The sequence below is a fragment of the Leiobunum rupestre genome, chromosome 2 (assembly GCF_980474605.1).
Source record: "Leiobunum rupestre chromosome 2, qqLeiRupe1.1.hap1, whole genome shotgun sequence".
NCBI lineage: Eukaryota > Metazoa > Arthropoda > Arachnida > Opiliones > Sclerosomatidae > Leiobunum > Leiobunum rupestre.
The window spans coordinates 69,366,492-69,510,670 of record NC_143385.1 but is presented as its reverse complement, the minus strand read 5'-3'; the positions used below and the strand labels follow the sequence as shown (position 1 = coordinate 69,510,670).

The 144,179-nt window shown below is 34.7% G+C and overlaps 4 protein-coding genes across 4 annotated transcripts; 1 reads left to right on the top strand and 3 right to left on the bottom strand.

Moving 5' to 3' along the window:
- Positions 1 to 52,800: 52,800 nt before the first annotated feature.
- On the bottom strand, positions 52,801 to 75,016 carry LOC149958889 (uncharacterized). The gene is made up of 15 exons (XM_090165080.1): positions 74,905 to 75,016; positions 69,384 to 69,468; positions 69,018 to 69,106; positions 68,877 to 68,939; positions 66,657 to 66,749; positions 66,526 to 66,585; positions 66,364 to 66,467; positions 60,775 to 60,838; positions 60,392 to 60,555; positions 57,204 to 57,282; positions 57,013 to 57,061; positions 56,217 to 56,293; positions 55,975 to 56,077; positions 55,620 to 55,694; positions 52,801 to 52,886 (listed from the first exon to the last, which is right to left on the bottom strand). The coding sequence occupies exons 2-15, from the start codon at positions 69,427 to 69,429 to the stop codon at positions 52,831 to 52,833; spliced, it is 1,122 nt and encodes a 373-aa protein (XP_090021206.1). The 5' UTR covers positions 69,430 to 69,468; positions 74,905 to 75,016; the 3' UTR covers positions 52,801 to 52,830.
- On the bottom strand, positions 74,065 to 105,567 carry LOC149958888 (uncharacterized). Its single transcript, XM_090167271.1, has 19 exons — positions 105,514 to 105,567; positions 104,153 to 104,208; positions 103,452 to 103,558; positions 93,861 to 94,014; positions 93,216 to 93,265; positions 90,212 to 90,345; positions 89,998 to 90,101; positions 89,632 to 89,667; positions 87,419 to 87,546; positions 86,284 to 86,354; positions 86,128 to 86,192; positions 85,111 to 85,258; positions 84,893 to 85,010; positions 84,689 to 84,789; positions 83,938 to 84,009; positions 83,248 to 83,349; positions 76,393 to 76,560; positions 74,905 to 75,039; positions 74,065 to 74,262 (listed from the first exon to the last, which is right to left on the bottom strand). Exons 1-19 carry the CDS (start codon positions 105,565 to 105,567, stop codon positions 74,065 to 74,067), a joined length of 2,001 nt encoding a protein of 666 aa, XP_090023397.1.
- Positions 105,568 to 108,467: 2,900 nt separating this feature from the next.
- Positions 108,468 to 111,362, bottom strand: LOC149958887 (uncharacterized). The gene is made up of 3 exons (XM_090167269.1): positions 111,350 to 111,362; positions 109,513 to 109,703; positions 108,468 to 108,755 (listed from the first exon to the last, which is right to left on the bottom strand). Exons 1-3 carry the CDS (start codon positions 111,360 to 111,362, stop codon positions 108,468 to 108,470), a joined length of 492 nt encoding a protein of 163 aa, XP_090023395.1.
- Positions 111,363 to 115,433: 4,071 nt separating this feature from the next.
- LOC149958886 (uncharacterized) lies at positions 115,434 to 120,643 on the top strand. The gene is made up of 9 exons (XM_090167268.1): positions 115,434 to 115,452; positions 115,955 to 116,310; positions 117,343 to 117,484; positions 117,544 to 117,859; positions 117,920 to 118,329; positions 118,975 to 119,487; positions 119,546 to 119,827; positions 119,888 to 120,103; positions 120,585 to 120,643. Exons 1-9 carry the CDS (start codon positions 115,434 to 115,436, stop codon positions 120,641 to 120,643), a joined length of 2,313 nt encoding a protein of 770 aa, XP_090023394.1.
- The last annotated feature ends 23,536 nt before the right edge of the window (positions 120,644 to 144,179 follow it).

Here is a 144,179-nt window from a genome sequence, read left to right as displayed (position 1 = left end):
CAAATGGTTATACAATATTCAACACCACGTTAATTACTTTGGGTCATTAATATTTAAAATTATTAATATGTATACCGCATAAATCTTACGTCGACTCTCCTATGAAGATTTCTACCAAAACCTACTGCTGGCCCGACATGGAACTATAACATACAAGTTAGCGCCTATTTTAATGAATGTTTCGCTTCAGCCAGACGAAAGAGAGGTAAGCCGGCACAAATCATAGGGACCCGTGCCTTTAACCAACTTTTACCGTGGAAATCAATAACTAATTTCAGTATATAAGGGCATTAAATAATTGTTCGGGATATTCCTTTCTATCGATCAAGTTTTAGTTCTGTGACAAAATAAAATATCAAAATCTTTACGAGTACCTCTTTATTCTCTTAAAGTTGGCCAAGTTAACTATAAATCACTTTCCAGCAGAATGAATAAATACTAGAACTGATCGTATGTGAGCTATTATACTTCAATGATTCCTTTAAATGTCGCCCTTTAGTTCGAAGCGGATATAACCAAATAATTTTTATTAAATGAGAAAACGTATTACTACAACAAATATCATAAATTGTAATTAATATACGGTGGGGCACTTATAAATAATTAAGCGTGTGCGCTGTTTGTGGAAATTTTTTCTCTCGTAATAAAGCTATACATGCCCAGTAAACATGGGAAAAATCTATAAAATAAAACTCTAAGCTTGTTACCTTTACTCAGTTTTCGTACAATTTAGCGGTGTTTAATCTTATTTTCCATTCGTCGGTGTTTTAGCGTCTAACGGCGCTTCATGCCGTCCACGTCAATTCCCAGGAAATGTTGTCGCTACGCGCCAAAACCGTTACCCTCGTCTTCGCAAAGCCTCCGTGACGTACGCTTTTTTGGTTTCATTCGCCAAAGTAAAGGCCGTTGCCGCCGGGAGTAGTGGCTCACTCCTGTAATCACAGGCGTCCGGGAGCCAGAGTTTATGGATAGCCGTTTGAGGACGACCACCGATCCCCCAACGGGTGGTCGGAATACTTCCGCCACGGGTGACCCCACCCCTGTCCCCAAGTATCCCCCCGTCGGCGTGGCCTTTACACATGTCTCAACAAAAGTCTTCGACAAAGGGAGTTTTTGCATTTTTCTTAAATTTTGTCGAAACGTGTAAACGATAGAAAAATGAAAGCATAAGCAATTTTTAATATTTTTCCTTTCACGTGGAGTTGTCGGTTTTTTCAAAGCGACCACAGTTTCGGCTTGGATTTATACATTTTCCTGGAAAGCATACAGGGTTGCACATATGTGAAGTTTTCCTGGATCAAAGCTATGGAATACAGGCGTGCTATATTCCTCCAACAATATCGGCGAACGGCCAATTGAGCGTTCGCGCTGGTTTGCCGCCAATTGATTTGCTTCGATTTTAGTGGGTATTCTGAAATCTAGATGATTAAAATACTGTTCCTGGCGGCATTTTCAGATAAGAGCAGCCTTTCTCCAAATACGCCTATCCCTTTTCAAGGAGGAGAAACTCCAACAGCTTAACAATTCCTTGGTAATTGAAGACCTGGAACTTGTATAAGACGTGCAGCATCGCTGGAATTCCACCCTCGAAATGCTTAAAAGAAGCCTGGTTTTGAAATCGGTCATTTTAAGTTACCGCAGTGTGTTGCCTACCAAGTATATTTATCACGTCTCATTTCCAAAATAAAGTAAATTCAATCGCTCATGAGAAGTGACAAGGATTTACACAAATATAATTTGACTGATTTCGAGTGGGATCTAATTGAAGAATTAGTAAGCGTATTGAAGGCAAGTTAAAGAACTTCGTATTTTATATTAATTTGGGTGTAGACTATTATATTCTTTGACTATTAAAGGATTTCGAATTTGCGAAACGACGTTAAGCCCGTATATCATTGGCTACACGGCAGATTAAAGACTACCATAACAAAACAGAAGGTCCTCTCAAAGAATCTTGTTGTCTTGCAAAAAATAAATTGGAGGAATACGCGGAAGAATCTAACGTTGAAGCTCCGTGGATCGCGATTGGTAATGTTTCACGTAATTTGATTAGACGTCAATTGTAGCAGTGATAGTGTTTATTTTGGTACTTTTACTACTTTGAATATTAAGGTTTTCTGGAATTTCAGTTGTGGATCCTACTCTCAAAATGTAGTTTTTCAAGGATAATGATGATAAAGTTACAGTGAAAAACATCAAATCCACAGTTTTAGACGTTTACAACAAATACTAAGAATCCCAGGACAATAAATCGGAATATCCACTGTATTCTTCTGCTAGTTGCAGTAGTGAACTGACAAATGAGATGTTGGCTGTATACCCTGAGCGAGCTAGGAAGTGTGCAAAGGGTTCAGAGCTCCTATTATATTTAAACGATGAGCTAGCGATACCGAATACGGATGTTCTTCAATAGTGAAGGGTAATTTATGCCCTAGAATTGTTGGTGAGATCACCTCAGTGTTGTTGTGCACTTAATTGGTAGTACTAGAAGTTTCTAAAGGTGCAAATCTAGTATCACCGAAGCGTGGTTCCATGAAACCTGAAACAATTACAGCGGTGATGAGCTTGAAATCGTGGTGGGCTTCAGGACAATTTTTGTGACGGTAAAATAATGATTATATCAATTTGTGAAAATTAATGTGTTAAATGAATAAATTACTGATTTTCTATAGCGAAATTCCTCACCAAACGCAAATTGCAGATGTGTATGGCGCCTAATCAAAAAGTGAAATTGTTTTGTTAGGTTTTCTATTACCGTATTGGATCAGTACACTATCACCATTGATTGTCTGGCGTGTTTAGCATACTTTCCAGGTTTTCGTTTCGGAAGGGGGCGTAAAGTCCGGTGATCATTCGTTTATGTTTGGGATTTCATTTAATCGTAATTGACTTTCCAGAAAGCCTGTAAAGCGTATTAAAGTTCCAGATACATAATACAACCCCCTTTATCTTTCTTTAAACACCCGTATAACTTACTACAGAATACTTATAAACACCACTTTCACCATGTTTTCCCTGAAAGTTGTAGACAAACGTCAAATATACAAGGTTGTTTCGTACCTCCATAAAAAAGGACCCCGCACATTTAACATGGAGAAGTGCTTTCGGCTAATTTTAATGAAAATTGGGATTTAGGTAGATCTCGTTATGCTGATCAAGGTTTTGATGGGACAAAATATCCTAAAATGTATGGTTCGACCTGTAGAGGGCCTGAAAGTTTTGATTTTTCACCTACTGGCCCCTGTAAAAGTGTTCTAATAGCAGTGCACCGGTGTTTAGGGAGAGGTCCACATTTGCTCTCAGGCTCAACCGTTAGTTCGTTCGCTTAGCTGGTAGTTGTAAGGGCGTTCGTTTGTTCGTTCGACAGACAGGATTGTTGAAAGTAGAGAAATCAGCTTCTAATTTATGGTTCTACAGTTTTCGTTGGTGGTGGATAAAATGTTGACTTTTATGCCGGACTCTCACGGAAGTCGGATTACTGTTCAATGGCGCGTCGTATTATTGTCATTAATTTGTTGTTGGTTAGTTATTTTTGTCTACTAACTTAGCACACCAATGTCGTGTCGCTGGTGAAAGGGGGACGTTGGGAGCCCCTAATGAGAAAGAAATACGATAGGAGAATGAGGCGACTTTAAAATCTGTGCAACTTATTTTAAGATTTTTCAGTGTGAGGTTTTTCCCCGACTGGTACGAGCTCGTCTGGTACACGGATTTATTTTTAGTTTTGCAATATTTAATAGATTAATTCAGTATTAATGTTGTGTGAGCGCGACAAACGACTGCATGTTGACAACCAATATTTATATAACGAAATATTTTATAAAAATATTACAAAAAACATTTGGTTTGAACAAAAATACCTCTGGAGAATGTCGATGTCCAGACGTTTTTTACTGTTTCTCTCAATCCACCTGTGGGTCACCCCGTTACGCTCATGCGCTTAAAATCAATCAAATCGTCTCGGTATTTCATTGCCTCCTTAAAAAGCTCACCCTACGCGATGGAATCAAAGGCCTGGGACGTTTTGCATGTCGTCCAGCATCAGACATTAAAGGATTTGAACCCCTCCTCCTTTCTCAAACGGGCTTGGGACCGGCTATGGCGGAGTTATTTTTGGATGCTTTATTAGAGCGGATTCCCTCGCCTCTCGCTTTTTGTGCTATTTAAATCAACGGTATTAAATAAAAAGCTCCATTTCATCATTTAGGCCTTTAAATATGAATAAAATAATAAATAATATATTTTTCCTGTATTGAGTAAAAGTAAATGGTTTTTTTTACAAAATGAAAGGGGTATAAATCGAATTATAAGGTAAAAGAAAGACAATAATTGAAAGTTTGATTTTCAAATAACACTTTTAAAATATCCTCGAATTTGTTTTTACGGGTCCATTACAACAACGTCTGCGTTGGGATTGACTGGCGCTGTGCGATTACCAGCATCGAGAACTTGCTCCAGTAAAGTTATCCAGGGATATTTTTGGTCTGGTTCGTGACGAGCAAAACCTAAATACAAGAGTGTGCTTGCGATATGTGCACAAGTGCCCAACGTTCTAGCCCCTGATTTGCATGTACAATAGTAACCTAAAATTGGATTGTTTTCTTTAATTTCATTCAGACCGTGAACGCTGTATGCTATATACAGCACATACCTACGACGAGAAAAGATTCTTAATCTAAGAAAACCAGGCTCATCAACAAGCTCGTCTATTTCTATGATTTCATTGTTTTCTCTTTGGAGTTTGTCCTGAATGTACGATGGAGCTAAATTGACTTGATATACACCTACAGTTAGCTCTCGCAAATAATCCAAAGTTAAATGGGGAAATGATCTACTCTCAAATGTGCCCATCTACCAATTCGTACATTTAAATTGAGAGCATCTAAGCGGGCTTGCACCACGTTCGCATCTTGTGCTTTTTCCAGCATTGATCGCGCTAATTCTGCATTCGCTCCCTCCATGTGTATTGTGACGTGATATCGATTGATAATTGCGCCTGCTATGCGACAAAAATCTCCAAAGTGAACGGCGTGAGTAAGTTGAATTGTTCCATCAAAGAACTTAAACTTCGATTTAAAATGACCATTTCTAGACTCGACGACCCAACGGCATTTAGATACTTATCTTGATGCATTAGCCTCTTCGGTAGATAGCTGTCGTTCGTTTCGTCCTAAGAGAGACGGCATTTTGTAAGTGATGCCCAACTGTTGAAGTAAAGGTATTGCATCTCTATATCCTTTGTCAACAATAAATGTCCCCATCCTGAAACCAGTTTCTTATTTCTGCAGCATCTTGGTTAAATTCGTTTCGTAGAATGTTGGCATTGTTGTTTCGGGAATCTGAGAAATACGGACCTTGTACGTCTAAAATATAACCATCCGTTCCAACAATTAAGACCGGTTTTAATAAGTGACGACCTTTATGAACGGAAAACGATTGTCTTAAAACTCCGAAGTTACTGCTTTTGGGTATATATGTATACGTGCCATCAACACAAACAATTGCTTTTGGTATTTCCGGTTGATTGTTATATAATTCATTAACAAATTCAGTTACATGATTTTGAATGAACTCTTCCCTTGTTAACGCTTGAAAACCGATGTTTTAAGTTACAAATCTTAAAAGTAGTGACCTTCGAACCTTAGCGATTGCACAACTTGTGTTAAAAAGTACCGTTAAAAATTCGTCTGATAAACCTTGTCGTATTTTGCAAAGAAAGTTTAGAAGATCTTTCTTACTGACGTGCCTTTGAGAAGCTCCCTCCATTATTGTTCCTTATTTATTGGAGAAATGGATTTAAATTCTTCGTCAGAAAAGCTATTTACATCGCGAAACCTCCAATCAGCGCTTCTGTTAGCAGTGCTACGTAAATTATTAAGAAATAATAATAATTCACGCCCCTTAAAAATATACGGTCTGTTAATAAACGTTACTACAAGTTTGAGTTAAAACATTTAGTCTAAGGCATGAAGGATCATTCTCTATAGCCTGTATCTCATTGATAATCGACCTTAGACAGGTAACACATAGTCTTGAAGCATCATCAACTTCAATGGCTGGTCGACCTGCAGCTTCACGTCGACTAATCGCTATCTCACGCCTAACAACATGCTCTGCGGCGTCAAATCGAGACATTACTCGAACGTTACAGAGGGCGTCACATACGTAACAGTGGAGACGATTTCAATTCGCCATCGTCACAAAGTAACCCTACTTGGCTCTAAGCAAAATGATTCGAGTAGAATACAAAAACAAATAAGTGGTTAAAGAAAGGATAATATTTATATATTAGTTGCTTAGAATAAGAGGAGAGTAATAATAATTAAGGATTCTTCTAAGAAGGGATATCTTCTTCAGCCCAAAGCTTCTTTTCAAGAAGGTCCCTTTAAATTGCGTGGGAAGGTGCCACTGCTAACCACTAGAAGTATACTAGTACTATAGATATTTTTTACCTATTAAATATCTTGAATTTCGAGGAATCAATAAACAATCTTATGGTAATAATCAGCTAGGCTAATACCCAAGGCACCACCTTAGGCCTAAATCATCAAGCGACTTTTGAAGCCCTAAATTCAGGTGGCCGGGTTACAATGCTTAGGAGGGTGGTGGCAAGCCCTGCATGCCACGAGATCGAGTCAACAGCTCCCTACAATAACTATTACCTAACTATAAAGTCTAAGTACCCAAAAATAACTCCGCCATAGCCGGTCCCAATCCCGTTTGAGAAAGGAGGAGGGATTCAAATCCTTTAATGTCTGATGCTGGACGACATGCAAAACGTCCCCGGCCTTTGATTCCATCGCGTAGGGTGACCTTTTAAAGGAGTCAATGAAATACCGAGACGATTTGATTGATTTTAAGCGCATGAGCGTAACGGGGTGACCCACAGGTGGATTGAGAGAAACAGTAAAAAACGTCTGGACATCGACATTCTCCATAGGTATTTTTGTTCAAACAAAATGTTTTTTTTTAATATTTTAATAAAATATTTCGTTATATAAATATTGGTTGTCAACATGCAGTCGTTTGTCGCGCTCACACAACATTAATACCGAATTTATCTATTAAATATTACAAAACTAAAAATAAATCCGTGTAACAGACGAGCTCGTACCAGTCGGGGAAAAACCTCACACTGAAAAATCTTAAAATAAGATGGCACAGATTTTAATAGTAGACTCATTCTCCTATCGTATTTCTTGCTCATTAGGGGCTCCCAAGGTCCCCCTTTCACCATTGGCGGCTGAACGGAACTGGTTTCGATAGGTATATGAAAACAATTGTCAAACGACACATCAATGGCAATTCGAGGAACGTTGGAAAAGAAATTACACGTACGCGGGAGGCTACACGTCTCTTTCATTTGGGGACCGAAATATATCCCTTTCCACTATCGCCAGCGGCACGACGTTGGTGTGCTAAGTTGGTAGACAAAAATAACTAACCAACTACATATTAATGATAATAATACGACGCGCCATTGAACAGTAATCCGACTTCCGCGAGAGTCCGGCATAAAAGTCAACATTTTATCCACCACCAACGAAAACTGTAGGACCATAAATAAGAAGCTCATTTCTCTACTTTCAACAATCCTGTCTGTCGAACGAACAAACGAACGCCCTTACAACTATCAGCTAAGCGAACGAACTAACAGTTGAGCCTGAGAGCAAATGTGGACCTCTCCCTAAACACCGGTGCACTGCTATTAGAACACTTTTACAGGGGCCAGTACGTGAAAAATCAAAACTTTAAGGCCCTCTACAGGTCGAACCATATATTTTAGGAGATTTTGTCCCATTGAAACCTTGTTCAGCACAACGAGATCTACCTAAATCCCATTTTCATCAAAATTAGCCGAAAGCCCTTCTCCTTGTTAAATGTGCGGGGTCCTTTGAAGTAAGAAAGCTTGACAAAATGTTTTATGGATTAAAAGGCTTTGTTTATTCATATTATACTATTATAAACATCTGATATGCGTATGGTTCAAATTGTATAAAAACAATCGTTATCAGAAATACCCCAACATCATTCTTATCAGTTTATTTCTTCTTATCAAGGAAATTTCAGTATCTATATTATTTAAAAGTTTTTTTTTAATAATTTGTAGAAATTAACATGTATAGTTTTAGTTAATCTATAACAGAGTACGAGCCCTATGCTCACATGTTTCCATAATGCATAAAATAACACGTTGTTAAAAGTTGAAATATTTATGATTTTTATATATTATATAATATAATTTAAACGTTCTATAATAAGGCATTTAACACAAATTCTACGTTACTTATAATTTGCCTGTATGGTATCAGAAATTTTGATTTCAGTTTCTTGCGTTTTAAAATTGTAAATAGCGACAAACAGATATCAGGATTTTAAGTTCTTTGCCTTGAATTTAGATGGCACTGGGGGTTTTAGTCGTTTACCTAAGAGTACAGTCTATGTAGCGATCGCGTATATGGTATTTAGGTTTACCTTATTTTTGAGTAGCTTATAGATTCCTATCAGACATTGTCTAAAATCAAGCCTAGGAACGATAAAGTACTCTAATCCAAAGGTATATGTTAGGTTCGGTTTGATTAATATCGGGTTGGACAAATACTAGGTGCGTTAGGCAAGGTACTGCCCCCTAGGTTGCGTTGTAGACGGCCCACTTTGTTATTATTAGGACCAGGGTTGGGGGTGCCGGTCCGGGCCCCTAGCGCTCGAGCGGCAATACATTGCATGTTCTATAAGTCAACCATAAAGACATAGTATAGGTTATAAATTAAAAAAAAAATGTTATAATATAGATCCACAATATAATAGGAATAAGATATGTTTACATAAGTATAGTCTACACACGTATTTCTGCGTCATGTACGCTACTACAACAAATTTTGTTTAGTATTACTCCTTGGTACACACCAAAAATAAAATTTTATTTCATGTGTCCTGCTTTAGCTTGGAGGCAGAAGTATAGAACTTTATAGATTGGGTTACGTCAAATGGGACTGAAGTGTAATTTGGCTTATTCATATTTATTAGCTAGTCCTTTATTTTTAAACAAGCTGGGAAGCCTGGTCGTAGGCTCTGCTTCCCATCTAGTTGTAGTTATAATTAGTGTATACGAATTTTTCATAAAGAAATGAGTTTTTCTTGTAATATGTTACTGAAAATGAAATGATTAGAACGATTTAATAACTTCCAAAGTCAAAACGATAGGATAATTGATCCCACAGATTCGAGAAAAGTAACTTTTATTCTGGTATGCAACGTCCCTCTCGAAAATGCTACGTAAAGCTGACCATAATAAAAAATAAATAAAATACCCAGGAGCTATAGTGACCTCTGCACTGTCATTGAATATAGTTGTAACTTTAGGCCTAGTTGACACAAAGTAGCATATCTTTGAATTTTGGAGTGAAACCCCCCCACCGAAATTTAAACTTTTCCATTGCCTGCACACAAAAAAAACATTACTCACTCATTGGCACCCCCGAAGTTTTAAATAGTTGCCAAATTTATGTCTTGTTGGCAAAATCAAGTGTACCTAACCTTTGAGTTGTTTAGTTGAAAAGCACACCCACACGACTGTAACCCCATCCCCTTGAAGTTGCTTACACTTGGGAAATTCAGGTCTTGATGGCAAGTTGAAGTGTATCTTCCTTTTAAATTTGAAAGTTAATAAGCAACCCCCACCTAACATCCCCTCGAAGAAAGACCCGGAGGGACATACCAACCCCCCCCCCCCAACCCCCAAAGAAGCATACGTCACGTAGGCTTTGCGAAGGAGAGGGTAACGATTTTGGCGCCTAGCGACAACATATCCTGGGAATTGAGGCTAGGCGCTACGACGGGGACGGGATGAAGCGCCGCTAAACGCGGAAACACCGAAGAACGCAATATAAGGTTAGAGCGCCGCTAAATTGTACGAACAACTAAGTAAAGGTAACAAGATAAGATATTTATTCTATAGATTTTCCATTTGTTTACTGGACGTGTATCGCTTCATTAAGAGTGAAAGTTTTTTCACAAACTGCGCAGACTATTTATAAGTGCCTCACCGCATTTTAATTAAAGTTTTTGATGTTTGGTATTGCAATACGGTTTCTCATTAAATAAAAATGGTTTGTTTATAGACGCTTCGAGCCACAAGGCGACATTTACAGAAAATATGGAAATATAATAATAATATTTTAATTCTGCTGAAAACTGGTTGGTTTATAGTTAACTTGGCCAACGTTAAGAGAAATAACAGGTACTCGTTATGATATTTATATTTCATTTGGTTTATTTACTAAAACTTGAACTAGTATATCATGATCGATAGAAAGTAATATCCCGTACAATTATTTAATGCCCCTTTATACTGAAATTATTTATTGATTTCCACGGAAAACGTTGGTTATGGGCCAAACCTGAGCCTCCAGGCTGAACAGCTCCCTATGATTTGTGCCGGCTTACCTCTCTTTCGTCTGGCTGAAGTGAAACATTTATTAAAATAGGCGCTAATTTGTCTCTTATAGTTCCATGTCGTGCCAGCAGTAGGTTTTGGTAGACATCTTCATAGGAGAGTTGACGTGAGATTTATGCGGTATACATATTAATGACCTACAGTAATTATCTTGGTGTTGAATATTATATCACCATTTCTGGTGGAAATTTATTGGACACCTTCTATCTACTAATCTTCACCTTTGGCCAAAACTTTTCATTAATCTACGTTTTTACGTTTCTGGAGGAGTGCATCGGTGTATGGTATCCAACGAAGAGATAAGTACTTTCGACTAATATATGGCTTGGCTTTAGGTAAAACAAAAGGGCAAAACGCTGGCAGTGACAAACAATCCCTATTAGAGACAAGTTTTTGGTTTTAATTGCATGTATTTAGTGTCGGGGAAAAATGAGTATTTAGTGGGAGGGTAGCTTGAAGATATTTGGGGCGGGAATTTATTGGGGATTCAAAGTGTACGGTTTTGATAAAGGAAGCAAGAATTCCTAATGTATATTTGCTGTATTGTATTAGTGTATTAATTTAACAATTGGCACGATAATTACTACGAATAAATTTTAAACGTTAACCTTGATCCAGTACAATTACTTTCACCCACAAGAGCTCTCCCTCTTCCTATTTAATGTTACGGCTGTCAAGAGAACCCCTAGGAAGAATTTAAAATTACGATAAAAATAGCGTAACAATGATCAATATGATCTCGGATTTCCTTAACGATATTCAGAACAAAAATCATTTCGAATATTGACGAATTGCCACTAAAGTTGGCCTTACATAACTGCAAAACACTTAATAAGTAGTAATAGAAAAAACCAAAGTTAACTGTCCGGCTAACCCTCAAAACCAAAATAAAACATTTATGAAATGTGATATGAAGATTACTTAAAATCATTCTTAACATCCAACTCTAACCGAAATAATAAAAAATAGGCTCTTTTAACAATGCTCGTGTACTAGTGGTACTGGAAAACCAACCATTTGGTTAATGGATTTTACTTAAGTAATTGGTTTGAAGGCACCAACCACAGCCTTTCGGCTACCACAATTAGTTGTCGAGAAAATCGCTTCTACGGCAACACCATCCACTGAAGCAATTAGTTCTTCTGTAACTCAACCGGCAGAAAATTAGGGGATTCATGTTTGACAAGAAGCGTATCTAACGAAAATGGTTTATCAAACTTTGATCAAATGGTTTTATCAAAAATTGGACCGATCAAATGCTGATAAAAATTTTATCAATTAAGGATCAAAGTTATATCAAAATATTTCATTAATTTATATTTACATCAAATAACACAAAATATCAGATTACGCATACAATTTTGTAAAATGAAAATTGTAAAATAAAGCCTAACAGAAAGACCGGCTTTCGAAATTAAAATCTAAATGGCAGTAGAATTAAAGACCGTGGCACCCATATTGGATTAAGTAACAAAAATTCGGAAGTAATATCATTTGATTCATTGACTTAAACTTTCGGGTATTTCAAACGTTCATCGTTTAATAATAAAACTAAAGCAATATTAAATAATTTTCATCTCTTTCATTAATACAACCGAAACGCTAAATGTGTTTTATTGAAGAAGTGACAACTGACGTGTTCTCCTCTTGAAAAATATTATTTGACCTTAATAACAAAGCCATCCTTATATCACAGCTCAAAATATTTTAAAATTTAACAACCATTTTAGTACAATCAAAAATCGGATATTTTCTATTGAGGATACTATTTTGGTGCGTTTTAAGCTCTGTGGGTATGTCCGGTTAATAAGGTGAAAAATGATTTCAATCAACTAATGTCAACGCCTTCAAATCAAAATTAAAAGTATTACAAAATGATGATTTCTTATTGAACTAACGTTGGGTTTGTAACAAATACCAATTGTCTAGATTCCTCAGTTTAAAAGCAGATAAAATAAATTTAAATTGATATTTATTTCATATTTTAAGATTTCACCACTTCTGCGGATGTCTCAATTGTTGTTATGAACTGTTAGAAAATGTAAAAAAGCCTACTCTCAAAGTGCCCAGATGAAAAAATAAGCGTTGAGCCATGTAATTGAAAAGCAATGAACCAATTGTTTGAATTAAAGTACGGATATTAAGATCTGGCCGAAAACCTTTAGCTTAAAATTCGTAAGGTCCTCGGCCCACACAACGTCCTAATGTCTCAGCCCATGAACCTAGTGAAATCAAACCATGGGCCAGGCCCGGACTGACCCGAGCGGCTAACCGGCGATCGCCGGTCAGATCGGTGCCAACTAAAATTTGGGCCAAAGTTTTCCGAGCCAATCTAATCCAAACCTAACGATGAAATAAAAAGCAGATGAGTTAACCATTTTGAAAATATGTAAACTATTTTATATTTTTAACAAAACACGCGTCATTGAAGATCGCAATCAGTCCAACTACACCGAAACAAAATAAGTGGCAGGTCAAAGCAGCCGCGAGATTTTTTCCAACATCTGTGACTGTCAATTAATCGGCACCAGCGGTTTCAACTTTAGCCTGTCTATTTTAAGAAATAGGGAATCGTTTGGAAACTTCAATTTTCAATTCGTTTTTGTGTTGGTTTTGCAGTTAAACATTCGGTCATTTTGAAACCGATAAGCGCTTGTTAATACACGGCCAACTTTGATCACGCGCTGTTCGCGCTACAGTGCCCAACCCATTCGTTGAGGTTTCTATGTTAACATATGAGCAAGAGATACGTGTATGGTTTGAGCGCCCCTAGCGGAATATTATTTTTCGAATAGTTTTTGCATTGAAGCAAATATAAAAACGAGCGTGGCGCTGAACTACAGGTTATAATACAGTTTATAGGGGGAAAATCCTTGCTCACGGAATTTCGACGAATGGGTTGGCCGCTATAGCGCGAGAGATTTAAGTTCGCCTTAGTTAATATGAGTGAGGCGTAATCGGCTAGAGCTGCGCCGGGCTTCACGGCCGATTGAGATAGTGAAGTTTATAGTGGCTGAAAATAATCTGGCAACACTAAATGCCCACAACAAACATAGCCGCCTCCTATTTTCTAATTTCAAGACCCTACTCTAAACTAAGGTTACTATAATTTTGTATTAATATTTCCTACTCAACTATAACTTAATTTTTAAGCTTTAATCTTAGCATACCCGTGCTTTTCCTTAAAATAAATACAGAATTTATTTTTAGAAAAAACTTTAAATATACTGAATCCGAATTTCAGTAAGTTTTTCATTTGGAATACTTTCGCAAGAATTTCATTTTATTTTGACATTTTGTGACTTGAAAGAAGTTAATTGAAAATGAATAAACCTATTACAAGGTTGAGTTGACAAATCGGGAACTGAAAAACGTGATGAAAGAAAGAAGCTTGATTTCGAGCGAATAGGAACCGATCCAAAACGAAGAAAGCTATTTGACTTTGGGCCTGTTCCTCAACCATCAACAAGTTCATGCACAAAACAAACAAAAGACATCTGCTTTAATATAACGTATGATCCTGCTGATTGTGAAGGTGATATTACTGATTATGAAGCAGATAAAATTGCTTATTTTGAAGCAGGTGAAAGTGAGGTTTGTGAAGCATGTGAACTTGATGTTTGTGAAGCAGGTGAAATTTATTGTACCTGGTTTATATGCATCAGTTACGGAGAAAATGGCATTTATGTGGCACCATCTAGTTCAACCAAGTGATGTCGAATCACCTCTTTCATTTAAGTCAAGCAAAACGTATAACCGCACTCTACCCGATGGCTCCACAGTTCCTCGTGGTTGTCGTACTTCCTTGAAAAAAACAAAACTATTCTGCATTGTGTGCATGGCATATTCATCGGATAAAGAAAGCCTATTCATCCACGGTGTTAAAGTTGAGATTGAACATATCTATCAGCAGATTGAAACTCATGAACGTTCTATCGCCCATGACACTGCTGTGAAAGCCTTTCTTCAAATCTGCAAGAACTAGGATATTGAAACTCTAGTTGGCAAAGACTTAGTAACAAAGAGACGAAGTGACATTGAAATCAGAAGGGTTAATTGACATAATCTTGTTCATAGGAAGACAAGGATTAGCTTTTAGGGGAACCATTGAAGTTGCTGCTGATCTGAACAACCGAAACGTTAATCACGGTAACTTCTTAGAACTAGTATTGCTGGTCTCTAAATATGACCAAATCTTGAAGACACATATAGATATGGCAATTCAGAAAAGCAAAGTGCGTAAGGACAGAAATCCTACATCGCAAGGCAGAGGGAAATTCCTTACATTTCTTTCAAAGTCGTTCATCAATAAAATAGTTAAATATTTAGCACTTCAAATTCAATATTATATTGCTGATGAAATTCGCCAAGCAGGCTACTTCAGCATAGAAGTGGATTCCACACGATGTTTCCGATCTAGATCAGTAAGCGATTTGTGTTCGATATGTGCTAAATAGTAGAGTCTGTGTTAGATTATGGAAGTTGGTTGTTGCACAGAAAACCACAAGATAGGCACTCTACCGTCAGATCAAGGTAGAACTTCAAAAGTTTCACATCAACACGAAGCAAATCATTAGTTGTTCATTTGATGGCGCCGCAAATATGAGTGGGCAATACAACGGGCTTCAAGCTCACCTTAAATAGGATAATGAATCCTTGCTTTTTGTTCATTGTTGCGCTCATGTGCTGAGCTTGGTTATGACCAATTGGACCATAAGTTGCAAACGAGCCAAGGATTTCCTTGGTCTCTTGCAAAGTACAACAGTTTTCATCTCGAGAGTCGCACAAGCGTATGCTTGTATGGATCAATGTTACTAAGGAGTCCAATGACGGTCATGAACTTTTGCGACGGCTTCAGAAAGTAAATTCTACACGTTGGTGGAGCAAGGACAATGCATTGAAAAGTGTCTTTGACGACTTGAATGTTTCATCCAGCCTCCTTGTTTCTCCAAACCAGTGGTCTCAGTTACCTAGCAGCAAGCCAAATGATAAATACCTTGTATGAGCAAATCTGTGCTGATAGGGAGAACTTTGAAGTATTGTACAACTTCGCCACTAAATTCGTGGCACATTTGAATATACGTTTCGCTGCCAAAGAAGTTCATATTAAAATTGAACCAACTTTTCTATCCAAGCGAATTCTGATTGCTGAGCGAAAATCAGGAGAATTACCTTCGGATGAGGTGAGACAAATTGTTGTTAAAATGAAACGAAACTGATCAACTTTATTGTAATGTTTTATAAATAAAAAGCGAACTTTTTTAACTCTGTCTAAATTATAATTAATTTCAAGCATATTGAAAAGGGGCATTATATAAGAAAAATCTACCCCAAATTTCATTGGATTGCCGACTGATATCCATAAGTTGGCCATCTGTTTTACGTACAATTATAGAAACCTCCAAAACGCATGCCCAACTCTTTGCCGACTGAAATCAATGTTGGTTTTGGAGTAGGCCAACAGTAGGCCATAAACATTTACCGACGCCTTTACCTGCATTTGGCCAGGTCGGACATTTTGACGCGAAAAACACTGGTTTGCCAATTGTAAGGGTCAACTCTTCACCAAAACGGTTGGACCAGTGATTTTGTGCTGCTAGGGTTAAGTGCGGCGAAAAAGGTAAGTGCAGAAAATGCCTAGTTTTTGCTTTACAATTATTGCACGAGTTGAATGTTCACGGATCATTTAATACATCCCTGTATTTAGCTAACGTTATCGTGAACGCAAGTTTCCTGTGAAAGAGTCTTTTCGGTTGTGAAAATTATTAGAAATCGATTGCTTTCTTCTTTGGGTCAAGAACTATTAGAGGATTTCGTCTTATTCTATGCTGAGAAAGACTTCAACTTCGATTGCAATAAAGTTGTTGACGACATTTCCGCCAGCTCACGCGAATTGTCTAAAATGCTTAAGCTGTAATATACGAGCGTATCTCATGTAATATATGGTTTTCTTTTCGTCCAAAAATAAAGAGAAGTAATAAATTTGTCCTCAATTTTATATTCATAATGATTTAGTTAAAAATTTTCCCACAACAATGCGACACTGAAATATAATGAAGTTAGGGCAGAGGAAAAATTTGGCATTATCGAAATGGGGCCAACACGATTTCATAGCCGGTGGGGCTAACTACTAGCCAGTCCGGCCTGCCATGGGCAAGGTCTTAAATAAGAAATATGAACTAGTTCTATATGGGCCTGTTCATAACTCTTGGTAAAGAAAAGCCCGTAACTACTAAAATTAGATATTTACCAAAAATTAGATATTTACCCAAAATGAGATATTTACCCATAATGCGATATTTACCCAAAATTGGATATTTACCCAAAAATTAGATATTTAGCCAAAATAAGATATTTACCCAAAATAAGATATTTACCCAAAATAAGATATTTACCCAAAATAAGATATTTACGCAAAATAAGATATTTACCCATAATTATATATTAACCCATAATTATATATTAACCCATAATTATATATTAACCACCTTTGTTTACATTTTTTTTGAATAATTTACATCCATGTTAATTTACATAGAGAAATATAATATTTTAGTGGTCAAAAACGTTTTGGGTTGGCATGGTAAAACTAAAGCCCATCGCATTTTTTCCCTTTGGGGTTTTTTAAGTTACATAAAGGTCTACTTAATCCCTGAATTTAAACTAAATCGATGAGTTACACCTCGGGTAGTCGCCTTGTTAGTGCAGGGGAGATAAGAAACAAATGATTAGTGCACTCGAAGAAATTGCAAGAACGTTTTTTATACTACATAAAAACATGAAGGTTTTTTTTATTAAAAATTAGTTTACTGATATACCCCACTACTTTTCACCTTTTTTGCCCCAACGTTTCATATGAAATTCATTTAAACCTTAATATCTTTCCTCCTGTGTTACCCATGTGCAATATCAATACATTATGGAAAGGCCTATGATGTATTCTATAATCACCGTCCGATGGAAATTTACTATACGAATTGCCATTAAAATGTTCCTTAATCCCAAAGTATACCCCGCGCTCAAGATATTGCGACGACTGGTTTTGAGTTGATAAGTAAAATGACCTTTATTGCGGTAACTGTTTAACAAAGGTAGTTTGGTTTACTAGAGCGTGGACAAAGGTGATATCGCGGAACTGGAATTATTGGACGTGGACTTGATGCGGTGGTGCTTGGCTGCGCTGGTTCTGGAACTGGTGGTGGGAGCGAGTCAGGAACGGTCGGCGTCAAATGTTTGGGAACGATCAGCGGTAGGATTTGGTTGTGGTTAGAGAGACCTTGTAGAATTCTTGGAGGTATGTGAGCTCGTCTGGGACTACCACGGGTCTGCTCTTCGTCGGCTGGCATCTCTGTATTTATAGGTGGAGTTAGGCTCTCGGAAAAGCGGTTATTCCACAATCCGACTGTGGGACGTGGGGGAAAAGCGTTGTCTGAAGACCCGCCTCGGGTCTGGCTGCTTCGTGGTTGGGGTTGTAGTCGTTGTGGTGGGATGTGTCATGGTCTCGTAGATAGGCGATCTAAATCCGAGTAACTTGAATGACCATGGTGTGGTGGAGGCCGATTGGGTTAGTTTTGACTGCAAAGTTGACGGGATTGGTGCGTCGGATGATTTGGAATGTCTGGTGGAATTGATGGAGAAGTTTCTCCGCTCGTCTTCGTCTTCTCACCGGTAGGGATTGCAATTGCTGGATCCCTAATCCAGCAATCCAGCTGGATCAAAGGCATTTTTCGGTCTGCTGGATTTAGCACCACGTGCTGGATACAGCGATGCGGATTCGCAAGTTATAAACTGATAAATAATGGGCACGTGAATCGCGAGTCGCGCGACGCGACGCGACGCGAATGGCACAAAAGTTACCGTTGCCGCTTTGTAAGTGCGCTACGGCCCAGCGTGAGGCCAGACCATCAATACAATTTGTTTCGGGAGATTGTACTTCCAGAAAAGTAAAAAAAGTCCTCTTGTATTAATATATGTATTTTGATATTTAATAAAATGTAGCCAGTTGCTAGTATTTGCAATACACTCTGTTTGATTTGTCATTGTCTGCATTATTCTTCCAAGATGTCAACAAGAATCTCTTTAACTAGTTTTTGTAGATAGATACAACCAACCCACGTGCGTTACAAATTATACCAACGTGATTTATTTAAAACTTTAAAATACTTCAAGACTAATATTTTATATTTCCTACTTCTAATAAGACTTTACCATAACAGAGTTCCCAAAGAGGGGTTTTGCAATGGTTTGGTGTAACGGCTTAACTCCTCGTTACATCTGATATATTTTGTAACGTTAACGCCCACCGTAACGACGGTTTTGACTTACTTGTTAGTGTAAACCAGCTTTTGAACGTTTGTATTCGAATTCGTGTTTTTGTAATGTTTTGTGTACTGTGTGTTTTTTAGTTCAAACGTGCCTGGGTGTTCAGACATGGGTGAATGTTGTGTGTGTTCTGTAAGTATGGGACTTCTTCTCCCCAACTGCTTATTTTTTTTTTACTTGTAAGTATGGTACTTATGCCTATGTAAAATTTCCCAAATGCGAGTTTTACTGCAAGCCAAATCCAAACTCGCCGCAGCACAACTACTACGTGGGTATGCGGCAAAATAAGCTGAAACAGTATTTTCAAAGTCCAAATCCCGCTGACCAGGCCCACGAAATCGAGGTTGTACATTACCATACTGGTGAAAGTCATTTACAGCTCGCTTTACAGTAGTTATGGATGGTCTTCTATCTGGATGTCGTTGCTCAAAGATCTCATTTCATTCGTCGTAGATTTCTTCCACCTTCCGCGTAGTAAATGGGCACTAGTTCCGTATACGATCAGCTCTGGAATATTGAGGCTTGATTGTTAAGATTGATAACGACAATGATGTTACACAGTTTGTATTACAGTTATTAAAATACTAAATAAATTTAAGGTTTTTACTGACCTTTAAACCTGTGGTCTATTTATCTTCTCGCCTATCAGGGTTAAAATAGGTTTCAAATACGACTAGATGCAAACACAGGCCTATTAGATTAAAAAACTAATAGGAAAAGTCAATAGCTAAATGAACCAGATTGTGGTTTCAAAAAGAGTGCCACGCCCCATGACCCCCGGAATGTGAAACACTATCCCTTACCAAAAGATTCCATTACATTCGGAATAGTTTATATAATTTCTATAGAAATTTGGGTCATTTTTCTATAGAGCTAGAATTTTTAATATACTGAAAAACGCGGAGATTTTTATTGAAAGTGAGCGGAAACACGAGTTTTTTTACAGAAAGTACAGGGATGGTTTTATAGAAAACCTAGGATATTTTAAAGAAAACCTGGAATTTTTTTATAGAAAACCTAGGATATTTTTTATAGAAAAACTAGAATATTTTTATAGAAACCTAGGATATTTTTAAAGAAAACCTGGATTTTTTTTATAGAAAACCTTAGATATTATTATAGAAAACCGAGAATAATTTATAGAAAACCTAGGATATTTTTATAGAATACCTAGGATATTTTTATAGAAAACCTAGAATAGTTTATAGAAAACCTAGGTTATTTTTATAGAAAACCTAGGATATTTTTATAGAAAACCTAGGATATTTTTCAAATTTAAATATCTGTAGTACATCAAAGCTAGTCACTTAAATTAACCATAAAAATTTTGAGAGTTTTCACTCCCTGGTGCCAATGTATACTTCTATTTGGCAAATCTTAGCCCTTCGGGTGAATTCAAACCCATATTGGGGTGTTTTTCACACTGGAATAACTATAGTACACCAAAGTGAACCACTTTTATCATTCCCCATTTAGAGTTTCCACTAACTCGTTGAAAGGACATCGCACTTCTTCTATGGGATTTGTCTTTCGACAGATTTTTTTCAAAATGAAATATGTTGCTAAGCTTGATAAAAGGAGCAAAATTGTCTCGTGCCATTTTTCCCTAGCTCTTACAGTTTGTCCAGTATCAGCGGTCAAAAGTGGACAAAACTTAGTATAGTCTATTTGTTAAAAGGAGTCACGGCCCATCGGTTAGCGCTCTACCACGGCCAACTTTGATTTCGCGCTGCCGCGCTATAGCGGCCATAACAAAATTTTCAAATCCCATGTAAATAAGCGAAAGAAAATTGTCCCGCTAGGGCGCTACGTCTCCTCACAAAATATGTAAATTTTATTACAGGCAAAGGCGGGGGACTCGAATTAAATCCGGAAAAAACGTTTTCTCTCGTAATAACATAATTTTTTCGGAAAAAAACACGTTGGCATAAATGAAATGAAAATAACATGTTTTAGAATTATGTTCGGGTAAAATTGCCAGATAAACTAAACTAATTAAAGGAAATGTGTTTTTTAGTCAAAGAGGGGAGAATTTCATATAAAGAGACGCGTAATTGATACAAGGCGCCATTTTTGAAAATCGGGCTTAGAAACGTCTCGGTAATTTTTGATTTATTGTTATTAATAATAAAACGTATATAAATATGAAACCATACCATCTTGTACCTCAAATACAAAAAATATGACAGATTTGTATTTTCACGAGTTCCCAAGCAATGAAAATCTTCGGTTATTATGGTTAAAAATCATTAAATGAAAAGATTTTCAAATGAGTGAAAATGGTAAAGATGTAGTCTACATTTCAAGGACGACGATTATATTTCAGGTTTGTATCTTTATTTAAAAAAATATTTATCAGTCATGTTGAAAGTGCTAGTGCAAGTTCTTCAGGAAAAAATATTTCTGAGGTGGCTGAAGATGAAATCGAAAAAGAAATTGTAGAACTATAAAAACTCAATAAAAGTCACCATAAATAACTGGCAATCAAAAATTTGGCGTCAAAACCTAAAATTACAGGTTAATTAAAGGTTACCAATTTTCAATTAAAAATGGTTTCCTAAAGCTCCCATCAAAGATGACACTGAAGAGATACGTTGGAAAAATTAATGGTGAAACGGGAGTTACAAAAGCCATCTCCTTGGTGTGGTACAAGACCTTCTAAATTGTCCGACAATCAAATTCCTGAAGACTATAAAAATATTTTAGATGCCCTTTTGATCACTCCTGAAACTCAATGTTCTACCTTAAAATTAGCCTGTGAAGCATACTTAGCTGGGTATGTTTTGAGGGAATTACAAAAGAAGGAATTTTGTGGCTGCTGCGTTGTAAACATTTCCCATCCATGTCACAGCTGTCCACTATTGGATTTGATTAAAAACCAAGATAGAGGAAATCTTAAATATCCAAGTCGTCCATTCATATTAATTGTATCAAGAATAGTCACCTTTGTGCAACATTTGCGGGTCTCAAGGTGTTTACGATGAACTTGAGAAATGCATTTTGCCAAAGCACGAACTCCGTCCACTATTTTATAGTTGTGATCCAGAACCTGCCAAATTAATTGCAGGAAAATAGTCCCTCCGGTTATGGATAACATAACGCGCACAATTTCTGCTAAGCATGAAAAAGTAAAAGAACTTGTATATAAGCCAATATCTAGAAAATAATACAAACTTCAGTAACATTTACTTTGTTATTCAAAGATTCACTTTACAAGTATACTAAAAATATATCTATTTAATATCAAGAATAATTATCAACAACATTATTTTAAAGATGTAGGTAAATAATTACTTAATTTAAAATATTTGAATTATTGGTTTTATAAAAAATACTATTCATAATTACGCATTACCGTGATAAGGTGTTGACCACATCTGCCGGAGCAGAGCCGGAGATACACATTTTTTATTTTTATTGTCGTAGAATATAAATAGAGTATTAAAAATATTTCAAAGCTAAATTATAATTTAAATATAACTAAAATATTAATTTACTCTTTCGTTAATATAAAATATAAAACCTGGGAAAAAACGACTTTTTCTTTGAAGAATAACAGCTGATTGCACTGGAAGGCGGCAATAAAAAGATAAATTATGTGAGCAGTTCTAGCGCTACTTCTCCCTGGCGGGAAAAATCTTATTTTGCAAAAACACGGCGATTGTTATGGCCGCTATAGCGCGGCAGCGCGAAATCAAAGTTGGCCGTGGCTCTACGCTCGCGCGTCGCTAGTCCGGGCTCACTATCAATAGAGTTTTCTTGCCAAGATTTTTACATTTCTACTTCATTATTTCTTTTCTCACAACTTATTATTCGATGAATTATTTATTAAACAATATTTTATGAGCAATAATTAAATAAAATAAATAGTAAATAAATCAGAATATATATGATTAACCGTTTCGTTGAATCCCACATTCAACACTCGCTCATAGATAAGAAACAGTTACTCAACAACAGATCAAACACCTATTTATCGATACAGCACATACTCGGTTAAAGTCACGGTCACACGACAGTTAAGTCTCAATACTTAACTATTTATCTACTGAGTTCGTTCATCGTGCGATCAGAACGTCGTACAAACAGAACAAAACCAAGTACGACGCTCGGTTTGGGGAAGCACCCGGAATTTCGGCCAGAAACCTCTATTGATAGTGAGCCCGGACTAGCGACGCGCAAACATAGAGCGCTAAGCCATGGCCAACTTCGCGCGCTCACTACGCAGCACGCGAAGTTGGCCATGGCTAAGCGATGGGCCAAGACTTCTTTTAACAAATAGACTATACTAAGTTTCGTCCACTTTTGACCGCTGCTACTGGCCAAACTATAGGAGCTAGGAAAAAATGGTAATGGGCAATTTTGCTCCTTTGATCAAGCCCAACAATATGTTTCAATTTGAAAAAAATCGGTTGAAAGCCAAATCAAATAGAAGAAAAGTGCGATGTCCTTTATAAATCGATTTTGCAAATATTATCCCTTTGGTTGAACTCAAACAACATATTTGGGGTGTTTTTCAAATTAACCATAATAATTTTGAGCTTTCACTTTGGTGCCAATTGATACTTCCATTAGGCAAATTAATCTGGAGAATTCAAATAACCAACAATTTCTATAGAAATAACTGGTATATTTTGATATAACTATTGTAGAAAACACCATAGAAATCAATCCATTTAATTTCTATAGAAATAACTGGTATAATTTGATATAATAAATGTAGAAAACACCATAGAAATCAATCCATATTGTTTCTATAGAAATAACTGGTATATTTTGATATAATTATTGTAGAAAACACCATAGAAATCAATCCATATAATGTCTATAGAAAAAATTAGTGTATTTTCTATAGTAATATTTATAGAGCACTCTATAGGACATAGAAATCTATAGGCCCTCTATACGTTTCTATAAGATTTCATAGAAAACCTATAGAAATATTTTGTAAGGGATATTTCAAAACGATGAATAGGGTGAAACGGTTCGGCACATCAAAAACAGTTTTTTTTAGCTTGCCCAGCTTGTCACTTTATCAAGTCATTTTTTGTCAGTGAAAAAGACGTCTATATTTACGCGACAATGCTATTTGTACGTTTTTGGTGACGCTCTACAATTTTCTCATTATAGCACCTAGCGGTTAAAATTTAAATTTTCAATAAGCGTTAAAATATTTTTCGGTTTAGATGCAATTTTGGTATAAAGTGTCCCCCGGCACGTATAATGTACATTACAAATTTCAACTTTCTAGAAAACCTAGTTTTTGAGAAAAAAAACTTTTTAGAGATAAAAAAAACACCCTGTATAAACATATATATTTGTATCATCGGTTTTCATTTTCCAGATTTTAAAAGCTAACAATCTAACCCCAACGCGATAAAAATGCTATCAACAAGGTAAGTATTTACCAGACGCCCATTTTACAAGATGGCGGACGAAGTAACCGTCAGATCCCTTTAAGATTTTGCAATAGAGTTCTCAGCGTCATAATAAAAAATATACAAAATTTGAAAACAATCGGACTATATCATTCAATTTTGAATGCAAAATTCGGCACTGCAGTCTGCCATTTTCTAAGATGGCGGATGAAATAATGGTCGCAGATCCACAAGAGTTTGTTACTATGTTCAAAAGGCCACAATAAAACAATATACCAATTTTCAATCATATTGAAACAAATGGTGGAAAGTTACGTGGAAAACCTTTTTGGCTGCCATAATAACGGTTGTACACCAAAACCAAATCAAAATACTATTCAGAAAGCCTTAAATGTATAATGTACCAATATTTAACATTTTTGGACACTTCCATTTAATTTATGACGTCAGGCGTGCTTGGCGGCCATTTTTCAAGATGACAAGGATAACAAAAATTTTGCCTAAACGCAAAAACCAACGTGTTTTAATGATGGGAACCTCTTATAAACAAATTCGTAACGTTCTTGTTATTTGATATTTCACAAAATAAATCATCAAGAATAACAAAATTCTTTACATTTGGGTAAAATTTTTCACATCTAATAATCCTTCGGGAATTTCAACTGTGGTTGTATCATCGAATACCAATTTAACAGTTTTGGTTGATATTCTGTTAAACACCATATAATTATCTCTGGTGGTTATGAAATACACGTATCTTAATATTTGATAAGACTAGCCACAAAAAAAGTTTTCCCAGAATGAGTTGTTTCTGCGATCAAAATGTTAAAAGGATTTTGCAACCTGAAATCCATTTTAAAAATGACACATTTTCCCAAAATCAACTAGTTTTTATTTACAAAAGTTGTTTTGAGTTACAGACTATTCTGGCGACCATGCATTTACAAAATTTATCATTTAAAAAAGTTAATAAAGTAAAATATTTAATAATCTAAATGAAGTCGAGATTTTTATCATAACAACATGTCTTTCAGAGTCATCTAAACGGTTGTCACAATACGTTTATTACTGACAATCCTTTTTATGTCCGCGACCGTTAATCTACCGGAGACAGTCGCAGTACTCCGCGTGCTGGACCCGCTTCCACATCAAGCGCTTGCACGACTTTCTCTCGCCTTTGAATGAAAAAAAATTACTATTCTAAACATTGCTTTTTATTCATACTCAAATTGTGCATTTACAAGATTTTACTTAATTAAATAGTTCGTATTTTGCGGGATAAGACACGAGGTGGGTGGTATGAGGTAAGGTGGGTGGTATGAGGTGGGGAGGCGGAGTGGTTAGCACTTTCGCCTCGCAGCAAGAGGAGCTGGGTTCGATCCCAGCTTGTTCGTAATTTACACGGTCTTCGTGCGGTATAAAGTGTACAATAGTATCGGAGAAACGTACGCGCTTCATACAGGTGGTGGAAAAGCAGGGACTGCCAAACTTTATTATAACTCTTCATTTCTGCAGGTGGGGATAAAAGCTCACGTGTTACGTATATTTAGTAGAACGTTTACTTTAAATTTGGTTTTCGTTTTCAATTTCTTAAAGTCTATAATTCATAATGGCGTATTACTAAATTCGAATTTCACCTCTTAAAAGTTTGTTTACATTTTTAACTATTTAAAATATACATTTGGGACAACAAATTTAAACCCCCCTCCTGCGCATCGTAACCCGGCCACCAGAATTAATGGCTTGAAAAGTCGCTTGATGACTTAGGCCTAAGATGGTGCCTAGCTGATTATTGTTATTATTATTAAATTATACCAAATGAAAAATTAAGCCTTGGTAGTAAATTCAATAGGAATTCAATCTCGATGCAATGGGCTCTAGCTATAAGTACTGATTATGATATTTTAACATTACGGGAATAGGGAGCTGAGCGAAGTGCTTTTACTCGCTCTGGTAACATAAAGCAGTTGAATTGGCAACCGAAAACTACAGCTACACCTTTATAAAATAACAACTATATTAAATAAAAAAACAAGAACTCTTTCAAGCTATAAACGATTTAGTTGAAAAAAAATAATAAAAACATAGTTAACATTTTTCTGTAGTGACAACCCACCAGTAAGTAAATAGGTTGTTTTATGAAAGCACTGTTTCCAGTTCAAACCTCTCCACAAAACACTGTCCACTACCTCACTTAGACTGGAAACACTGCCCCTATCCCCTCCCATCTTGTTTTAGACGGGCACATTAGAGAACCGACTGTCTTTATGTATAAGATAAGATATTAACTTTATGATAAGGTTTTGTGTGCACGAATACCATGGCATATTGTTTTATTCGACTAGGAACTGACTGGCACAGTAGCTTAACGACAGGCGCAGGCGCTTTATATATAAGATAAAATATTTACATTATGGGAAGATTTTGGTTTAATTCATTTTTCTGATCACACGAATGAATAGTGTCGCTCAAGCGCCCACTTAAAATATGGGTCGCATTATCACCCTCGAATTCCGCAATTTATATTACCCCCTTATGTCAGATCTTCAATAACTTCGGTTAATTAGCTTTAGATCACCTGAATGTCGAATGAAAAGAGGGTCTTCGTTCAGATTTCCGTCACATCTGTTTATTTACTTCTGATTACCCCTACATTGAGCAGCCTGACGACTATTAGGACATATTAACGGAAGTTCCATTCATTAATTTTTGTCAACAACTACGTAAAGCGATTGAATTTTAATTTGGGTAAAAGGTTTGTTATTAACTCCTGATCACACGTTATAATAGTATCGCCAAAGCACCCACTTTTAATAGAAACGCACAGACATCCCTTAAAAAGTATAGCCCAAACACCCGCTCAAACACTGAAAATACGTATAGTAACATAGACAAACCATAATTGTATGTCTAGAAATTGTTTACAACAGGCAGAGAAACAATGAATAATCTGGGAAGTTGAGATTACTTCTATTTAGCGTAATAATAAACAAGTTCGCTAAGGTGATATAATTTCGTTTACCTCTTGGTCTACGTTTAATAATTGGCAGCATAAATCCCTTGCTTAAACTAAATTTGGGATCACAATATGAAACATTTCCTTTACAAACTTTGCTGTTATGGGAAATATCAATAACCAGCTAGGCTAACACCCGAGCCCCAAGGCAGCTAGCGACTTTTTATCACTTTAGGCAGCAAAACAATTGCCGCTTCTTGGCATTGTCAGCTAAATAGGAGCCAGCCAAGTACTTCGACCGTGGGGGTTTATCAGAGACTCAGAATTTTGACTCCCCTAAAAAAATGTCGCCCTAGGCACTTGCCTACTATGCCTAATGGTTAATAATCCCCCTGCGTAAGAATCGTAAGTTGAATAATTAATAGATGGTTTAGTACGCTAAGCCAACCGTTGCCTAAGGTTTTCACGTTCACGGAATGCGGGATCTCGTATTTTGGCGGCATACCTTTCCCCAGCTAAAGGCCTATTATTTCTTCTGCTTGTCCCCCTTGAAATTTTTTTACCGTCGATGTTTCGCCTTGCATTTACGCTTCCCGCAAAACAGGTTTTTGGAGAAGGTTGAAGGTTTTGTCTGCTTTGCGAACAATACACTTTCTGCCTGTCCGTGGACACCCCTCTGCTTTTCGACGAGCTCTGCTCCCTCGCCTTTTCTTTAGTCCTTTCCCTCTTCGCTGAACTTCCAGGTGTTAATGACTAACAATAGGTAATACTTTTACCAACTCGCCTCACTAGTCATAGCGGAAAAATCGTTCTTTACCTTCGCCTACACTACGAGGTAACACTCTTCAGTGTCAATACAAATAGTTCGATCACAGGGCATACGGGAAACGTTCAGTTGTCCACAAGACGACCAAAAATATTGTAAAATATTCGGGATATAAACCGAGGAGTGATTCAATAGTTTTGAGATTTTAGAATACGATGTTCATTTTAATTTCGTGTTTTACATTATTGATTACCGCTACAATTCCGGGATATTACTTGATTCTAATTTCCACGATTTTCTTCTACCTGTCAACCAGAAAAAAATTCCCTTGGTTCTTTCCGGGCATTTTTTTGGAGAAGGTCGAACGGCCTGCCTGCTCCGCCATCGGCTCAGTTTCTGCCTCCGTCACCGTGTTGGTACCCCGCTGTTTTTCTACGGCGGATGCTCCCTCGCCTATTATTTCGACCAGTCACTCGTCGCCGGACAATTGACCATTTTAATACGACCGCCTTAGCGTTAGAGTCAGGGTTGGCAAAAAACCGGATTTTTTAAAAATTTAAAAAACTGGTATAGATAAAACCGGATGTAACCGGGGGATTAAACCGGTTGAACTTATTAATAAAAAATGCTCAAATTGCTCATATCTAGACCTCATTACTTCGAAAATGCTCAAACTGCCTGATTTAAAAATTACGTTTTTGAGCGTGACAGTACCTTAACATTGTGAGGTATAGCAGACTTATTTACCCACTTTTATCCCCTAACATGGCGGCGTTTTTTTCACGCGAAAAATGAATTTGAAGATCCCCTAATTGCTTATATCTAGCTCTCATTACTTGCGACAAAAAGTGAAGGTTAAGTTTTAATTTTTTCAATTTTTCTAATTATTTTCTCATTTTTTTTAATAATAAAAAGTGGTTTTAACCATGGATTGTATTCGGTGGATAAATCCGGCTTAACCAGGGTGGTTTTCACCAGTCTGGCTGGCTCTTGCCAACCCTGGTTAGAGTCATGTCAAAATAACTACAGTATAGATATTACATTTACTAACTGGTGTCACCTTTCCTTCCTTCGCTTTCGCTACGAGGTTAGTGGTTACAATAGTCAATATTTTTCCAACCTATAACATTTATTTTACAGAAAACATTTCTATATTTCCGGCACAAGTACTGCCTTGGGTATTAGCCTAGCTGATAATTATTATTATTATTATATTATTGAGCAGATAGAGCAAATAAATCCGATTTTTTCGTAATGTTTGATTTTAAATCGGACTTTACCATTCGCAATAGGGAATAATTTTAAATTTTTAACCTCTCCGAGGGGACAAAGTCCCCTAGGAGAGGTTATACAATCATCGTGTCTGTCTGTGTGTCTGTGTGTCTGTGTGTCTGTCTGTCCTGCGAACGCGTTCGCATTTTCCGTGCAAAGGTTAATAATTGCGTACGCAGTTTCTAGGACTGTCGAAGGGTTGGCAAAACCACCGTGCGACGGTGACCGTTAACGGATTAATTTGCGGTTGGGGTGGGTTTGGATGGTGTTTTTTTTTCGTTAACCCTCATCATCGTGACAGTTTTAATTCAGTTTGATTGGATATTTCGTTATTGTAATGTTTATGTGTAGGGTGTGAATGTTGTGTTTGTGTTATGACGGTTGTGGGTGTTGAGTCTGTTGTGTTTGTGTTATGACGGTTATGGGTGTTGAGTCTGTTGTGTTTGTGTGGGCGTTTCCTCTTCAACTTTTTCTTAATGACTTTAGGGACGGACCGAGTGTTGAGTGTTATGCAACCTCTCAACGTGCAATGGCAGGGTCAGTGGCGTAAATAGCGCCCCCACAGACCCCGCGGCGCGGGGGGGATCCCGAGAACTAAGGGGCCCCCAAAAGTTTATGATTAAAATCGGTGCTATTTAAAAGGGTCCCGAGTCGTTTTTCGCGGGGGGGGGGGGAGTTCCTAGTTACGCCACTGGGCAGGGTTTCCACCAATTGTTCACGGTATTCGTCTCAGTATTAATTTGCGATTTATTGGCGCCGGCCGGGAATCAAACCCGGGTTTGCTGCGTGCCAGAGAATTACTCTAACCACTAAGCCACTGACGCTTGTTAAGATACGGTGTTTTTCGAAAACCGCTTTGACGAATGTCCTTTACGAAGTTATAACTAGAGGTGTCAACGAACCGAGCCAGTTCATGAGGGCTCACAACTCCGCCCGGCTCAATGTGAATCGAAGCGAGTCGAGCTAGCAGTAAACAAGTCGAGTGTCGAATCGAGCTAACAATTATCGAACCGAGTTTTAGAGCTCGCTCGTTAACCAGCGGAAAACGAGCCGAGTCGTGAGCTAAGCCAAAGTCATATCGAGCGAGCAACGAGTCGATCTAGTTTCTTGACGAGCAAATCGAACCACAAGCTAAGAAATTGAGAGCTAAAACGAGCCGAGTCTGCTCGCTTGAAAATTGTTATGAGTCGAGTTTTTTCGTGACTGGTTCATGAGTTAGCTCGCTATTTAATAGCTCCAAATTTTTGTAAGGTTAAAGGAACGTATATTGGAACAATTTTATAAAAATGGAACTTAGGTTGATATCATTTGGTATTATATCTTCGGAATTAGGAGCGTTGTTTTGGGGATGTACCAAAGGGCTGCTCAGCGATAATCATGAATGGTGATGAATGTGTGACACATTTTTACAGCTAGCCTTAATTTTGAACCCAAGACAATAAACAGTTTTAAAAAATGTGGCTTCCTGGAGGACTAAATTAAATTTATACATTTCATTAGTTTAGCTAAGGCTGGACTGGTTACGTAAAGGTGCGGTGTAAAGTTGCCTTAGTCGGACGTAGGGTTCCTAGTTATGAACTAGGTCGAAAAAACTGTTTCTTGAGAAAAGGCGCGAGGAGCCATCGCCCTCTTGCCCTAAACGTCAGTCTGGTCCTGAGTTAAGCGGCCTAATTTGCCGAATCTGAAGAGAATAAAGATCTCCAACCACCGTTTATCCTAAATCGATTTATATAGCAATTCTTGGTTGCCTGAAGCTTGTTAAAATATTTTAAAATATTATTAAAATGTTCTTATTGAAATAGTTTCGATTTTGAACCAAAAAAAACACCAGTTCATTGTAAAAATTAATTTTTATTCATCGACAATTCTTCCTGATTTTACTTTAAAATGGCAACTTAATGTCTAACTTCTTTCTATTTTTAATTTTCGGTGGATTTTTACCTTGCCTTATTTCATTTAACTGTCCTTTTACTCGGACTGCATTTGCACTGATTTGAGGTTCAAAATACTAGTACTTTATTTGTAAGTAACTACATGCTGAAATAGCGTAAGCGCTTTAATCAGGGCCATCACCATTCTGAAACATTCGGTTGGCTCTGATAAACAGCGCGAACAAGAAAAACCACGCAATAAACGAAGAAACAACTACGTTAGGTAATAATACGCGGTGTACCGGTCGATTGGACTTCAAGGTCACGAGATTGCCGATACATATATACCGCGTATTATTCCATAATAAAACTTTTAGTTTTCCCCCAGTTAGTGACTCTCATTTTTACTTATTCGCGTTTTTATAAACGAAGAGCCAGTAACGTCTGACTATTCTGTACTCAGTTTTATTTTAAAGTAGTTTTGAATTCGGCTGACAATAATTAGCAGTATAATAATTAGTTTACCTTACATTTAGGTGTTTAAGAGTTTATTTATTTTCACGAACTCGCTCGGTTCAATGAGCGATGCCCGAATCGAACCGAGCAATTTAACTCTGAAACCGTTTCGAGCGAGCCTTAGACGAGACGAGTCTTAAACGAATCAAGCTATACATGAGTCGAGCGCAACTCAAATAAGGCTCGGCGAGCTAAAACGTCACCCGAGCCGAACTCAGTTTTAATCGAGCCTATGTCAAAGCGAGCCATAAATGAGCTGAGCGCGTATCGAGTCGGGACATAACCGAGCTGAGTCATTTTCGAGCCAAGCTAGAAAACTCGACTCAGCTCGCTCATTGACACCTCTAGTTATAACGTTAGGTACTATAATTTAATCTACATCATTTTAAATATTTATAAATTATATTAATCTTATATTTAATTAGATATTTATAAATTATATTAATCTTATATTTAATTAGATATTTATAAATTATATTAATCTTATATTTAATTAGATATTTATAAATTATATTAATCTTATATTTAATTAGATATTTATAAATTATATTAATATTATATTTAATTAAATATTTATAAATTATATTATTCTTATATTTAATTAAATATTTATAAAATATATCAATCTTATATTTAATTAAATATTTATAAATTATAATATTCTTATATTTAATTAAATATTTATTATTTTATTAATCTTATATTTAATTAAATATTTATTATTATATTAATCTTATATTTAATTAAATATTTATAAATTATATTATTCTTATATTTAATTAAATATTTATTATTTTATTAATCTTATATTTAATTAAATATTTATTATTATATTAATCTTATATTTAATTAAATATTTTTAAATTATATCAATCTTATATTTAATTAAATATTTATAAATTATATTAGTCTTATATTTAATTAAATATTTATAAATTATATTATTCTTATATTTAATTAAATATTTATAAATTATTTTAGTCTTATATTTAATTAAATATTTATAAATTATATTATTCTTATATTTAATTAAATATTTATAAATTATATTAGTCTTATATTTAATTCAATATTTATAAATTATATTATCCTTATATTTAATTAAATATTTATAAATTATATTAAACTTATATTTATTTAAATATTTTATTATTTTAATGTAAAATTTGAACGTGATCAGTATTTGAACTCTGGTCGCATTGTTACAATGCGCATAATACACCACTGAGCCATTGACTTCCTTAAGGAAAATATGAAAGTAAAGGAACCATTTTGATAAGGCGGGTTTTTTTACTTAACGGATGAATACAATATATCTATATATTATTATTTATTGAACTTTGTTTTTTATTTTTTGTGAACTTGTTAAAGTCTAAATATTTTACGTATGAAAATTTAAAGGTCAAATCTTGTTTTAGCGCAGTCAGCAGATAAGATAGTTAAAGCGTAGAACCCGTTGGTTTTTTTAATCTATTTCGTTTTTTCAGTCGTATATTTTTATCGAGTTGTATACATCGTGCGCTTACACTTATGCTGGTCTGGTTTTTAACTGGGTCGTCATTACTTCGTAATTTATTTTAAACGTTTGCTCAACTGATTAATATGTTTAATGCAGTTCATCAATTGGGTTCGTTTGTTTTTATTTATAAAGAGCCATAACTATTCCCTCTACGGTCATTTATTGATTTACGAGCTGTCGTTTAGTCAAGTGGCTTTCTGTGCTTTGTGATGGTAAGTTTTCCGCTTCTTGTTAATAATTCTTTTAATGGTGTGGATATTTGGACATCTACGATTCCTAATGCAGCCATTGATTTCGTGAGTGTGCGAGTCATTATATGATATTGGAAATTGGACGGCATTGGTCATTTTCATGCGGTAAGTATCACAAGGTCAACTGGAAGTCTACGAGTCGTCCACTACCAGATGTCGAATATAGTTATTCTACGGTATCTTTATCAAGGGCGAGTGTTGAAATAAAATGAGCGCTAAAGATCTGGCAACTATTTCGTAAGCGAGAAAAATACAAATACCCTCTGTAGATATTTTTTTCATTAAAATTTGCTTCGTATTATATTCAACTGATAAACTTGTACTGTAAAAAGGGTTAAACTCAATTGTGCATTGTTTTAGTACGTCTAACGCACTTTTGTAACTACTTAATTTATAATATTCTGAATAAATTATTATCGGTTGTTTCGTTTAAATTATTTTAATTATAATTAAAACTTTATACCGGGTGGGATAGAACCGGGATTACGGTTTTAGTAAATAACTCTGAATTGCGGAGATCTATCTTTAAGAGTTATCTCGAGAAATTAATACCATTAGGGACAATTCTTCCGACGAGAGTCTTATTTTGGCTTTCCAACTTGTTTACATTTACTTTTATCCCCATATTGAAGAAATACAACTTGTCAATAAATATAGAGTACCAGTTACAAATAATTTCTCATCAAGAACTGATTTGCAAATGTTTTACGGAGAAAATCAAAAGGGTTCTCCTTTTATTCACTGTAACAGCTGTGGCCGGATTGGCTCTAGTTGTACACAACATTTTTATCCATCTAAGAACGCTCGAGAGCCCATCGAATACCCCGAACTTAGTGACCCCCCATGGATACCGCCTTACCTCTTTCCCTCAAATATTTAAAAATGGCCAGATAACTTAGACAAGCCCGGGTTGATTCTAATTATATAATGCCGCCGCCCTCGCCATCTGGTGGTGCAAGTTCTAACTTAAAGTTTATGAACGGTTAAATATGTTTTAAAAATAATTACAAATTCCTTTGAGTTATCCGTTTAGTTAGCTGTTATTTTGAAAGACTACTCTAACTATTGAGGAAACCATTGAAATTGTAACAAATGACAATTGTTCTTACAAACCAAAAACCAAAGAAATAGAATCTCTGAAGTTTACCTGCAATTCAGAAGTACAAGTGGAAATAGTTGGAAATATTCTAGAAACGCAAATGATAAACCTCAGAACAGATCAAGGAGTACAGACAGAAAACCTAGACTCTATTAAAGAAATACCAATGGAGACATTTGGAATCTGTCAAGAAATACAAACGGAGAGACTTGGAATTGAACGAGAAATACAAACTGAGAAGATGGGAATTCATCGAGAAATACAAACTAAGAAGATGGGAATTGATCGAGAAATACAAACTGAGAAGATGGTAATTGATCAAGAAATACAAACTGAGAAGATGGTAATTGATCAAGAAATACAAACTAACAATATTGGAATTAATGAAGAAACACAGACTATCATAATGGAAACACGCAGTATAGAAACCCAAAGTATGTTCCGTGTCTCTTTTAAGTTTGAACTGGAAGCAGCAGAGTTAGAAATTCAAGAACTCAAAACTAAGTTGAACCAATTAAGTTGAAACATTGAACTAGCAATTAAAGAAGGAGAGTCACTGAATAATGATCTCCAGACAAAAAAAATGAGATAGTTGAATTAGAGAAACATCTTAATAAGAAATTATATTTAGAAGAATCATTTCAAGGCGATGATAATCGTGTAAAGTTTTTCAGTGGAATTGAAAGTTTCAGTTACCTAGTGGCAATATTTGAAGAAGTTAAGCCTTATTATATATTTTATCATTAATGAAACTTAGACTAGCTCTAACAAACAGACATTTATCCTATCTTTTTGATGTTTCCAACAATACCGTTGGTAGATTATTTTATAACTGTCTAAATGCCTTGTATCAACGTCTTTAACCATGCATACATTGGCCAGAAAGGGATAATTTACAAGCTACAATACTTCGCTGTTTTAGGGAACATTTTGGAACTAAGGTCGCTGTAATAATTGATTGCTTTGAAGTATTCACTGAGAAACCATCAAGTGTAATAAGTCGAGCAGAAACTTGGTCCAATTACAAGCATAATAATTCAGTGAAATTTCTAATTGGGATAACACCACAAGGGACTATTAATTTTATCTCAAAAGGATGGGGGAGACGTGTGAGCGATCAAATATTAACTATAAATTCAGGGATACTTAAAAAGCTTGTACCCGGGGATGTAATTTTAGCTGAAAGAGATTTTGATATAGCGGAAGAAGTTGGATTTTATGGCGCGTCAATTCAAATTCCAGCTTTCACTAAGAAAGTAGCTCAGCTAGATCCATTTGATGTTGAAGCAACTAGAAAATTGGCCAATGTAAGGATCCATGTTGAACGAGTGAAAGGTTGTTTGAGGCAGAAGTATGCTATTTTACACTCAAAAATACCAATAGAGTTACTTGACAGTGTTCCAGTCGAAGACGTTTCAACAATAGATAAAATAGCCATAGTAGCATGTGCACTAACCAATCTCTGTTCATCTGTAGTTTCAATGGATTCAATTTAACAAGGGTTAAAAGGAAACTTATTTTATTGTTTTGACCAGTAATAAATTCAATTTTTTTAACTAAATTGAAAGCCCATGTTTTATTTTTTTTAATTTATTGGCAAGCATTAAGTTCTCTTTCTGTTTGCTCGTTTCATTGCCCTGTCTATTTTGTTCTGTTTCGCACAGTCGGGGCAAAACCATTTTCCACTTTTTATAATATCAATTTTTAAACAGTCTGCATGAAACCATTGAATATTGCAGTCATCGCGGTCGCATCCTATCATAAGGCAATCACCCTCTTCCTTTTTACAGAAACACCATACTTTTGGTTCACTTTTAATTTTCTTGTTAGGTGACAAGAATGCTAGAGGTGTGCCTTTATTTGAGTTATCCAACGTTTTCATCTGTAATATTCCCGTTGAAGTTGGAGGTAATAGTGTTACCCTATCTGAAAGCGATGGCTCCTTTACTTTTGTAGTTTTTCTGGAAGTTTTCAATGACTGTGAACTCTTCAAAGGAGTAGTTGTGACTAACTGTGGTGACTTTGCAGAAATAGTGACTAGTTGTGGTGTCTTCGCAGAAGTAGTAAAGAGCTGGGGTATTTTTGTAGAAGTATTTGTGACTAGCTGGGGTATTTTTGTAGAGGTATTTGTGACTAGCTGGGGTATATTTATCAGAGTTGATAGTGGTTGGAGTCCCTTTGTAGGTGGTAATCCTGAAGGTGATAGAGTTGCACACAGGGGTTTTGTTATGGGACTTGTGGTTGGCTGGAGGTTTTTGGTATGACTTGTGGCTGGAAGAGGTTCCTTTGAAGGTGACGTTGGTAAATGCTGATCCTTCAATTGAAATGTTGGTGGTCTTTTTGAATTGTCTTGTGGTAATTTCTTCAAAGGCGATGTTGGCGGTCTTTTTGAAGTTGATCGACTGTTAGGACTCTCACTTGATGTAGTAGTAAAATACTTCCCATATAGAGCTCTGGCAGAATTGCTAATTTAAAACACTTTTCAGCCTTTACACATGCGTGACCCCAGAAACTTGGGTCAGGATATATATTCCAAATACAAAAGTCGCAATACTGCCGCTCTGTCAAAAAAAATTTGCGCTGGGATTTGATAAAAATATGGGTGGTCTCTTTTTAGTCGTAATCCATCTAAAGGGTTTTCTAGACAAGAGTTATCATTTAATGTTGTAGATTGTTTGTTTTTTAATGTATAGGGACATTTTATTTCTAGTACCCCTTTCCCACAGCAGTCACACTCTATAAGTCCATCTGGTGATGCTCCAAGATAAGAAAATGATGGATTTAAAAACAACCCAGCTCTTTCATACTTAAGATGTTTATGTTTTTTAAAAGCATCATTACAATATATTTTGGTCATTGTAATTTCATTATGGATTCCCCATTTTGTGGCCTGGGTCTGAAATACATGGCTGGCCGGATAACAAATTTGCGATATTAATGACCGATATGGTTGAACTGGGTTTGAGTGACAAGCTCTGCGCAAATTTGAAGCGGTAATTCGACCAGCCCTGTATTTTTTGCCATATTTTACTTTGTGACTGGGTCTTTGTGTCTAATTCTAATTTTCTACTTTCTACAATGGAAAATGGCACTTTTATTTTGTCACAGTAGTCTACAAGTTCAATGAATGTTAAGTTTTGGGTTTTATAAAGTTCAGTCAATACAGGAGGGTATTTAATTTCTTTGGTTTTGAACTGGTTTTGAAAATTTGGCAAAACCTTGAAAAGGCCAGCGTTGGGGCTCAAATCAAAGAGTTTATTTGCGAAACTTAACCACTCTCCAACCGTTGGCTTTGGAACTTCGTTCTGTTTCTTTACATTTGTTTGAGGTGGAGGTTGCGATTCCCCAGTCTCGAGAAGAGAATCAAACTCAGCTTTTCTGAGCTTAGCCGATTTCAGATTAAGTTGGTATACTGGATCATAGGTCACTTTTTTGGTGACTGGGATCGCCCAATAAGCCTTCACACCAATAACAGTCACACTTCCACGATATCGAACACCGCATTCAATATAAAAGAGCAAAGCTCCAATATGGGTACAGCATTCGTCCAAACCAGCCATGCAATCGCAATGGCCTGAATACACAGTGCCCTTCTGCGATACAACAACCCAGGTATGGAGTGGCTTCTCATTCATACGTTGCGAGTGCATTCCTGTTTAAAAATGGAATACCATTAGACTAAAGTAAATAGATTGACCTTTTCGAAATCAACTTACCAGGCATTTGATTATGACGTTAGAAGATTTATCCAATTTCATCACTTTCACCTCTCTCACAAAGCCGCAGATGAATTGGTCATACGACTCTAAACTTTTGTAGTTCTTAAGTTCCTCATTCGTGTAATCGGAATTTTTACAAATTAGGTACATGTAAAGGTCGGGAAATAATAATGGTGGCACCATTTCCACACCCACTCCAATGTCTTGTTTATCATCATTATACACTATTAAATACTCTTTTCTGGTATTTGGTAAGGGTCCCGATTGCCGCAAAAAAATTTATCTTGTCTAAATATCGTTTTTTAACTTGAAGGTTTAAATTTTCGAAATATTCTGCCCCCGACCAAACCTTTCTAGTGTTTTTTACAGTTTGCCTTTGGGAACCGCATTGTGGATCCATTTTAAGCTGGTACCTAAGATGGCGCGGAGATTTGTTTGTTTTTTAAATAATAGCTAGAGCGAGATGGCGCTGTGAACGGTGCCAACGTTTATAAAAAAAAGTGTGACGTCACATAAATTCAAAAAATAACTTGGTGACAAAGCTGTATAGGGTCGGAATTTGACTTAGGTTTTCTAACGACGTCGTAAAGTTAATCGATTACGTTTGACCCAGATACGACTCGTCCTTCAAATGCATTTTCACCAAGTTCGTTCCACGAAAAAAACGTTATGTCAACGATATCGCGTCAGTAAGCATACTTGACAGAATAGACGTCGCAATTTCTTCGTAACACGTTTGGTTTTTAAAAATCTATTGTTTGGGAACGGGTTCAAAGTTTGATCATAATTATGTTTTATTAATTTTTCGGATTCGGTCATATTGGGATCGTCGGTGATCCTTTCCATTTCTTTATCCAAAGATAGTATTTCACTGGGAGCATCTTCGGGAGAAGCATTTTACATTTGACGTAAAGCGTCTTTTTTCGGGCCATTTATTTATGAATAGCGCGACTTATCGCGGCACCAGCGTTGGAGTTAAAGATTAAAAGAAGTGGTAAAGAGACGAGTCGGGCCCACTTTTTTCCGCCCCGGCCGGACTCGACCCGAAAAACGTAAAATTAAATTTTGCCCGATCCGACCCGACCCGAAATAATTAAAATAAAATTTTGGCCGACCCAACCCGACCCGACCCGTAATTTTTAAAATTAAGTTTTGCCCGACCCGACCCCACCCGTAAAAAATGAAAATCATTTTTGCCCGACCCGACCCGATAAATTAAAAAATTGATTTTGCCCGGCCCGGAAACCCGACAAGACCCGAAAACCAGGTAATTGCCGATAAGACCAGTAGAACCGCCGCAACCCATAGCATGAAGCTGTTTTTCGTTTTATTATATAGTGTAGATGTAGATATTCAATACAAAATATAACAAGAGGCATTTATTTAAAAATTTTTGTGAAGAACAGTTAGTTGCGAAAGAGTTGAACCTTTTAAATTAGTTCTTCGAGGACCAAGTGTCAGTCCCGTGCTGGAAAATACACGTTCGTCACTCGTTTGTGACGCGGGAATATCTAGAATTCATTAGCTATATTGTTCCAAAGTACGCCGAGACACGCGACTTGCAAATAGGTCTCTCTATAAAATAACATTGGCCTTCTTGTTTAGATGTATCGGGTGCGTCACTCGTGACGTGGAAGAGACGTTAAACTATCATAGCCAATTGACGCTAGCATAAACTCTATTTATGTCTTATAATACTTGTTAAAAACTTCCACGCGTGTCTTGATATTTTAGCGTAAACGGGCTCGCGCGCTTCCTAATATTTCGGTGTAGAGGGTCTCGTGCGTTTTCGCTCTCCCTCAACAAAAACCAAAATATGCGCGCACTCTCTAAATTTAACTGCACGATGAATCTAACGTAATCACGTGACCTCTCGTATTTTATATGAAGAGCTATTGAAATTCGACGAGTCGCCCTTTTTATAAATATCAAGCTTTCAAAACTGAACTGAACTCCTACGTATCTCGTGACGAAACGATACATTAAAACAAGTTCGTCTTTATAGAAAGGCTTATCCCGAGGCTTATCCGAAATTTAACGCCGTGAAATCAAAAGTAAAACCAAAACGAAACGTAAGAGACGTTTAGGCGAATCGGACGACTGAGACGACCTTGAAATGCTAGTCAATAGACGCTAGTCGCGCTGCTGGCAGAACTCATTACGTCTATCTCTCTCCCACCCCCTCTCTCTTCCTCTCTCTCTCTTCGTACAACACCCGAAGGGCCGAAACATTTCACACGACCTACGCAGTACGCAGTCGCGGGTAAGGGTCAGGTCAGGCCGGGCCTTTTTTAAAAGCCTGGCCCTTTTGAAAATTGGCCTGACCCAACCTGGTCCATTAAATTTTAAAATAAAAAAACCCGGCCTGACCCGGCCCAACCCGAAATTTTCAAAAAATAAATTTGCCCGACCCGACCCGACCCGACCCGTAAATATTAAAATTTCTTTCTGCCCGACCCGGCCCGAAGCGAAAATGCTCACTTAAAACTTGTCAAGTTTTAAAATGATTTCGAGATAACTAATTTAAACTATCGCGTCAATCAAATGTATATCTAAAAGGAAGTTTCAATCACTTATCAGAAAATCGTGCGGGTTTTGTGAGGGATGATCAATTTTGAAACATTGAAATTGCTTATTCACGTAGTCTGTAATCGCAGTCAGTACGGCTCCTTTAATATCATGAAGACGCCTTTTACTTCGTTGTGATACGTCATTACTTTGTCGGATTATTCATCATCGTCTTCCAGGGGTATTGAGTGACAGTTAAGCCATGTTTGTTTCAGATGCGCTTTCCGTAGCTGGTCCCAGAATGATAGAATCATCCTCCAAGAACGCAGTTATTTGATCGCTTGCCTTCTGTAGTTGCTTGAACTGGGTTTCCGTCAACGCATTCCAACACTACCATCCGACGTAAATATTACAGTCTGGGGTTACCGATACCCCCTTCGTAGTAGAAATAGATTAAACCTTACTGGCGTTTCTAAAAGGGGTATCGAAATCGTTAGAAATCACATAAAGTCATTAAATGCGCAAGTTTATACTTACATCTTTTTAGGATTTGAATTCCGATGTGTAAGAGAGTCCGGGATGTACAACACGAATGCTATTTTGGAGGAACAACAGACCTTTATATGGTAAATTTTATTGTACTTTGTACCACGCCATTAACAATTAGGATTATGCCACAACGTACAAAACAGTAGGTTAAGCAGGTTTTGAAATTTAAGGGTTTATCAGCGCAATACGCGTTTAAACAGTTTTCTGTCGATATTTGAATCACCGTCTCCATGCATTTACTATGAGATACGGTGCTCACAGCTCTCGGTCATGGTGCCCGGTGCCCGACAAAGCGTTCTCTCATTTATAAACAACTTACAACAAATTGCTTAATATGGCCATAATCTAAGGATCATAACAAAATGCATTATCCTTATAAATATTGTCATAAGTGGTATTACTCTAAGTACCCAACTTCGAACCACGCTTTAGTGCTTGGTTACTTGAAAACCGATGGGGAAGAAACAAGTTGCCGAAAGGCAAAATACAAGTCCAGCGCTAGTTATTTGTGGAATGTCAGTGCAATTTGTAGGCGGGAAAATGTTTGATGCAGTGTTGCCAATGTGCTGGAAATTTTCCTTTTTGCGGGAATTTTCGTCAGTAGAAGGAAAGTGAGGGTCTGACGCCGATCCCGGGGTCGGGGTCGGGTTCGGGATCGGGGTCCGGGATTTAAGGGGTGAAATGGGGGTAAAATCATCGAAAAGTCAATATATTTAGGGTATTTCTCGCGACGATTTGTTTTCTCATATATCAACATATTATGTCCAGGAATAAGTTGAAATGATGTAAAAATTGATAACCTAGACGGCGCGCGCGGATTACCCGGGGGACGCGGTTAATTTGAATTTAAGTGTTTTGACGTCATGGAATATTCGTTGTTAAAGTAGAATGGAAATATTTTTTAAACTTCATTTTAATATCATTGTAGTACGCTTGGCACTTGAACCTATCTCACGAGTATTTCACTGGGTGAGAGATAACGTGCGCGTGCGTGGATAACCCGGGGCGTGGTTTTCGCGGCGCGGTTAATTTAAATGAAAACACGGATTTGAGTGTTTTGACGTCATGGAATATTCGTTGTTAAAATGACGTAGAATGAAAATATTTTTAAACTTCATTTTAATATTATTGGCACGTAAGTTTTAAATTTGATTATCATATTTTTATTTCTATATTTACATATTGAAATTGTTACGCATACATGGTTCCCATTTAATATTGGGATATTTATAGTAATAAATACATAGAAAAATACTATAAAAGTTCAAAACGTATAAAGAGTCCTTCAAAGTACTTTAAAAGTGTTTTATTTAGGAACTAAATCCATATTTTTTTTTTAACTTAGAAGTTAGTTTGTATGAAATACTTACTAATACCTGAAAAATGGACTTTAGAGTGGATAATTAAGTATTTTTTCAATCCTTATACCTATATTTACATATTGGAATTGTTACAAAAGGTTCTTTTAAACGTAACTTAGTACATTAATTTATTTTGGAAGTTCAAAACGTATTAAGAGCCCTTCAGATTACTATAAACGATTTCATTTACAAACGAAATTAATATTTTCTTCAAACTTTCAATTCGTTATAATTTGAATTTAAATGAAAACATCATGGATTATAGGTGCGTAATCTACTATTAGACCGAACGGATTAAAAATACTTAAAGTAATTGGTTTTACTGATAAACTCTAATGGAATTTAGGAATTTTCTAGAATAGCAAAGTAAAACTAAAACGTAAACCAAGTTTAAAACGAAACTAATAACTGGGAGAAAGGTTGAAGTAAGTAATTTTTTTGATTTTTCGTTTTTTTAATTTTTGAGTTCCCTATATTATTATAAACTAAATTAAATATAATTTTTGAAAATTTGTGATAAAAGATCTGCTCCTTCGTGTTTTACATATATTTAAAAACTCGAGATTTTAATGAATGGTTTTCAAAGCATGAAAAATATAGCAGATCCTTTGATTTTAATTTTAGTTAGTAGTTACTTAAAAAAAAGTCGCTAGCTGACTTGGAGCTGGTGTAGTTAAATTTTAAAAATGTGTATTTTAAATTTTGTTTGTAAAAGTTTTTTTGAAAAAGTTTAGTATTATAGTTTAAATTTATTAAATAAAATAAAATATAAATTATACATTTGGTTTAGTATTTTACTATTGCAAGTAAAATTAACAGTAATTTCAATTACTTTTTTAGTTTTTTTTTTAGAAATATGCAAACTTACCGCGATTCCACCATTTGACGAAGACATTGGAGCTATTTAAAAAAATTAATATTCTTTAAAAAGAAATCCACTTAAGCCATGATTTCACCATTTGGTGATAAATTAATTAATTTAATATGAAAGTTTTCAAGGGAACGATTGTCCTTTCAAGTGATTTAGGTTTTTAGTATAAAAAGCCGCGAATCCTCATTAAATGTATTCATTCTTTCCCTTCTATCGAGTGAAAGTAACAGTAGCAGCAGCATCATGGGAGAAGCAACACCAGTATAGACATGAACGTGACGAAGCAGGTGCTTAGATTTTCGGTACTTAAGGAAACAGTTGAGGGGAAACCAGATTTCCGTAAGCCGAACGCGATGGGTAAACGCCAGACGTCTCCGCATACAGGCTCTTTAAAAAATTAAATTTTAGTGAAAGATTTAGACAAAAATGTGAAACTCTTCATGGGAAAACCGGAGATTAAGTGTGATTCGCTCAGCACTAAGTCATGTTATTTTGATCCACCGTGCCGCAATCACTATTTTAATGATATCTGTGGACGGTACCCGTTTAGGGTTAAATGCTGGATATGTTAGAAAATATACCTAACCACGAGAGGACTTAAAGTTCATCTACTAAGTCATTTATCTTGTAATAAAATAAATGAATCATCGGGTGGTGAAGTGTGCGATTGTTCGGCAAGTGAACATTTGCATTATATAGCTGAAGATGAAGCTATAGATGATCAAATTATTGATTATCTTAACGAGTTTATTGTCAGATGTTAAAAGCCGTCCAAACGTGATAAAATTAAAAATATGGAAACAGCGTCCGAGCTAACAGCGGTCAAAAAACTCTTGATTCTCTAATGACATCTAACGTTGTTTTTCCACCCGATTTAAAAATGCCGTATGATGAACAGCTGGAAGCTCTGGTATATTATCAAGAATATTGGGAGAATAATCAAATCATTCAAAATAACGGTATGGAAACTCCCGCCGAAGATTCAGAAAATTTAGAAAATCTTGTTAATAGCTTGAAAATATGTGAATAAATTTTATTTTACCTATAAAATCCATTGTTATTGTTTTAAACATACAGTAAGAGTGACTTCAGATATTTGTATTAATAAATAAATAAATGATTGTGTTTTATGGTGGTATATTTGTATATAGAAAATAAAAATAAGGTTTTGTATGGTTATAGCCACGTCTTATTGTACTTTTCCACTATTTCACTCGCTTCTTCAAATGTATTGAAATGCATACGGTTATAAGTAACAAAACATAAATAAAAAGTTCAGAAATGCTAATATTTAAGTCGTCCGAAGACTTTTCTCTCTTATTATGGTTGCTTTTTCAGTAAAAACGACACTATGACGTGTAAACGTTCAGTTTCTACGTTTATATGGTTTATAGTAAAATGACGGTTCAATTGTGATTTAAACAATGGACACGATTAAAGTTTACATTTATAGATTTTTGAAAATAGAATTTTCTTATCAGGGAGATAAACACATTGACATAACCAAAGATAATAAAAACTTTCAGGGGAGCCCACCGCGCTCCGCTCAGACCCACCCGCGGTAACTTTTATCTCCGCGCCGCACCCTGGGGTTTACAATTTATAGCATTAGCAGTTTTTATATACATAAATACAAGCATTCATTATCATTTTTCAATATCTTTATGACCGTGCGCTAAGGTACGAACCCCGCAGGGTAGAATATATCTCTTATCATCATTTGGTGATAAACAAAGTTTTCTAGTATTTAAAGTAAATAGCTCATACTTGAAACTAGCTATACGCATCATCTCAGCTGACATGGTTTCATAATTAAAAAGACAACGTTCATAGTCTTCGTGGCGGATGACGTTTCTAATCACGTTCATGGCAACGCCCTTACAAACCTTTTTATGGTTTAAAATTGACTCTAAAGATTTCCCCAATCGCAACTCCTTTTCTATCTCTTCAGCGGTCTTAGACTCCCCGTACAATTTAATAGAATAAAGCTTTGGACGAAGTCCTACAAAGCTTTGAATTAACTGTGAATTTGTCTCGTCTTTAAAACAGCCGAGAGCTTTTTTATTCTGGTTAGAATGAAGGAAATGCGAAGGTGGATAATCAGAGAAGTCAAGGGTTTTTATGAACTTCAAAGTCTTTATAAACATCATCCGTCTTAATGTTGACATAAAGATAAGCAGAGATAATAATTATTAATTTAATTAAACTCATTTATAAATTTGGGTCTGATAAGAAAATTCTACTTTCAAAAATCTATAAATGTAAACTTTAATCGTGTCCATTGTTTAAATCACAATTGAACCGTCATTTTACTATAAACCATATAAACGTAGAAACTGAACGTTTACACGTCATAGTGTCGTTTTTACTGAAAAAGCAACCATAATAAGAGAGAAAAGTCTTCGGACGACTTAAATATTAGCATTTCTGAACTTTTTATTTATGTTTTGTTACTTATAACCGTATGCATTTCAATACATTTGAAGAAGCGAGTGAAATAGTGGAAAAGTACAATGAGACGTGGCTATAACCATACAAAACCTTATTTTTATTTTCTATATACAAATATACCACCATAAAACACAATCATTTATTTATTTATTAATACAAATATCTGAAGTCACTCTTACTGTATGTTTAAAACAATAACAATGGATTTTATAGGTAAAATAAAATTTATTCACATATTTTCAAGCAATTAACAAGATTTTCTAAATTTTCTGAATCTTCGGCGGGAGTTTCCATACCGTTATTTTGAATGATTTGATTATTCTCCCAATATTCTTGATAATATACCAGAGCTTCCAGCTGTTCATCATACGGCATTTTTAAATCGGGTGGAAAAACAACGTTAGATGTCATTAGAGAATCAAGAGTTTTTTGACCGCTGTTAGCTCGGACGCTGTTTCCATATTTTTAATTTTATCACGTTTGGACGGCTTTTAACATCTGACAATAAACTCGTTAAGATAATCAATAATTTGATCATCTATAGCTTCATCTTCAGCTATATAATGCAAATGTTCACTTGCCGAACAATCGCACACTTCATCACCCGATGATTCATTTATTTTATTACAAGATAAATGACTTAGTAGATGAACTTTAAGTCCTCTCGTGGTTAGGTATATTTTCTAACATATCCAGCATTTAACCCTAAACGGGTACCGTCCACAGATATCATTAAAATAGTGATTGCGGCACGGTGGATCAAAATAACATGACTTAGTGCTGAGCGAATCACACTTAATCTCCGGTTTTCCCATGAAGAGTTTCACATTTTTGTCTAAATCTTTCACAAAAATTTTATTTTTTAAAGAGCCTGTATGCGGAGACGTCTGACGTTTACCCATCGCGTTCGGCTTACGGAAATCTGGTTTCTCCTCAACTGTTTCCTTAAGTACCGAAAATCTAAGCACCTGCTTCGTCACGTTCATGTCTATACTTCTCCCATGATGCTGCTGCTACTGTTACTTTCACTCGATAGAAGGGAAAGAATGAATACATTTAATGAGGATTCGCGGCTTTTTATACTAAAGACCTAAATCACTTGAGAGGACAATCGTTCCCTTGAAAACTTTTATATTAAATTAATTAATTTATCACCAAATGGTGAAATCATGGCTTAAGTGGATTTCTTTTTAAAGAATATTAAGTATTTTAAATAACTTCAATGTCTTCGTCAAATGGTGGAATCGCGGTAAGTTTGCATATTTCTAAAAAAAAAACTAAAAAAGTAATTGAAATTACTGTTAATTTTACTTGCAATAGTAAAATACTAAACCAAATGTATAATTTATATTTTATTTTATTTAATAAATTTAAACTATAATAATAAACTTTTTCAAAAAAACGTTTACAAACAAAATTTAAAATACACTTTTTTAAAATTTAACTACACCAGCTCCAAGTCAGCTAGCGACTTTTTTTAAGTAACTACTAACTAAAATTAAAATCAAAGGATCTGCTATATTTTTCATGCTTTGAAAACCATTAATTAAAATCTCGAGTTTTTAAATATATGTAAAACACGAAGGAGCAGATCTTTTATCACAAATTTTCAAAAATTATATTTAATTTAGTTTATAATAATATAGGGAACTCAAAAATTAAAAAACGAAAAATCAAAAAAATTACTTACTTCAACCTTTCTCCCAGTTATTAGTTTCGTTTTAAACTTGGTTTACGTTTTAGTTTTACTTTGCTATTCTAGAAAATTCCTAAATTCCATTAGAGTTTATCAGTAAAACCACTTACTTGAAGTATTTTTAATCCGATCGGTCTAATAGTAGATTACGCACCTATAATCCATGATGTTTTCATTTAAATTTAAATTATAACGAATTGAAAGTTTGAAGAAAATATTAATTTAGTTTGTAAATGAAATCCTTTTATAGTACTCTGAAGGGGCTCTTAATACGTTTTGAACTTCCAAAATAAATTAATGTACTAAATTACGTTTAAAAGAACCTTTTGTAACAATTCCAATATATATATATATATATTTATCACGGTTTTATATATATATATAAAACCGTGATAAATAGTAAAACCCACTTATTTTTCAATAAATACATTTCAGATACACAAATTAAATAAATAAAAGTATTTAAATAAGAATTGCTTCACTAAATTATGCATTTGTACTTTAAATAATACCTGAATTTGTAATTATATTAGAATAATTATATTGTTTAACGTCTTTCATTTTTAAAAATGTAGTAGAAAATGAAAGATATTTTAATTAAAACACTTCTTAATTTCTTTATTACCAAAAAATGGTTTACGTTTTAGTTTTACTTTGCTATTCTAGAAAATTCTAAAATTACTTTAGAGTTTATCAGTAAAACCACTTACTTTAAGTATTTTTTAATCCGTTCGGTCTAATAGTAGATTACGCACCTATAATCCATGATGTTTTCATTTAAATTCAAATTATAACGAATTGAAAGTTTGAAGAAAATATTAATTTCGTTTGTAAATGAAATCGTTTATAGTAATCTGAAGGGCTCTTAATACGTTTTGAACTTCCAAAATAAATTAATGTACTAAGTTACGTTTAAAAGAACCTTTTGTAACAATTCCAATATGTAAATATAGGTATAAGGATTGAAAAAATACTTAATTATCCACTCTAAAGTCCATTTTTCAGGTATTAGTAAGTATTTCATACAAACTAACTTCTAAGTTTGGAAAAAAAAAATATGGATTTAGTTCCTAAATAAAATCCTTTTAAAGTACTTTGAAGGACTCTTTATACGTTTTGAACTTTTATAGTATTTTTCTATGTATTTATTATTATAAATATCCCAATATTAAATGGGAACCATGTATGCGTAACAATTTCAATATGTAAATATAGGTATAAAAATATGATAATCAAATTTAAAACTTACGTGCTAATAATATTAAAATGAAGTTTAAAAATATTTCCATTCTACGTCATTTTAACAACGAATATTCCATGACGTCAAAACACTTAAATCCGTGTTTTCATTTAAATTAACCGCGCCGCGAAAACCACGCCCCGGGTTATCCACGCACGCGCACGTTATCTCTCACCCAGTGAAATACTCGTGAGATAGGTTCAAGTGCCAAGCGTACTACAATGATATTAAAATGAAGTTTAAAAAATATTTCCATTCTACTTTAACAACGAATATTCCATTACGTCAAAACACTTAAATTCAAATTAACCGCGTCCCCCGGGTAATCCGCGCGCGCCGTCTAGGTTATCAAATTTTACATCATTTCAACTTATTCCGTACGATAAAACGTGATAAGATATACGTTCAAGTGTCTTTCGAGATAAGCGTAGATAAATAAACAAGTTGGCCTGGACATAATATGTTGATATATGAGAAAACAAATCGTCGCGAGAAATATCATAAATACATTGACTTTTCGATGATTTTACCCCCATTTCACCCCTTAAATCCCGGACCCCGATCCCAAACCCGACCCCGACCCCGCGATCGGCGTCAGACCCTTACTTTCCTTCTACTTTCGTCGTTAAATTATCGGGGAGGGGAAAAGGGAATTTCTCTCTAAATACTCATATTTTGCGGGAATTTTGAGGGGAATAGAGACGAGATAGAAAACGTGAAGGCACCATGCGATAGTCTCGTCATGCGCAGTAGATTCCGGTTTTTGTACCCCCTCAAGGTCAAATCTGAAGGTCCCTGCTCCGGCATTGCGGCTCTCAAAGCACAATTATACAGCTTAAGCCTCCTTTTTATCGTCTTTTATTTAATAAGTTTAGTCACATATATGTAATTTTTTTAAATATTTTTATAATTTCATTAAAAAAGTTAAATATTTGGTCGCTCCCGAAATATTGTGCCTGTTTTCCGTGGAGTTTTCACGAATGTAAGGGGGTTGTGGTTGTTGAGGGAATTTTTGACCCAAAAAGGGAAATTTTTGCGTTCTGAGAGGTAAATCTTACTTTCAAAACTTGGCAACACTGGACTAATCTAGGTTGAGGGATGAAAAAATTCTGATTTTCACTACCAAATAGCTACCTTTCATTTCTAGTATCAGAATTATACAATATATCCTTTACGAGAGAAGTATTCATCTCTTTAAACTGCTAATGGTATTTACTCGAGTGAAACACGTACCCGAGCAGGCTCACGCGTCGATTTTTCAAAAGAATTTTCGAATGAAAAATTAGTGGGCGGCAAAATACACTATAACTATTACATCGATAAAATATGATTTATAAATTACGTAAATATTGCTACGCAATGTTATGATTTATATTGCCTTGGGCAAACAGACTATCATTAATAAAATTATAATTTGTAGAATAGTGTCATACCTATGTTTATTATGTTACTTATGATGATTCAACAATTATCAAACCCTACTCTTAAATGAAATCATGAACTCATAAGAATAGTTTTGATAGTATTCATAACATAAATTTCATATTTTAAACCTGAAAAACATTTTGCATATCACCTAGATTTCCATGTTAAATATACAACCTTAGATAGATGTAGATGTACATAAATAAAACATTAAATAACATTTCTGTAAAATACACATGCTGTATAATGCATTATATTTACACGGTTATACAATGTAAAATGTACAAATACATATATGGCTGTTCAATGAGTAGGTACACTGCTGCCAAATGTTACGGCTGCAAATGTTATTGCTGCAAAATATGTTACATATACTGCTGCAAAATATGTTACGTAAACTGCTACAAAATATGTTACGTATGCTGAAAAACAATTTTAGTTACATACGTATGCTGTTGTATAATGTATCTCAATTTACTAAAATTCAGATTTCCATTAGATACCGTACATACGTACGCTGTTGTAGAATGTATCTCAATACTAAATTTCAGATTTCCATTATGTACACTAAAAATGTACAGTTACATTTTACAACAGAATACGTATGTATCTCAAAACTAAATTTTAGATTTCCATTAGATACTGTACAAACTTAGTTACATACGTACGCTATTGTACCATGTATCTTAATACAAAATTTCAGATTCCCATTTGATACGTGTACAAACGTACAGTTACATTTTACAACAGAATACGTATGTATCTCAAAACTAAATTTTAGATTTCCATTAGATACTGTACAAACTTAGTTGCATACGTACGCTATTGTACCATGTATCTTAATACAAAATTTCAGATTCCCATTTGATACGTGTACAAACGTACAGTTACATACATATGCTGTTGTACAATGTACAACAATACTATATTTTAGATTTAGATTAGATGCATTTCATATACATACCTGGTAGGTCGAAACGGTCCAGTTCATTTAATACAAACTCATTAAGCACCACCATAAGCCTATGATTAGATAGGCTTATGGCACCTTGGACAAATTAGTCATTCTAATTTATATCAGATATTCTAATATTTACCAAATTAGTTGAGGTTTGCAGATCTAATATACCTGTAAAAAGAATTATTAATTATAATTATTTATTATAAATATTATTGAAATTAACGTACCACAGAACAAGGACAGAACTCGAATGTAGTTTTCGAGACGAAAGGAATGTGCTTACTTCTTTCATAACCTCGTAGACATTCTCATATAGCTAACGGCCGCGTTGTACCTCTGACAATGGTTTCAGGTAATCTAATTTTCACCCCAAGCCGAATGGAATGTACCGGCTTCTCTTAATAACTTGGGAGAGATTCAAGGCTAGCTAGAGCCACTTTGTAGCTTTGACAATGGTTTCAGGTAATACGTTTTTTCTCCGTTTTTACTATCAAAGCATAAGTCCGTCACCGCCAATAGATGGCGCGCGCCGGACTAAAAACGAATGTCTCTCGAGTTTCCCCTCGATTCCCGAGGCTCGGCTCGATTCGCGGAGAGGGGTTTGATTTGAATATTCTTTCCCCCAAAACCTCCTATACAAGAGAAACGGCCTAACCCTCCGCCCCGTTAATTCCCGTTTGGCACACTAGTGGACGCCACTAGCAGAAATAGAATTCAAATATTTCTTTCTTCGATTCTCTCGAGGATTTTTCGCGCTCGCAACGGCCTCCTGAACCACCTCACGTGCTGACGTCACGAAAAGGAGGAGAACACGTCCCAGAGAACAGCGCGTCTTGGGTATTTAGAGTAATACCACTTATGATAATGTCTATGGTTCGGTCGAAAAAACAGCTAATTTTCCAGAGCGGTGATTTGGCCCTTTAAAAAACAGCCCTTACTGAATTGATTGTGTAGAAGTGTAGTTACTTAAATAACTAAGGTTAAATCATGTTTCCTCTTAAATTACGAATATGAAAAAAACAATATAAATCGATTGATGTCAAACAGAGAAATCAGATAATTAATGTAAATTCGTTGGACGTAAACTGTTTTTTAGCATATGTACCGCAAAATCACGATTTCCATTGAAAAGATCGAATTCTTATACATAGAGTGCCGTTTCAAAATTTGATTAAGCGGACACCAATCTAATATCAATTAAAGGATGCGCCTTCTAACTAACTATTATCTCGTGCCATAGTATGGGGCCTCCAGCAATTAAGATATTAAATATGGGCGGTCAATACCACGATAACCAAATAGCCTGATACACAATCAAATTCCTCGCATCGTGAGAAACCTTCAAAAGAAAGACTTGAGAAGCGGTTAAGATATTTTCATTTCCATTGAGGCTTTTTCAATTCTGACCTTTAAAATGGTTAGATTTCCTTGTAAATACAAGTGCGCCTAATTGTAATAAGATCCACCAACCCATGGCGGCATGACTTGATAAATACAAATGCAATGACCCAGTTCGGTTTTACTCTTAAAAGTAAAAAGCTAAATTTCGAAAGTTAAAGTTACGAAAATAACGGAAATTTATTAAAATAAATCGAATTTTAATATACGTTTTAACATTTTTTGTACAACAGTTGTTGAAAATATCAATGATTTATTCTTTCCAATGTGCCCTTGTTTCCATTTAAAAGGACGCGGTCACCTGCAAAACAATAAATATTAAAAAAAACGTTAAAATTACGAAAAGAAAAATTGTTTTCAGATTGCAAATGTTATAAACATCTCCCTCTGCGTTAAGTTTGCAAGTTTTGTCTCCCACTTGTTTAAAGGGTTTGGCCCCGAGTTCGTCGGTTTCCCCTCCCATAAAAACTTGTGGAGATTAACGGTAATAGTTAGTGAAGGGAGCTGTTGGGTCCCGTTGCGTGAAGGACTTTTCACCAACCTCCTACGCATTGTAACCCGGCCACCTGAATTAATGGCTATAAAAGTCGCTTTATGACTTACAAGGAGACATCCCGAAGTGTAACCCACCGATTTTGTTCAAACTCGGGGGATTGGTAGACCTTCGTGTATCATGAAAAATCCTAAAGGGAATTTATTCAATTGGCAACCGTTTTGCCATGGCAACGAAAAATGTTTTTGACAACGCAAAATATTAAATTTTCCCATTGAAAATAACATGGGATTTTGACCACAAATTTATCAAATGTGGATCAATTTTGATGTTTTTTTTTGTCCATTTTTAGCTTTTTTTCTATTTTTGGCATTTTCGAAATTTTGAAGTTAGTTCAAATTTTTCACAGGGGGGGGGGGGGATTCCTAGGAATCGGTCAGAATCCCATGTTATTTTCAATGGGAAAATTTCCATTTGTTGTTGTCAAAAACATTTTTCGTTGCCATGGCAAAACGGTTGCCCATTGAATAAATTCCCTTAAGGATTTTTCAAGTTTCATAAAGGTCTACCAACCCCCCGAGTTTAAACAGAATAGGTGGGTTACACTACGGTATGTCTCCTTGTTAGGCCAAAGGTGGTGCCTTGGGTTTTTCCCTAGCTGATTATTATTATTATTATTATTATTATAATTATTATTATAATTATTATTATTATTATTATTAATCATCATCTAGGCGAATTCCTAAACCACCATCTTATAATAGGCCGGTGTCAGTTAGCGTCTTTGAATGCCTTGAAAAAAGGTGTTTGGGTCGCAGTTTCACCTCACAGCAAGAGGAGGCGGTTCGATCCCTGCTTGTGGCAATGGCTGAAATCTGAGATTAACTTATCCTACGTAGAGTTTTCTCTTCACTGGTTTTCCCCAACTGCATCCGTTTCCCCATTCCATAAAAACTTGTAGAGGTAAACGGTTATAGTAAGTATAGGTAGCTGTTTTTTCGCGTTCCACGAAGGACTTGCTAACAACCTCCTACGCAATTTACCCGGCCACCCGAATTAAAGAGATAGTTGCAAGTTATTCGTTGCAACCTTAATTTTAGTAAAAAAACATCGCAGAAACGTTTCAAATACCCGAATTTCATTTTTCATTGATTTTAGTATCGTGGTTAATTTGGAATAATTATAATAAATAAATTTTGGGTTTGACTTTTGGTGACTTTGATGACGTCAGAAAACCTGTACTACAGAGAGCTTTAGGTTACAACAAAACTTTAGATGCTTCCGAGGCGGACATGTGGGAAGACCAATGGTTAGAAAAATGACTTAAAGTGAAGATGACATATTTTATAAGGATTTATCTGGAGATGAATCGGATGGTTCAGATGTTAAAGACGAAGATTAAAAAAGCGATTCAGAAGTAGACGAAGACGACCTTGGTAATGAAAATGAACTTAGTGTGTTACTATATCAATTTTAAGCTGTGGCGCCAGTGGGAGATGTTGATATGCCGAATGAAGCCGCAGCTGACGATTGACAAGGCCACGCTGACTGGTGAGTATAGCAATTTTATAACACGGAACGACATTTAAAACCCAAATAAAAGATAGTTTTATGGAATTTTTCGCCCAATGATAACACGTGACGAAAGTCAGTGTTGTAGGGAAATACCATCCATGAAGGCACAAATTGTTTCGTGGGAGCTGTATAACCTAGCATCAAGCATTTCACAATATTTGTATTGATCTCTTTATGTTATCGAGTCATTTAGCTCTAGTTTCTAAGTTCTTACATGTAGGTAAGGTGTTGAAATTGCCGTGATCAAGAAGATAAATTATAAGAAGTCGATAAATTTCATAACAACCAACAGTATTTCGCAATTGTAGAAAGAACACGTTTTGTGAAGAAACAAATATCAATTTCCTTCGATTTAGTAATAGCGGTAGGATAGGGGCTACCAAATACTCTAGAAAAGTCAACAAAATACTGAGTCTATCAACAGGGTGCGGTTAACAATAACGCGCGAGACAAAACCTGTTTCAAATAACAGCCCCTGCGGGGCGCTGGGCGTAAATTTAAATTTGATTGAAAATTTACTTAACGATTATATTCCGTTAAATGAGTTACATTTTCAGAAAGCCCGTCGTTCAATTAACTAGAAAAATATCAAGTACCTTAGTGTCTAATCAATCAAGTCAACTTGCCACTATATCTTTAAACTAATTGCAATAAAAGTCGCTAGAGGACTTGGGCCTAGGGTGGTACCTTGAGCATTCACTTTAAAAAATGTTACAAGGGGGTGGCCAGCTTTATTATTTCGAATCAAAAATCAAAATCAAGAATCGTAAGTGTTATAAATCAGATATTTAAATCCTGGTTTTATTGATCATTAAATGTTCTTTGCTTATTATATACATACTCAGTTGTGTATTACTTTACTCACCCGGGTTAAAAAGTGGATTATCGACTTGGGCCGTTACGCTATTTTTGTACAATCTGATGTGGATATGAATAAATAAATTATTATTAATAATATTATTATACCTGTTTTGAATTGAATTGTCACTCCGTGTACTCCGACAACACACGGTAGACCATACTCCCTGGCGACTACGGCTCCTAAATGAAAGGTTTTGCTTTGAAATGCACATGTAATTACTTCTCTTTTGAAATATCCTTTATCAAAATGATTGATAACATTTTCATTTAAAATTTTACCAATCGAGCTATACCCTTAATACGATCACATTGTAATTCAGATTATTAATATTACTTTATCAAATAAATTTTTTTCAAAATTGATCCCTTAATATTTGGCATACAAACAATCACCAATTTTGTAGTGGATCACAATAGAAGAAATTAGTGAATTAGGATTCGTATATTGGGTCAGTCTTACCATGGGACACTAATCCTCCCAACTCCGTGGCCACGCCACCAAGCATTGGAAAGAAAGGACTCCATCCTATATCAGTGCTGTGCGCAATCAGAATCTCGCCACTCTGAAATGTTAGGAAAATGATTAATCTTAATTGAAAAGGAAGGGATGGGTGCCTTATGGGTTTTTTTAATTTTATTATTTGATCATCTTCAAAAGAATAAATAAAACGTTAATATTGCATGAGTAATATTGAATAGAACCTCTAAATGCGAAGCTTCTTCAACTGATGTGGCGACTCTCGCAAATCCTTCCGCTATTCCGGTACTGACTGGGGTTCCTGTAAAACCAAAATCATTTTACATTTTCATTTAGATTGAAGAATGCATCTGTTATTTATGCAGCAGTTTCGCACGAGAAATTCTATTGTAAGTTCGGTGAGAACTCCTTGATACGGCTGAATTAGTGTTTGGTTTGTTTGGTTTGATAAACACACCAGCCCCAGTAGATTATCAACTAAAACATTTAAAACAATATCCTTTTAATAAAATAACATTATTTTCCTGTTAACTCGATTTCGGGCTGAGAAAGGAAACCATTGTAATAAAGAAATCACTACAGTTTTCTTTATTTTCCAGAATTGAGGTAACACGAGTGGCTGCACTAATAAACAGTATCTTGCACTAAATAAAATTGAAAATCAGTAAATTAATTTTTATATACCCAAATTCAATTCTTCCCTTTAAGGATCAACTGATTATATCGATTTTAATGGATCAGTTTCAGATAGCGCTCACTATGGTTAAACACGCAAATATTGAAATATAAGTATTATATTTTATAAAAGTACTGTAACCGACTTAAAAATTTTCACAATTAAAACCCCAAAGAAAATGTTGAGTCTTTTCTTATAGAATTTTAACTTCCGGTGTTATACATTATATGTTGGTCTTAGTTAAAGAATTTTGAACATTTGTTAAATTCGTTTTTACCCCCCGCGTAACAGTCTTTCGAGATTATCTGAAACATTGGACAAAACGAAAAATGAACTTTCTTTACCTCTCATAATTAATGATCCTACAGAGGAGACTCTCTTTGCGTAATTAATCTAAATATTTATAATTGAAAAATCAAAGAATAATTATATTTTGCAGATTAAATCGTTACAAATTAATCTATCGGAATTTTTTAATTCTGTTAATTCTAACCCTTAAATTAAAAATGACAAATAAAATTAAAATAGTTCTTACGGGGACTGGATAACCTCGGCTAATTTCTGGAAATTTAATTGCATCCATTGTCGGAAACAACGCCTTTCTTCTAAACGCCCTAAAAATTAATAAAAATATGAAATTAAAATCAACAAGTTGGCCAGCCAAAATATACCTCTCCTCAGAAGAATTGTCCCTAGTGGTATTAATTTCTCGAGATAACCCTTAAAGATATATCTCCGCAATTTAGAGTTATTTGTTATAAATGTTATCCCAGTTCTATCCCGCCCGGTATAAAATTTTAATTATAATTAAAATAATTGAGACGAAACGACCAATTTTAATTTATTCAGAATATCATAAGTTAAAAGTTACAACAGTGAGTTAGACGTACTATAACAATGATCAATTAAATTAAACCCTTTTTACAGTACAAGTTTATCAGTTGAATATAATACGAAGCAAATTTTAATGAAATAAATATCTACAGAGGGTATTATAACGACCGTTCGCTTTTTGTTTTATAATTTAAACGGAATCGGGCCGATTTTAATTAAACGATAGTTATCGAAATTTTGTTAAAAGAATTTTCCCTAAGGCCGCGCGATAAATTTACAAGAATAATTTCCCGTCGCCGTTATATCGAAAATTTAATTGTTTCGGGATTGCCAGAACTGTAATGTTGTGGGCGAGTGATTAGAAAATAAAATGGCAACCAGAATTATGCAAAATTATAAATGTTTATTTTTATTCAGAACAGTCTATGGAACGTTCTAGATTTAACTTTCATCAATAACCCAACAATATATATCCCTTCTATGTTATTGCATAGAACTGGTACTCAAGTGTCTAAGACTAGATTTGTCTTAGTTCATCGTGATTGAAAAATAAACTAAACACACTTACACTTAAGTAAATATCATAAATTATACTGCGTAATTTTAACTTAATTCAAACTACCTAACTATAAACTCTGTCTTAATTAACAGCTGAGAGCTGTTCGCTACTAATTACTTCCAATCTACCTAATAAGCCTCACAGGTTGAGTTGACAATTTCAATAGTATAATTAGGTTATTCCAATTCAAAAAATAATAATAATCAATTTTATCTTACAGCTGCCTTGAGTTCACAATTACTTTGACACTTTCAGTCTTAAACACGCACTGTTCATACACTTAAGTCCATTCACTCACGTTCCAAACGCGAAACACAATTTCTTGACCGAAGACCGAACATACTAATTAAAACCGGAAAGTTACCTCATAACTTTTGACCGACACCAGGACCCCGTCCTGTAGTAGTTCGTCTGACAGCCAAGAACTTAGAAAGACTAAATCTTCTATGTTGACGGCAACGGCCTTATATACGTTTATTTTGTGTTTTTTTTGACCCGTCGAAATTTGACTATTTAAAGTTCGAAAAATTGAAGAGATTATATTTTTTATCCGGTTTGATTGATAGTTCTCCACACGGTGGCGCTATATTATTACTTTGATATAGTTTCCGCGGGAGTTTTGAATAATTATCCTTTTTCTAAGCGTTATTAAAAGGTAACAATGAACTAATTTTTGTGTTTTAACGAAATTTTGTTAATAATTTAACAAAAATTTAAAACAAAACCAAAAACCGTACCAAAGAATAAACAAACAAAGTTCAATAAACAATATATACAGATATTGTATTAATCCGTTTAGTAAAAAAACCCGCCTTATCATAATTGTTCCTTTACTTTAATATTTTCCCTAAGGAAGTCAATGGCTCGGCGGTGAACTATCCGCATTGTTACAATGCGTCCCGAGTTCAATTCCTGATCACGATCAAATTTTACATTAAAAAACTAAGATATTTAATTAAATATAAGATTAATATAATCTATAAATATTTAATTAAATATAAGATTAATATAATCTATAAATATTTAATTAAATATAAGATTAATATAATCTATAAATATTTAATTAAATATAAGATTAATATAATCTATAAATATTTAATTAAATATAAGATTAATATAATCTATAAATATTTAATTAAATATAAGATTAATATAATCTATAAATATTTAATTAAATATAAGATTAATATAATCTATAAATATTTAATTAAATATAAGATTAATATAATTTATAAATATTTAATTAAATATAAGATTAATATAATTTATAAATATTTAATGAAATATAAGATTAATATAATTTATAAATATTTAATTAAATATAAGATTAATTTAATTTATAAATATTTAATATGATGTAGAATAAATTATAGTACCAAACGTTATAACTTTGTAAAGGACATTCGCCAAAGCTGTTTTTTCGAAAAACACCGTTAATTAACAAGCGTTGGTGGCTGAGTGGTTAGAGTACATCTCTTGCAAGAGGCAGACCTGGGTTCGATTCCCGGCCGGCGACCAAAAATCGCAAGTTGTTACTAAGACGAATACCGTGTACAATTGGTGGAAACCCTGCCATTGGACTTTGAGAGGTTGCATAACACTCAGCACTCGGTCCGTCCCCAAGTCATTCAGAAGAAGTTGGAGAGAAAACGCCCATAGAAACACAACAGACTCAACATCTAAAATCATCATAACACAGATACAACAAACTCAACACCCACAACCGTCATAACACGAACTCAACATTCACAACCTGCACATAAACATTACAATAACGAAATATCCAATTAAAAGTGTCGCGACGGTGAGCGTTGACGAAAAAAGACCAAAGAAACCAAACCCAACCACAAATCAATCCGTCAACGCTGACCGTCACACAGTGGTTTTGCCAACCCTTCGAGAAACTGCGTACGCAGTGATTACCCTTTGCCCCGAAAATGCGAACGCGTTCGCAGGCCTGACAGACAGACCCACAGACACGGTGATTGTATAACAAAACTTCTCCTAGGGGACTTTGTCCCCTCGGAGAGGTAAAAATGTTTACACACAAGGGGTAGAGCACATGAAAGACCAGCTTTGGTTTGTACGCGGACAGATAAAGTTTTATTGACCAATGAACTCTCTATAAGCGGACTAAAAACATTTTATAAGTAACGCGTGAAAGAATAAAATTTTTCAAGGCGATAGCAGCATCATTTCCCGTCACTCCCGCAAATAGATAGTAGGCCCTTCAATAAAATCCCCTTGATAGTCATTGCAGCCTTGCCGGATATGATTTCTAATAACCATCCATTTTAATGAACAATTTGTTGATAAAAACTGAAGCTTACTTTTGTATTAAAGCTGGAGATCTGGTCTTAAGTAGCTCGTCCAGTTCATCGACGGTGAAAAAGAAGATGAGCTCACGGTCTGGCAGTCTCCCTTCGTTGACCATCAGGTCACCCATTTGGCAGTAAGCCATCCTCAGTTTATTCATAATTTTTATCGTCAAAGACTAAAAATTAATATTATATTTTCTAGATAAACAGTTTTTTTAAATTAACGTTAAATATTGATCAAGGTCGGAGCTACATGTTTACTACCCGGTTAGATTTCAGATTGATAGTTGCACACTGTTCGTTAATTACTTAACGTATATACGACAATAACGGTAGTGATTCAGTGTAGACCTATATTGGATTTGTTTAAAAAGGGACCGATCAAACGAAAGTACCTTCGATTGTTCTCGGAGTCCGACAGCTCTCCGGCATAAAGGAATCGCAATGAAAGCGAACAATCTGAAAATATAAAGAAAAGGGAATTAACACTTGTCACTCCTGATCTGATCAGACGCTTGTTTCAAAACATGCTTCATCGTGCCCAAACCTAACTTGTAAAATTCTTATGTTTATTCAAATAAAATGTTCAATTAAATCTTTCAGATATTTCTTTCATAACTTCTTGGAAAAGTTTTCTTTTAATTTAACCAATTTAATGAAAATTTTCGCAGCACTCTAAAACTTTCTCATTGAAACCATTTTTTTTGCAGCTACCGGTGAAAAAATAATTTTTACAAAAACGCGAAATTACTTCTGAAATTTAGTATTTAGTTACTGAAAAAAATGCCCAGTTAGAGCAATTAAAAACGCGCTGTTTATGTCCGCTATAAAAATAAACGGTTTTCAACATAGGTCGACCACATTTGGTATATTATCTCATGGTACCCTGACTGTGGTTTTCGACGGTTACACTCGGCAAAACAAATTTATTTAATTAAATTAATTTAGTAATTAGATATATCCGCTATAAACGCTAGCTATATATGTCTCATTCAACTTGTTAAAAAGTTGATATTTTAGCGTAAATGGGCTCGAGCGATTTTGTGGGTGCTCCCCGAAGTAAAAAAAATGCGGGAGCCTTTTACGCTAAAATATTAAAGAACGCGTGGAACATTTTAACAAGTAGAACAAGACATGAATTAAAGTTCGACGAGTCGCCTTTATATAAAGATCTAACATTAAAAACTGAACTGAACTCCTACGTATCTCGTAACGATACGGTATAACAAGTTCAGCGAGCGAAATGACTTTATAGAAAGGTTTATGTTTTCTAATATTTAAAGATGAGTGTTTGTATCAATGTTTGTGCGCTCTAGGAATATACAGGTTTCAACTTAGGTTGATCACACATTTGGAAATACCGGTAATCCAGCTATAGGCATATTGTCCCGCGAAATACCGGGCAATCTAGCTATAGATATTTTTCCACGGGAAATACCAGAAATCCAAGCTAAAGACATATTTCCCCGGAAAATACTAGAAACCCCAGCTATAGGTATACTTCCGAGGAAAATACCGGTCACGCTAACTATATATATAGACATTTTTTTCTCGGGAAATACTGGTCACTCCAACTAAAGACGTATTTCCCCGGGAAATACCCTAAATACCAGCTACACTTTCTAAAAATGGTTGGGTAAAATATTTTTTGATCAATTTTGAGTCACTTGTGACCCAATTCGGGTTATTACAACTTTTTTGGGTAGCTGGGTTTCACCAAGGCTTTTGGGTTATTTATGGATTATAGCGCCAGCCCAACTTGTGTTATTTCCTGCCGACAATGTAGTAAAATAAATTTGTTCGTCTTTTTTACTTTCTGTTAAAAAAAAGTTATTTCCCACTTTTTCGAATATTCGTTTCCCACCTCACAAACTAGCGACAAACGTTGGAAAGAATTTGGTTAAAGGTAAATTAATTTATCATACTTAAGATTGCGTTTAGAATTATATCAGACTTATAAATTGTTTATTTTTATATTTAATTTGCCTAAATCTAGGCTGTTGACAAGTTTCCACCTCTTCACCAGCAGCTTTCCAGACTGTTTTAATAAGCCATAGCTCTTAAAAAGCCTAAGATTTGGGTCTTTTAACTGGTTGCTTTGTTAAAGCAAGAAGTACTATTAATCTTCTTTAATAGTAGTTCCGTTAATTATTAATCAAAGCCAATATTTAAAGTGTCCTACTTAAAATTGACGTAACGTTGACTTTTATAATTGGTAGTATAAAACACGTTTGTTAAGTTCGCATGGTACATCAGAGGCGAGCAAAAGTTGACAATGCTTGCTTTTTTGAAAATCTCCCAAGATTAGCGCACGTGTTTCACTAACAATTGTCAGTGAGGAAGCCCCACTGAGCAATTCCTACGTGAACGCTGAAACATTCACTAGCCCATGAAGGTTCATGGCGGGGTGAGCGAGATCGTTAGAGCGTCAATGAGCGGAATACCATATTTGGTATTTTTTTGAAGGTATGGTTGGTAACAAAAGTTAAAATTTCAGACAGTGACTCAAACCAGATCGGTCTCACCCATTGGGGCTAATCAGCACTCGTGTAGGAATTCCGTCTTTACGAGGATGAAGCTGCCAATATCAGTAAACTAATATAAATCCAAGGTGCCCCATATGTGAGCAGTCCATTGCAATTTATAGTGAGGTTATTCACCTATTATTGCATGGCCGTCGCTATACAGCAGACAACAATTATGCTAGGGCTTCCGTTTGAAAATCCAACGTTAAAAATTATATCCCATGTCAAAATTTATTTCAGAGAAAAGGGCGAACGGGTCTACTTTTGGAATCTCTGGCTGAAATTTTGACTTTTAATATAGGCCCAGTTAGATTTTCAAACGGAAACCCGAGCATAAGAGTTGTCTGTTGTATAGCGACAGCCATGCAATAATAGGTGAACAACTTCACTATAAATTGCAATGGATTGCTCACATTTATGAGGCCCTGGCTGTATATTAGTTTAATGGTATCGGCTGCTTCTTCCGAGTAAAGACGGAGTTCCTACACAGTGCTGATAGCCTCGAATTGAGAAACGGTCTGCGGTTTGAATCTCTGACTGAAATTTGGATATATATTTCGTAACGTTGGAGTTTCAAAAAGAAGCTCGAGCCTAAAAGCTGTCTGCTGTATAGCGAACGTCATGCAATACAAGGTGAATAACTTCGCTGTAAAATTAAATGCAATGCTCACATATAGGGCACCCTGGATGTATAATGGTTAGCAATAGTGGGAATGGTAGAATAAGTACCTTCACGAGTGAATATATATCAAATTTCTGATGAAGTAATTCAGTTCTTTGGGTCAAATATATATTTGGCTCTCTTAATAGGGCGACATTTTCAATCAACCCTTATAATAGTTCTTTTTATAAACTAACGTGGCATTCTGGTTTAAAAGTTGCTCTTACGTCACAGTCTCTTACTTTCACAAGCCTACTAGCGCGCGCTACAGTCGTGAGGAATATTGTTTTTTTTAGCGCGCGTGCAAAATATCCCAAAAAAGCTGTGTCTTCTGACGTAAGAGCAACATTTTAACAAGCTGGGCAAGACCACTTTTTATTTTATAAAATCAACTATTGGGAATTTTAAACTACCAAGATATTCGGGTTGAATTAAAAATTAAACCTTAAAATTGGATCTATTTTGAATAGAACCCATGTTTTGGGGTTAATATTATATTACCCAAACATTTGGCGTAATTTTAGATTGACCCACATTTGGGTAATATTTTTGCCCAATTTGGGCAAAATTTTACCCATTTTGTGAACCATTTGACCCAACCTTTTTAAGAAAGTAGGCATATTTACCCGGGAAACTTCGGGCACCCCAAATATAGTCATACTTCCCCCGGAAATACCGGGCACTCCAGCTATAGGTATATTTCCCCGAGAAATACCAGAAACCTCAGCTTTAGGCATATTTCCCCGTATCTATATATATCTATATGTATACAAATATATCTATATATCTATCTATCTATACTTATAAATATATATCTATATATCTATCTATCTATACTTATAAATATATATCTATATATCTATCTATCTATACTTATAAATATATATCTATATATCTATCTATACTATATATATATATATATATATATATTTATATATATATATCTTTCTATATATATATATATATATATACAGGGTGTTTTTTCCTCGAAAAAGTGATTGTTTTTAAACACTTGTATTTTCTAGAAAATTGAAATTTTAACTGTACATTATACGTGCCGGGAGACACTTTCTCTCAAAATTGCATCTAAATCTAAAAATATTTTAACGTTTTTTGAAAATTTAAATTTTAACCTCTAGGAGCTATAAGAAAATTGTCAATGAGAAAATTGTAGAGCGTCACCGAAAACGTACAAATAGCGTTGGCGCGAAAAAAATAGACGTCTTTTTCACTGAAAAAATACGACTTGAAAAAGTGACAGGTTGGACAAGCTAAAATAACTTTTTCTGAATTCCATTGGGAGAGTAGTGTAACTTTATGAAAGTCAGAAATTTGTTAATCTGGTGTTTAATGCAATAAACACCGCTGAAAAATCGAGGAGCCAATGGCGAAGAAGGTATTACACGATTTAATTTCGTAGGATGAAAATTCCGAATTTTTTTAAAAACAAAGAGACATTTTATTTATCTACCTACAAACAAAATGTATAAGTACGTTTCGAAAATACCACCTTCGGCTGTGATGAAGGCTTGGGCGCGAACAATCATAATGTCGAAGGCGGCTTGAATCCTTTCCGGGGTTACTTCCCGGCAAGCGCTTACAATTCGTTGACGCAGCTCTTCAAGGGTCTCAACCGGAGTGGCGTACACCTTGTCCTCGACGAAGCCCCAAAGAAATAAATCCAACGGAGTCAGATAGGGTGACCTTGCTGGGCAGTGTACGGGACCGTTTCTCCCATTCCATCGTTGTAAAAATTCGTTGTTTGGGTAATCTCTCGCGTCTCTGTGGTAATGAGGCGGGGCACCGTCTTGCTGAAATCACAGTCTTGCTCGTTGCGCCAACGACAGTTCGTCAAGTTGTTGTTCTAGCTCATTTCTCAAGAAATCTAAATAACTCTGGCCAATTAGATTTTGCGGTAAGAATACTGGACCAATTAACCGGTTTCCAACACGACCAATCCAAACATTCAAGCGCCCATATTGAAATTGGTGACGGTGTTCATATCCCCAGTGTGGATTTGTGTCTTCTGAAATATGATTATTTTGGTGATTGTAAGGGCCATCTCTTGCAAACGAGGATTCATCCGAGAATAGCATGTTGCGGAGAAATTGTGGGTAGTCGTGCACAGAATTTAGCAGCCAGTTGCAAAAATTCAGCCGTAGTTGAGGGTATCCATCTCGTACTTATGCCTATGTAAAATTTCCCAAATTCGAGTTTAGCTGCAAGCCAAATTGCATTAAAATTGCCCAACTTGTCACTTTTAGAGTCGTATTTTGTCAGCGAAAAAGACGTCTATTTTTTCGCGCCAACGCTAATTGTACGTTTTCGGTGACGCTCTACAATTTGCCCCATGTCAATTTTCTTATAGCACCTAGCGGTTAAAATTTAAATTTTCAAAACACGTGAAAATATTTTTCGATTTAGATGCAATTTTATTAGAAAGTGTCCCCCGGCACGTATAATTTACAGTGCAAATTTCAACACAAGAAAACAAAATCACTTTTTCGAGCAAAAAAAAACCACCCTGTATTTATATATAACAGTACTGTCTCTCTATCTCTATCTATATCTATCTATATATATCTTTCTTTAAATAATAAATATCTACCTCTCTATATAAAATGTAAATATAGAGATATATATATACACCATTTCAGAGTACGTTTAAAGAAGAAGTTTTTGTTTAAATTTATTTCACAGGTTGAATTCCAGTGTTCATATTGTTAAATATAGCTCTCGACCTATAATTAAGGCATAGGCCTAAATTAAAAAAATTGGCGTTGAAATAAACGGAATACTTCTTTTTCCAATCTAAAGGAATGGCGAGGTTTCGAATAGTTTCTCTCAGTGATAGAACCTCTTTCTTAGACTCCTTTTTGCCACCTTCACATTTCGACATAGCCTAATAAAATATCCATCAGTTTTCTCAAATACTCTAAACAATCACAGATTTATTATACCTGAAGATTTTTAACCAAAGGTAGAGGATCAGCACCCCAAGTCTTCGAATAAATATCAAACTGTAAATAAAATTGACGCCATTCGTAATGAAACTAGGTTCAAAAAGCGGATTTTGATTTAATTGGTATACCTCTTTGTAACATCTGTGTCCGTGTAATTGAAGAAATTTCTTAAAGGCCACACCAGCTTCACTTCCTGTCGTATTTAACCAATTCAAAGCATCCTAAATAAATTTTTTTAAATGATTAATAGGAATTGGCTGTTGCTATAATGATAGCAAAATGTGTTGACTCAATATTTCAGTTTCAATTTCTATAATCCGTGTTTTGACTTGAAGCTGAATTTGATGGAAGTTAAAAGTTATATCTCAAGTGTTTTCCCTAACTTGTAGGATTTTAGCGTGGAATGCTGGCTAAAGGTATAGTATAATCTTGCATTTCCATTGTGTAAAACGTTATGCTATTACTTTTTTGTCAGTATAGGTGTAGATCGAATAAATGAACTCTTTAATTAGAAAAAGTCATATTTTTCTCTAAACTTTTTCAAAAACAATCTATTCAGCAGATTAACCATATGAGCCCGTATAAAATAGAATACAAATATAAACTTAAGTCTTAACTAGGCAGGATAATGTAATTCTTAGATTTAAAGCACGAGTTGCTTTCGGTTAATATGTATTTGAGTGGGCTGGGCTTTGGTAATTACATGACCGGAAATCAGTAAGCCTAAAATTAGCACATAATATTAATCTGCCAATTTTCTGTTCATCGTTTTAATTTCCTTAACTTTCCAATTAACATTGAAAAATATGGTTAAAAACCTTTTAATTATCACATCTCATATCACACGAATTAACCAAGAACCGATGTAATGCCAAATATTAAGTTTTGGAATATATTGCTCTTTCGTTAAGTTTTCTCAGTAACAATTATCCCTCTTTCGCTTCTCCCCCCTTAAGTTTCGTTAAAAATATCTTTCCTGAGTTTGAATGCTGGCCGTTCGCTTTGACAATTGTTTATTCTCAGTTGGAGTTCTGCGATGGTGCCCCCAGGCGCTGTAGCAGAGTCGTCCCTAAATTGGTTTAGAAGACTAGTGCGCATAGTCTCTATTCCCCGACCCCGTCTTTGTCCTTGGTCCGATAGTCCTTCCCCTGTTATTTTCTTTTGAGGCATTGTCATAAGCCGCCCGTTGCCAAATGTTAGTCCCATAAAGTTCCTTAGTTTCATTATTCATTTCGAACTCTTATTCCAAGAATTGAGAGTTGCCATAAAACCAGTAATGTGTGCATCGGTATCGATGATTAGATTTCATGTTAAAGTATTTTTTTGTTATATTACTTTTAAAAATTGAATGTGTAAAAATTAAAGTGGTTATTTATTTTTATTTATGGTCTTTGACCTTGGATCATGCTCGAGGTGTGCGGGCCTTACCGACTTCCAGCGAAAGTGTTCCGACCTCTGACCCTGGGGGTAATCAAGACTAAGTGCCGCTTGGTAATTAGACTTGGCACATCAAACCTTGGCCTATTGGGCAATTCAAATATGGATGCCGAGAGATTATTGGGTCCAAGTGACACTATATCAAACCCGGATGAAATAGGTCACTGCCCCCTTTTGATTAGAATCAGAAATCAGTGATTTAGAGAAACAGAACGAAAACTAGAAATGTTCACCGGTGCTTCTTGGGAGCGGTTCCTCCACGCCAACTCTAACTATGCGCGGTCCGCGATAACCGGAGCCAGCGATCCTCCATCTCTACGGGCTACCTCGTTGGACGCTGCCTTAATTTCCCTAGAGTATAATTTTAACTCATAATGGCGATTCGTCGCTACTTCCGCGTTAGCCACAAACTATGGTTAGCGGTGTGCAATCGGGTTATAAGCCGATAATACGGCTCCCAAAAACTTTGATGGCCTTCGGGCGTAGAACATTGTAAGTGTTGTTTTAATAATTATTCTATTTTAGTATTTTGGTAAAGTTACCATTTTTATATGCCTCTGGCATTAACCCTACGGGTTAATTTGTTATGTATTTGAGTGTATAACATTTTCAAGGCCTTCGCGCCATTTATTGTTTTGTTTAATGACATACATTTCTGGAGTCATCTATTAAATTTTACCTATGGCAATTCTCAATGAATGGTTTTATTTCCTTAGTAGCTAAGCCGAAACACATCCCTAAGATTTTTGAGCCAAGTAAAAGTTACTATCTCGCTTACCCCAATAGTGTCAGTTATGCGAGTACCCGGAGCAACAATAAATTGTTAATGGGATAAATATTCTGTTACACCAATTCATTTAACAGATAATGTAGAAGATTAAATGTAGAAATAAAAAGCATTTAAGTCTTACATCGGTTTTCATTTCGTTAAAAGACGTTGCACTCGTGCATTTTGAGATGGTTTCAGACAATTTCTAGAAAACGAAATATTAATTGTATTACAAACTCATAAAAAGATCACATTCTTATATGGACGGTAATGCGAAACATACTTCTAATAAATTGGGAACATCGGCACTTTCAACTTCGTAGCAGGATGACAAAACATAGGCGAAATCTCTGAAAACATTCGGACCCCATGCTGTAATTAAAATAAAAAAATAATAAATTTTAGTCAACCATCAAATGGTAGGAGACTCTTTACGGGATTCGCGTCTCCTAACACAAAGAAATCCTAAATAAAAAGAAAATTTCTAGAAGTTAAAGGTTGTTCAGGCTTAGAACAGTTAGAATTATTACTGGAGTTACAAATTGGTCTTTTAATTAATTTTTAATATGCTTTACACTACAAAAATGTTTTGAAGTCGCAACATATTTTCTCGTGCCTTGATCAAATTAGAAAAAATACCGGTACCAACCTTTATTTGCTGACTTCAGAATTGACAAAAGAAATATGTTGCACATTGAAGAAGAAAGGGAACAATTCAGATGAATACCACAACACTATTTCATTAAAAATAATTATAACTATGTGCTGAATATTATAAAACAGCCAAAGCAAAAACACGAGAACCACCAATGGTCTAGAGAGTGAGGAGTAAAAACGCGAACAAGAGACCAAGAAGTGGGGGAAAATATGCGGAACTTCCGCCGATAGGCCTTCAAGGCGAAATACTTAATTAAGACTAACCCACAATTTGAAATGTTTTCAAAATATTAAAGACGCGAGGCGCTAGACGTTAACACGCGACAACAAAAGGAGAAAACAAACACGCGACAAAAGGGGGTGGACTACAAAAGCTAAAAAGGACTGTCATAAAAGGGGGCGCACTGGGAGATGTTAGCTCCGTCCAAAGGGTCCTATCTCCTACCTCCGACTTCGGTCAGGTGTGGGCTGGATACTGGGCTTCGGCCCAGGCTAATGGAGAGGGGCCGGGCAAACCGGCCGCCTCGGCGGATTGGGTTGCTTGCTGTGGGGCTGCGGGCCTCCGTATGAGGGCGCGGCGGACCCATCTCCCGGCCTTTTGGATCACACCGGGATCTCCGGTGCCAGCTGTGCCGGGTTATGCGGGCTGCAGTGTGCCTGCCGTTCCCCTTTAGGCGCTCTCTCCAAAGGGCTTGGCTCCCTGCCTCTGTAGGTGGGGTGTCGGCCGGAGTTGCTAGAGCATCTGTTCTCTATCCCACTGCTGTGTGCGAAGTGGCGGGCTGGTCGTCCCATTGTTGCACCTTCTGCTGGGTTGAGCGGCTTGCGTCGAGGGTGCGACCATCAGTAGTAGGGTTCTGCTACCCATGCTGGTTTTGTCATCTGTCCGGGCTTGTGGACGCTGGCGTAGGGCATTCTGATGATAGGCCTCCGGTGGTGTGGTTTTTTGTTACCGGTACACCGGGCTATAAATTTTGACACCATGTCATAAAAGGGGGGCCTAAAATGGGTTAGAGTGTGCAATAACTGGTGGCTTTACCGGGGAGTCGGGGTCCGGCTCTTGTAACCCATAAGGGCGGTAGCGCACTGGGAGATGTTAGCTCTGATCAAATGGTCCTATCTCCACCTCCGACTTCGGTCAGGTTTGGGCTGGATACTGAACTTCGGTTCAGGCTAACGGAGAGGGTCCAGGCAAACTGGTCGCCTCGGCGGATTAGGTAGCCTGCTGTGGGGCGGCGGGCCTCCATATGCGGGCACGGCGGTCCTGTTTCCCGGCCTTTTCGAACCACACCGGGATCTCCGGTGCCAGCTGTGCCGGGTTACTTGGACTACTGTGTGCTCGTCGTTCCCCTTTAGGAGCTCTTTCCAAAGGGTTTGACTCGAGTTGCTATAGCATCCATTCTTAATCCCACTGCGGTGTGCGAAGTGGGGATTGGTCCACCCATTGCTGCACCTTCTGCTGGGTTGAGTGGCTTGCGTCAAAGTAGTAGGGTTCTGCTACCCATGCTGGATTTGTCACCTGTCCGGGCTAGGGGGACGCTGGCGTAGGGCACTATTATGATAGGCCTCCGGTGGTATGGTCTCTGTTACTAGGTACACCGGGCTATAAATTCTGACACACTGTCATAAAAGGGGAATATTCGCAAAAAGTTTGATGCACAATTAAAGGGGAAAAAACGACCAAAGAAAAACCAGAGGCGAGGGGACCAAACATAAAATGCTTGCGATTAAACCCCTACCCGACAACCAAAAAACCGTCCTCGTTCGAAAAAGACGACAACCGAGCAATATCGAACGTGGGCGGGAAAAACACGAAGTTGGGATGACCACAAAAAAACACAACAATACCCCCTAAAAAAAGTTTCTTCGCTTACGCAGAATTTGCTCTTCAGATAAGGACTTCAACAACAAGGCCATCGAAATGCGCGATTGTTTTTCGGCAAGAGGTTACTCTACCAAGGTTCTACAGCTTGCTCTTACCAAGGCCTCTGCGGTTACACGCGATGATGCTCTTGCCGTTCACCCCAAGAAGCCCACCACTGAGAGGCCTTCTGCCGTCTTGACGTATCATCCGCAAATTCATCGAATCGAAACTGTTATTCGGAAAAACTATCACCTTTTACAGATGGACCCAGACACAAGCCATATTTTCAGGAATCCGCCTTGATTTGGTTACCGCCGTGATATTAACGCGCGATCTATCCTTGTTTCTAGCTCCTTGCCGGGACATGAGGCCAGCGCGACTTACGAGGGTACCCAAAAGTGCAATCGCCCGCGGTGTAACACTTGCACTTTTGTGTCTGGTGATCTACTGGTGCGTGTGTCTGAAGCGGGATTTCCAGATCAAAGGGTCTTTCACCTGCACGACGCGACGTCCAATCTCGTTTACGCTCTTAGCTGTAAAGTCTGCTCGATGCTCTACATCGGTGAGACTGAAAGGCGGCTCGCCGACAGGTTCAGGGAGCATCTCAACGACATTAGAAAGACGCCAGCAAAGAGCCAGGTCACCGAACATTTCAATCACGTTCACAACATCAATGAAGTTTCCATCCGCGTCATGAAAACAACTAATCTCCCCACGAAAGGCCGCCGCACTGAAGAAAACCGCCTCATTTTCATTTTAGCCACAGAGTTTCCGTCGGGGTTAAACATAAAATTAGTTTTTAACTAGGGTGGTTCGTTTTTTAATGGGTATTGTTGTGTTTTTTGCGGTCATCCCGACTTCGTGTTTTTCCCGCCCGCGTTCGACATTGCTCGATTGTCGTCTTTTTCGAACGGGGACGGTTTTTTGGTTGTCGGGTAGGGGTTTGTTCGCAAGCATTTGATGTTGGTTTCCTCGCCTCTCGTTTTTCTTTCGTCGTTTTTCTCCCCCCTTTAATTGTTCATCAAACTTATTGCGACTTCCCCCTTTTATGACAGTCCTTTTCAGCTTTTGTAGTCCCCCACCCCTTTTTGTCACGTGTTAGTTTTCTCCTTTTGTTGTCGCGTGACGTAAATGATTCAGGAATATGTTTTTTGATTTTAAAAACAGTCTTTTGAAGAAGGTGATTCCAGTTGGATATTTTTTTTATAATAATAATAAGCTAGGCTAATACCCAAGGCACCACCTTATAGGCCCGAGTCATCTAGCGATTTATAATGCCTTTAAACAGGTGGCCGGGTTACAATGCGTAGGTGGGTGGTGGAAAGCCCTTCATGCCACGCGAGCCAACAGCTCCCTACACTAACTATTACCCTTAACCTCAACACGTTTTTATGGGAAGGGGAAACGGAAGAACTTGGGGGAAAACCCCTTTAACCAGTGGGGAGAGAACTTGCAAACTCAACGCAGAAGGAGTAGTTCCTAGTTTTCACTCAGTGCCACAAGTTGAGATCGAACCCGGCTCCTCTTGCTTCGAGTCGAAAGCGCTATCCACTCCGTCTTGGGTAATTGTTTTAAAGAAACTGCACGAGATAGAGTATCGAAATTTCCAGGGTATTATTTCTAGTGTGATATCGCTTTAAATCCTAAATTTCAGAAAAATCGGAAATAATTTAGGGTTTTGGTTAAACATATTTTTTCACCTGTAGGTGCTAGAAAAAACGTTTATATGAGAAAGTTGTAGAGTGCTGTCGAAAATGTTCAAAGAAACTGGTTTCATTGGAAAAGAACACTTTTTCATGAAGATATGAGCTGATGAAAAAAATCTGTCCATAGGGGCCAATATCTTTCCCATTTATGTTCATTAATGAAAGAAATCACGTTCAAAGATTAAATTCCAAAAAAGTACATGTAATTTACCAAAAAGCCAATTTAGTCCTAGAGTAGGCCTAAAAACGTATCAGTAGGCCAACTACATACAAATAACAAGTTTTCAATTAGTATTTAATGTGAAATATTTTTGTTTTCAACCATTTTCTAACGTTTATTGAGTCTAATCAGCGTGCTTTTATGGTCAAGTTATTTTATGGCGAAGCCAATCTTAACGCGCAAAGGCTTAGTGAATTGTTCACCGTTCGATAACCAGATAGAAGACTAAGCCACAACACCGTTCTTGGAGCTGTTCATGACTTTCAGACTTAAGGAAACGTCTTTCCCAGATTTCATGGATCAGGCTGTCAAAATATCAACATAGAAGACACTGTTCTAGCCTTTTTTGTTACACATCCTCGAACTAGCTTCAGAGGTGCCAGCGACGATTTTGGATTATCGACTAACTACGTCTGGACCACTCTTCACAATTACAACGGACATCCGTATCGAGTGACCCTCCACCAAGATCTGCACGAAGGAGATATGGAACGTAGATTTGATTTCTGCAATTGGCTAATAACTATGTATGATGAGAACCGAAATTTCATCAATCAAATGCTTTTGACCGACGAGTATTCCTTTGGAAGAGATGGACCTTTCAACCATTATAACACCCAAAGGTGGTGTGATGAAAATCCTCACTGGGGTTTTCCTCACCATCATCAACAACAACTCCGACTGAATGTTTGGGTGGGTTTGCTCGAGGATCGAGTTATTGACCCATTTTTCCCTCTAACTCGTCTTAATGGACAACGCTACTTGGCGCTTTTGCAGAACGAAATACAAGATGATTTAGAAGATATTCCGCTGGAAGTTTACAAGCAGATGTGGTACCAACATGACGGCGTACCACCCCACGTACCTAGATGTGTAGTGGAGCATCTTAACAACGAGTTCCCTTGGCGTTCGATGGCCTGTGAGGTCTCCAGACCCTACTCCGATGAACATTTTCTTGTGGGGGTTCATCAAAGCACAAGTTTACGTGACGCCCGTTGGGAACGTTGAAGATTTGCGTCACCGAATCATTGCAGCCTTGGAACTTGTCATTCCTGATATGATAAGACGCTCGTTTCAAATCATGCTTCATCGTGGCCAAACATGTATCGCGTCAAACGGAGGTATCATAGAACCTCACTTGTCAAATTATTATGTGTATTCGAATAAAATCTTCAATTAAATCTTTCAGGCGAAGGCTATTGGCCCCTATGGACAGCTTGTTTTTTCATCAGCTCATATCTTCGTGAAAATGTGTTCATATCAATGAAACCAATTTCTTTGAACACTTTTGACAGTACTCTACAACTTTCTCATTGAAACGTTTTTTCTAGCACCTACCGGCGAAAAAATATTTTTTTACAAAAGACCGAAATTATTTCCGATTTTTCTTAAATTTAGGATTTAAACGTTCTCACACTAGAAATAATACCCTGAAAATTTCGCAACTCTATCTCTTGCAGTTTCTGAAAAAAAAAATGCTCAGTCAGAGCAATTCAAAACCTGCAGTATTTCTTACATGAAATTTATACTACAATTCATTCATTTCCTGCTTATATAGGTTGTTTCTTAAAGTGGCCGTAAAGGGAAATGTTTAAAATTCATAATATTTATATCGTGGAGCAATTTATTTATTCAGTAACGTAATTGATTAAAATTTCAAGTCCCATCATCTTAATTATTTAACAACCTTCTTAATCTAAAACAATAATATATAAAGATTTCTTACTTTTCCAGCTTCAAGACACTGAGGCCACAAGCGATCGTGAAATTCTGCAGATGTTTGGCAATTATCGAAATTAAATGTTATATCCCAAAATTTGCTCTTTAGCTTTTGTAGATTCCTTTTTGTAAGTAACATGTCCTAAAACAATTGTAGAAATAATTCAGAATGTACGCAAGTTTCAAATAAAAAAGTTAACCAAAACTTTGGTTCTTTGACAACATTTATCTGCATGTAACCATTGTCGAGCTATGACGTCATTAGCCATAAATATTAGTAATATGATTATTATTTGCAGTTATAATACAAAGAAGAACGAATTTGCCATTTCTGTTAAAATGTTTGGTACCTTTTCTAATACTACCTGGAAATAAATTTCTAGTTCAGAATCATATTAGGCTAATATGTTCTTATACATGCATATGGTAAAAGATTCATTATTCCAAGTTTCAAACCTATACAGGTCTGACCTTTAAATTCTCTATCTGTTGGTGGGAAGTAGGAAAGCCAAGTTCCACAGTGAAACTGAATAACTTTTGTTTATATTGAAGTCCTTTGCGAAGGTCTATTCGTAGCTTTTGTTGATTGGTAAGTCACTCTTCCGTGGCTTAAAATCCTGTCTCTGACGCCAGTTAAAATTGATTATTTAATATTTTTCAAAGTTCTTTCAAACTTTTTTTTTCTGATAAAACTATGTGTATCAATATTGTTATGTGCGTAATAACTTGTACTAAAAATTTAGTTATCTCGAGAAACAATAATATATATATTTATATTAAAAATGTTCCGTTCAATGATGGGATTAGATTATGTGGCATTTTGTTAGGAAAGAGCTTCCGCTGCGATTTCCAAATGAGCAACAAGAGATGTTGCCCTTCAGTGCCAAAACATTTCACTGTTTGTACAACGACTATGTATTAGTCCCTATTTTTTACCTTGAAAGGTTTTATTTGTTACAGATTGTGGTGAATATTTGTTATTCGCGTTTTTAACAAGGTAGGTATTGGGGTTTTTATACTTCTTTCCGAATGAGATTTGTTATAGATCATCAATTTAAAAACTTTTCAATAACTGCGGCTCGTGTAATTCAGATAGTAGAGTAAAGGGAATATTCACAGAATCAATTCATGAACTGGGCATTTTCTCTTAAATAACGTGACTCAAAGAAAGGAGTACAACAGCCCGATGCGGAAAATTGAAAGGGTTAAGTGGCCCTTTATACTAGTGATCTATACTTTAAATTGAGCGTATTCGGCGCCCTCTTAACCCAATTCAAGACCTCTAGACATAGAGTTCTTTGCTTTCATCCTCTCCTTTATGATGCAGAGGCCCTTCTTTTGGTGGGCACCTAGACTTCAGCCTAGTTAGCCTAATGGATAATGCGGCACTAAGCGTATTTTTTAATTGCCGTTAATTATATATTTAAAAGTAAAATTTTAATGCAGATTTGGACCTAAGCGGCAAGTAGGAAAACAAAATTGTTGGTCAACTTACCCTAACAATGTAGAATGTTTGTTCGATAGCTGAATTTGGTGGATAAAACTCATTTCTTATTTTGGCTTGCTTCAACATTTCTTCGTCATCTAGTATCCTACCAAACAGGGAAATCATTTGAGATTCCGTTACCAAGTCGTTTTTTCCGTGGTAAAATCTCAACAATCTCTGCAAAAACAGCATATGAAATCAGAAATTATGTATAATTATCAAAGATATTAAATCGTTTGATTGTGAAAAAGTTTAGTTAGGATAGGAGCGGGTTATATCAGAAACGTCCAATTCCAGATAGTTACGGGCCAGGAAAAATTTTGCAATAGACAACTTTGGATTAGGATATCTTAGGTTAGGTAAACTTGATTTTAGTATAATTTGAATAATAATTGGATACAGACAATTGAAGAAAATAATTCATTCTGTATTAAAATAAAATTTAAACAATTTTAGAAGGAAAATGTAGATGTCATTTCTATATTTTTAAACATTAATACAAAAATTTTGCTTATCAATAACATACGTTAACAAACATATTTTGTAAAAAATAGGATCCTGGCAAGTTATTACAGGTATAACGGCGTCGAACGACACACAATATAAGTCCATATGACAATTACAATTCCAATATAACCCAACAAAGGGCATCTCATTTCTCGTTTAATATTGCGTGTATATAACGTATATACTCACGTCAAAGAGATTGAGCAGTGTGTGATTTTGAATTTTCATCACATTTCGCAAAAAATAAGGATTGGTTGGGAAGTTGTTCTTTCCTCGCTTTTCAATGTGCCACTAAAATTCACATTTATTCCACAATTACAATCGGTAATAAACAATTTTATTAACAAATATAGCTTTGTGTATTTTTATTAAACTGTTACAAAAACATTATTTTCCATTTATACGCAACTTAAAGTACACCCGTAGATGTACAGAACTGAGTTGATATTTAAACATGTAGGAGTTGATAGTTTCAATTGCCTCAAAAATGTACAAATACCGACAAGGAAATTTCGACTGTTTGGGCTCAGTATACCTTATAGAATTTTATAACATTTTCCCACAATGCAATTAATTTATTGTGAGTTCACTATCCCTTTAAGAATATAAAGGTTCACTTTACTTTTATCTTTCCCCCTCATAATTATATAAATAAAATGAGCTCAAATACTCAACACGATTTCTAAAAGAACCCCACTTCCCTATAGAATAAATAAAACCTGTCACTGACACAAATATAAATGAATTCCACAATTAAATAATATACTAAATAGCCTAAAAAAGGATAAACAACACGCAAAATAACAAACCGTAACATTGTAACGAATTTAAAAGCCCAAAATATCACCTTCTTAACCTTTTACTAAACTAATCAAAAGTCCAAGGCCTAGGCAACCCTCACAAACTATTGCCAATAAATATAAAAAGGACTTATCGAGTCATAAGATTACTACTTTATGAACAACCAACAAATACCCACTTACATGCAGTATCAAAAAAAAATCTCAAGAATATTGACAATTTTTGCAAACGACTAAAAAACAAGACTAAGAAAACATCCAAAAAAGTAAAATAAAGCCGAAAAAATCTACATTTTCCATAATTAGCTATTATTAGTTTAGAACCTTGGTGTTGTAGCTAACTCAGAAAAATCTGCGCATTGAACCCCAAATTTGATTACGGGTGGGTTCAACAAATATTTGATTCCATAATTGATATAGTTCTTGCACGATTTTGGCTTCTTGTTAGTTACATCCAAATTTAGCTTTCTAGAGAAGTACCTTAATTTATAAAAGGTTGCTTTGATAAAGCAAACATACTCTTAAATTATTCACTAGATTTTAATATTTGTCCTATAGGAAAATCGCACTTCATCTACAAAATACGAAGTTCTGCTTTTATTAATTAACTGGTTGCTTCTAACTAGAGGCCTGCGCCGATCTGATATGGGTCGGTGGCGGCGTTTGACCCCAAATATATACCGGCAGCGGAGTTTGAATAAATTTTAGAGCTATTTCTTGTAGCGACAGTTAAAAAAACACGCGACCAGAAGGGCAAGGGCCAATACGAACTCGTACTAGTCCTTCCATGGACTAATTAATGTACTTCACACAGGGACGCCACGTTCCCGAATATTTGCTACGGGCGATTGTTAAATGTGTGCTTTGGCGGCCGAGTTAGGAACTCACTAACTAATGATAACCAGGGACGAAGGAAAAGGTGTGAGGGAGTTTTAATGTGCGAAGAACATTAATTGGTCCATGGTCCTTCCGAGGTCACGTCAAACGACAACCAAAGTTATTTGCAGTTATGCCGGGTCGAAATTCGGATGAAGGATCGATATTTGGCTTTTTATTTTTTTTTGTCGTGCTCCACGATAACGCTCTGCAGTGGCGTAGACAAGGAGGGTTCAACGTCAACCCCTTGGGCCTACCTTGACTATACTAAATTGACACCCCCTTCTCGACACCCCTCTTAATATTAACACTCTTGGACCCCCTTTGACGAATTTCTGGCTACGCCACTGACGCTCTGAGCCTTCCAATCAGAAATAAATCCGAGTTACGAATAATATATTTTTGCTGCCGAAGGTTATCATCGCACGGCGAACATACATATTGCTATGTTATTTTCCATTTAAATATAATTTAAGGTATTTTGATGTGATTTTATAAACATATTGGACGTCTAAAATGCAGTATATCAAATGCCTTATTTATTGAATTTAAATTAAAAAATTATTATCAGTTTCGGATTGGCCATAGAGGTAACCTGCCCCATGGCGTGGATCCCATCATGCACCGTTCATGAAGTGGGCCTCCGTAAACATGGTAGCGTTATAGTTGTTAAAGCTGGGATCCTTAGTCTCCTAGCAACCAATAATATTAGACCCAGTCCGCCACTGATTAATATAATGCAATTTTAGAAAACACATCGATAAACCAAGCAACATTTAAATTTAAAGATAATTAAAATGTGGATAAGCCTTGGTTATATTAGTGACTCTCTCTATAGCCAAGATAGCAATGCTGGAATCTATTGACGCTAACGTCGTTAGTGAAAATGCTATTACTCTGCGTCGACCGAAATCCGAAAACCAAAATTTGGCGTTCGACGTCGTGTTCAAATGTAGTTATTTTCGCGTAAATGAAAACCAAGCTTAATATACCAAAAAAAAAAGAGTATAAAGAAAAAAAAGAATTGGCGGCGCGCCGTTCTTTGTATCGGCGGCGGCGGCGGCGGCGTGCCCCGATTTTCGGACAATCGGCGACGGCGCGATCGGCGCATTCAAAATTACCGGCGGCGGCGGCATTTAGCGGCGGCGCAAGCCTCTAGTCCTTGGTTCTTTCGAACCGTAACATTCCAAAAATTATAGTTAGAAACCAACCTAACTCAAACTGTTATGAACCCAAATCATTTAATTTTCTAATAGTCGAACAGACTAGCTACTAAAGCTTCATCACCTAACAATTCAATTAATTCAAAATTGAGGTAACAAACCTTGCTAGGTGGAAAGCTCTTGTTAAAGGGAGTATAACCTCTCTTGTTTGGTAGGGTGTGCTTAGACTATACCGAGTATCTTCCAGCGAAGGCCGGCAAGGAGTTAGTTTAGTTAGGTTGTTTAACCTTTGTCGGAATTTGGGGGTAAAACCCGATCAAACTAACTCCTTGCCGCCCCTCGCTAGGAAAGCTTGTGGAAGCTACTCAGTATAGTCTAAGCACACCCTACCAAACCAGATGGGTTATACTCCCTTTAACCCAGGCTTTCTTCACTAGGCTTTGTTAAATAATAAAACTTAATTGTTTTAACTCTCCCTGAGTATCTTCCTTTAAAAACTTACTAATTTACAAACATACTCTTCGTTTAGAGCTCCAGAAGTTTATTTGATTGTTATCCCTAAAGTAACTTATTCTTTATTCGTCAAAGATGTATATTTAAAATTCTCGAAATTAACTAAGTTTAATAGCTACCAACCCAGTCTTAGTAATTCAAACGATGAAGGACTTTTTTTAAATCAATTAATTAAAGCTTTATAGTGTTTTATTGTCTCATAGATCGATTCTAGGATTTTTACTTGAATTTTATTTTCGATACTTTTCAGATCCCGATTGAAAACCTGAAGATTATGCTACCTTAGCACAGTCAGGCTACTTCGGTCCTTTCATTAAATCAGGTGGCAGAAAATTACAATCAAGCAAATGTTTTCGATAAACAGTTTTGTATATTTGCCGAGTTCCAATTCTTAACTTGAATTCCGACTACATTTCCCGGCCTGATTAATCTCGTAGGCCGCTGTAGTGCTTAAGGCTTAACTTTTTACATACCTACATAAACGAACTAAATTTCACTTCAACTACTGAAATCATTATTACTAACATTTCCAAATTGAAGCATTTCCGTCATATACACTTAATCTTAAAAATTGTTTTTTATCGTACATTAATTCACTATTAAACGTTCATTAATAAAAAATAATAGAAAACAATAGATAATTGAGCTTAACCCTTAAAATTTTTATACCAGCCTAATAATATAATTACAACTACCATCTTAATTTCTAAGGATACCAGATAACTAAGAATTCAACTAATATCTCGTTTTTATACACTCATTTAACTAATTTTGTTACAATTAATATAGCTCATTCTAATACAGGAAATTTAAAATATTATTATAGTTAATTCCAAAATGTTCTATTAAGAGCAATAATTAGATAATTACTTTCCCCAAAATTGCAATAAGCACAATTTAAACATCAAAATTCTTGTTTATATAATTTGAATATCTAAACTTGTACTATTTAATGTAAATAAGTCACTTTAAACTTTATCTTAACCTTTAGATACAAATTCCCTTTCATCTACTTTGTCACGAGTCACGACTTATCCGGTTTTAAAACCAAAGTAATGGGCGATATGAGCATGTTCTAGAGCTCCATTCAACTCACCTTAATAATGAAAATTAACTAATTAATCCCATTTCACATAAAATATCCATCTAATCCTTGTCCTAATACTGATCTTATTTTCAACAAAATATAAAATTTCTTTATGATTAATATTCCACTAACTTACCAGGTACCCTTCCCAAAATATGAAAGTCAAAATGTTCATAAACCAACTTTATGATAAACCTAACGTCTAACCGACACGGGCAGGGACGCATTTAGCTGGCTAATAAAAAAAATTAAAATTTATCAAAATGTTATTTTTATAGTCTTACTAAGGCCAAAAATTTCAAATTAGAGCAACTTTATAGTTATTAGTCTGATTCGAGCTAAAAGTAAACTAAATTGAGCATATTCCGTTAATTATTAATAAAAATTATATTTAAAGATCAGCAGCTGCTATAATTTTTTTGCATGGGAAGTTGCCTCCAATCTCCTTATTATTAAAAAATAAGAAGTTTATTTTATTCATCTATTTTAAACCTTATTATCATGCAGCATCCTAACATTTTGGAGTCCTTTTATTTTAGAAGCAGTAGATGTTGCAATCACATTTATGATTCCTACAAGCAAAAGCTTGTTCCTCTTCTCTAAGTAAGTTTAATAAATAGAAAATCTAGAATTATAAATTATTATTTTGTTAGTTTTTGGGACCTTAAATGGTTTAAGTCAAACTTCTACAAAAAATCTTAGCCTTTTCATCCATCTCCCATTTCGCATTACTTCTCGTAGCTACTAAACTAAATTTAAAAATTTTACTAAGCTACTTTGTAGTTTCTTAAATTACACTAGCAATTCTAACTAAACCATTTAATAAACATAATATCAGTTGTATTAATAAAACTATACTTATATCAAAGGAGTCAAAAAAAAGTTTAAGAGGGATACCATCTGTAATCTTGATTTTTCTGGTTTTATCAATTTTCCTACAAAAATACCATAACATTATTAGTACTTCTTTTAGTTCTGAGATCAGTAATTAACTTGTATTTTTACCACCAAATACCTTCTTCTGCACTTACTTTCTTTACTTATAGCCCAAACATGCATTTTAAGATATACAAAATTTACTCATAGTCATTTTTGTTTTCTTTGGCCCCTTATTATTTTAGTTAAGTTACAAAAAACTGTGCTTCAAGCGAGAAAATATATTGAAACCCCCTTTACCATTGCGGATTCTGTTTATGGGACAACACTTTTTGTCTCAACAGGTATCCATGGACTCCATTGAATTATTGGACCAACCCTTCTACTTGTTTCAATAATACGGCAATAATAATAATAATTTACATTTTTCAAAACCTAAACGTTCGTTCCGTGCTTTGGATAATTAATTTTTTAATCATTTACAGACGGTTAGTAAAAATTAAAATACATCTTTACCTTAAGTACGACTTGAAATAACGTATGTAGTACACTAATTCCTAGGTAGGAAAAAGCGCCAGGCAGAACCTCTCTTAAAAATAAACAAATGTCAAAATGGTGCACACGTTTACTAAGCAACATCTATTTCAAAATTAATTTTGGGTAATAATTTTTAAATGATATGTGAATGATCAATTTCTAGGTCCCTTAAAAGGTAAATTGTAAAAATTAACAACAATAATATAGCCTTATCTGAATATCCTAGACATCTGATTTTCAAAAAAAATTAAAGTTATTTCGTGTAAGGAAAAAACACGTAGTCGTGAAATTATATGACAGTTACGGGGCAATTACTAAAAAATTAGGTCATTTAAACTTTCATTTTGGGTTAATTATTAAAAAGGTTTTATTTTAGAATTTAATGAGAGGTGAAATATATCCAAGTTTTAAAATTAGGAAAAGTTGGTTAATAAAGGCATAAAAAAATCCGACAGCTAAATATAAAAGTCCGAATCAGCAATATAAATAAATAACGGTACCCAACATTGGCGGTCGATGTATATTCACCCTCGGATCTCAGCGGAGAGTCAATTTCGTGTGAGATTTCGAAATCTGATTCTTTCTCAAGTGTTGTTATTGGTCGAGCCTAAAAAAGAATAAGACAATGTTTCTGAAAGAAGTCTTTAAACACTGCCTTCTATAATACTAGGCCTAGAAATGGTAGCTACGCCGATTTTTTAAGTGACATTTTCAAACTGACATGATTTTCGCGCTAGATGTCGCTCTCTTGGGTTTTTTTGGTTTGGGGTAAAAAAAGTTAAGCGGCTGCGGCCAATCAGCAGTCTCTAGTGGCTTCAAAACAATAAATGTATTTTTTTAATGGATTAAAAAACCTGGAGAAGATCCAAGCTTATGTTTAAATAATGTTTTTTTACTAAATCTATTTCATTATTTTCCTATAAATTGAATGTTGACATTATTAAAGTGTATTTTCGCTATTACTATTTACATTTTTCGTGTACGTTTGAATTTCCCGCATTTTCCCTACCCAAAAAAGCGACCTCTATCGAATATTTCAAAATCGTTACCACCACCCCATTTTTATTCTTATTTCTAGGCCTAGTATTATAGAAGGCAGTGCTTTAAAAAAATATATTTTCGTTAAATAGTTTTAGATTATTTAGACAAATTATCGAATAAAATAAAATACAGTAATCGAGAACGCGATTCGTACCTGAAACAAATAGAGTTTGCTTTGAAAGAAACCCCATTCCACATCCACGGGCAAGCCGTACGACTGCTCAACCTAAAAAAAAAGGACTGGTTTTAATCATTTGACTTATATTAACATGTACTATTGTTAAAAATATTAAGATTTTTGTTTAATCTAATTATTTATTGCTTACTTAACAATTAAACAGAAGTGTCTCCACAATAATTAATGATTAAGGTAAAATATTTTTATTCGCCACACAATCAAATTTAAAATTTTTATTTAAAACTGGCGAGATTTCAATTTCAATTTCGAAATTACACAACTCGTTAAACCAACGAAAATATTTCAGTTGAACTCATAAACTTTAAGGTGTTGAATAGAATTCTCATACGATTGTTTAGAGAAAAGGGCTACCGAACATTTAGGAACAAGTGAAAATAAAGGGTAAATGACAAGTGATAGTTACTGTAAGAAATAGTTACTTTAAAAAAATTGCATGATTTCACTTTTAAAAACTATTAAGATACAATGAAATAGTATTTCTAATTATCACGGACATTTCAATAATTAATTTTCGACATAGTTAAAGTTAATCACGAGAGTAAATTTTATCTCTTATAGTTATGTCTTTTTACCAAACCTTTTTTTGAATAATTGAGCTCGATAGAAGTGTTAGTATGTTTTTCTATCGAAGGATAAAAATCACAGAAAAATATCTTTCATTTTCTTAAAATGTAATGTTAGACTGTTATATACATTAGAAACTGACCAAAATACCGACATCCGCTAGGCTGGTTGCGTCTTCAATAGAGAGACAAGACTGCTTTGAAAGATCTTCCGATAAAGATTCCTCTTTTACTCCTCCATCGTCTAAAACGAACAAAAATTGGCGTGTAATAAATACATTGTGAACTGATGTTAATGAAATATTGAAATATGACGATGAAGAGTAGCGCAACAATTACGAACAAACCTGAGAGTACAAATTGTATGTTCTTTTTTCCAATAAAGACCTCCGATTTTCCATTCAGACCACTAGGATCCCTCCCGATGATAATTGTATCGGGCTCAGCCGCTGCAGAAACCACCGACTAATGAAATTTTTTATTTATAATATCGTCTAAATGTACTTTTACTTATTTCAAAAGTTAATGATATCATTAACTTATGCTTATTTGTAATGTGAAATACCTCTCCAATGCCGTAATTGGCGGTTATGGTAATTTGAGCGGGATTACCGGTCACTGGATCACAGGTAAACATCACTCCGGCCACGGCTGCTGGAACCATCTCTTGAATCACCACCGCCATTGGAGAGTTCAATATTTGCCCGTTTTGTCTGAAACAGGTGGGTGTGTCAATAAGATAATGGTTTCATCTTAGTTTCAAAACCAAATGGAATTTTATCTTAGAAAATACATTAATATTTAAGTTAATTAATTTCACAAACCCGCAGAAAGTTAAATATTTACTTTTTAATTACTATGGTATAGTAAAAGTATCAAATTTAAACTGGAGAAAAGCTCATCATACAAACAATTTTATTAACTACAGTGATTTCGATCGATGTTCCCTTTTCAATACGTTTTAAAGCTAAAAAGTTTAAGTTTTCGGGCGCATGTTAGAGTCAACAGAAGAATATTTGATTTACTAGAGCGCATGCTAAAACTAATTTAATTAATCTTGGTCATGTGTCGAAAGAGCATCATATTCTTTTTCTACATTTCACTCTTAAAGGTTTTGGTTAAGAAACAATTTCAATTAATTAAAGTGTTATGTTATTGCAAGAATTTATTTATTTATACTCGGGGAGAATGAATATGTCGATATTTTTTTTTCTCCAAGTCCACCTGTTGGGGCCCCCGGTATGCTCCTCCGCTTTAATAAAATCAAATAATACTGCAATCTCATTGGTTCTTAAAAATCACGTTTTTCGACGCGATTAACACTGCTGCGAGGACGCAAAAAATAAGACCGCCTCCTTTTTTCCTCCCCCTCCCCTCCCTTAGCGTGACGGGGTTAGGGCCTCAACGTGTCCGTCGATAGTCTCGACATATTCATTCTCCCTGAGTATAAATAAATACATTCTTGATAATTGTATTTGCTCTGAGAAGGAAACTTAAGACTATTAATATAAGTAATAATTCCGGAACGTAAACATTTGGCAGACTATGTTGGTTAAACTAGATATCTATTTCTAATACTTACCTTTTGTACTGAATAGCCACGAAAGAAAACTGAGAAGCCCAGCATTTAACGACCGCTTCGTAGATCTGAAAAGCATCAAGTTTCTTTTTCATAAGAATTCGTAGTTCAAATTATTAGAACCCATTACTTTCGTAAACCAAAATGAGAAACACATACGTTGTCTAGACCTTGTACACCGAGATATGTGGTCATTTGTCCGGCAGCCGATAATTCCTCAGAGTCTTCACCTAAATAATAATTGCATTATAACGAGCCCTTTTCATTTCTATCGAGTCCACAATATACGTTCTCAAATTAAAGACTCATTAAGGCCATAAATGCTTTCTTTATTTTGATACGATCAGCAGTTGGTAGTAAAGTCCTTTTTAGGGAAACGTATTAATCTTTATCTTTGTTTAAAACCTGTTAAAATTTTTCTATGCGGTGTTATAAAATCCAGAGTTTTTGTTTTACTATTGTTGGGTAAGTTTAAATGAAACCAAAACTTTTTTTAATCAAAATATCAGTTTTTTCGGTTAAAACCGACTTTTTTTAAAAACCCTAGTTTATATTACTTTCAAACTATTTTTTCACTCTCGAGTGTTAGAAATTTTTAACTGAACATACTTTTCTTCTTTATCTCAAATTTATTTGGCGTTAAAAAAATGGAAGTAGAAAAATTATACGCCTAGTTTCAAAAACTACCTTTTAATATTCTGTGACTATACTGAAAACGCTTACACTTCTTTAAGCAAAAACACGTGTTTAGGTGCTTTATTCGTGCCTGATGGATAATTATTAGCCAAAAAACAAATATAGAACAGCAGTATCGCTTTAAAATGTGTAGTTAAAGATTTAGTTTTGGTTCTACCCCCTTCTCATACATGGTGATAATCAAGCACGTAGATATAGAAAGTCTAAGGGGGGGGGCGGGTTATAACACAACCAGATGAAATCGCGAGCGCAGCGAGCGCGAAAATTTTCGTTAGCAATAACACATATTTAAAGTACTGGCTAGACTCGGGACGAGTGACAATGACATTTCCGCACGTGTATCAAACGAAATTTTTAATACATTTGCGAGAAAATGATAATAAAGCAAAGAACAAAATTGATATTGTTTTGCAAAATTTAATTTCGCAAGAAAGGAATCGAGTCCTAAGGGGGGGGGGGTTGAACCCCCTAACCCCCCCCCCTTATATACGTCCATAGTGATAATTCATGAATGGTGAACATGGATCGTCTCGACATAATGATTATTACAATAAATCGCAAAAGTTGGAAATTTTGTTCCAGAATGAACAAAAAGTACCTGAAGCTGAGGACCTAACGGCAAATTTTAGCGCCGTGAAATCCTTTCCAAAGTAGACCTCCAGGTTTCTCTTGATAGGCTCTTTAATACTTTGGGAAAGGGGATGATTCTGAAACCTTTCCACTGTTCTAAAATGTGATAAGAATTATATCAATATGCATAAACAAGTAATAAAGAAAGTTCACAATTTAAATTATATGCAAAAAATAACTAAAAATCATTTTCTAATTTTGTCCAAACAATTACCCGATTTTGTCATCGTATATGCTACTATACCACACGATAGCTACTATCAATTAAATTGCTTAGTACAAATACAATTTTTTTTATCGTTTTCATTTTTCCTCCGTTTGCCAAATTTCCTTTTATTAGGAAAATTATAGACTGAAACGTGATTTATGCAATTTGGGATGGGGTAAAAAATCATACATTCTACCTTCGACGTAAATCTATTGTAAAATTTACCGACGTCTTGGCGCAGTTTATGAGCTGGGAAAGGAAGCAATTGTTTCTCTGCACTGATTTAAATATCTGTACTTACTACAGATAATACTTTACTTTTTGCTATTTTATCTAAGACTTAAATAAAGTATTTCTTGTGATTTATGATTGTATACTGTTAATATCGGAGAAATGCTTTAAGGGCGGTGTTTAGCTTTTACAACCTACAGCCAACATGACAGATCTAACCTCTACTTATATTATGAACAGAATGTTAACAGTAATATTAAATATAATCGTGTCCACAGATTGGCAGACGTAAAAACTATTTAAGGAATGAAAATATATCCACCAATAAAATATTTTTATTGATTAATCTATGTAATTTCACATTCTTCATGGTGCGATAGAAACTCTCTGCAAACAGCGTCACGTGCCAAAAGATTATGTGATAACGTGAAGGAACTTAGGCTATCGTTGAAATATGTTGCCCTCTAATTGAGCGATCCATTGCAAATTTTGATTTAGGAACATTAATCCGAATGTTGAATTTTCACGGAAGCCCAAATATAAAAAAATTCTTCAATAAATATCGAAACGCCGTGCAATAATTGTCAAGAATTTCACTAAAAATGGCTCAAATTTCGTTACTGTTTTTATCTCAGTGAAAAACCGTAAAATGTACAGTTTTTTCTGTAAAAATACAGGATTTCAATACAGAACGAAACCGGTAAATTAATTAATACGGATGACAACTGTAGAATATACAGTTATTTCTATGTAGTATTGATAAGTATGTAAATTTTACAGAAAGGTTCTGGGGTTGCCAGAAACTTTTCGTAATCTCCATAGTAAATTTTCTCTCAGCGTGCTCGTTCGGGTCTTCCGCCGAGATGTCGTTTATACCGCAAATTGGTACAACCCAGATTCAGGGAATTGAAATTTAAATAAGGTGCTGGATATTCGTCTGCCAAGCAGAAGCTTTGTGTTTAAAAAATTGCCTACTTATAGCAGATAAAAAACATTCATTAAGAGGCTTCTAGAGTTTCATCAAGACCGTTTATTATTAACTGAAAAAACTAAACGCCATATAATCACTGCCCTGATTGTCAGATCAGTGTCGTGTTTAGACCTATTGTATATGAGAGTTAGGTCTCTTGCTCTTTAAATAGCTCTCATATTATAAAACCAAATGTGCAAAAGCGGAACTGTTTGTTTTTAACTGTTTGTTAAGTACTAATGGGCTTGCGCGACTTCCTAAGCATTTCTATAAATATGAAAATGTTGGAATGCTTTCAACTTTAAAATAACCACAAAACTAACATAGTACTATAAACGTTATGTTTATTTATGTGCGTTCCACATCGTTGCCATGTGTTTCTTTCGTCGATAAATGTAGTGTTACTAAATAAGTTTTATTGTTAAAGTCTATGTTACTGTAATCTCAACTTACAGTATGCACAATAAAAACATTTCACAGTATAATTAATAAAAATAATAATCATGATCAGTTAGGCTTTTACCAAAGAAACCACCCTAGACCGAAGTCATCAAGCGACTTTTACAACCATTAATTCAGGTGGCTGGGTTTAATCGCGTAGGAGGGTGGTGGCTAGCCCTTCATGTCACGGGAGGTATAACAGCTCCATTCACTTACTTTTTAATTAATATTAGGTTTTGATAGCAACACCAATTCTTAATACTAAAAAAGATTTAAATTCCATACCCGACCAACCTCACACACTTCCCTGTGGCCTTGGTAAAATACTTACAATTTACAAGACCCTTGAAGGAGGTTCGGTTGCACCCTGTAAGTTTGAAGTAAAAAATAAACAAATAGTACCGGTATTAGATTTTGAGACAAACACGTGTACAAAAATGAAATGTAATATATTGGCTTTATATTGGCTAATATAAGCTGAACAATAATCGATAATTTTTTCAATAGTTTTAAGAGATTACAAGACACTTTTTCAGTACGAATGTGTTTTCTGGAAAAGCAATTGTGTTCTCGATAAATGATTTCGTAAACGGTTATCTTAATTAGTTTTCTACTTCACATATCTGAGCTCAATTGAAGTTACAATAGCTAATAGCAACATACGCAATTTATTATTCCTGATCGTCAAATAACTTACTTCGCAATATTTTCGAGAGGCAGAATGATGTGGCTCATTTGAGTGTCTTCAAGGTGTTTTTCATAACCTGTTGTTGTAACAACAACCGCTCTTGGAACTTCAAACTTAATTAAAAAAAAACTTTTAGTCTCGTTGATTAATTAATTATTTTTATTAATACACTGTATCTTGCAAATTTATATCAGTTGACCCTTTTTTTGAAAAGTTTACGCACCTTTTTCTGGACCTGCTCATATTTTGACAGAATGGTCAATTTGGCCAAAGATGACCCTTTCCCTCCAGATATTTCACTAAGACGACAATCTTCGTTCGTTAGTGGCAAAACGAACTTCAGCTTCGAAGGTCGCACTGGAAAATTTAAACCGATATTATTACTGCAAATTCTGAGTTTGATTTAAACATTTCTGCTGAAACCGTTTCAGTATAAGTTTATTTTAAAAGTTGAAGCATATTTAAATAATGAAGGTCAGTAAATACGAGATACTTAACTGTAAAATTCGACAAGTTTCATTTCCATTATACAGGGTGTTACGGATAAGAGTACCGAAACTTTCTATATGCATTCTATGGGTCTCTATGAGTAAAAAATGGGTCCTAAAGTGCCTCGTTTCAGAGATATGGGCTCCCAAAAAACTACCCCAAAAAACTACCCCAAAAAACTACCCCAAAAAACCGGACACAGCCTTAAATCTGTCAAACAATATCGTTCCTTGAACCAAATGGTTTTCATTAAACTATCAATTGTTTTTATCCGTGAGGCGAGAAACTTTAAAGTGTGAGTTGCACGAAAAATCTATAGTAATGAAAACCAATGAATGCGGGCTTGTTTTGAAGCCCTGGACGTTCTCTTTCCAAAAATTTCATTGACGAAACAAATTTCCAAAGCCTAAGTATACTAATTGTGAGTCCGAAACTGACCCTTTTCGTTCCCCAAAATCCTGAAATTTTCCGCGAATTTTTCTGCTCCGTAGCACGAGCAATTTGAGACAAACCGAAGCTGTAGTTTTATTCATTAAATAAAAGGAACTGAAGTGGAGGGATTTCATTAAACTATTAATTGTTTTTTTATCCGTGAGGCGAGAAACTTTAATAACAAGTGGCAAAAGTTCATTAATGTACTTTTAGAAGTAAAAAGAGATTGAAGACAAATACAAGCCACTTTAATTTATTGATACGATTTTAATTATTAAATTTAAAGATAGAAATTTCTTGTATTTCGCTTAGCCGTCTATCTATAGACTCAAACGCCAGTTAATCTGACACCAGTCTTTTAGGAATCTACTGCTGGTTGAATCTTTGAGCTTCTGACCCATTTTTCTTGAGCCCGTCCATGTAATAAGCGTTCCTGGACCAATGCGCTACAAAAGCTACAATATTAGACAAGTACAAAACCATTCCTTAAGAATTTTTATGACATTGGTATCTTTAGATTAAAAATTAAAAGCGTATCAATAAATTAAAATGGCTTGTATTGGTCTTCAAACTCATTTTACTTCTAAAAGGACATTAATGAACTATTGCCACTTGTTATTAAAGTGTTGGTTGCACGAAATTTTAGCTATGGCTAATTAATGATTTATTAGAAAGAGCAAACATTTTATAGCAAGTACAGAAAGTTCATCAAAATAGGTGAAGCGGTCTTTGAATTACTATAAAAAAAAAGTCTAAATGGTGGAATTCGAGTTTTTCGGCGAATTTCCCGACTTCTAAAATTCTTATCGGCACCAATGTCGTCAGAAAATGCGAAGCATATCACGGCTTATTGTCTGTAATACATTTCTTTACTTCTGGGATTAAAAGCAGGTCGATTTAACACCCTGGAAAAAGTCCTACGCCTAATTGAAATAGGCATACCCAAGGCTACGAAGTAGAAAAACGATTTGAAACCGAAGGCTCCTCGCGCCGTGTGATTTGTAAAGATAAACGTCGTGTCGCGCGCGCGTAAAAATATATTTTTATTTTGATAATAAGCCTATTATTAACGGCTTTTAAAATTCATTTTGCGCGAGAAAATACCTCTACATGTTATGGTAAAAAAACCACGCAAATAAGGCTGTGTGCCCAAGACATGTACCGGTAGTGTCGCGCGCTAAAACGTCATTTCAAAATCCGTCAATTATGATTAAAAATCTCTGGTTTGAGAACTTCTACAAGTAAGCAAAATCCCTCAACTTCAGTTCCTTGTATTTAATGAATAAAACTACAGCTTCGGTTTGCCTCAAATTGCTCGTGGTACGGAGCAGAAAAATTCGCGGAAAATTTCAGGATTTTGGGGAGCGAAAAAGGTCAGTTTCGGACTCACAATTAGTATACTTAGGCTTGGAAATTTGTTTCGTCAATGATATTGTTGGAAAGAGAACGTCCAGGGCTTCAAAACAAGCCCGCATTCATTGGTTTTCATTTTATCGATTTTTCGTGCAACCAACACTTTAAAGTTTCTCGCCTCACGGATAAAAAACAATTGATAGTTTAATGAAAACAATTTGGTCCAAGGAAGAGTATTGTTTGCCAGATTTAAGGCTGTGTCCGGGTTTTTGGGGTAGTTTTTTGCGAGCCCATACCTCTGAAACGAAGCACTTTAGGACCCATTTTTTACTCATAGAGACCCATAGAATGCATATAGAAAGTTTCGGTACTCTTATCCGTAACACCCTGTATAATGGAAATGAAACTTGTCGAATTTTACAGTTAAGTATCTCGTATTTCCTGACCTTCATTATTTAAATATGCTTCAACTTTTAAAATAAACTTATACTGAAACGGTTTGGACCCCTGTTTATTGGACATTTTTTATTCATAGAATGCATATAGAAAGTTTCGGTACTCTTATCCGTAACACCCTGTATAAGATTATTTGAAAATTAATATACAATAGTGAGTGTATGGGGCTGTTGGCTCACGTGGCATGCATGGATCTCTATCACCCCATTACGCATTGTAAACCCACCTGATTTAAAGGCAATAAAAGTCACTGGATTACTTGGACCAATGGTGGTACCTTGGGTATAAATTAACCTAGCTGATATTTATTAATAAACTTAATAGCGTATTAAATTTTTCCTAATTAATGATATTCTACGTAAACAATTAAAATTTATTTTGGACATAAATATATTTAATTAAATGAATATTATGATATTTAAACTAATTTTGCAACATTAGTATTTTAAGTAAAAATTCAGGTTTTTTTAAGAGAATAAAAGGTGCGATTACTTTACCTAACGGAGGTAACTTAATCTTTGGTTTCTTCAATTCCTTCCCGATTTTCCTTTTCAAAAAAATTAAAGAATTAGATTAAAAAATAAATGTTGATTAAACTCTCAATTATATACAGTTATTATGTGCCCCCCAATGATAATCTACATACAGTTGATTTTACAAATACATCAACAAAATGAAACGAAATATAAAATTTCTTGCTGAAACCTTTTACGTCAATTATTGAAAATCATTTTACAAAAAGATAAGAAAAAAATTTCAAACTCGGATTCTGTTGGCAACACTTTCATAAAATAAGAAAGTATGACGTCCCTTTCTACTCTGTCCCTCTTTATCAATATTGGATGTTTTTCCGAAAAACTAGCTCTTTGCTCAACCTACAAATTAACGTGGTGATTTTATAATAGATTATATAGACCTTTACCCTAGACTCGAATTGAGGATTTCGATTAACGGTTTTTAACGAAGTGATTACCCACTTCCGAAACGTGACCAACGCTAAATCGGCCTCTCTCATTTACTATGGACCTTATGGTTTGAGGAGTTTCGGCAGGAAGTGGGTAAACGCTATTGACTAAGCGCACGTCAGTGATTTCGAATCTAGAGCACAAAGTCTTATTTAAATTTGAGGTTATTTCGAATACCCTTGATTGTCAATGATAATGCCATGTCCGCGGTCAGCTCCTTCGAGGAAGGCGTCGAAAAATGAAACTTCAGCCACCGTTGATGATGCATCTCCGTTGTTTAATATCAGGGAGTTCGGATTCTTCTTTACCACGCATTGACGGGTGAATGGACCTTCCACAAAACACAATAAAAATTAGTGACGTGGAATTTAGTGAAATTGAAGGCGACTCAAAAAAATAAGTAGGACCAGGAAGTTTATCAATTTAACAGATACTATAAAACCGCAATTATATATTATATAATTATTATTAATTATTAAGGGCTGTGCAAATACTCGAACATCATCGAGTACCAAAAAATTGCATAGTCGGGTACCTGATTACTCAAATAAGCTCCTCCCTAAACTAGTCGAGTAAATGTTTTTTCTCGGTACTTCAAAATGCAAAGAGAGTTTTTGAATTTTTTAAATGGGGTGCAATTAACGGTCTCTACCAGCCTACAAAGCGTGCAAACAAAAAACGCTTCGAATAATCTTGTGCGTGGATCAATGTTTTTAATATGTAGTGTTTAAACAAAATGAATAAGTTTTTGATTTGGTTTGATTGTCACTTTGGTGTCTCTTCTTGACGCGTTAAGAGTCAGGACTCAGGAGGCTTAAGACCGAATTTCCAAACATTTCATAATGACATGTACGATAGTTATTGCCGTTATTATTTACTTAATTATTTAATAAGGGCAAACAGACGACAATTAATTATTTAATAGTTAAAAAGAATTGGTCAACTAAAATGACATTGAATAACAAGTTCTTCTATAATCCGTCAATTTATACAATTAAGTTAGAACTGAAAAGAACACTAAAAGAAAAGTTATCTTTTATATCGAGTTGATTTATTGCAACATATATTTGTGCCACAGGCTCACGTATCAAAGTCGAATTGTTTTGATCATGGCCACTTCATTTAACAAGACTAACAGTAAAAATACTAATTACGGTAGGCTAAGCTCCAAAGTCACAACTACCAGTAAGAAGTGGGTCACAACCACGTGGAATTGACTCATTTTCAATTCTAGTTCCATACCTAAAGCCAAGAGGAAGGGAGCAAAGGATTGAAAAAATGTAACCATTATGAGGCATCAGATAATTAAGAATATGCAACTGTAGTAAAAATGTTTGAAAACACAACAGCAATACATTATCACTTGGCAACCCACAATGTTTCTCTTGAGACAAAACACAAAAAAACAGTGACCAATCTTAGCAATCCGACCATTCTAATTCGACTGCCACTCCAAAAATTAGTGGAGTTGCCCAAAAAAATAAGACTTATGATGGAAATTGACTTTTTACGAAAAAGCCTAGTTACTGATCATGGTTAACGGGAAATGATTAGTATGCAGATACTCGGTATGAAGTAGAACTACATTTTCAAGGAATGTAATTCTTAAATTGATATCAGGGAGGATAAGTTAGCCGAGATCAGGGCAGTTTCTTTTGCAACTGATATTGGGAGTTCAAGTTGCACTGATTGTTATATGCAGGCTAACGGAGAGGGTCCAGGCTAACTGGCCGCCTCGGCGTATTGAGTAGCCTGCTGTGGGGCTGCGGGCCTCCGTATGAGGGCACAGCGGACCCATCTCCCAGCCTTTTGGAGTTCCACCGGGATCTCCGGTGCCTGCTGTGTGCCCGCCGTTCCCCTTTAGGACTCTTTCCAATGGGCTTGGCTCTCTACCTTCCTAGGTAGGGTGTCGGCTGGCGTTGCCTAAGCATCTTATTCCCACTGCTGTGTGCAAAGTGGGGACTGGTCCACCCATTGCTGCTCCTTCTGCTGGGTTGAGTCGAAGGTGCGACCAACACTACCCATGTTCGATTTGTCACCTGTCCGGGCTTGTGGACGCCGGCGTAGGGCATTCTGATGATAGACCTCCGGTGGTGTGGTTTCAATATTACCGGGTACACCGGGCTATAAATCTGACGCATGTCCATGATTGTTATATGAGATTAAGCTAAAAATGCCATAATGTTACCAAATAATTTAAAATTAAACCTACTTTAGCTGGTTCACATTGTACAGAGGCTATAGAGATGAGTAGAAGATTTTATGTTTGAACAATTAAGAAAGCGATTGTGGATAATGGGTATACCCGAATATCATGTCTAGCTCATGCTTTGCAACTTTTAATTAATGATGGTTTAAAAGAAAATCCAAAATAAGAGTCCGAGTCTGCTGAACATATTTTCAAGAAGACGAGAGATATGGCGGAGCATTTTAAAAGAATAACCAAATCTTGGTATGTTTCAGAATGGTGAATCAAGATGGAGCAGTTTGTATTACGTGGTAGAATAACTTCTTGAGCAAAACGACATTACTACTCCTCTAGAAATAAATTTCAAAATTAATATCTAGAGAAGGGAAAATTTTAAATGCTTTGGTAATAATTCTTGTACTGTTTGTAAAAGCTACAAAATTGTTTAGTGGAAAAAAATACCCATTACTTTTTCTTGTTTGCACAGTTTTAAACGGAATTGTTAATGAGTTTAAAGTAATAATTGATAAAATCCAAATTTTACTTTAAATTGTAATTTTTCATTAGAAAATTCGAATTTAAAGTGTTTTGAATTGTTTTCTCAAAACTGCAATAAATTTAAAAGAAGGCGTTTTGAGGCACACAACTTGTCAACTCTGACCACGTCGGTGGCATCGGAGAGGTTATGTTGTTGCAATGGCTACATAAGATAATATCTTCCGCGAGAGCATCTACAACAACTTACTACATTGTAATTTAAGAAATTTGCATATAAAGCTCAACTAGAGGCAAGACAATATATTTTCAAACAAACTTGAATAATCTTTTTTTATATTATTTCTTAACTTTCCTTATGGATCTTAAATGTATGTACCTCTCCATCCTATAATTCCTTAGGATATAACAGATTGACTTAATAGTAAACAATTTTTAACTAGTTTAGAGAAAGAAAATTCCTTAACTCATAGAAATTTGGTATACATATTCCAATTTTTTAAAGTAGAATGTACCAAGAATGTATTTATTTATACTCAGGGAGAACAAGGGCGTATCCAGGATTTCTTTTCGGGGGGGTTTTTTGGTCATTTTCAGAAAACATAAGCTTACGGAGTCAATGGAAATTTGAAGTATTTTACGCGGAGGAGCTTACCAGGATTGAGAGAAACGCTAAAAAACTTCTTGATAATAAAAACGATATAGTAAAGAAAGACCAACAAATTGAATGGCCTGGGTCACTGGGTGTATGTTGAAACTATCATTGTATGTAAATAATTTTTTTTTAAATTTTATTTTGTTTAAATTTTTTATCACGAACATCTGACCATTTCTATGGGGAATGCTATTTAGTTATATTGTGAGATTTAGTCGCCTCGGTCCTTTAGAAAATCTATCTATCACATATAAAGGGTCATAGTTTATTTCTCTATGAACACTTAATAGAGCAAGTCCTGTCAGTCTGGCGCTTCCCATGGTATTTCTCAGATAATTTTTAATCCGTTTCAATGTAGAAAACGATCTTTCTGGCGATGCGGTTGAAACAGGTAAGGTAGCTAAAATTTACAAAGAACACAAATGTTAGGATAAAACGTAGGATTACAAGCTGCGACTGCATCTACGGCAGAAACAGGGACATCGTGTATTTCTGACGTAGTTGAAATATTGTTCCATTTTAATTGCCACATTTTGAATTCGACAGAGAGTGCCTTCATATTTGGAAGAAAATCATCGTAGAATTCTGCAGTGGATTTAACATTTTCGTATTCAACTTCATTACACTTTTTCGGTAAAAAGTACTGTAAATGCGAAATAACTTCATTATGAGCTACGAAACGTGTAGTTAGCTCTGAAATCATAAAATCTAAAATGGGAATGAAGGCGGAACGTTTGAAGTATTCTTCGGCGTTCTCAGCTGGAACGTTTGAACGTTTTGTTTGACGTCCACAAACTCTGGGAATATGAAATTCGGCTCCAACGTCTATTCCAATTTCTTCAGCTTTCAAATAGAGTGAGTGAAACGTCGTGTCGCATTTGTTACGCATTTACGTGTAGATTTTCAACACAACTTTGATGTACAAACAACTGGACCCCAGGTCACAATCAATTTTTTGAAGAGCTTTACAAAGTGGAAGCGTGTATGTAAAAACTTTATCAAGTATCAGCATACAAAGAATAAATGAGCCTTTTGTAATCGTTCCTAAAAATTGATGTGCGCTCCTAGCAGTTTCTACATTGGTAGAATTCTCCAAATGTTCAAGGGCCTGCACAATAGTGATGTATAACTCGTTGAATCGGTGAATAGATTCATGCTTCTCTACAAATCGAGTTTCACACATTGATATCAACTTTTTGTGCCGCGAATCTGGGAAATAACCTTTAATTTTTTCAGCTAACACTGCCGTACGCTGAGTTGAGCAACGGAAAATCTTAATTGTTTCATTCAGAGTTCCAAAACTATTTCTTATTAATGGCACAGTGCATGATTTAGCAAGAACGAGATTCAAAGAGTGCATCGCACAGTGAACATATAAAGCTTTTGGGTATACTTCCTGAATTGCGGCTCTAACACCATTCAAATGACCACTCATTGCCGAAGCACCGTCGTATGCTTGGCCTATCATACACTCCATAGCTATACCGCATTTCACTAAAGTTTCAGTTATCTTTGTAGCGAGTCCGCGGCCTGTAACGTCTATCACTGGAACGAAAGACATTTGCTCTATTCCGCTAATGTCACTTGTCTCGTCAGCAAGAATTGAAAAGAACTTTGATTTATTTACACGTTGCACTATTTTTTCAATAACAATGTCTCCACAAATTTCGATTATTGAATTCTGGATGATTGGACTAGTGTACATTGCATTTCCTCGACAGGTTTCAAGGTGACTTTTAAGCTCTGTATCGCTTTCTGCCCGAAAGCGCAACAACGCTCTAAAATTTCCGTCATTTTTCGTTGAATCAGATTGATTCAAAACAATTGATCCAGAGTCTACTTTTCCACGCAATGAGAGTTCTTGACGTCCGCATAATATAATTGTCTCCACAAATGGAACCAGTTTTTTTCTGTTTTGCTCAATCTGTTTCTGTCGTTCGGTGTCAATTTGAGTTATAACGTTTACTTGTTTCCCTTCCATAATCTTTAAGAAGTTTTAAGCAGATATTGTTGCTTTCTTATGAAACTCGTGGCTTTGATGGATGTTAAATATTTCAATAGAATCCTTCCATTTGTTAAATGGCTTCGTGACCAATGCTCCTGGTTTTTGATGGCCACCTTTTCCTACGCATTGCCCATGAAAAATTACACAGTATCTACAGAAAGCGCCGTCTAAACTAGGGGAATAGGAAATCGAAGGAAAACGTTCAATCCAGTTTGGTTGAAACTTAAGTCTTCGCTTAGGCTCAGTTGGGAACTTGAAATTTTTCGATGGCAGCCAACAGCGTTTCAAATAGATTTCTTCAGTAAAGTCATCCAATTCAACGTTTAAACAACTAGCTATGTCGTTCTCAAAATTGTAAGAAGCGGAAGCAGTCTCAGTTTCAATGCTTTTAATTTGATTTTTAGACAAGGCCGCGTTACTTGGTATGTTTTCGTTTAACAAACGAATCGCATTTAGTTGTGGCGTAAGTACAAATGAGATTTCAATTACTTGTGATCCACTCTCAGACTCTGTGGTCTTTCTTTTAAAATATTCATTTATATTACTTTGTTTAGTTTTAGTTTGGTCACCCATGGTTTAACACTACATCCGAAACAACTTATTTAATTTTTATTACATTGCAAAAACAAATAAAAGTATATATACCTTATTTTCGCTTATAATTTAAACATTGGTAATATAATTAGTACGGTCTACAACAATGGTTGTTCAGTTGCACCAAGATTCAAAATTCCGTTATAGCTATAAAAGGAGTTACATGTATATAAGCCAAGTATATATATGGTATCCTAAAGAAGCTAAAATTCTAAGTATTTTTAAGAACAAATGTTTCAGAATAATCAGAATTTATATATGGTTTGTAAGAGAGAATCGAAAATAGAACGTTAATTTACTTACCTATTTATCTAAGATTAGGAACATTAAAAATTACTTTTAGGTAAGTCACCAAATGTTAATTCCAATAAACGAATGAGAAAAGTTTTCATAACCACAGCAATGTTTTCAATTTTAAATAATTACTATTTTATTAGTTAATTTTAATCGTAAAAGAAACTACGCGGCTATAACTCCAAAACGAATTAAGCAGTGCACAGCCCATTGAATTGGGAATAATACTGCTAGAATTACAATTAAGATTTCGGATGCCATGGTTACGCGGGACCTGTTCTGAGAAGACTGTACAAAATTCATCTTTATAATTAGGCGGTAGCGCCATCTATATTTTGTAAAGTTATATGATTCGCGCAAAAATTCAATTGCAATATAGTTGCCACCACTAGAGACAGATGCCGCAACGGTTGAACGATATAGTTGAAAAAGTCTCCACATTGAACGAAATTGGTCCCGCGCCAGCCAGATTTAGTTGTACCTCTACTTATTCCCAACTCAATGGCACAGCCTTAACTGCTAGAAACGTTACATTAAAACGTCGCTAAAATAATTCTTCTGATGCAAGTGGCTTCGCGACTGAGACTGGAGTAACGACGTGATATAATGAGAGCAATTCTATAGATAATACTAACTCAGGAACTCATTAAAACTTAATATATTGAGCCCCTATAAAATAATCAGATTTACTTAAAACCTGTCTATGATGTAAAATTTGTTAATATATCTGAGAACCATCACTTGAGTCATATGTAACATAATTACTCATAAGTTTTTTTTTTTCATTTTGATTTTGGGGGTAGGGGGTTGAACCCCCAAACCCCCCCCCCCCCCCCTTAAATACGCCCTTGAGGGAGAAGGAATATCTCGAGATTATTTTTAGCGTTTCTGTAAATTCCACTCGTTGGGCCCCCCGGTATGCTCCTCCGCTTTAATAATATTAAATAATACTGCAATCTCATTGGTTCTTAAAAATTACGTTTTTCGACGCGGTTAACGCTGTTGCGAGGACGCAAAAAATAAGACCGCCTCCTTTTCCCCTCCCCCCCCCCCCTTAGCGTGACGGGGTTAGGGCCTCAACGTGTCCTTCGATAGTCTCGACATATTCATTCTCCCTGAGTATAAATAAATACATTCTTGAATGTACTACGTCCCATTTTATTTATTCGTCGATTGTAACACCCAAATATTTGATATGGAGAACTCATTCTTATTTTCAACTTTCAATACTACAATTTTAACAATTTTCAGTTACATGAATTTCTCAATTTAAATCAGAACATCTAGTTGAAAAACATAAATGTTTGTTTTTTTCTACATTAAAGGTTAAAAGGCTGTCATTAAGAAAGCCGTATACTTTTGTTTTAGCTTGCTTAGCTATTTCAAATACATGTTTTCAAGAATCGGCCCAAAATAATAAAGTAGTATTATCAGCTAAAGATTATATCCTACCATTAATAACGAGAGAACAAATATCATATGTACATTAGAAATAACACGGGAGCATATACATGTAGTAAAGTCCCCCGAGGAATGCCGAAAGTGAGTTGTTCTGGTTCACTTAATACAACATCAATTTAAACCAGTTTTTCGATATGAAGATAAATTGTGAACCACGTTAATATCAAACCTTAAGTTCCAGTAAATTCTAATTTAATTAGTAGTAAATTTCATGTGATACGGTATAGAAAGCTTTTTAAGGTCCAAAATTATTCCGAAAGCTTTTTTATTTTCATCTACAGATGGGTAATTCTTTTCTCACCTCAAATATTGCATCATTTGTGCTCTTTGTCGCTCTAAGCCCATATTTATTTCTAAAAACTTTACTATTTGCTTTTTTATTAATTTTTCAATTATTTTAGATTTTTACTTAACAAAGATATTGGTCTGTATTTATTCAAGTCTTTAAAATATTTCAGGAAATGTTCCAGTAGATATTGAGAGGTTTATTACATAGATTTATTTTTAAGTTCCTAAGTTCATTTATAGTAATTTTCACATCTTTCGGTATAATTGGAATATAAAAAGAATTGACATTTTTTATATCATTTTCATCTTTGATTTTAGTAGCTAAAGTTGAACCTACCGAGTCTGACTCTTTATTGAAGCCATTAGTTGATTCTCTGGCATTATTTTTTATACTTAAGTTTTTAATTATTTTATAACTAATCTTAATCTCTTTAATCGGTTCATAGCTTTTACTTTTTTTAGATAGTTTATTGAAAACTTTTTAACTTTTTTTAGATCATTGTTACTCTGTTGTATTTTATCTATAAAATAATTATGTTAAGTCGTCCTAATCAGAAATATATAATTTTATTATTGAATCTGGCAATTTTTTTAAGATCGGTATTAAAAGGTTTATTATTTAGTCGCTTAGCTAAAATATCGCTTTTTCTCATTAAAATTATTAAAGATGGAACTATCCAAGATTTTAACTTCTGTTTTTTATGGGAATGTGACGTAAGCGTTTTTATAGTTGTGAAGTCGATATACTTTTTAAAATTTCAATGAATTTAGTTGCTGCTAATCTAGCATCTTTTATATCAATACATCGTGTAATGTTTCGCTCTCTATATTACTTTTCAAAATATTATAATTAACAGTTTCATGGGTTTTGGTAAATTTTTTTAAAGGGATTTGATTTTGATTAATTTGAATGGCAATAAAAAAAAGCAATAAAATCTTTTCGTTTTGAAGGCAATTGTATCAAAAGGTCCAATCGCGTAGTTTCCCTTAGCGCATAAGCACTTTCGCGGTTTTCCACTTGCGCGAGTTTCACTTGCGCAGATATTTTCCATTTCCGCGGTTTTCTCATTTGCGCGGCTCCTTATGGATTAAATAATATATATTAATCCATTTTTTCTTGACAAAGGTACTTTGTGTCGTTTTTTTGTCATAATTTTGTATAGCATCCAGTAAATAACAATAATTTTCATGTTTTTCTACGGTTGAATTTAGTTCGATGAAGTTTTCTCTATGGTATATATGTTTAGTCGAACAGCAAATCGTAGTTTCTCGGGCTTTCGGCTAAGATGAAAATGTAGTATCTCTTACGCTGTGAATAAGTTTCTCGGTTCGAAGGAATAAATGAAACTTGCCACAGTTGCATAAGACCTAATTCAGCTGTTTTTGGAGATATTAAGTTTACATTCAGGTGGAATGTGGAAACGCGGAAATGCGGAAACCTAGATTTCCAAAAATGCGAAAACTGCGGAAATGGGAAAATGTGCGCCAATGGTAAACTGAGCTATTGGGGATTTGAGAAAATGCATAGCCGCTCAAATGGCCAATGCGCAAATAGGAAAAGGGTCAATGAGGAAGTGCGCAAACGATAACCGCGTAAATGGGAACTGCGCATTTTGACCCGAATCGAATCAAAAGTAGTTATCACCAAATTCTACAATCACGTTTTGCATAACTTTGACTTAAGTTAAAAAATAACTTCATTATTTAACAAATAATAATACATTTAGACATTTCATTGTAACCCTGATAACATACTTGTATGTATGAATATTTTAAGACTACACGTACCTCTGGAATATGTAATTTGCTGGTTTCCTTTCCCATCGTCCGTAATTTTAGCATTCTTACAAGCACCACCCAGAGCCGTAGAAAATACAACGAATGCAAACTGGAGTCTAGATATAATGAAATTACATGCAATCAATTCCATTCAACATTTAAAGGTATCGAATCTTTGATAGCTCTAAAAATGTTAACGACAAAAGCAGGCTTCAGTTTTAGTTATAAATTAATAAGGTGAAATTCTTATAACTTATCATTTTTTATATGTATTTTAAAAACGTTTACGGTACACTTACGGTTTTTTGGCTGATAAAAGTTGAATTTGACCGAAATGCAATAATTCACCGTCCTTTAACGAAAACAGATATATTTACACGTATGTATATAAGAGTGATTCAGCTGGTAAAAGTGTTAAATATAGGGTTTGAAAATCACTATCTTAGTTCAAAAACCAGGTATCTTAACTTGCCAAATTCAATTTTTTTTCGTTTTGCTAAAGAGCTATTCAACCTTGACTTAGTAAAAACTATAAAAATTATCAAATTTAATTTTTGAGATACTGAATTTTATAACAAAGAAATTCAAAAGCAACCGCAATTAGTGGATAACAAAATGATTTTTATAGGAAAAACCCAGTAAGAACTATTTTCTAAAATTGATTTCAGATTTGATTTAAAATTCACATCAAAATGTCTAGGTCAATTTACCTCAAAAACGCAAATGTACTCCTTCGTTTTGACTTGTTGATCAGTTCTTCCGCTTTCTATAAATAAATTTGATTTTCAGTTAACTTATAATTTACTTGTTAACCCTTCCCTATAATTTTGTTTATTCTAGGGAAAATAATTTGAAAGGGATCTTCTACAGTTTAGTCGATGACACGTGCTTTTAAAAACGGGTTAAGATTGTATTGGAAAAATTTCGATTCCTGAAACAATTTAGATGAACAAATAATATAGCGAGCAGTTAAGCGGCTTCCTTTAAGACAATAAACAAATATGCGGTTAAAAGAGAGAGTATGGAAATAAACTTTAGTCTCATTTCTCATTTTGAAAATCCTGTTGCCATCTCCAATATTAATTATGGACGAACTATAAACCTTAAGTTGTATTCTAACAGAAGTACAAGAGAATAGACGAAAAACGAGTAGGGTGAACATGATGGAGATGCAGGTTGTACACACAAAGGGACGTGTACACTATTTCAAGTGCCTCTTAAACCTTTTCTGACGCTGGCTTTACCTGTTTGTATATTATAATCGTCATCAACAGGAAAAATGCAATATTTGATAAAAGGCACTAAATAAAAGAGGGAAGATTTTACAGACTGGTCAATAAATGTTAGTGCTCGGAATTTTTTATTAATTATTCCTAAATTTTTCGATTTATTTAAAAAAACGTTGGTAAAAAGAATATAATTTTAACTTATTTAATGTTTTTACGCAACCAAGCATTTATTTGAATAAAAGTGGTATTTATTTAAATAATTGTTTGTTTTATTTAAATAATAAGCTTATTCACTTTAAATTATTTAAACATTTTACAGTTTTTATTCAACTATTTTTTATTTAAATAAATATTATTTAAACATCTCCGAGTTTATTTTATTCATGGATAAAAATTAATCGAATGCCGAGCACTAATAAAGGTTTATTATTCCAGCACGTACGCATGTTGTTGGGTTTCCTTGCTTGAATGAAAAGCCACAATTTTGGGAAAACGTGTTTAACTCCTTGTTTTCGATAAACGTTTCTTAGTACCACCCTCCTACGCATTGTGACAAGGCCACCTGAATTAATGGCTTCAAAAGTAGCTTGATGACTTAGGCCTAAGGTGGTGCCTTGGGTATTAACCTAGCTGATTATTTTTTAATTTTTTTTAAACATGTTTAAAGTGCCTGTTCACTATCCTTTAAAATTTCCCCCAAATAAAATAATCACATGAACTCCTCGTGCTGAGAAATGTTGTGTCCTGAATTATGTAAGCTTAGGTCAATTCAAATCCGTCATTAATTTAGAAGATGCCCAAAAAAGAATTCACATTCCAAAGTATTATTTCCGCTGAATTACCTTTGCTTTTTCTTCTCGCACCCCAAAGAAAAACTTCTTTGTCCTCGATTCCATCTTTGGGAATTTGAACGACACCTAAAATACTGCCAAATTGGATCCATCTATCGAGTATGGAATTTATACTAAAAGTATAAAGCCATCCGTTAATAAAAGTTGACTTTGGTCATCGACATAATCAGAAATACCTACTCCTCTATCTTTTCATTCCAACTTGATTCTTGAGAGAGGAAATTTGCCATCGTTTTAGAATGTATTTCAGAGCCGACGTCTTGGGGAGATGAAGAAGCTATCCACCTAAATCAAATTAATATTTATTTAACCATATTTTACATCTTTCAAACGAAAATAACGAGGGTTCCGAAGTTGTATTTAAAAGGTGGTAAACAATGTGGTTAATAGTGGTTAAAAACGGAATAGTATAAAATGTAAAAAGTGGTAAATAACGCTGGCTAATGGTAAATAAAAGATTTTCATGAATTATTTACATTATTTAAAAATTCAAACTACATTAATGGAGATAAAACCTTTAATAATTAGAACAGACTTGTAGGGTTATGAAAATCAAGTTAGGTATCTTATTTATAATATTAATCACTTTTAACGTTATTTATCATATTCACCACTATTTACGTTATTTAACAAATAAACCACTATTTGCGTTATTTATCATATTCACCATTATTTACCTCTATAATTCCGGTTAAGCTTAGGTTTAGCTTAGTTAAGGTTAGGTTAGGTAGCTGCCGTATGCTTAGGCTAGGTTAGGTAAGATGGTTTACCTAATTTATCATTTAAACCATTATTTACCACTATTTACGTTAATTATCATATTTATCATTATTTACGTTATTTATCATTTTCACCATTATATATCTTATTTGTCATATTAACCATTATTTAAGTTCTTTATCATTTTTGACATTATTTTTGTTATATATCATAGTAACCACTATTTATATTATTTATCATATGCACCATATTATTTACGTTATTTAACATATTTTCCATTAGTAACCCTTATTTAACATATTTACTATTATTTACCTTATTTATAATATTTACCAATATTTACGCTATTTTCATATTTATCATTAATTACGTTATTTTCATATTTACCATTATTTAGGTAATTTATCATATTACTATTTACGTTATTCATTATATTTACCACTTTTAACGTTATTTATCATTTATACCACTATTAAATTTATTTGTCATATATACTATTATTAACGTTATTTATCATATTAACCACTATTTACTTAAATTAACAAATTTACCTCAATTTACGTTATTTATCATATTTGCCACTATTCACGTTATTTATAAAATTCACCATTATTCACGTTATTTATAAAATTTACCATTATTAACGTTATTATAAAAGTAACCATTAATAACGTTATTTATCATTTTAACCACTATTTACATTATTCATCATATTATCACTATTTGCATTATTCATCATATTAACCACTGCTTTATTAAAGGGAATATAACCTGCAAAGCCATCTTTATGGAAGACCCCTTCAATATTTCAAATTTCCCTGCACAGTGGCGCCAAACATTTCTAATGCCAAAGGCAAGAGCGGCAAAAGCTGCAAGCGTTGGTGTTCCACACCAAATACCTGAGGTTATATTCCCTTTAATAATATTTATGATATATACCATTATTTACCTTATTTATCATTTTTACTTTCATTAACCTTATTTATCATATTATCCATTAATTGCGTTATACATCTTTTTACCACTATTTACGTTATTTACCATTTTAACCACTATTTACGTTACTTATCACATTTACCATAATTTCACGTATTTATAATACTAACAATTATTGTGGTTATTTATCATATTTACCACTATTTACGTTATTTATTATATTTACCATTTCTTATGATGTTTATTATATTTACCACTATTTTCGTTTTTTATCATATTTACCACTGTTTACGTTATTTATCATATATACCACTATTTAATTTATCATATTTACCATTTTTTACATTTTTTCATCTTTACCACTAGTTACGATATTTATCATACATACAACTATTTAATTTATTTATCATATTTACCAATATTTACGTTACTTTTCATATTTACCACTATTTACGTTACTTTTCATATTTAAAACTATTTTCGATATTTATCATCTTTTCCGTTATTTACGTTATCATATTTACCGCTATTTAACAATATTATCCCCTATTTACCTTTATTAACCACAATTTAAGATTCGAAACAAGTGATATTTGGATGTTTCTTTATAATAATTTAATTTATTAATTGCTTCGTCTTCTCGTCTATTTATTTTAAGGAAAATACATAATTTTTTTAAATTGATGACCGATTAAGGAGGACATGTTTGAAATAAGGTTCATTCTAAAATTTGATTATCTTTACATCATTTAAGTTGTCCCGATGTCTGTTCGTAATTTGTTTTGACAGCTCAATCATAGTTACTACCCTAGGGAAAATATTTTGCCACTTTTTGCTTTCGATACACGCACGGTAACTTGCATGCCATAATTATGAAGGAAGCGATGAGGGTTTTTAAGTATTGCTTTATGAGCTTATTAAAAGTGGAATAGGACCCTATTTCCACAATCACCAATCTCTAACAAAATTACTTACAAAAATCCGAATTTCACGTGAACAGTTTTCTTTTCGCTTTCTTTTTTCCTGTAAAATACGTAGACTTTATTAAAAATCGAATAGCGGGGACCATATTTTAAACCACACCGAAAGCATGAATAGAAAATTAAAATAAAGCTTTCAACTGACACAATAACATATAAATTCTATTGTGTTATTTTTTAAAGTTGAATGCATTTAAATGCGTTATTTTAAGTATTTTCTTAAATTTTAAAAATATTCTTACAAACTTCATAGATATTTAAAGGTTTCTGACCGATAGTTCTTTTTTCCACTTTATTCGCTTTGAAAATTCAAAGTTGTATCAAATTTAAGGTTACTTGCCTCAGAAACCCGTTGAAGGTAATTCTCCATCTCCTCATCGGAACTAAACATTTCAGCCTCAATCCGCCTCCAACGAAGCTCTCTTTCCCAGTTAAGGGTTCCACGTGGAACTGTTCCGTCGGAAGGTAGTATTCTTCCCCAGAATCTAACTTAAGTGATATCCAAATTGAGCTCAGTCCATCTGAAGTTCTCGAGATTCGAACCAATAATTTGCTTCCATTGATATTTCCACCGTAAAACAGAACACTTTCCGAATCCTGAAAAAAAAGAGGGTAAGTACCGTTTATTTCTTACATTATGAAGTTTATAGATTTACGAGTCACAGTTTTCCCTCCCGCTTTCGAGTTAAATTACTTAATATATCTGATAACATTAACTGTTGTATTTTTGTATATTTTTAATAACATCGACCAAGTGAGGGGACTTGAACTTCAGAATTGTTAAATTAAAACAAAAAAAACTTAAAATAGTGTTTTATGATTTTATACTAGGCTCGATGATAACAAATTGGTCTTGTTCTGCAGTTAAAGAAATACACTATAGTTTTCTTTTTTTATTATATTTAAAATTTATAAATCATGGTTTTTCATCTTGCTTCCATATAAATTACTTAGTGTATCTGTTAACATTAACCCTTCATTGCGTTTTTGTATATTTGTAATAACAACTTCAAAATGAGTAAAATTTAAAATTTTTTAATTTTGTTGGTGATTTCCTATCAGGGCTAATTGAAAACCATGAGGTCTGGTTCTGCAGTTTAAGAAATAAAACAATTAACTAGTTAGTATTCATTCAAATTCAATACGTCCAATTAGAGAAAATTAACTTGATGCGCGTGTCTTATATTGTGTTCAAACTTCCAACGAGTTGTGCAATTATATTCGTTAAGCGTGAAATTTCTTAGAGTGCACGTGTAAAAAATCATAGAGCCTTAGCCATTTCTATAAAAGGCAGAAGTGCTTTTCAAATCGCAATCTTATTCAATTGTACCATTTCATTATTATTAATCCTTACTGTTCCTTTGATTGGTCTCCGATGTTCAAGATCAAACTCAGACGTCGGTATTTTGACTCCAATCTTTGCAAGGCCTGTAATATTGTTATTTTTCTCGCTATAGTCGTATACATCATGTCGAGATTTGTTTCTGTATCTCAAAAAAGACACGTAGAAAAAGGCCACTATTTCTTTGATTCCATTTATAAAACCTAGGCAATTTAGAAGGAAAATTGTTCTTGTTAAAACTAGATAGTGTGACAGAACAATTAAAATAAAACACGTTATTTCCAACACAAGCTTTGTATAAGAAATATTTTTTCATTGTTTAAGATTTAATCTCTGTTGACAAGGTTCGAAATTGCTAAAGGAGATATCTGAGAAGTGGCGATACTAATATTTTAAACAATTACTAAACATGAAAGGGAAAATAGTATCTGTTTAGCAATTTCGTTAAAAACTATAAAAAGATTTTCTTTACGTACGACAATAGAAGTACCGAATTAAATTTCTTAAAAAATAGTTAAGTTTACTAAAACTAACAAACTTCCGCGTTATATACGCTGTTACAAACGAAAATTGGCATTTCCGTGTATACACATGTTACCTGTATTGATGAAAGTTTCTATTAAGATGCTAAAGCTGTAAATTATATTGAATTAATTAATTTATGAATCGAAACAAAAACTGAATTAGTCTATAATTCCTTCTAAAAATATCAAACCATTTAATGGTTGAGTTATTTGAAATTAATAAAGAAATTCTAAAAACTATTTTACATACCATTTTTGTTTCGAAATGCTGTTTGAAAAATGTACTCAAACATTTTTCCACTTTTAATTAATTTTATTTTGTCGAACGGGTTACTTCTATCTCGTTGTCTTAAAAGCCGAATGCACATGCACCTGAAACAACGATATCGCTTACTATACTTTCGATTCGCAATACATCAAACCTCCTATTTATCAATTAGAAACTAGATATAAGATTTAATCTTGGATTGTAGCCGATTAAAAACTCTTATTAATTGGGGTATTTCTCAACCATGAACAGACTTGTTTAACGATCAACAGCAAGTTAATTAGTTTGTGTTACGTAATTGTATAGTAATAAAACCAATTAAGTACTTACAACACGCTAGTAGAATTTTTAATATCAACAAAAGGAAACTCAGTCGATTAGATTAGCAGTGTTTCCGGAAACTTCGGTCTACGAGTACCTCCGTACGGTAGCACCACGCTATTCTCCAACGAAGTCTTAAAGTTTTACACACCCAGACAGGGAGAGAAACGGAAAAAGAAGGGATGTAACGGCAAAACGGGCATTTTACAGGCTATATGTCGAGCGACATATTATTGAACTACCCTATTTTAAATAACTGATTAAGATATAAAAGTTGTTCGAAATTAATTTTAAATGTAGATAGAAAAATGCTTCGAAATCCTTAACATTTTATGGGGATTTCAGTTTGTTGAATAGCTTTTCGCTTGAGCCATTGCTATGTAAGAGAGCAGAATCAAGTTTGTGTCCGAATTTCGGAGCTAAAACTTGAGGCTTAAGCATCTATAACTACTCAAAACTACGCGAGATGGTAAAGTTTGCTAGATTAAAGGGGGAGGTTTTTCAAAGTTAAAAATTTGAGCTAAGCGTGAATACTAGTAAACCTCAAAAATAAATTGTGCCCCCTCAAACAAATCTGAGAGTGCCCCATGGTGCCCCCTCAAAAAGGCCCGGTGCCCACTTAAAAATATTATTGTGCCCCTAGAAAAATTTCAAAGTAAGTAAACAAAATCAATAAAATATGTCCTATTTACATATTATATTTAATTCAGTCCAACTGTACAAAATATATTATTACCTTTCGTGTACATCCCTTACTATATTAGTTCCCTTCCACGTGCGCCAAGTTGAAAGTTTAAGCTGAAGCAGAAACAATAATATGGGACGTAATCTGGTACAAATTTTGATTTGACTATACTAACTAAGGTTAATTTCCCGGAGCACTGTAGTCTAACTGCTAATGGTCGTCGTCGTCGTGTTTTCAGTTGTATCCACGCTATCCAACTATTAAAGGCGGCGTATTTCACTTTATTCCCTCCGCGTAGTTCTCAGATTACAACGGCTTTAAAAAAAACTGTCGAAGAACGGACTTATCTTTATTCGATCTCGTTGGCAATTTAATCAGTATATAATATTAAATTATCGGTAGAACAGAGCCAACGACGAAATAAAAAAGGAAGAAAAATAACTTGTTTGTTATGAAATTAGTGCGAGAGGTCTTGTAGAAGTCTTTATTTGCTTTTTAATATCACCGATTTTACAGTATGGTTTTATTCAAGTTTAAAATATCTTTAAAAGTAAACTTCCATAAGATAAAATAAATCTATAAAGTTAAGATAAAAAATGGTTTGAATTCGCGGTATTAACCAAAAGGCTTAGAACCTCTAGTAAAAATAATATTCCAGGCCCGTACACAGCCGCCAAAACTAGGGGGCGCTCAAATTCTTTTTGGGGGTGCCAATACCTTGAGTAATTTTTATCTCCCCACCTATGAAATTAGTAAATATACTAATCCGGTTGTAGCCCTAAAATATCCGTCAAAACATTTTTGATAAGCTGGTTCAATATTTCTACAATTGAAAAGTTTTTCTGGTGCAGTGAGACGCGCGAAAGCAATTTTCAAAAACTTAAGTAAAATGGTTTCAAATATTTACTGATACTAGCTCTCTAGTAAAAGTAATTTTCCTTTTTGATTAATATACAAATATTTTAGATCATATCTTTCGGTAATTGAGCAATCGATTTTTTTTGGGTCAGTCGGATTGGGGATGCCAAGTACTCATTTGGGGGCGCTGAGCATCCCCTGGCGCCCCCCGTGTACGGGTCTGTAATATCCAGTCTAAAATATCTTTATTCATTTATCGGGATGCAACAGTTCCACTTTTTTGGACTATCTCGGTTCCGGATCCGGTTCCTAAATTTTTGCTTTATCGGTTCCGGTTCCGGTTCTTAAAATTTTAATTTGTCGGTTCCGGTTTCGGTTCCGGTTCTCAAAATTTAGAACCGATCAGTTCCGGTTCCTAAACGGTTCCTATACGGTTCCAGTGTGTTTAGTATTAATTAAAGTTAAATACACAAGCAATTCAAATAAAGTTAAAGAGAAATAAAATCCACCACATTTATTTATTTAGAATATAAAATTTGTTTTTGGTAAATTATATTTTAAAAATAGTAGCTTTCTCAGTGACGTGGCTGTGGGTTCGGGGTCCTCCCGCGAAACTGTTTTTGGGGTCCCTTATAATCATTAAGGCCGAGTCGCGATTATCGCCATCTAGAGTTAGGGCTACCATGTATCGCCTTCTACAATTAGATTTAACACGTACTTGCATGTTAAATATATAAAACGCTTAAAAATGGCTTTAAGCCCAAAATGAAACGATAAAGATAAATCACGGCAATCAGCGTCTGGAACATTTAAAACGAAGGTTCTGGTAGAACTTGGAAGTCTAAAGTTAAGACTCCCAAGTCCGACCAGAATCACGATCTAAATGGCTTTTGTAAAATAAATAAAAAAAATATTGCTACTATTCTCTCGTAGGGAACTCATGTAAGCGCGTTATTTGTTTATTCAATAAAGTAGGGTAAAAATGAAATCTTATGTTTGAAAATTCCCACGGGTTCATCGTTTCAAGATGGAGGGGGGGAGGAAATGATGTATTTTCAAGGTTTGGGGAGACATTGCCTTCCCTTCCGCTCCTTATTTCAGGGGCGTAGGAACGTTTTAGAAGTTGGAGGGGGCAAAGAGAAACGAAACAGGGGTCTAGGAGCTAAGCCCCCGATGTAGAGTAAGTAATCGGTCGCGAATGTCATTAAGGCATTAACAGTAACAACTGTTATCATAGTGTATTTTAGTCATTAGAGTCGTTTATGTAATTAAGATACACAAATCAGCAATAATAAAATGAGAATGGTTTTGAATTTTAAAGGACTGTAGCTTCACCGAATGCATGCGTTACTGTTTGACAACTATGTAAATTGGCAGGAAAAGACACAGTGGAGCTTCTATTAGTTGAGTATATCGTTCTAAATGGGGTCCATATTATTTCGTTTAATAAGCATTGACATTTGTGAAATGTAAGCAAATGCATAAAATGAAATTTTAGATTTTCTAGACAAAACCTACCCAGGCCAGCTATTATATTATGCAAACGAATTAGCCTTACCTTGGAAACTTTAAATTCAGAAACACAACTTAGATATAAATTTACAAGATTTAACGATCTGCTATAAAACACGTGTATCGATACTTTTCAAACTTCGGTATGTTACTTTCATTATGTACGTTGTTTGGATATTTATGCGACGGTCATTGTGGCTGTTTTTATAAAGTTTTGGGTGCGCCTGTTGAAACATAAAGCAATATATGAAGCAAGTAAAACATTAACTTGAGCTGACAAGAGAAAGAACTAGACGAGGCCTCGCACGGTTGGACTGTACACAGTCCCATAGGCAATTTGGGGGCCCCTCGATGGAAGCCCCCCCCCGCATTGCGGAGTCTGCCGGGGCGTTATTAACGCCACTGGCTTTTCTGCTGTTTCTCCTCTAAGTCAGTTGTGAAGGGGATCAAAAATTATGCTTGCCAATTGCCCCACTAAATAATTGCCCGGAAGGCATACTAGTAGCAGTAGACGACAAATATTTTTTGTCTTTGCTACATTTGTGAAATTGTGTCGAGTTTTCCGACTGAAGAAAATAAAACTAAAACAAGTTGGCAAGCTTGCCAAAATTTACCTATCCTCGGAAGAATTGTCCCTAGTGGTATTAATTTCTCGAGATGACCCTTAAAGATATATCTCCGCAATTCAGAGTTATTTACTAAAAACTTAATCTCGGTTCTATCCCGCTTGGTATAAAATTTTAATTATAACTAAAATAAATGAGACGGTACAACCGATTTTAATTTATTCAAAATATTATAAATTAAGTAGTTACAACAGCGAGTTAGACGTACTAAAACAATGCACAATTGAATTTAAACCTATTTACAGAACAAGATTATCAGTTAAATATAATACAAAGCAAATTTTAATGAAAGAAATATATACAACGGGAGTAGGGTCTTCGAGCGGGTCCCAAAACATACAGTGGAAGGCCTCCACCCGTCCCGCCCGTCCCGCCCACACCGCCGTCCCGCCCGCGAGTACAGTGGTGGTGAACAACCAAAGGTAGGGTGAACTAGCAAAGTTATGTTTAACGAAAGAGTGACGCAATACTTAGGTGGTGAACGTACAAAGGCAGAGCAGTGTCGGCAGTGAACAGCCAAAGCTACAGTTGAGTGGTGAACGTGTAAAGGCAGCAGCCTTTTGTGTATTAATGGTTGACGCTCAACCCTTTACCCCCTCATCGAAAAGAAGGGTTATAATCCTGACTGACAGACCCCGCTTCCGTTGGGTGGTGAACTTGTTACGCTATAGAGAGTGGTGCATAAGAAAACGTACAGACTGTACCCCGCTAAAATGAAAGGTTTATAGAAGGTAGCAGCCTTTTTCTGTATTATTGAATTCCTACCGAAAAGAAGGATTTTAATCCTGATTGACAGTCCCCACTTTTCGTTGGGTGGAGAACGAGTAAAGATAAGACATCAGAGGTGGTGAACGTGTAAAGCTATAGAGAGTCCCAAAGTGTCTGGAAGAAACCCATTATCCTAACTGGACACCTTAATTTGGAATACGTCACTTTCAGCCAATAGGGAAAAAGAGAGATGCTCCTCAAAAATTGCTCAATATTGTGTTTGGGGTAAACATAGAATTCACCGCCCTCTCGGACACCGTTTAGGCATACGTCATTTTTAACCAATGAGAAACTTGGTGGCGAACTGGTGGTGAACGCGCAAAGGCGGGGTGAGGGTGAAGTTTTCAAATCTAAAAAGGGTATAAAAAGTCATGGTACGAGGTGAAAAAGGTATATTCAAGATGTATTCGTGTAGTATCTGTTCAACCGTTTTCTCCCAAAAGGGTAAAATCAACCGTCATATGATATCAGTTCATGGTAATACCAGGTTAAAATGTCCCGTGTGTGATAAGTCATTTTCGAGACGAGACGTTTTAAATCGTCACCAACGTAATTTTAATCACGGGGTGGTCCCCGTTACGGTACATAATTCTCCGCATCCACCGCCGCCGATGACGTTTCTCCAACCCGGACCGTCTTCGAGGACTCAACCGTCCCCGAGATCCGAAAAGTTTTCCCGGCTCGAACCGCCCCCGAAGCTAGAGACGTTTTTACGGTCCGATCTGACACCTCGTATCGTTGCCAGCCCACATTCACTCGTTCAGGCGCACCACATGAATTACCGCCACCAAACTCGCCTGTAAAAAGGGTCTCATCACCTGACTCTTTTTATCGTAAACGAGTTAAAAATGGTAAGTTTCTTCAAGAAAATTTTATTATTTGTTACATAAAGTTTTTTTTTCTATAAATGGTCAAGAAGACAAAGTGATTCAACAATCGGATCCCTTAAACAATCTATTAGAGTCTCAAGCGGATGACGAGTGGCTTGGTGAGCATTGGGATAATATTCAAGCCCAACACCAACAACCAATCGCAGTTGGTTCAGCCGTTGTTGACCAGCAAGCCGTCGACGCTCCTAACCCATTCACTAACCCATCCACTAACCCACCCGCTAACCCATCCACTAACCCATCCACTAACCCACCCGTTAACTTACCCGTTGCCCTTCCAGTTGGTCAACAACCACCAGTGCTACCAGCTAATCCACCAGCAGTGCTACCAGCCATCCATCCATTTCAAATAGAGGAGGTTAACGCGCTTGGTGACGCAATTTTTTCAGCTAGGATAACGGCACCAGATGGGGTTACCGACCCTGTGTTATTTATAAATGAACACCATGCTAAGGTAGAAACGTATCTTCAAAACAAACTAAATACCAATAAAGGTATAAAATGGTATATGGTGGTGCGGGCACGATATACCCGTGAACTTGGCAACACTGGTACGGACGTTGAGGCAATGCCGTATTTCAGGGGATTTACACACGCGACGCTGTCACCCTAGGTAATACCCGAACAAATAAACTCTAGTCGAAACAAAATTGCCGACTCTATGAACAATTATGAAGGGTTAGGAAGTGGTTGGGTTTTGGATAAAATTTTTTATTTACAAATTAACATTATCCAATATTTACCTCTGGTAGGCGGTACATATTTTCAATTACCACCTGTAATTGAAAATAAACGTGCCACAGTAAATGTTGACCCTGAAGACCCAAGTGACAATAAATGTTTCCTGTGGTCAATCTTGGCTAAACTATACCCAACCACTAATAATCCCAGTCGTATTTTACATTATAAACAATACGAGAACGAACTCGATTTGTGCGGTATTACTTTCCCCTTCGAACTGGATGCTTATAAACTTAAAAAGCTCGAAGAGGCGAATAACCTATCAATTAACATTTTCGCGTACGAAAAGGGTTATTTCCCGCCTTATGTAAGTGAAAAACGTGTACCCGAGTCTAGGGCAATTGATTTACTTTTGGTGACAAACGGTAAAAATAAACATTACGTCTTGATCCGCCACCTAAGTCGTTTGTTCAGCGGATTCTCCAAACATAATGGCAAGACGTTTTATTGTCGACGGTGTCTAAAGAGGAGTAATTCCGAAGACATTATCAAAAACCACATGCGTGACTGAAATGTTCACCAACCACAACGCGTGGAGATGCCAACCAAAGAACCAATTTTAAAATTCAAAAATTTTGGTTGGAGTTAAATGGTAAATAATTTAATACTTCTTTTAAATTCGAAATATTTTTTTATTTGTTTCATATAGGTTCCTTACACCATTTTCGCCGATTTCGAGTCGACAATGTCAAAAATAGCGACATGTTTGCCAGACGCAACATTGTCATCGACCACGACCCTAGCCGTACAAGTCACGTGTGGATTTTCATACGCAATTATCAGTCCCACTGGTACGTTTGATCACTTGAAATTCTTTTAATTCGTTATCTAATATTTATTTACTATGTAGGAAATCTCGTAAAGCACGAGACCTACAGGGGCCAAGACGGTGCGTTGAAGTTTTTGAATATGCTTTTGGACGAGTCTACGGCTATATCGGAAGCGTTGAAGGAAAACATCCCTATGCAACTTTCCGAAGCTGAAGAAATATCCTACCAAACCGCAACACATTGTTACGTCTGCGAAGAAACATTCACGAAAACTTCAATTAAAACACGTGACCATGACCATTATACAGGAGCGTATAGGGGCTGTGCGTGTCAGAACTGCAATTTGAAAATGAAGGCGCCAAAATTCATCCCGGTTTTCCTTCATAATCTGAGCAGGTAAATTAATTGACTATATTTTTTAAAGGTATTTTTACTTATGATATAAAGCATTTGTAGATATGACGCTCACCTCATTATGCATCAAATTGCAAAAATAAAAAATAAAAATATAGACTGTATCGCTACCAACAGCGAAACATACATTTCTTTCACCTTGGGTAAACTACGGTTTGTTGACAGCATCCGATTCTTGCCAGCTTCTCTCGAGACCCTCGTCGGAAATTTATCGAAAGGTGGGACTGACAAGTTTCCGCTCTTAAACTCGGTTTTCACGTCGGAAGAGGTTAATTTACTCCTGCGAAAAGGAGTTTATCCGTATTCATATATGGATTCGGAAGATCGTTTTAAAGAAACACAACTACCACCTATCGAGTGTTTCTTCAACGATTTAACCGATGAGCCTCTGAGTGAAGCCGACTACGTGCATGCGCGAAACGTCTGGAAAACTTTCAATATCGGAAATTTGGGTATGAACACTATTAAAATAATAAATACGAATAATCTTTAATTGGAACTTTTATTTTTAAAGGACGTTATCACGATATTTATGTTTTGTCTGACACATTACTTCTGGCAGACGTCTTTCAAAGTTTCCGTCGTATGTGCATGACGTATTACCGACTAGACCCCGCACATTCGTACACAGGCCCGGGTTTCGCGTGGCAGGCGGCCCTATGTATGACCTTTTTCTGGATGAGGACATGCATATTTTCATAGAAAAAGGGATACGAGTTGGGGTTTCAATGATTAGCCATCGTCTCGCACAGGGTAATAACAAGTACCTGGAAACACACGACCGTTCCAAACCAGATAGTTACATCTGTTATCTCGGTAAGAATAATCAAAATTTTAATAATAAATTTAATTATACCAAAAAAATTATTACAATAAATTTAATTATACAAAAAAAATTATTATAATAAATTTAAAAAAAAATATATATATATATTTTAAAAATTGTATAATTTTTTTTAAATTTTATAAAAAAAATATATTTTAAAAAGTTTATTAAAAAAAATATTTTAAAAAATATTTAAAAAATATAAAAAAAATTAAAAAATTTTATTAAAAAATAATTTAAAAATTAATTTTAATGATGTTATTTTAAACAGATTGTAACAATTTGTACGGTACTGTCATGTGCGACGCGTTACCAATGAAAGGTTTTGAGTGGATTGAACCCACCCCTGACTGTCAACGCGAAATTCTAAGTTGCCCCGACGACGCCTCTGAGGGATTTATTTTGGAAGTGGATTTGGAATATCCGGACGCATTACACGACGAGCATAACTGCTACCCGTTAGCAGCAGAGTCCATGTCCATTAAACCGGAAATGCTTTCCGAGTATTCCAAAACCCAGATGACTGAACTGAAAATCCCTGTTAAAGAGAGTCTACCGAAACTGGTGCCCAACCTAAACAACAAAGAACGATACGTTACACACTATCGCAATCTCAAGTATTACCTGGAAAAAGGGCTAAAAATCACGAAAATCCACCGAATTATGAAATTCGAACAAGGTGCCTGGTTAAAGTCATATATTGACTTTAATACGGATAAAAGGAAGATGGCCGCCAACGATTTTGAAAAAGACTTTTTCAAATTAATGAACAACGCTGTCTTCCGTAAGTAATTAAAAATTAAAATTAAAAATTTAAATTTAAATTATCATTTTTTTTTCAGGTAAAACCATGGAAAACTTACGTTTACGTAAGGATTTTAAATTGGTTACGACGCCAGAAAAGGCTGTTAAAAAAGCTAGCTCGCCCGCGTTCGAAAAGTTCACCATCTTCCAAAACGACCTTGTTGGAATTCATTCCGCCAAGAAAAAGCTTATTCTAAACCGGCCCATCTATACAGGTTTCGCCATTTTGGATCTATCGAAACTTTTAATGTATAGATTTCACTATGACGTCATAAAGCCGCAATACGGAGAAAAGGTCAAACTTCTTTTCACCGATACTGGTACGTATACCCTCTTGTATATAGTATAGCTCATTTCTAATGATTGTTTGTAATTTACAGACAGTCTCACGTATCAAATCCAAACACCGGATTTATACGAGGATTTCGCCCAACAGAAGGAAATGTATGATTTTTCTGGATACCCCAAAAATCATCCACTGTTTGACGAAACCAATAAAAAGAGACTCGGAAAGTTTAAAGATGAAATGGACGGTACACCTATTGAAGAATTTTGCGGACTGAGACCCAAAATGTACTCTATATTGTCCGCCAAAGGTGAGAAAAAGACTTGCAAGGGTGTGTGTAAACGTGTTGTGCAAAAGCGCGTCCGTCACGCGAAATATCGCGAGTGTCTTCTGAACCGTAAGTTAACTATCGCGGAGATGAAGCGCATAGTGAGTAATAAGCATATTGTGACGACTGTGCGACAAAACAAATTGTGTTTAAACCCGTGCGATGATAAACGTTATATTTTAGACGATGGTATATCAACGCTCGCGCACGGACATTATAAAACGAAACAATAAAATATTTTTATGACAAATTTATTTAGTATTTCTTATACATAAGTTCTACAATCATACGATCATTAACATTTTTGTTTTTTGAAAATCTTCGCAATACGTTAAACATTTTTATTCCCTGACACAAATTAATTGCAAAATATATACAGTAACCACCGCAAGCTTTACTAGCATTTCCTTGCAATTAAACAGAATTATACGTGACAGTTAAGCTGTTTTTATCTATAAAATAGTTAAATTTAAACAAATCAGGGCTGTTCCCGAAACTCTCGAAGAATGTACAATTGAGTGACCTTGAGAGATCAAACACCAATGTTCTCCTACCCCATTGGACGTATCAGAGTTCACGATGTAAAGTGAAGGATACGTTTTCACATTCTTGGGAAGTTTGTCGGCAGGGAAGACTCCTCTGAACAAATATTTGGTATACGGGTCATTCTTAAGTATGATTTCAAGTTGTTGCGAGTCCATTATGAACTTTGATCATATAAAACTGCTCTGTTCTTGTCGATCTCGACCAAAGATTGATATTCGGAATAGTAAATCACGCTTACTGTTGACGGCAACGATTCTCCGAATATTAATTCGAGACGAACGCTCCCGTTCTTTACCAGGTTGAAACAGTCAGTGGAACTTCCGTTGAGATCGGGAGTTAAATCGAATACGAATAGTGCATTTCCATTGGCGAATTCATCACGGTCGATAAAATTTCCTTCGTCAATATTCATTGACTAGTTTGAAGAAAGAGATTAACGTATGATTGCATAAACAACTTATCTTGGAAATTTGGGTTTAACGGTTTTGCCGGGACGCTACTATCATCAAGGTATAGGGCGATTTGAGTTAACGAAAAAATTTTAAAGTTAAAAGGTGACATTTTGTAGTCTCCCAAATACGCATTCTGGTCCACAAATCCGATCACCACCTTACTCGGTATTTGACCATTATATAAGTTGTCTTTGACGCATATTTTGTTGCCTTGGGAAATTGAAAATGAATTACATTCCGTACGGGTGATTGGATATTTCATTGTTGCCAGTTCCAAAGTTTTAGCGTGGGATAACATAATCTCTGGCGTCAATCTAACTTTTCTGACAAACATTGATGCGTGTGTGAAAATGACTTTGCATTTTTCACAAAACTCGTTTGAGCTTTTGATAAACTTGAAATTTAGATCTATCACGTTAGGAATAAGTCGAGTTTGTTGACAAATATCGGCTCGTACAACTCCTATCATGTCAATAACACCTTCTTGGGAAAATTTTGCACGTTTCTTAAATCCGTCGTTATTGGAAAATTCGTCAAATTTCCCAGCTTGTCTTTATAGAATAGAGACGCGGTTAAGAAACTTTCCTTGGCTGGTCCACCATATGTCACGAGCGTTTGAATCATACTCTTGTAAGGATACTGTTGAGGGCATGATGTAACTGATCTGTCACCCAATGATACGTGAACTTCGCCAAAGAGACTATGTAAAAACAAATTTTCCGGACCAACTTTGTCCGCGGGAGTTGTGGTTTTAGATACAGCGTCGTAAATATCGGGTTTTGGTAGAGTTCCATCTGCTTTCACAATTTTCACTTGAACTTGAAGTAAAGTATTTTTCAAATCAATGTAAGTCTCCGAGTTTCCAGCGATACTAAAGATAATTGCTTGGTTTTCATTTATGTTCGATGTTGGATTATATTCAACCCATTGACTTCCTATTATACCAGTTTGAGTATAAGGTACGTGAAATAAATGAAGTTCCGAGCTAATGCTGTTTTGTGAACTGGGGTGAGCTAGAGACATTGTTCAATGATTACGAGAATATATCAGACTGAAGCAGAGAACGTCTTTTCTTCTTTCTGGTTCGAACTGAACTGATGATGGGAGACGTTTTACGTTTCCTTTTACGTCCATTTCCACTAAGTTTATTCACTGCTTCGGCGGCTCTTCTTAAGGTTTCTTTCCCCGCCTCTTTCCCCCGAGATTTTAACGCGTCTTTAATAGATACACCACTCGAGACGTCGGAAGCAATTTTTGCCCCGGTATTTAAAAATTTTCGACCAAGGAATGTGGCACCTTTTTTGAGTAAAGGCATGGCAGACTGAAATGCCGAGGCTAATATATTTCCAAGACCATATCCTCTTTGCACGGCTACTCCACGGTATACCGGAATTGATCCGTGTCCAATTTGATTTAAGTAATAGTTATTATAATCGTTTACAGAAACGTGATCCAGATTACGTGGAGACATGTTTATCCTTTGACCCGCTAACCACAAATGAACGGAAGAAAGATTTTACACCTGATTTTATAGATAAGTCCATGTTCTTCGGGGTCTAAAATGAAGAGTGACGTGAACTTTTCCTCGTTCGAAATGTACAGGCTGACCCATTTCACTCATAATATTAATTTCAATGGTTTGAAAATTGTTATGCGCAATAGGCATATAATTTGGTCGTGAAAACTCTTTCTCAACAGTGTCTCCGTCTTTTCCTTGAATACTTATAATACGTAATAACGGAACATCTGAATCTCCAACCGATCGACTTTGTATAATGTCCGAGTATATGAACAGAGAATGTAACCCAGCGTCCATATCACAGCTAAAAGGTGCCGTCATGGAAGTCACTATAGTTACGTCTTTGCCTGGAGTTCTCGTGAATCCTAATATGATGGCGATTTCATGTGGTATGTAAACTTGGTTCATTTCATATAGTTCAACAATTACACGACGGTTTGGTTTGTTGTAATATAACTTGACTCTAGAGCTAATATTTCGCCCGTCGTCATCAGTAGTCATGATTTCCAGTAAATCTTCAACTCCGTAATATCCTGGTGGTATTACTATATTAACGAAATCCATTACGTCGTTGAAATTTTCTATGTCAGTGTGTTTTCTCAGTGTCTTAGGTGTTTTAGTCTTTGATTCATCTAAGGAATCCGGTAGAGAGATAGTTTTCCAAATTCGAACTACACATTCTTCATTAACGTTATTCCACGTTCTAGGATAACTGATTTCAGCAAGTCCAACTTCGTAAGCTCCCTCAAGTTTAATGGGTTCTGGTAAATACGTTCTAAACTTGCTTATAGTATTGTTTTTGAAATAGCGCATAGAAGAGTCGGACGGTAACGTGATATAGAAACTCATAATGTGACGATTTCTTGCACCCAAGAGTCAAAATCTGGACCGTAACCACGCCAACGTACTAGTAGTTCTTTAGTTCCGTCTGGTTTTGTTCTTTTCCTTAGAACTTTTTCGATTTTGAATAAGCAGTTTTCGAGGTCTTTCCCGATTTTCTGTATTTCCTCCTTGTAGAACACACCCGAAATGAGCTCAGTTTTCAAATCCTACAGCTTATATACCGGAGGGTCTCTTGGTATGCACTGCACTACTTTGAATATTTCCTCGGTATAATTGGCTTTGTAACCCTTTTCGAACGTGGTTTTATTCTTACTCATGCGAACACAGTCATTTATTTCAAAAGGGAACGAGACTGGTGGTGAAAAATTGACTTTCCCGTATAAGTTCTGCCACACTTGTTTCGAATTTTCATTCTTCACTTCAACGGGTTTGCATTTAATAGATTTGTGGTAGTTATTATTGTAAGCTTCCAATAAATCTGGTAAAACGTCGATATATTTGTGCGTATCTTTCTCCGTAAAATATCGGTACATTCGAGACTTCAATGTTCGATTGAATCGTTCTATAATACTAGATTTTACTTCGGAGTGCGTTGCGAAAAACTTGATTCCTCTACGTTTTAATTCACCTTGAACTTCTTTGCATAGAAACTCGTTACCATGATCAGTCTGTACAACCTTCGGCTGTCGACCTGATTCTAAAATAGATTAGAATGACTTTACCATAGTTGATCCTTTCTTATCCTTTGTAGCCACAGCGAATGCGTATTTGCTAAATACATCGATACAACATAAGATATATCGGTATCCACTATTGTGATTTTTTATATCTTGCATGTCTGCCAGATCTAGTTGCCATTGTTCGTCTATTCCATACACTATCGTCTTGTTTCTTCTGAATTTATGTTTTATCGGCTTGTGTAACGTGTACGTATCTTGTCGTTTTAAAAATTCTCTCACATCGTTTATGGTCACTTTAATTCCCTTTGCCCGGGCAGCACGATAAAGACCGCGAATGCCTCCGTAACTACCGGCGTCCTTAACGTTGAAGTATATTTCTTCTAACTTATCCATTCATCGTACAGTTCATTTTCCGTTCGTGATACCAGTACGCGAAATCAAATAGTTCAAAAACGATAATAATAAATAATAACAAAAACGCCGTAATAACTTTGGGTGATTTTAAGTATGATATCGATAAAGAGGTTATCAACCCAAACGGAGTAGGATCGATGCCACCTTCCATGTTGAGGTATAATTCGTGAATGAAAGAACTGAAACCTGATATATTATTATATTCTTTATTTCAAATTTATCCAACTCAATAATCCATTGCCATACATTGATTCGGGACTTGGAGGTAAATAATCTGAATCATCGTACACCTTCTCTAATAGATCGTTAGAAATAATAGGTACATTTTCAATAGGGGATTCAAAGGGGAATTTATTTTTTACAAGTGATTTGAGGACATTTTCCTTGGCCAACAATTCATAAAATTTATCCAATCCAACAATTTCATGTTTCGGTTTGGTTTTGTATCCTTTAACTGATTCGTGTAAAATGTCCATGATATTAGATCTAACTATAGGGCGTTCTTTATAAATAAGTTCACCACTGGTAGACCAATCAATTTTACTGTTTCGTTCAATCCACTTGTACACTCTGTTCAAAAAGTCTTTGCCCGTGGGAGATTTCGAACATTTTCGAACGTCATTTCTTGTATAGTTGCATCAAGTCGAAGCGGACATCGGTAATAGATTAATAAAATGTTTCGCTACAAATAGGCCAAAATCATTTTCTGGATAGACTTATAATTTGGCCTATTTTCGCCTAAAAGTGGGGGTGTCAACTTTTTTATTTTTGATCTCAGGTCATTTTAAACCCCATTTTCGTGTTCTCTGGGGTTGATTTATATGTAGAAAGTGTGAGAATTATTCAAATCGACGCATTGGTTCAAAAGATATTCACCAAAAAAGTTTTCACAGAAATTGAGAAATATCTAAACATCTCACCAAGCCATTTAAAATAATAAATGTTAACGGGTTTTGTCTCCATCTATAGTTCCTTGAAGTAATCGTTTTTGTTTAATTTTAAATATGTAACAAATTGAAGATTAACATAAATATTATCTGGCGTCGCCCCTGTTCGTTTTTCAAATGAGCACATGAAAATATTTATGTTAACCTTCAATTTGTTACATATTTAAAATTAAACAAAAACGATTACTTCTAGGAACTATAGATGGTGACCAAACCCGACAAAAATTATTATTTTAAATGGCTTGGTGAGATGTTTAGATATTTCTCAATTTCTGTGAAAACGTTTTTGGTGAATATCTTTTGAACCAATGCGTCGATTTGAATAATTTTTACACTTTCTAAATATAAATCAACCCCGGAGAACACGAAAATGGGGTTTAAAATGACCTGAGATTAAAAATAAAAAAGTTGACACCCCCTCTTTTAGGCCAAAATAGGCCAACCTATAAGTCTACCCAGAAAATGATTTTGGCCAATTTGTAGCTAAACATTTTATTAATCTATTACCGATGTCCACTTCGACTTGATGCAACTTTACAAGAAATTACGGGCGAAAATGTTCGAAATCTCCCACGGGCAAAGACTTTTTGAACAGAGTGTACAAAGCAATGACGGGTTTTAGATGTGAATCTGGGATCGCGATAGCTATTTCCGAATACCAGTCTTTCTTTCTTTTCAGTTCTACAACGAGTTTCGTTTTCTTAGTTCTTTTGTTACGTTGTAATAAATGGTTGTACAACTCTACTTTTTGTGACTGATTAAGTTTCTGATTATTTAAAACAGCTTTCGTATCCAAGTTTTCGTCAAGTTTCGGTTGCGAATTGAGCCGTCGGTAAACGTCTTCGGGAACTAAGATCATCTTTCTAGCCATTTTTGATAGCTCTACTTATAGCCGCGCCTGCCACACTGCTCACAATTGAAAGAAGTGGTGCTAAGAGTAACGGTAAAAATCCTCCCTTCTGTATTAGAATCTTTTTCCGTTTTGCGATTGTAGTGGGTTTAGATATCTTCCGCAAAATATGACAATGTCGCTTCAATCTCTTCATATGATCATCTGACAGTTTTACATTGCCACGCAGAACATTTATACAACATTCCACAATAGTAGAAATTATGTTTAATTCAGAGAAAACGGCATGGTATTAGAAGATAAAACTTATTTTATACAAAAAAAAAACTAACGAACGACTGAAGAAGAGCCTCGGCTCGAAACGTCTTGTATAAAATAAGTTTTATCTTCTAATACCATGCCGTTTTCTCTGAATTAAACATAATTTCTACTAATATTCACCATGGTAAATAATAAGTTTAATATATTCCACAATAGCTTTAATCGCGTCGTTATTAGCATATTTGATGGCGGCATTTCTTTGACAAGAATTACACTAAGACAGATATTTTAAAAACTCCTTATGATTATGAATTCTCTTCATTTTGGAATAAAAACGGCAGCCTCTTCTCCTGGTATAAGTCCGGTTCGTAGTCTGTGATCATCTGACGTAGTTGGTTTCAAATCCACCCATAAATACCCAAAGTCTCTAGCGATTGCTTGATGAAAGGCGTCGATGACAAATTTACTGTTAGTTGGGGAAATCTGTCTAGCCAAATGAAATATCGCCGATTTGTCACGTGGTGAATTGAAAATTATCAGATAGTGCGCGTTTAAATTTAACGTTCTGATTTCCTTCCCAGGATAATACCAATTTTGCATGAGTACAAAAACCGACGTGTTTTTATGATGAGAACCTCTTATAAACAAATTCGTGACATCCTTGTTATTTGATATTTCACAAAGTAAATCATCAAGAATAACAAAATTCTTGACATTTGGGTCTAAAATTTTAACGTCTAATAACCCTTCGTGAAATTCAAGGGTGGGTGTATCATCTAATACCGAATTAAACAGTTTGGGCTGATATTCCGTATAGCACCATATAATTCTCTCTGGTGGCGGAGAAATACACGTATCTTTATATTTGATTAAACTGGCCACGAAAAGGATTTTCCTGACTGAGTAGCACCTGCGATGAGCCCGTTAAAAGGATGTTGCAACCTGAAATCCATTTTAAAGAATGACACATTTTCCCTAAATCAAAGTTTTTAGTCATAAAAGTTGTTTAGCGTTACAGACTAGCTCTGCCTTTGTACGTTCACCACCTGTACCACCCCTGCCTTTGTACGTTCACCACCTAAGTATTACTTCACTCGTTCGTTAAACATAACTTTGCTAGTTCACCCTACCTTTGGCTGTTCACCACCACTGTACTCGCGGGCGGGACGGCGGGACGGGCGGGACGGGCGGGACGGGTGGAGGCCATCCACTGAATGTTTTGGGACCCGCTCGAAGACCCTACTAACGGGTATTTGTATTTTTCTCGCTTACGACATACTTGCCGCATCTTTAACGCGCATTTTAATTCATCACTCGCCCTTGATGAATATACCGTCAATAGCTATATTCGACAACTGGTAGTGGACGACTCGTAAACTTCCTGTTGACGTTGTGAGACATACCGCGTGAAAAAGACCAAAACCGTCCAATTTCCAATATCATATAATGCCTCGCACACACCAATAAAAAATGAATTAACAAGAAACGAAAAACTTACCATTCACAAAGCACAGAAAGCCCCTTGACTAAATAATAAATGACCGTAGACGGAATAGTTAGGGCTCTTTATAAATAAAACAAACTAACCCAATTGATGAACTGCATTAAAGATCTTAATCAGTCGAGAAAACGTTTAAAATAATTTACGAAGTAAAAACCCAGACCACTATGTAAACAACTCGATATTTTCTTCATAATTGAACTATTACCCTTGAAAACTACTACGCTAGTTAAAATATACTGAAAAAACGAAATAAATTACAAAAAACTAACGGGTTATACCCTTTAATCTTTTTATCTGCTGACTGCGCTAAAACAAGATTTGACCTTTAAATTTTCAAATGTAAAATATTTAGACTTTAACAAGATCACAAAAATTAAAAAACAAAGTTCAATAAACAATATATACAGATATTGTATTTTTCCGTTAGTAAGAACACCTTAATCAGTCGAGAAAACGTTTAAAATAAATTACGAAGTAATGACGACCCAAATACAAACCCAGACCACTATGTAAGCAGCTCTATATTTTCTTCATAAATGAACTATTACCCTTGAAAACTAATACGATAGATAAAAAAAAAGACTGAAAAAACGAAATAAATTACAAAAAATTAACCATATTATCTTCTGATTGCGCTAAAACAAGATTGGACCTTTAAATTTTCATACGTTAAATATTTAGACTTTAACAAGTTCATAAAAATTAAAAAACAAAGATCAATAAACAATATATACAGATATTGTATTCATCCGTTTAGTAAAAAACCCCGCCTTCTCATAATGGTTCCTTTACATTAATATTTTCCCTAAGGAAGTCAATGGCTCGGCGGTGAACTATCTGCATTGTAACAATGCAACCCTAGTTCAATCCGGGATCACGATGAAATTTTTACATTAAAATACTAAAATATTTAATTAAATACAAGATTAATATAATTTTTTAATATTTAATTAAATAAAAGATTAATATAATTTATAAATATTTAATTAAATACAAGATTAATATAATTTATAAATATTTAATTAAATATAAGATTAATATAATTTATAAATATTTAATTAAATATAAGATTAATATAATTTATAAATATTTAATTAAATATAAGATTAATATAATTTATAAATATTTAATTAAATATAAGATTAATATAATTTATAAATATTTAATTAAATATAAGATTAATATAATTTATAAATATTTAATTAAATATAAGATTAATATAATTTATAAATATTTAATTAAATATAAGATTAATATAATTTATAAATATTTAATTAAATACAAGATTAATATAATTTTTTAATATTTAATTAAATAAAAGATTAATATAATTTATAAATATTTAATTAAATAAAAGATTAATGTAATTTATAAATATTTAATTAAATAAAAGATTAATATAATTTATAAATATTTAATTAAATAAAAGATTAATATAATGTATAAATATTTAATTAAATACAAGATTAATATAATTTATAAATATTTAATTAAATATAAGATTAATACAATTTATAAATATTTAATTAAATATAAGATTAATATAATTTATAAATATTTAATTAAATATAAAATTAATATAATTTATAAATATTTAAAATGATAAAGAATAAAATATAGTACCTAACGTTATAACTTCGTAAAGGACATTCGCCAAAACTGTTTTTTAGAAAAACACCTTAGCTTGACAAGCGTTAGTGGCTGAGTGGTTAGAGTAAATCTCTTGCACGCAACAGACTCGGGTTCGATTTCCGGCCAGCGCCAATAAATCGCAAATTTATACGAAGACGAAAACCGTGAGCAATTGGTGGAAACCCTGCCATTGGACGTTGAGAGGTTGCATAACACTCAGCACTTGGTCCGTCCCAAAAATAAATAAGAAGTTGAAGAGAAAACGCCCGTACAAACACAACAAACACAAACTCCACAGACTTAACAAACACAAAACCACAGACTCAACACCCACAGCCGTCATAACACAAACTCAACATTCACACCCTACACATAAACATTACAATAATGAATTATCCAACCAAACTGAGTTAAAACTCTCGCGATGGATCACCATATAAACCAAACCCTTCGACTTCGTTCCCTAATTCCTAGCAACTGCGAACGCAGAGATTTCGAGAAACTGCGTACGCAATGATTAACCTTTGCAGACTGACTGACACACACCTACACGGACTGACACGGTTGTTGTATAAACCCTCCTAGGGGACTTTGTCCACTCCGAGAGGTAAAAACTACGTTTTATTTAATTTAATTTATTTATTTATAAAACTCTGTATATCCAATATTATTTTAAGACTTTTCAAGGCTAAAGTACGATATTTACACTGCTAATTTTTCTTCATCCAAGTTATTTACGCTGCCTTATTGAACATAATTCAAGATTCGTTTTGATCTTAACTTTAAAGAAAAAAATTATGAAAGAATTACTTTTATTACAGTTGTAAATAAATCTTATTTAAGACTTACTCTGAATGAGAAATGAAGGTGAAAAAAAACCATTATTTGATTTTTATTTGAGTATTATTCGAGTGTCAAAGTTAATTTGTAAAACCTGGTTACAGAAGGCATTTTTCAGTTTAAAATAAAATTTTATAAAAATGGTTACAAACAATTGGCTTGAAATTTTATTTTTAGACTAAAATATACCTGAGTTAAGACCTTTATTTCGTTCTTAAACAAGAGTCCATTGTCGATAAGAGAGTTTTCTTCATTGATTATTTTAAATATTTCTTAGCTTATGGCGACCATTTCTTAATCTTCATTAGACACTTTTATAATCATCACAATTGTGGGGCCCCGAATGCCCGAAAAATCTACCTTATGATAAAACGCTGAGAATTGACATGGGTTGACTAAAATTAATATTCAAACAAATATAATCTCAGTTATGAAATATACTTCGACCTTCAATCGAAAATAGCGGAAAACATTTAATGGGGAACTGTCACCATCCTAAAATTGTTTAAAACCAATTTAAATGGATAAAGGACGTTCGAAAATGGTTATACCAAAAATTCCATGCAAATATTTCCAGTACACTCTTAAAAATGAAGAGTTAAAAAAATAGGATTGTCTCACTGCAACCCAAATTTGGGTTAATAACAACCCAACATTAGTTATTTTTTTTAAATTTGTTAATTTTTTATGGGTTGTTTTATTAAACCAAAATTAGGTTAAAAATGTGGGTTGAATTCCATATAGAATCTTTTCAAATCTCATTTGGTTTCAAAATTTTCCACAATGGTTAGCTTATTCGTACCGATTCTCATATTTGTTGAAAAGTACATGTACTTTAATAATTAAAAATAAAATGTGTTGAAAATAATACAACGAAACGGACATATAGAAATTTTCCGAGTGCATTCTCTCGGGGGAGATCGTTATTATTTGTAAATTTCAGAAACATCGTGAAATGTTTCACGGTTTTAGAAATGTTAGTTTTTGAACGCTACGTGGTAGACGAAAAATTTCAATAAGCAAGTTGTAGAGCATACCCGAAAATCTTAAATGGAATTGGTCTGGTGGAAATCGGACATTTCGTCACTAAAATAATTCGTCATGAAAAACTAACACGCTGGTACTACCACGTAGCGTTCAAAACCTAACACTTCTAAAGTCGTGAAAAATTTCATGATATTTCTGAAATTTACAAAAAATAACGATCTCCCCCGAGAGCGTACATACGGAATATTTCTAGAAAGTATAGATTTTGAGAAAAATTTCTAGGCCCATCAAATGTTGACACCCTGTTTACGAAAAATTAAACGTCCCTCTTAGATATGAAGGTTTTTTCATGGAGAAATTGTAGGAGTAAAAGTTAAATGGTGGACACACATGGATTATTATTTATCAAGGAAAAAACTGTCTTGAGTTTTCGACCCGCGGGTCTTTGTCTAACTAACTTGAACGAAACCAATTTTGTTATATATATCGTTTTGTAAAAAACCTACAAAGTTATCAATCGTTAAAAAATGTATTTTTATTTTTAACAATTGATAACTCTGTAAGTTTTTTACGAAACGATATATATAAGAAAATTGGTTTATTTCAGTTTAGTTAACAAAAACCTGCGGATCGAAAGCTCAAGGCACTAATTATCTTGAAGAATAGTAATCCATGTGTGGCCTGTAATTTCTCCCTGGATACTTTAAATGATTCATATCTATGAGGGACATTAATTTGTACCTATATAGGCACATCACGCGATTAAAGTTCAACCCAAGGCGGGGTAGTTTTCAACCCAAAGCAGGGTAGATTTCAACCCAAGGTAGGGTAGATTTCAACCCAAGGTAGGGTAGATTTCAACCCAAGACGGGGTAGATTTCAACCCAAGACGGGGTAGATTTCAACCCAAGACGGGGTAGTTTTCAACCCAAGACGGGGTAGTTTTCAACCCAAGGTGGGGTAGATTTCAACCCAAGACGGGGTAGATTTCAACCCAAGACGAGGTAGATTTCAACCCAAGACGGGGTAGATTTCAACCCAAGACGGGGTAGATTTCAACCCAAGGTGGGGTAGATTTCAACCCAAAATCAAGTTGAATTTTTAACTTCAATGGGTTGAGTCTAAACAACCTAAAATTTGGGCTGGGTAAATACGGACCCAGGTTTGGGCAGAATGTTAACCCGTTTTGGGTTGAAAACAACCCAACCTTTTCAAGAGTGTATTTGATTTAATATTAGGAAACAAATTTCTTGTTTTATCCCCCCGACTCGAGAATCTCAGAACCACTTTGTTGAACCTACCTGCAGCGCCATCTCGTGAACGAAATATTTTTTCCCCGGTTTTATCGTTTTTCGGTCGGAACTCTCGTCTGCTACTACATTCTCCTTGCCTTTTTAATCGAGTTATATTCGTAGATATTTCTTTAGATTCTTAAGAAAAAAAGGGAAAAATTTAAGAAATGCTTAAGGAAAAATCATGGGAATCCTTGGTAAATTTGGCACCTTTTTCCCAAGATCGTTCTTAAGAGTTTCTTGGGAACAATTCCTTTATGATTTCTTTGGAAAAATTCCTTTGGGATTTCTTTGCACCAAATCCTTGAGAAATTCTTAAGGAAAAATCATGGGAATCCTTGGTAAATTTGGCACCTTTTTACCAAGATCGTTCTTAAAATTTTCTTTGGAGCAATTCCTTTAGGATTTCGTTGCACTAAATCCTTAAGGAATTTTAAAGAAAAAATTCGTAATGTTAAGAATATTTTTTCCTTTAGATTTTAAAGAAAAACTTCTTAAGATTTCCAAAAAATATTTCCTTTAAAGATGACTTCAACAAAAGCCTGTTATTTTATTTTAATTTTCTTATACTTCGTTTTTCCATTTAGATTCATTTTTCTTGTACATTTTCTACTTCATTATCTACTATCTACTACATTATCTCCTACATTTAAGTGTACTTTTCTTTTTCGCGTAGTTTCTTTTATTACCTCTCCGAGGGTACAAAGTCCCCTAGGAGGGGTTATACAATCACGGTGTCTGTCCATCTGTCTGTGTGTCTGTGGGTCTGTCTGCCTGTGTGTCTGTCCTGCGAACGCGTTCGCATTATCCGTGCAAAGGTTAATCATTGCGTACGCAGGGTCTCGAAATTTCTGCGTTCGCAGTTTCTCGAAGGGTTGGCATAACAACCGTGTGACGGTGAGCGTTTAATTTGCGATTGGGTTTGGTTTAGATATTTTTTCTCGTTAACGCTCACCGTCGCGACAGTTTTACCTCAGTTTGACTGGATATTTGGTTATTGTAACGTTTATGTGTAGGGTGTGAATGTTAAGTTTATGTAATGACGGTTGTGGGTGTTGAGTTTGTTGCGTCTGTTGTGTCTGTTGTGTTTGTTGTGTTATGATGGTTGAGGATGTTGAGGATGTTGAGCCTATTGTGTTTGTGTTATGATGGTTGTGGATGTTGAATCTGTTGTTTGTACGGGCGTTTTCTCTCCAACTTCTTCTTAATGACTTTGGGACGGACCGAGTGCTGAGTGTTATGCAACCTCTCAACGTCCAATGGCAGTGTTTCCACCAATTGTACACGGTATTCGTCTTAGTATCAACTTGCAATTTTTTGGCGCCGGCCGGGAATCGAACCCAGGTCTGCCTCGTGCAAGAGATGTACTCTAACCACTCAGCCACCAACGCTTGTTAAGTTGCGGTGTTTTTCTAAAAAACAGCTTTGGCGAATGTCCTTTTTTACAAAGTTATAACCATAGACATAATAAAGAAATAGACACCTTACGCGGAGTTTGATTTGCCAAAAATATACGGGAGCGATAACTAGCAGACAACCGGTATTTGTTCCGTATTCCTGTGGTACCACGTTTAAGCGACGCCTGTCGATTAGGCGAGAAAATACAAAATCATCACGTGATACGTCACACATGTTCGTGTTTGTAATCTTTTAGGTACTCTGACGTGATTCGCGAATATTTTGGCTGTGAGAATTTAAAATAAGGTAAATTTTTATTATAATTTTTAAATAAGTCAATTAATTCTTTCAAAACCCAAATAAAAAGCAGCAGATGATCTTATAATTAAAAACAAAAAATTATATTTGCGAAATGATATTTTGTCAAAGGCTTAAGTAACTATCCGGTTTGTTGTGGAACTTGTGGTTATGGCTTGTTATGGGAATATTCTGAGATTCTAAATTGTAAACAAAAGTAAATGGAATTTTGATGAAAAGGATGATTCTACCTTCGATAAAGAATGATTCTACTAAAGGTATGTAGCTATTGTTCTTGAAATAAAATTAGCTTTGACAATTTAAGTCTGATGGCTTGACCCTTCATTTCTAGATTTTTGTCCTTCTCTAATTTGTGGAGTCTGAGCTTGCAATATAAATTAATAACTTTCTTAATGATGATGTTCGATTCCAACTTCAGGATCAAACATGTTCATGGTGATCTGGTAAGATGTCCATGCCAACAATATTTCGTAATACAGCAAGTTCTAGTTCTTAGACTACATTTCTTTTATAGAGAGAGGAATATCTCTTCATAACAACTAAACAAAATTGGCTAAAAACCAAGGAGATCTTACTCAAATTATAATAACATAATTTAACCTACACGAAATGATCCTTGGTCAAAATTTAAAGGTGAGAAGTTAGCATCACCGGTTTTTTCTATTTCACTTTCAACTGGATGTAATTTAAATTAAATAAAAAAATTATTTTGACTATTTTTACTTGTTTTAATTCTATGGAAACCAAACCAGAGTTGGAATGGCTTTTGGTGTGACCCACCTTTTGCCATTTACAATTTGTATATCCCGTTTTAAAAAGTGATCATTACAAATTAAATCATGATTTGAATGTGTCGCGATTTACAGCAATTGTCCATTGAGAAAGTATTGTAGGTTTCGTTATAAAAAGATTTTAAATAAGAATGAATATTCATCGAAATAATATGATAATTTAATCCTACTTATGGAATGAAACTTTTCCGGTATTGTTTTACTTGTTATTGCAATGCGTAAAAACACTAAAATTAACCTTTTTTTTACCAAATAAAAACCAGATTTTTAGTAGAAAACACTTTTTCTATAACTTTTTAATAAAAAAAATCACCAAAACGAATTATGAAACATGTTAGCTAACATAAAAGTACTACCCGTTTATCAAATTCACCCCTGAAGTTTTTGCGTCTGATTTTAAACCGGATAAATATTCCTAAGCGTTAGGTACTACATGGCCTAGGCCAAGCACTCACTACTCCTCGTAACGTCTCTGTCATGGCTTCCACGAGCCTTTGCTTCGTAACGGAGACAATTCCTTGTGGAAGGCAGGACGGATACGAAACAGGGAGCCAGTGGGCGCCTAGTCCAAAGCGCCACTTAAATTTAGTGGCGCTTTGTAAGTAGGAATAAACTATCATATTATTTCAAGGAATATTCATTCTTATTTAAAAATCTTTTTATAACTATAGGCAGGATCGAACATCATTCAGAAAATTATTAATTTATATTGCAAGCTCAGACTCCACAAATTAGCGAAGGACAAAAATCTAGAAATGAAGGGTCAAGCCATCAGACTTAAATTGTCAAAGCTAATTTTTTTTCAAGGGCAATAGCTACATACCTTTAGTAGAATCATCCTTTTCATCGAAATTCCATTTACTTTTGTTTACAATTTAGAATCTCAGAATATTCCCATAACAAGCTATAACCACAAGTTCCACAACAAACCGGATAGTTACTTAAGCCTTTGACAAAATATCATTTCGCAAATATAATTTTTTGTTTTTAATTATAAGATCATCTGCTGCTTTTTATTTGGGTTTTGAAAGAATTAATTGACTTATTTAAAAATTATAATAAAAATTTACCTTATTTTAAATTCTCACAGCCAAAATATTCGCGAATCACGTCAGAGTACCTAAAAGATTACAAACACGAACATGTGTGACGTGTCACGTGATGATTTTGTATTTTCTCGCCTAATCAACAGGCGTCGCTTAAACGTGGTACCACAGGAATACGGAACAAATACCGGTTGTCTGCTCGTTATCGCTCCCGTATTTAACCCCCGTAGAATCTTGGGTCTATTTCTTTATTATGTCTATGGTTATAACGTTAGGTACTATAATTTATTCTACATCATTTTAAATATTTATAAATTATATTTATCTTATATTTAATTAAATATTTATAAATTATATTAATCTTATATTTAATTAAATATTTATAAATTATATTAATCTTATATTTAATGAAATATTTATAAATTATATTAATCTTATATTTAATTAAATATTTATAAATTATATTAATCTTATATTTAATTAAATATTTATAAATTATATTAATCTTGTATTTAATTAAATATTTATAAATTATATTAATCTTGTATTTAATTAAATATTTATAAATTATATTAATCTTATATTTAATTAAATATTTATAAATTATATTAATCTTATATTTAATTAAATATTTATAAATTATATTAATCTTATATTTAATTAAATGTTTATAAATTATATTAATCTTATATTTAATTAAATATTTATAAATTATATTAATTTTATATTTAATTAAATATTTATAAATTATATTAATCTTATATTTAATTAAATATTTATAAATTATATTAATCTTATATTTAATTAAATATTTATAAATTATATTAATCTTATATTTAATTAAATATTTATAAATTATATTAATCTTATATTTAATTAAATATTTATAAATTATATTAATCTTATATTTAATTAAATATTTATAAATTATATTAATCTTATATTTAATTAAATATTTATAAATTATATTAATCTTGTATTTAATTAAATATTTATAAATTATATTAATCTTGTATTTAATTAAATATTTATAAATTATATTTATCTTATATTTAATTAAATATTTATAAATTATATTAAACTTATATTTAATTAAATATTTATAAATTATATTAATCTTATATTTAATTAAATATTTTAGTATTTTAATGCAAAATTTGATCCTGATCACGAATTGAACTCGGGTCGCATTGTTACAATGCAGATAGTTCACCGCCGAGCCATTGACTTCCTTAGAGAAAATATTAATGTAAAGGAACCATTATGAGAAGGCGGGTTTTTTACCAAAGGATGAATACAATATCTGTATATATTGTTTATTGAACTTTGTTTTTTAATTTTTGTGAACTTGTTAAAGTCTAAATATTTTACGTTTGAAAATTAAAAGGTCAAATCTAGTTTTAGCGCAGTCAGCAGATAAAAAGGTTAAATGGTATAACCAGATAACCCGTTAGTTTTTTGTAATTTATTTCGTTTTTTCAGTCTTTTTTTATCTAGCATATTAGTTTTCAAGGGTAATAGTTTATTTATGAAGAAAATATCGAGTTGTTAACATAGTGGTAATTTATTTTAAACGTTTTCTCGACTTATTAAGATGTTTAATGCAGTTCAATCGGGTTAGTTGTAGATGTCGAATGTAGCTATTGACGGTATATTCATCAAGGGCGAGTGTTGAATTAAAATGCGCGTTAAAGATGCGGCAACTATGTTGTAAGCGAGAAAAATACAAATACCCGTTGTATATATTTCTTTCATTAAAATTTGCTTCGTATTATATTTAACTGATAATCTTGTTCTGTAAATAGGTTTAAATTCATTTGTGCATTGTTTTAGTACGTCTAACTCGCTGTTGTAACTACTTATTTTATATTATTCTGAATAAATTAAACTCAGTTGTTTCATCTCAATTATTTTACAATTAAAATTTTAAACCGGGCGGGATTGAACCGGTATTACGTTTTTAGTAAATAACTCTGAATTGCGGAGATATCTTTAAGGGACGTCTCGAGAATTTAATACCACTAGGGACAATGCTTCCGAGGAGAGGTATATTTTGACTTGCCCAACTTGTTTTATCTTGTAGCGTCCGCTTAATTTTTTCTTTTCCTACTTTGTACTTCATGCTAGTATAATCTGTAAAACAAAAGTAAACGTCGTTATTTTTATTTTTAAGATTTGGTAGCTGTTTCTTACCTATAATGGCGTTTATCCTAGTAAGATCAACCCGTGTTTTTGCTGGGATATCCTTATGAGCATTAGATTGCTTACAACTAATTGATGTATTAAATAATTCATCAGGGGTAAACAATAATGCCATCAAGGACCTTGCAAAGAAATTAGCGTTTGCTCCAGCAGAAATTTCGGCGTTTGACAAATCACTTTTCCTTACCAGAATATCGTTGTCATCCTATGAATGACGGTTTAGTTTTAAGTAAATAAATATTTCTTTACATGATATGTAAACCACATTACCATTTCTTTATTACTGTTCGATGTTGCAAATTGTTTTCGCCCTTCCATAATTTCATCCAGTTTATTATGGTGCTTCTTCAGTCTCTTGATCCATTGGACAGTTTCTTTGAAAATTGAAAATATATATATAAATATATATATAAATATAAATATATAAAAATTTATATATAAATATATAAATATAAATATATAAATATATAAATATATAAATATATATATATATATATATATATATATATATATATATATATATATATAAATATATATAAATATATATAAATAAATATATATAAATATATATATTTATATATATATATATATATATAAATTTATATATATATTTATTTATATTTATATATAAATATATTTAAATATATATAAATATATATATAAATATATATATATATTTAAATATATATTTAAATATATATTTAAATATATATATAAATATATAAATAAATATATAAATATATAAATATATAAATATATAAATATATAAATATATATATATATATATATATATATATATATATATATATAACAATATTAATAATTACAATTAGATAATAATAATTCTAATATTAATAATTACAATTAGAAAATAATAATTCTAATATTAATAATTACAATTAGAAAATAATAATTCTAATATTAATAATAACAATTAGAAAATAATAATTCTAATACTAATAATAACAATTAGAAAATAATAATTCTAATACTAATAATAACAATTAGAAAATAATAATTATAATAAATAATATTAAAAAAATTAAAATTAATAATAACTAATAATAATAATAAATAATAGAAAATTTTAAATAATAATAATAATAATAGTTAATAATATTAGAAAATTTTAAAAAATAAAAATAATAGTAAATAATAATAATAAATAAAAGAAAATTTTAAAAAATCATAATAATAATAAAAAATATAATAATAATTCATATTAGTAATAATAATAACGCCTACTTCTTTGATGGAGGGATTTAAGCAAAAAAATTAAACAAAAAAGTAATAAAAATAAACTGGTAATTACCAATCATTTCTTTAAGTTTCTTCTCTAGCTCTATTCAGTTTCTTTTAATTTTAAATATTTAGCTTCTAGATTTTCAATTTTTCTTCTGCAACCACTTGAGGAGCATTCTTGGTTTAATTTATTGAGAATTTTACGATTTTCTGTAAGATAATTTGTTTTAGATATAAACTTGCCAAATAAATGGGATGGAAACTTGGGGTTTGAAAAATGGCAGATATAACGTGACCACGAGGATATTTTGGAGGTACTACGTCACTAGTCGAATTCAAAACACCAGTTTCCTATATATTTTTTAAAATATATACATTATTATTATAGTCTTAATATCGTAATTAAATTATTATAAGTGTGTCCGAAAATTATCTGGTATTCAAACGTACTATCTAAAAAATAAAGATAATGGAAATATATTTTTACTTTAGTTATGGCATTTGATTTTTCTGCATTATTGGACTTTTTTTCATTCTTTTTGGCGTGCTTTTTTAAACTTCTTTCCATTTGAACGTTGGTTGCTATATAATTAAATTATTTATTTACGTCTTTGATTGACCATAAATTAGTAATAATATAAAAGAACAAATCCGGTTTCTTCTTATTATTACAATCAAGACGCATTGAAGATTTTTCAATTGTTTTGATTTTAATTTTTATTTTATATCTGAAATCCTGATATTGAATCCATACAAAAAACTCGTCAACAAAAAAGAACACTCCTATAAACTGGAATTCCTATAAATTATAGATTTCTATATGACGGCCTTTTTTGTATGGCTTAATTAAATTCAACAGCTTACCAAGATCAAGAATTATTCCGGGAGCTTGTTGTTTTATTAAGGTAAATCACAACTAAACGCAATTTCCGTTGCAAATTTTATATCTACTAATTTTCGAACAGAATACACGTCGAATACATTGTCCTCTTTGGTCCACTTAATTAACATATGAAGCCCCGAAGGTCCCGAACCCTGGTTTTTCGACCGAATGCAACGAAAAAAGAACAGAAACCAACACCACGTAACTTGAGATATACGGCTGAAAATTTGAAAATGCGATTTTCTCAAAAGACTGCCGAAAAGATACGTTATTTGATTTTTACGAAATGTAGGCCTTAAATGACATGAACAGTCACTATATATGACTGTATCTCAAAACCCAGAGCTAACCAACATTTTTTATTGTCATATTGGGAAAGAGTGGACAAAAAACTAGGTTGGCCAGCTAGCCTACTTTTCACGCCTTAGAAGCGAGATTAAAAATCCCCAAAATCAGCTACGGTGGAATTGAAACGACTTCGGCAGTTATACAGTTCGAAAAGACTTTACCCCGCTGCTGCCTTTTGTGGCTAGGGTCTACAGATGTTCATAGCTATGACAAACATTCCAAGGTCGGTCCAGTGCTGAATCTATTTTTGAAAAACAAACCATTTGCAAGTTTCGCGGAAATCAGACGTTTCTGCTGGTTAGAAAAGTTGAGCTATTTCACTGTCAATAGACGTTGTCACTTATAAGCAAAAACGAACCCATCTGACGTTTTATCGCGTCTTTTCTTAATTATATTAGTTTTAATTAGAAGTAAATTGTTATGAACATGAATAGTAAAGGCGTATTTATGGTCAGAAAATAGAAAAATTCCCAAAAGAAGTCGCTCTGGTTAAAGGAAAACCATTAAATCAAAAGCGCCAATTAATTTTGATGAACCCAATAGTGATACGTCATCGGACACGGACACTGGAGAAATTAATTTTCAAAATGACCAAAATGGGTAAATACCAAATTATTTACCACTATATGCATTGTGAGGCATAATTTATATTTAAATTTATTTTATATTAGGGCGGTTAATTTTCATTATGACTCGACAGGCGATTCGTCTAATTGTTCTTCTATTGAAGTCGATACATCCGAAGTTTCAGAGGGAATAGAACCAGATGAATTGGTAATTAAAATTAATAAATCATGGGAACTCGAGCTCTATATATACATACCCTGTTATTGTTTTAGGACAAACCACCTTACGATGGTTCAAACCTAACAATAAAGGAAAGTTTATTACTGGTCATGGGCCATATTTTTTGCACCATTCATCCGATGAAGCCACTAAAAGTTTATTAGAATTAATTTATTGGCATTTGCCCAAAGACACTTCATTCCCTATTACGAAATATCGGTTTTTTAAGTACTTCGGTGAAATGAATAATGCTGTCACGCCACATTTTTATTGCCAACATTCTTAATAAAATTATATTGGTACTGAAATAGATACCGCGGATAAAGGTCTACTCTGCAATATTTGTAATTCTACATTCAACAAAGACGACCTAATTAAAAACGGACATTATTTTCTGGTTTTTTATTTTGCCGAACAAATCAAAAATAGGTTAGAAATGTTAGATTTAGAATTAATTGAAAAGGATTTATCTTTTGACGTATCTGACATAACAGAGTCGCCGAGCTCCAAAAAAACCAAAGTCACTTAATGATTTAACTATAACTTGGAATACAGATGGTGTACAAGTCACGATAAATGAGTTGCCTTTTGCAATTAGGGCCCGTAACGTCCAGTTAGCTGCTCTTGGGTTCGGAGAGGGTGCTCCTAACATGAATTGTTTCCTGAAGCCATTTATTGAAAAAATGAACGAACTATCATAGATGGAATTACGTGGAAAAACCAGAAAAAACAGACTATATTGACGAAGATATTTCCGGGACCTTGCACTGTTGATGCTCCAGCAAGGTGTAAAGTCACGTCCATGATTCAGTTTAATGAAGAAAGTCCTTGCAATTGGTGTCTTCATCTAGGAAAAGTGTTGGTAAAAGGGGGTGGTCACATGCGCGCGTTCACACCGAGAGAAACATACGAGAAGAGGACTCCCTGAAGTATTGCAAATAGCGATCGCGAAGCCGCCGAAAATCTGGTTTATAGTAACGGAATGAAAGGCCCGTCAGTTAATTTTGCTTCACCTTAAATATTTTGACTTGTACGAGGATATTGTTGTTGATTATATGCATTGCATATGTCAAGGTGTCGTAAAAACCACAACAAATCGGTGGTTTGAGTCTAAAAACCATGGCCAAGAGTACTATTTAGGGAATCAAATTAAAGAAATCGATAGACGGCTTCTCGCGATAAAAGTTCCTAAAGAATTCAGTCGTAAGCCAAGGTCATTGACCCTAAGAGCGTTTTGGAAGGCTTTGAAGTGGCGCGCGTGGGCGTTATTCTATAGCCCCATAACTTTGAAAGACGATCTATCCAAAAATTTCTATGAAAAATGGATATTGCTCGTTAAAATTATTTTGGATCTCCTAGCTGAAAACGTTCCTCTTGATAGTTTGTACGAAACACAATTTATCGTATCTAAATTTCTACAAAGTTACGAAGGTCTTTATGGAATTGAAGGTATGACCTTCAACATACATCAGGTTTCGCACTTAGTCGATTGTGTCTCACATTGGAGTCCATTATGGGGTTATTCTAAGTTTCCGTTTGAAGCAAACATTGGAAGAATTATTAAGTTGTTTAACGGCTCGCAAATTGTGCATTTGCAAATATCCCAAAAGGTTCTACTATTGCAGGTAGGGCTTCTAACGCTGATCTGGTGTCTGATGCTGTCACAGATGAACTGGATTATTTTTAATCCGATACCTTTAGCGGATAACAGGTTTTTTACTCTAACGGCAGTACGCGGATACGCTTTTGCGCTTGTCTGACAAGCCTATATGACTTTCACGGGTTGATCTGTTTTTTAAATTGTATCTTTAACCCGCGATAACGGCGGATATACTTTTTTAGTATGACTTCTTGGAACTAAGCCATTTTTTTTGTTGCTATACAAAAATTTAAAAGAATAAAAAACATTCAACTAGATGTCGGAAAGTAGACATCATATAGACAGATATCTACGCGCTTATCAGATAAAATAACTGCTTTCTATATCTGTGGCCTCGGCGGTTACCGAAACGAGATAACAAAACTAGATTGCCGCAGGTCAGATAAAAAAAGGAACAGGTAGCCAGTGAATTCAGGTTTTTTATCGGCGATATATCTTATATGATAAATAGTAATCAGATTGCCTTATTCAGATCATCGTTAGAAGCCCTAATTGCAGGCTTTACCAACTTTAGCAATGGAAGAACACATTTTTTTTTGATAAACCTCTTATAGAAAAATACTTTGATGGAGTAACTAAATATTATAGTTTGTTTCCATCGAAAAATAGGCCGAAAA

Excerpts from the sequence above, each read along its gene's own strand:
- LOC149958889 (XM_090165080.1), bottom strand. The coding sequence starts at position 69,429 with ATGTGCAACATATTTCTTTTGTCAATTCTGAAGTCAGCAAATAAAG. Across the intron at positions 66,750-68,876 it reads TTAACGAAATGAAAACCGAT|GATGCTTTGAATTGGTTAAA; the intron begins GTAAGACTTAAA and ends AAATTTATTTAG. Across the intron at positions 57,062-57,203 it reads GCCGAGGTTATCCAGTCCCC|ATTAATTACGCAAAGAGAGT; the intron begins GTAAGAACTATT and ends ATAAATATTTAG.
- LOC149958888 (XM_090167271.1), bottom strand. The coding sequence starts at position 105,567 with ATGGAATCGAGGACAAAGAAGTTTTTCTTTGGGGTGCGAGAAGAAAAA. Across the intron at positions 84,010-84,688 it reads TAGCGGATGTCGGTATTTTG|GTTGAGCAGTCGTACGGCTT; the intron begins GTCAGTTTCTAA and ends CTTTTTTTTTAG. Across the intron at positions 74,263-74,904 it reads AGTGTCTTGAAGCTGGAAAA|CATGATTTGAAACGAGCGTC; the intron begins GTAAGAAATCTT and ends GCCACGATGAAG.
- LOC149958887 (XM_090167269.1), bottom strand. Across the intron at positions 108,756-109,512 it reads GGAGACCAATCAAAGGAACA|GATTCGGAAAGTGTTCTGTT; the intron begins GTAAGGATTAAT and ends CTTTTTTTTCAG.
- LOC149958886 (XM_090167268.1), top strand. Across the intron at positions 116,311-117,342 it reads ATCCATTTCAAATAGAGGAG|GTTCCTTACACCATTTTCGC; the intron begins GTTAACGCGCTT and ends TGTTTCATATAG. Across the intron at positions 120,104-120,584 it reads CTCTATATTGTCCGCCAAAG|TTAAATTTAAACAAATCAGG; the intron begins GTGAGAAAAAGA and ends TCTATAAAATAG.